This window comes from Salvelinus alpinus, chromosome 3, assembly GCF_045679555.1.
Source record: "Salvelinus alpinus chromosome 3, SLU_Salpinus.1, whole genome shotgun sequence".
NCBI lineage: Eukaryota > Metazoa > Chordata > Actinopteri > Salmoniformes > Salmonidae > Salvelinus > Salvelinus alpinus.
Window position 1 is genome coordinate 44,968,788 of NC_092088.1, and position 144,179 is coordinate 45,112,966.

General features: G+C 41.6%; 6 protein-coding genes across 11 annotated transcripts; 2 read left to right on the plus strand and 4 right to left on the minus strand.

Annotated features, from left to right (window-relative positions):
• The first annotated feature begins 21,358 nt into the window (after positions 1 to 21,358).
• On the plus strand, positions 21,359 to 25,223 carry LOC139570796 (N(4)-(Beta-N-acetylglucosaminyl)-L-asparaginase). Of its 3 annotated transcripts, none has more exons than XM_071392983.1 (11): positions 21,359 to 21,566; positions 22,400 to 22,538; positions 22,631 to 22,769; positions 22,887 to 23,043; positions 23,145 to 23,190; positions 23,646 to 23,684; positions 23,869 to 23,957; positions 24,384 to 24,399; positions 24,482 to 24,549; positions 24,761 to 24,865; positions 25,006 to 25,223. In XM_071392983.1, exons 2-11 carry the CDS (start codon positions 22,430 to 22,432, stop codon positions 25,147 to 25,149), a joined length of 912 nt encoding a protein of 303 aa, XP_071249084.1. In that variant the 5' UTR covers positions 21,359 to 21,566; positions 22,400 to 22,429; the 3' UTR covers positions 25,150 to 25,223. The 3 variants fall into 3 exon arrangements, with proteins under 3 accessions (XP_071249084.1, XP_071249087.1, XP_071249085.1); XM_071392986.1 differs by having other exon boundaries at positions 24,488 to 24,549; XM_071392984.1 differs by having other exon boundaries at positions 21,390 to 21,566; positions 22,189 to 22,538.
• A 588-nt stretch (positions 25,224 to 25,811) lies between these two features.
• On the plus strand, positions 25,812 to 39,765 carry LOC139570800 (ras-related protein ORAB-1-like). The gene is made up of 6 exons (XM_071392992.1): positions 25,812 to 26,260; positions 36,421 to 36,493; positions 36,904 to 36,999; positions 37,399 to 37,494; positions 38,160 to 38,291; positions 38,558 to 39,765. The coding sequence occupies exons 1-6, from the start codon at positions 26,247 to 26,249 to the stop codon at positions 38,753 to 38,755; spliced, it is 609 nt and encodes a 202-aa protein (XP_071249093.1). The 5' UTR covers positions 25,812 to 26,246; the 3' UTR covers positions 38,756 to 39,765.
• A 1,395-nt stretch (positions 39,766 to 41,160) lies between these two features.
• Positions 41,161 to 52,738, minus strand: LOC139570799 (centrosomal protein of 68 kDa-like). 2 transcript variants are annotated; one of them, XM_071392990.1, is made up of 9 exons: positions 52,640 to 52,738; positions 51,218 to 51,355; positions 50,702 to 50,764; positions 46,823 to 47,217; positions 45,226 to 46,549; positions 44,905 to 45,110; positions 43,405 to 43,527; positions 43,049 to 43,145; positions 41,161 to 42,224 (listed from the first exon to the last, which is right to left on the minus strand). In XM_071392990.1, exons 4-9 carry the CDS (start codon positions 47,168 to 47,170, stop codon positions 42,040 to 42,042), a joined length of 2,283 nt encoding a protein of 760 aa, XP_071249091.1. In that variant the 5' UTR covers positions 47,171 to 47,217; positions 50,702 to 50,764; positions 51,218 to 51,355; positions 52,640 to 52,738; the 3' UTR covers positions 41,161 to 42,039. The 2 variants fall into 2 exon arrangements, with proteins under 2 accessions (XP_071249091.1, XP_071249092.1); XM_071392991.1 differs by lacking the exon at positions 52,640 to 52,738 and having other exon boundaries at positions 51,218 to 52,625.
• A 5,254-nt stretch (positions 52,739 to 57,992) lies between these two features.
• On the minus strand, positions 57,993 to 69,047 carry LOC139570797 (succinate dehydrogenase assembly factor 4, mitochondrial-like). Of its 2 annotated transcripts, XR_011674169.1 has the most exons (4): positions 68,835 to 69,009; positions 62,645 to 62,758; positions 59,363 to 61,451; positions 57,993 to 58,133 (listed from the first exon to the last, which is right to left on the minus strand). XR_011674169.1 is itself a non-coding variant. In XM_071392987.1 (3 exons), the coding sequence occupies exons 1-3, from the start codon at positions 68,917 to 68,919 to the stop codon at positions 61,342 to 61,344; spliced, it is 309 nt and encodes a 102-aa protein (XP_071249088.1). In that variant the 5' UTR covers positions 68,920 to 69,047; the 3' UTR covers positions 57,993 to 61,341. The 2 variants fall into 2 exon arrangements, 1 of the variants encoding a protein (XP_071249088.1); XM_071392987.1 differs by having other exon boundaries at positions 57,993 to 61,451; positions 68,835 to 69,047.
• Positions 69,048 to 69,728: 681 nt separating this feature from the next.
• Positions 69,729 to 75,909, minus strand: LOC139570798 (T-cell leukemia homeobox protein 1-like). 2 transcript variants are annotated; one of them, XM_071392989.1, is made up of 3 exons: positions 75,250 to 75,909; positions 73,812 to 74,013; positions 69,729 to 72,586 (listed from the first exon to the last, which is right to left on the minus strand). In XM_071392989.1, exons 1-3 carry the CDS (start codon positions 75,677 to 75,679, stop codon positions 72,376 to 72,378), a joined length of 843 nt encoding a protein of 280 aa, XP_071249090.1. In that variant the 5' UTR covers positions 75,680 to 75,909; the 3' UTR covers positions 69,729 to 72,375. The 2 variants fall into 2 exon arrangements, with proteins under 2 accessions (XP_071249090.1, XP_071249089.1); XM_071392988.1 differs by having other exon boundaries at positions 73,812 to 74,049; positions 75,250 to 75,908.
• Positions 75,910 to 114,950: 39,041 nt separating this feature from the next.
• On the minus strand, positions 114,951 to 117,375 carry LOC139570801 (transcription factor LBX1-like). The gene is made up of 2 exons (XM_071392993.1): positions 116,733 to 117,375; positions 114,951 to 116,085 (listed from the first exon to the last, which is right to left on the minus strand). The coding sequence occupies exons 1-2, from the start codon at positions 117,046 to 117,048 to the stop codon at positions 115,601 to 115,603; spliced, it is 801 nt and encodes a 266-aa protein (XP_071249094.1). The 5' UTR covers positions 117,049 to 117,375; the 3' UTR covers positions 114,951 to 115,600.
• Between the last annotated feature and the right edge of the window lie 26,804 nt (positions 117,376 to 144,179).

A 144,179-nucleotide genomic window follows, 5' to 3' on the forward strand; every position in this document is an offset into this window, starting at 1 on the left:
CAATATGGGCACATCCAAAGTCCTTAATAGGGATCAAATCCCGTTAACGGGATCGATTTGACAACATCCGGTGAAATGGCAGAGCGCCAAATTCAAATTAAATTATTAGAAACATTTAACTTTCATAAAATCACAAGTGCAATAGACCAAATTAAAGCTTTACTTCTTGTTAATCCAGCCACCGTGTCAGATTTCAAAAAGGCTTTATGGCTAAGGTTAAAACCTCTCTAAGGTATGTGGGACGGTAGCGTCTCACCTCGTCAACAGCCAGTGAAACTGCAGGGCGCCAAATTCAAAACAACAGAAATCCCATAATTTAAATTCCTCAAACATACAAGTATTTTACACCATTTTAAAGATACACTTGTTGTAAATCCAGCCACAGTGTCCGATTTCAAAAAGGTTTTACGACGAAAGCACACCAAACGATTATGTTAGGTCAGAGCCAAGTCACAGAAAAACACAGCCATTTTTCCAGCCAAAGAGAGGAGTAACAAAAAGCAGAAATAGAGATAAAATTAATCACTAATCTTTGATGATCTTCATCAGATGACACTCATAGGACTTCATGTTACACAATACATGTATGTTTTGTTCGGTAAAGTTCATATTTATATCCAAAAATCTGAGTTTAGGTGGGACGCTACTGTCTCACTTGGCCAAAATGCAGAGCGACAAATTCAAATAAATTACCATAAAAATCTCACTTTCGGCCTCCCGGGTGGTGCAGTGGTCTAGGGCACTGCATCGCAGCGCTAGCTGTGCCACCAGAGACTCTGGGTTTGCGCCCAGGCTCTGTCACAGCCAGACGCGACTGGGAGGTCCGTGGGGCGACGCACAATTGGCCTAGCGTCGTCCGGGTTAGGGAGGGTTTGGCCGGTAGGCATATCCTTGTCTCATCGCGCACCAGCGACTCCTGTGGCGGGCCGGGCGCAGTGCGCGCTAACCAAGGCAACTAGGTGCACGGTGTTTCCTCCGACACATTGGTGCGGCTGGCTTCCGGGTTGGAGGCGCGCTGTGTTAAGAAGCAGTGCGGCTTGGTTGGGTTGTGTTTCGGAGGACGCATGGCTTTTGACCTTCGTCTCTCCCGAGCCCGTATGGGAGTTCTAGCGATGAGACCAAATAGTAATTACTAACAATTGGATACCACGAAAATTGGCGAGAAAAGGGGGTAAAATAAAAAATAAAAAAATAAAAAAAACGTTCATTAAATCACACATGAAAGATACCAAATTACTGGTTGTGAATCCAGCCAACATGTCAGAATTCAAATAGGCTTTTCGGTGAAAGCAAACGATGCTATTATCTGAGGATAGCACCATAGTAAACAAAGAGAGAGAAGCATATTTCAACCCTGCAGGCGCGACACAAAACGCAGAAATAAAAATATAATTCATGCCTTACCTTTGACGAGCTTCTGTTGTTGGCACTCCAATATGTCCCATAAACATCACAAATGGTCCTTTTGTTCGATTAATTCCGTCGATATATATCCAAAATGTCAATTTATTTGGCGCGTTTGATCCAGAAAAACACCGGTTCCAACTCGTTCAACATGACTACAAAATATCTCAAAGGTTACCTGTAAACTTTGCCAAAACATTTCACTTTTGTAATACAACTTTAGGTATTTTTTAACGTAAATAATCGATAAAATTGAAGAAGGGATGATCTGTGTTCAATACAGGATTAAAACAAACTGTATCTAGCTTTCTGGTCACGCGCCTCTAACAAACAGTACACTTCACTCGACCCTCGTTCTGAACAGGGCTACTTCTTCATTACACAAAGGAAAAAACCTCAACCAATTTCTAAAGACTGTTGACATCCAGTGGAAGCGGTAGGAACTGCAAGAAGGTCCCTTAGAAATCTGGATTCCCAATGAAAACCCATTGAAAAGAGAGTGACCTCAAAAAAAGAATCTGAATGGTTTGTCCTCGGGGTTTCGCCTGCTAAATAAGTTCTGTTATACTCACAGACATGATTCAAACCGTTTTAGAAACTTCAGAGTGTTTTCTATCCAAATCTACCAATAATATGCATATCTTATCTTCTGGGGATGAGTAGCTGGCAGTTTAATTTGGGCATGCTTTTCATCCAAAATTCCCGAATGCTGCCCCCTACCCTAGAGAAGTTTTAAAGGTAGACTCAGCGATATGACGTAGATGCAGAAAGTAAACAGCATAGTGGGTCAATTTCCGCAACAACAAAGAGCATTGAGGTGCAAGGCTCAACTTCTCCGCTATTTTGGTGCCCTGGCTACAACACTGTGAACAACAGGAAGCAAACCTGTGCAAATGCGCAGATACTGACTGTGTGAGACCAAAGTCTTGCATCTCGCTCATCTCAATATCTATGGTGCTACTCGTGGCAACGTTATTCCGCTGAGTCTACCTTTAACACCATCAGTGGATACACATTGAGTTCTGTCTGTCAAGTAACTATTACACCAGTTAGATGCAGCCTGAAATAGGCCAATTGAGGAGAACCTCTAAATTAGCAGTGAGTAATGAACAGTATCGAAGGCCTTTGACAGGTCAATGAAAGTGCAGCACAATGTTGCCTTTTATACATACAGTTAACCACATCATGTATAACTAGGGATGTAACAGAGATAGTGCTATGACCTGGTCTAAAACCCGACTGATGTACATTTAGAATACATTTCATAGATCAATGAAGCGGTTGTCATGGGGTTGTTGATGGATTGTGTATGTGTGCCATTCAGAGGGTGATTGGGCAAAACAAACGATTCAAGTGCCTTTGAACGGGGTATGGTAGTAGGTGCCAGGCGCACCAGTTTGTGTCAAGAACTGAAAAGCTGCTGTTTTTTTTTACACTCAACAGTTTCCTGTGTGTATCAAGAATGGTCCACCACCCAAAGGATATCCAGCCAATTTAACACAACAGTGGGAAGCATAGGAGACAACATAAGCCAGCATCCCCATGGAACGGGGGGGGGGATAAAAGTGTCTGCTAAGTATGCCATGTAGAAGACACTTTTATCCGAAGCGACTTATAGTTATGTGTGCATACATTTTACGTACGGATGGTCCCGGGAATCAAACACACTATCCGAGGTCGGGGGCCCTAAGCGCAACACGGGCGAGGCAGCCCTGCTCAATAATGTTCTGACATGTATTATGGTCAAGGATGTGGAAGTGAGTGTGTGTTGATGCTGTGCATGTCCATATAGCACAAAGCAGCAGAGGCCTTTATCAAATAGGAGAGAGTGGGGTAAATTGAGCCAAAGGGGTAAGTTGAGCAACCCTCGTTTCCAGTGGCGACCCGTCATTCAGGGAAGGTGGGGCTCTGCATAGCATCAACACACACTCACATTCACATCCTTTCTGCAATTCATTTGTTAAAAATAAATAAATATGTATATATGTACTGTATATATTTATTGATTTTTTGGGGGTGGGGCTTGCCTGTTCTGCATGTTATTTTGACATTAATACGTGTCACATATCAGTTTGCAAACAATGTAAAAAATAATATATATATCATTGAGTTAATAAAGCCACATACAAACAGGCAGCTCCAAAATGCGTGTTTCAGCCTAGCTCAGTGCTTCTGTGGTGGTGGGGCAGGCCAGCAGAAAATAGGAACATTGCACCGTGATTGGCTCAGCACTGCACCGTGATTGGCTCAGTGTTCTGTCATTCATGGGGACACTACGTCACCGCCTTTAGTAAGGGTAGACATCAAGAATGTGAGCCCTTTGGGTCCTGTCATAGACTTAGATTAGAAGTGCCCTTCCAAGAAGGCTCAAGGTCATTGGCCACAGATAAAATGATGTCAAATCCCGTTATATGTACAGTAGCTTTGATCGGACTGATCATGTCAACATCTTACTTTCAAAGTCTTAGCTAGCAGTCATCATCAGCTGTCGACAATCTACTAGCAAATCCTTTTTAATCCCTGTCAAATGAAGAGAAATTATAGCTAAAACGTATCGGTTCTCATCGGCCATTGGACATAAAGATTACAAAACAAGTTAGAAATCGCAAATTCAACAAGGAGTCGTTTGGAAGGAATCAGTGGCTAACTGCAAGCATTGCAAAGAAACCACTAACCGCCTGCTATTCAATGGAGTGGCTGTGTTTTCCCCCCCCGAATTCCCACCATAAATCCAGAGAATGCCATACTTTGATGACAAAGTTTGATGAAAAAATATGCCTACAAAAGACCGCTGTGCCACCTTCACAAGGTGAGTCCAAAAATGTCTTGTATGCTGCTGCATATATTATGTAATATGCAAGGGAGAAACGTATACTGTGGCTAAGAAAGTAATATTAAGTGTATATTGTGTAGTAAGCTGTTAGTAGCCCCTGTGCTTCATCCTAATAATTTTCACCAGCGCGGTATTGTAAATACATCTAGTGGTTAGAGCGTTGGGCCAGTAACCGAAAGGTTGCTGGATCGAATACCCGAGCTGACAACGTACAAATCTGTCATTCTGTCCCTGAGCAAGGCAGTTAACCCACTGTTCCCAGGGCGCCGAAGCCGTGGATGTCGATTAAGACAGCCCCCCGCACCTCTCTGATTCAGAGGGGTTGGGTTAAATGCAGAAGACACATTTCAGTTGAAGGCATTCAGTTGTACAACTGACTAGGTATCCCCCTTTCCCTTATCGTTCGTGGCCCGGTGTGTGCTTGTTTTGCTAGTGTTTTGTACAGGTTTGACAGTGCTCCCAATAGTAGTGGTAGTGCTTGGCTTGCAGGTGCAAATCTATAATAGAATTGTGTTATTTGACATGACAAATTAAAAGCTTATTTAACGCATCAAATACTGTTATATGACATGTATCTTTTTTGACACGCAAAGACCCAAACGGCGTTTAATAATTTGGTATATTTTCACCTCTTAATTTCGCCTACTCTTCTAACTTGGTGGTGCACATATAGCCTATAACCTGTTTTAGAGAAATGTAATCATCAAATATTGCAAGAGCTTTCATTGTCTGTTTATATGCCCCCTTTATTTATCCTACGGTTCTGACTTGTACAGGGAGTGCACTGTAAGAACGGCCCATGTTCTTAATTCTGTCACTGTACATTTAGAAAGTGCTGAACAAATAGTTCTATTGACTACGTCCGTCGTAGCTTGCTTGTCACGGCTGTTGAAAGGAGAGGACCAAGGTGCAGCGTTGTTAGCGTACATGTTCTTTATTTAGACAAGACGCCGAACAAAACAATAAACACTACCAAAAACAAACCGTGAAGCTCAAAGGCTATGTGCCCTAAAAAAAGTCAACTTCCCACAAAGACAGGTGGGAAAAAAGGCTACCTAAGTATGGTTCCCAATCAGAGACAACGATAGATAGCTGTCCCTGATTGAGAACCATACCCGGCCAAAACATAGAAATAGAAACTGCTTGTTTCTAGGAAAACGTACTCAAAATGTATAATTTGAACAAATATTTAGGAAGAGGTCATCATTTCATGGAGTCTGTGAAGGAAGAAACCACATGGAAAACGTGGTAAGCAAGCTGGGTAAAAAAAAACGGATTTCCACCAAGTCAAAGATTTCATGACGCTTTTATCTATGCATCAGTTAGGGTCTATATAAGCTTCAATATGAGGTCCTATACCTAGCATGAAAGTGCATTTTTGTATAGAGTCAAAATGTTTGCCTTGGGTTAAATTGAGTCAATGGCCATGGGGTAAGTTGAAGCAATGGCTGAGCCAATGGCCAGTTGAGCAAATTAAAGTGTTTTCTTCCCAGGCGTAATGCAAGGCATTATCGCTGAGATATGAAGTAACAACAGGGCCTATGTTAAAGGAGTTTTAAAAAGTACAGTGTTTGTTTGGTGTTTAGCCTGTGTAAAAATATGTTTCAAATTATTAAAAGACAAAAACATGATTGTGATTGTTGATTTGTGTTTGGGAAATAAAGATAGACATGGTTTTAAAAAGGTAGTGGTAATATTTCATTCAGTACAGAAATGTGTAGGGGGCTTAACTTACCCTGTCCCGTGGTTCGACTTACCCCCGCCGGGGTAGTTTGTGCCAAGAGAATTTTTGGGTGGGAATAGCTATATTTTCAAGACTGTAATGTTTACATGAATTCTGATTATTTCCAGGGATACACAACATCCTGAAATATATGTCTATACAATATCTTTGTTTGAAAAAATACTATAGTTCCCTTGACGTAGTGATGCTGAATGTAAAAAATGGCTCAACTTACCCCACTCTCCCCTACCTGGTCTAGTGTAAAGTAAAGCCTTTAAGTCCTATTGATGTGGATTGAATTATCTTTATCCCCCACAGTAGCTCCTATCTATTCAAAGCTGTTTTTATCAACAGTGCTGTGTTTGTGTTACCATGATAGCTTATTCTTTGGCTGTTGTGTTCAGCAGCTGTCTCCATTGCTCAGATCACTAACTGGAGCCTGGCAGAGAGCAGGCCTTATCTAATGTTGAATGCATATCACACCCTCTGCTGATTGGGGTTGGGATTACAGTCTCATGTGGTCAGTTGTCTCTCCCTGTTCCCTAATGTCCTCCTGTTCCATATGCTTTCTATTGGAAGAACTATGGCTGTTTTGTCTCCTGTTATTTTATTTGATATTTTTTACAGATTGGTTGCTATATGCATTTAGTCCATCATATGGAAGTGTCAGATAGAGTGGGAGCAGGAGAAAAGGGGACAGCACTTTTTTGTCATCAAGGGATCTGTAAGGGGTGTGAAGGGGTATGTGGGGTAGCAGAGGAAAGATGAGGTCATTTTGAACAAGATGAGATTGGGGCACTGTGGGTTTACATTTTATATTTGAGTCATTTAGCAGATGCTCCAGAGCGACATACATTTAGTGCATTCATCTTAAGTAGGCCTAGGTCTAAGCCCTTAGATCTCAATATCTACTAAGCTAAAATATGGAAGTGTTTAAGGATGGTCATACAATTGATTATTTAGCCATTTTATTTAGAATTCTAGGACCCCTGAAGTTATAGAAAATGATTTGATGAAAGGAAGAGACAAGTGCAAGCATTATTTATTTATTTAATTTTGGGGGGGATAATAAGACTGACATGTCTTATTTAAGATACTCTTTGAAGAGGTAGGGTTTCAGAAGTTTTCGGAAGATGGGCAGTGGCTCTGCTGTCCTTAGTTTCAGGGGGAAGCTCGTTCTACCATGGGGTGACAGGACAGAGAAGAGCTTTGACTGTGCTGGGCGGGAGCTGTAGGGATGGGAGGCCAAGAGACCAGGGCCCAGTTTCCCAATAGCGATGGAATTTAGGCTTACAAGTGTTTTAAAGATGCATCTTTACTACAACGACCGAAGATGTAACATGCGTTTTCCAAAACACCATGCAAAGAGAACAGTCACTAAGTGTGTCATTGGAGCATGTGTCGATACTGATAGTGTCGAAAGAAAGGGAGCGCTGCTCTCGGATTAGCTTTCTCCATTCAAATCTTAATTTAACATAATTATTTCACAATACTGACTACGGATCAGCTCCTATTACAACCTAGTGCAGCAAATATTGAGGCGGCTTTTTCTAATGTAATGCTTACCCAATAAAAATGCACTAAATCACCGATTTGGCACATCATTGCGCACGTTATGCTACAAATCATGAAAGAAAAGTGAAACCTGCACACTGTTCTTGCTAGTATCACTGTTCTTTATTAAGCTTATGTATTGGCCTCAAGGTGTTCATCAGAGCTTTTGTAAGTGTTTTTAATCTGCAACCTTATGTAGACATTGCTCCACCCACATCCGTTCAGTGCATCAAATGTTGTTGTAGTCAAGAGAAAAATAAACATGTGTTACCAAATATAACAATGTGCATTTCATAAATATTCTAAATATACATACAAAGTACATACTTCATTATCATGCACCTGCAACAAAGATACTATAGCTCAGATGTGCGAGTGCCTTTTAAATTTTGAGGCTACACATCATGAAATAAATTGAGACAAATTACAGAAAGTAGTCAAATATAACTCAACTGATTGAACATGAATATGATTGAAATAGGCATATCCGGTTTTCATTTTGTCATGCAGAGCGGAACAGATGAACCCAAGAGCAGACTGGGATGCGGTAACCAAGGTATTTATTGAAACACAGGTGGAGGATGGGGTGCAGGCCAGGGGAAGCTCGGGCGGGTTGCAGGAAGCCAAGTGCAGAGGCTGAGGCTGGAGCGAGGCGAGTTGGGACTGGGTAAGCAGGTCCGGAGAGGAATCCAAGGACGCAGTGGAGTGGGGGGTCCAAAACAGAGTAACAGGACTGACAAGACGTGGGACTGGAGACAGGGGCCAAAGTCATAGCGGGCAGAGCTGTAGCGGAGAGGAAAACAGCATCAGGCAAGGGAAAACAGGCATTAAAAAAACAGGCTCTAATCAGGAACAAACGGCCTCTGACTGAGGTTACGATCTGGCAGCGTGGTAGTGGCAGAGCTGAGTATTTGTAGAGGTCTTGATTATGGAACAGGTTGCAACTGGTGTACATTTGCTCTGCCTCCAGCACACCTGGCTCCGCCCACACAATCACACACACACACACACACACACACACACACACACACACACACACACACACACACACACACACACACACACACACACACACACACACACACACACACACACACACACACACACACACACACACACACACACACACACACACACACACACACACAGAGGAAGTGGGAGAGAGCACTGGGGGAGTGGCGGCAGGTTAGGAAAACACAGGATGAGAAGTAGAGGGCGTGGCAGGAGCAGATGTAACACGTTTGAAGCATCTTTTATTACGTTACTTGTTTGTATCAATTGCAAAGACAATGGCAACTTTGTATTTGTAGTCAACTTTGTTCTGAAGAAAATAAATTTGCATAATACATTTTAAAAAACATAAAACCAGCTAGAGATATCTGTTTTTTTGCGTGGGCTGCGTCTCAATCAACCACATCCGCCGATGTCGGCCACCCGCATCTGTGGTGAAAGGTGGAAGAGCTACAGCGGTGTTTGTCAGACCAGGAGACTTCCCGAAAATTGACCTTCTCACGAAAACGTCTGTAGTGTCTGAAAGGTGGTTGGCCTAGAAATTATTAGGACCCCTCTATGGAAAGAAAGACTCTCATGAACATGATCGTGTCTGAAGTCGGTACCACAGATATTTATTTTTATTTTTTATTTCACCTTTATTTAACCAGGTAGGCAAATTGAGAACACGTTCTCATTTACAATTGCGACCTGGCCAAGATAAAGCAAAGCAGTTCGACACATACAACAACACATAGTTACACATGGAGTAAAACAAACATACAGTCAATAATACAGTGAAAAATAAGTCTATATACAATGTGAGCAAGTGAGGTGAGATAAGGGAGGTGAAGGCAAATAAAATATATATAAAAAAAGGCCATGGTGGCGTAGTAAATACAATATAGCAAGTAAAAAAAAACACTGGAATGGTTGGTTTGCAGTGGAAGAAGGTGCAAAGTAGAGATAGAAATAAAGGGGTGCAAAGGAGCAAAATAAATAAATACAGTAGGTAAAGAGGTAGTTGTTTGGGCTAAATTATAGATGGGCTATGTACAGGTGCAGTAATCTATGAGCTGCTCTGACAGCTGGTGCTTAAAGCTAGTGAGGGAGATAAGTGTTTCCAGTTTCAGAGATTTTTGTAGTTCGTTCCAGTCATTGGCAGCAGAGAACTGGAAGGAGAGGCGGCCAAAGGAAGAATTGGTTTTGGGGGTGACCAGAGAGATATACCTGCTGGAGCGCGTGCTACAGGTAGGTGCTGCTATGGTGACCAGCGAGCTGAGATAAGGGGGGACTTTACCTAGCAGGGTTTTGTAGATGACCTGGAGCCAGTGGGTTTGGCGACGAGTATGAAGCGAGGGCCAGCCAACGAGAGTGTACAGGTCGCAGTGGTGGGTAGTATATGGGGCTTTGGTGACAAAACGGATGGCACTGTGATAGACTGCATCCAATTTATTGAGTAGGGTTTTGGAGGCTATTTTGTAAATGACATCACCGAAGTCGAGGATTGGTAGGATGGTCAGTTTTACAAGGGTATGTTTGGCAGCATGAGTGAAGGATGCTTTGTTGCGGAATAGGAAGCCAATTCTAGATTTAACTTTGGATTGGAGATGTTTGATGTGAGTCTGGAAGGAGAGTTTACAGTCTAACCAGACACCTAGGTATTTGTAGTTGTCCACATATTCTAAGTCAGAGCCGTCCAGAGTAGTGATGTTGGACAGGCGGGCAGGTGCAGGCAGCGATCGGTTGAAGAGCATGCATTTAGTTTTACTTGTATTTAAGAGCAATTGGAGGCCACGGAAGGAGAGTTGTATGGCATTGAAGCTCGCCTGGAGGGTTGTTAACACAGTGTCAAAAGAAGGGCCAGAAGTATACAGAATAGTGTCGTCTGCGTAGAGGTGGATCAGAGACTCACCAGCAGCAAGAGCGACATCATTGATGTATACAGAGAAGAGAGTCGGTCCAAGAATTGAACCCTGTGGCACCCCCATAGAGACTGCCAGAGGTCCGGACAACAGACCCTCCGATTTGACACACTGAACTCGATCAGAGAAGTAGTTGGTGAACCAGGCGAGGCAATCATTAGAGCATATATGTCAGAGTCAAGGCCCGCGGGCCACATCCGGCCCGCGAGAAGGTTTTTTACGGCCCCTGGGATGATCTTGATTTATTATTAGAACCGGCCCGCAGACCGCAGCAAGCCGGCAGCCCGCAGATCTTTTACACGCACCAATACTACATTTCCCACAATGCAACGGTGACGCACCGAGCAGTAGGCTGCTGTGTAAATGAGATGGAGCTGCCTTGGGAAAAACTCGTGGGTTTGACAACCGACGGAGCACCTGCGATGTGTGGACACAGGAGCGGACTGGTGGCGAAGATACGGGAAAAGATGCAAGAGGAAAACGCGACAGGTGAGCTGACAGCTTATCATTGTATCATACACCAGGAAGCGTTGTGCGGTAAAGCCTTGAAAATGGAGCATGTAATGAGCATCATCACGCGCACAGTTAACTTTATCAGAGCCAAAGGTTTGAATCACCGCCAGTTCAAGGCATTTCTGACGGAGTTAGAAACGGAGCATGGTGATTTGCCTTATCACACAGAGGTGCGATGGCTAAGCCAGGGAAAGGTGCTTCAAAGATGTTTCGAGCTTCGTGAGGAGATTTGTCTGTTCTTGGACAGCAAAGGGAAAGACACAACACAACTCCGAGACGAAATGTTTCTGTGTGAAATGGCTTTTCTGTGTGACATTACGAGTCATCTGAATGCAATGAACTTGCAGCTGCAGGGTCGGGATCATGTCATCTCTGATATGTACAGTACAGTGAAGGCATTTAAAACCAAACTGACTCTGTGGGAGACGCAGATGCGGAAAGAAAATTTGAGCCACTTTCCCAGCTGCCAGACCATGAAAGAGAAGCTCTCTACCAGTGCGTTCCCGAGCGCACAGTTGGCTGATAAAATAGGTATGCTTGCCGCTGACTTTCGACGCCGATTTGCTGACTTTGAAGCACAAAAAAGCAGGTTGGAACTGCTCGGTAACCCATTTGCTGTTGACGTGGAAAGCTCACCACCAAACCTCCAAATGGAGTTGATTGACCTCCAATGCAATGATGCACTGAGGGCAAAATATGCGGCAGTGGGTGCTGCGGAGTTCGCCCGTTTCCTCCCCGACACAATGCCCCAGCTGCGCATCCAGGCTGCTCAAACGTTGTCTATGTTTGGCAGCACATACCTGTGTGAACAACTGTTTTCTTTGATGAACCTGAACAAAACATCACACAGAAGTCGACTTACTGCTGAACACCTCCACTCAATTCTGAGGATTTCCTCAGCTCAGAGCCTTACCCCGAACATTGATGAACTTGTGGAAAAGATGGGACACCACCAAGTATCACCCTCAACCTCAAACAAGTGAACATTACTGTGCAATCACATATTTAGAGTTTTTACTCAGTTCAAGTTTAAAAGTTAAAGTTTAATATTTGTTTTCACTGCATGTTACTTCTCCTTAAACAAAGTGTTGTTTTTGATTAATAGATTTTTGCACTTTATTTTATTGTATTTCAATCCAATTATATTTTAAAAATATTTCAGTTGAGTGGATGATAGAAAATTGCTATTATTGTTTTTTTCTTTGAAGTAAATTTAGCCCACTTTTGCTAAAATAGAAAATATAGGCTACTGATGGTGCCTTGAATACCGGTTTCTTTCATTTAATGTTCATGTTATGGGGATTTTTATATAAAGGAAATTTGTCTTTTGTGTCTGTTGAAAATTAAAGATTACTGACAGAGCCATAAGAAAATATTGCTTTATTTATCTGATCATATTGGAATATATTTGTTAGGTTTTCAGTAGGTTCAATTAGGTTCACTAGACTATATGCGTCATTTAAATTTTTTTCAATGAACATTCGAACAGTCCGGCCCTCGGCTTGTAGCTAAATTTTTTATTTGGCCCTCCGTCCATTTGACTTTGACACCCCTGCATTAGAGAAACCAAGGCTGTCGAGTCTGCCGATGAGGATGTGGTGATTGACAGAGTCAAAAGCCTTGGCCAGGTCAATGAATATGGCTGCACAGTATTGTTTCCTATCGATGGCGGTTAAGATATCGTTTATTACCTTGAGCGTGGCTGAGGTGCACCCATGACCAGCTCTGAAACCAGATTGCATAGCGGAGAAGGTATGGTGTGATTCGAAATGGTCGGTAATCTGTTTGTTGACTTGGCTTTCGAAGACCTTAGAAAGGCAGGGTAGGATAGATATAGGTCTGTAGCTGTTTGGGTCAAGAGTGTCCCCCCCTTTGAAGAGGGGGATAACCGCAGCTGCTTTCCAATCTTTGGGAATCTCAGACGACACGAAAGAGAGGTTGAACAGGCTGGTAATAGGGGTGGCAACAATTTCAGCAGATAGTTTTAGAAAGAAAGGGTCCAGATTATCTAGCCCGGCTGATTTGTAAGGGTCCAGATTTTGCAGCTCTTTCAGAACATCAGCTGACTGTATTTGGGAGAAAGAGAAATGGGGAAGGCGTGGGCGAGTAGCAGAGGGGAGGGCAGTGCTGTTGACCGGGGTAGGGGTAGCCAGGTGGAAAGCATGGCCAGCCGTAGAAAAATGCTTATTGAAATTCTCAATTATAGTGGATTTGTCGGTGGTGACAGTGTTTCCTATCTTCAGTGCAGTTGGAAGCTGGGTGGAGGTGTTCTTATTCTCCATGGACTTTACAGTGTCCCAGAACTTTTTTGAGTTTGTGTTGCAGGAAGCAAATTTCTGCTTGAAAAAGCTAGCCTTGGCTTTTCTAACTGCCTGTGTATATTGGTTTCTAGCTTCCCTGAAAAGTTGCATATCACGGGGGCTGTTCGATGCTAATGCAGAACGCCATAGGATGTTTTTCTGTTGGTTAAGGGCAGTCAGGTCAGGAGAGAACCAAGGGCTATATCTGTTCCTGGTTCTAAATTTCTTGAATGGGGCATGCTTATTCAAGATGGTGAGGAAGGCATTTTTTTTAAATATCCAGGCATCCTCTACTGACGGGATGAGATCAATATCCTTCCAGGATACCTCGGCCAGGTCGATTAGAAAGGCCTGCTCGCTGAAGTGTTTCAGGGAGCGTTTGACAGTGATGAGTGGAGGTCGTTTGACCGCTGACCCATTACGGATGCAGGCAATGAGGCAGTGATCGCTGAGATCTTGGTTGAAAACAGCAGAGGTGTATTTGGAGGGCAAGTTGGTTAGGATGATATCTATGAGGGTACCCGTGTTTACGGAATTGGGGTGGTACCTGGTAGGTTCATGGATAATTTGTGTGAGATTGAGGGCATCAAGCTTAGATTGTAGGATGGCTGGGGTGTTAAGCATGTTCCAAATTTAGGTCGCCTAGCAGCACGAGCTCTGAAGATAGATGGGGGGCAATCAGTTCACATATGGTGTCCAGAGCACAGCTGGGGGCAGAGGGTGGTCTATAGCAGGCGGCAACGGTGAGAGACTTGTTTTTAGAGAGGTGGATTTTTAAAAGTAGAAGTTCAAATTGTTTGGGAACAGACCTGGATAGTAAAACAGAACTCTGCAGGCAATCTTTGCAGTAGATTGCAACACCGCCCCCTTTGGCCATTCTATCTTGTCTGAAAATCTTGTAGTTAGGGATGAAAATGTCAGAATTTTTGGTGGTCTTCCTAAGCCAGGATTCAGACACGGCTAAAACATCTGGGTTGGCAGAGTGTGCTAAAGCAGTGAACAAAACAAACTTAGGGAGGAGGCTTCTAATGTTAACATGCATGAAACCAAGGCTATTACGGTTACAGAAGTCATCAAAAGAGAGCGCCTGGGGAATAGGAGTGGAGCTAGGTACTGCAGGGCCTGGATTCACCTCTACATCACCAGAGGAACAGAGGAGGAGTAGGATAAGGGTACGGCTAAAAGCTATGAGAATTGGTCGTCTAGATCGTCTAGAACAGAGAGTAAAAGGAAGTTTCTGGGGGCGATAAAATAGCTTCAAGGAATAATGTACAGACAAAGGTATGGTAGGATGTGAATACAGTGGAGGTAAACCTAGGTATTGAGTGATGATGAGAGAGATATTGTCTCTAGAAACATCATTGAAACCAGGTGATGTCATCGCATATGTGGGTGGTGGAACTGAAAGATTGGATATGGTATAGTGAGCAGGGCTAGAGGCTCTACAGTGAAATAAGCCAATAAACACTAACCAGAACAGCAATGGACAAGGCATATTTACATTAAGGAGAGGCATGCTTAATCGAGTGATCATAAGGGTCCAGTGAGTAGAGGTTGGTTGGGGTCACGGCGATCCAGACAGCTGGCCGGGTAGCTGGCTATCGGTAGCAAGATAACATAGGATGGAGGTCTATTTTTAGTCACCTCGTGCGTTTCCGTCGGTAGATTAGTGGGATTCCGTGTGGTAGAGGGGATCGATCCAATTGCCAAAATAGGTATAGCGACCCAGGAAAAAAAAATTGTCCGATATACTTATTCAGATAGCAGCCGATAAGACAGCTAATGATTAGCAGATGGGTCTTCGGAAGATATGCCAACTTCTGTCTGAAGTGTCTGAACAGTTTGGGCTACACATTAATATGACCCCACTATTGAAAGGTGAGAACACATACAAGACTCTTCTGAAGGTAGCCCGGTACCAGTTAAAAAAATTGATGGAAGTATATTTAAAAGTAGTTTAGTGCCTAAAAAAAGGTGTTAAATATGTGTCAATTTAAAAATAATCTGATCTTTCTTATATCTTTCAGATATAGGACAAACACTTCAAAACAAACTTCCTCTAGATTTGTGTTTTTTTTTTTACTATCTGTTTTTCAATGTATGAATCTGTTATTTAATGCGTTTCTATGGGATAGTAGCGGTAAGGTGAAATTCAATGTTTCATCAAATAATTTAGAGAAAAAAAATTGATACCGAAAGGATTCCTAAAATTCAAATATGACCATCTTTAAACAATTCCATGTGTTAACTTAGACTCTATGGCAGGGGTGGGCAACTCCAGTTGTCGTGACGTGACTTGCATTAATGTGATGACTGTTATTTTTCAATTCAATTAACTATGTTTAATTGTTACTCAATTAAATTAATCATGTAACAATTAACTCATTAGGTATTTTGGGCACCACGGGAAAAGTTGTTTAACGAGTTACCATCTCCCGAAATAAACTCTTGGAAGATATATACGTATCTCAATAACAGTCACTGATTAATCATTACCTCGTCAGTCTCATTCTGAACGTCACATACTCCTTGATATCTGCAAGAACATTAACTGTATTGATGAATCAGCAATACACAAATTAGCTTTATTATTTATTTACTAACTAACTAAATAATAACACAGGATACATAAACACACACACACAGTATAGGTTATTGATTACTAACATAATACAATGAAAATAGGTCCCTAGTGGACTAACAAAAGCATAACCGTTTGGTTATAAAAGATGGAAGGATGGAAAGAGAGGGAAAGGGAGAGTCCACTATCGTTGTTACATTTGGAAGCTACGCTCACGGAAATATGAATAGTTAGCACTCTAACCACTGCTCATTCAGATTAGAAATGCAATATATATTTACGCAGAGCTGTCCTTGATCGTCGTCTATCTCTGTTGAACTCGATGGGTCCTATGGTGAAGTTGTCGAAGGGATATAAGACTCTGGTTTGTCCACGAGAGGTCACAATGTCCTTTGCAGAGCTTCTCTGGTAGTGGAGTGGTTGTTAGAACAGTTACTTCAGATTTACGAATGGTTGTCTGAGAGGGTTCTGTTCTTCACCCTCATGTCTTTGGTCAAATGTCCTAGACTACTTTACATGCCAGCCGCAGACTGGTAAATGCTACGGTCAAGTGAGTTTCTTCTTCTGTAGGGATTGAGAGTTTCAGAGTTTCACCATTTCAAACGTATGGACTACCGTCTCACGTTTTCTGGTCTGTAGAGTTTAAACCATTTGCCACGTTCAGCTCGCGCTGTATGTTGGCTGGTCTCATGGAAATTTAGTTACGAAGGCTTTTAACTTCATATGGGCAGGTGGGACGGTAGCGTCCCACCTGGCCAACATCCGGTGAAATTGCAGAGTGCGAAATTCAAACTACAGTATTATAAATATTTAACTTTCATAAAATCACAAGTGTAATACATCAAAATAAAGCTTAACTTCCTGTTAATCCATCCGCGGTGTCCAATTTCAAAAATGCATTACAGCGAAAGCAAACCGTGCGATTATCTGAGGACAGCGCTCTGCATACAAACACATGAAAAACATATTTCAACCAGGCAGGTGTGACACGAAAGTCAGAAATAGCGATATAAAAAATGCCTTAACTTTGATGATCTTCTTCTGTTGGCACTCCAAAAGGTCCCAGTTACATCACAGATGGTCCTTTTGTTTGATAATGTCCTTCTTTATATCCATAACAACTCAGTTTAGCTGGCGCGCTTCAGTCAATAATCCACCCAGTTTCCCTCCATCAAAATGCATACAAAATGAATCCCAAACGTTACTAATAAACATTTTCAAACAAGTCAAACAACGTTTATAATCAAACCTTAGGTACCCTAATACGTAAATAAAAAATCAAATTTAAGACGGAGAATCGTTATTGTCTTTATCGGAGAAAAATACCAAAGAACGCACTCTGTTCCACACACTTGGAAACACTACACCCAAAATGGGAGCCACCTAGAAAATTTTGGGCAAATTTTTCCAAAAACCAGCCTGAAACACTTTCTAAAGACTGTTGACATCTAGTGGAAGCCCTAGGAACTGCAATCTGGGAGGACTTGGCCTTATAAGTGATAGCGATAGCTATATAAGTGATAGCCATTGAAAATAGAGGTAGGCTGAAATTTTTCCGGGTAAAAAGGGGGCGTTCCATCAAGCCGACACAATGTCTGTGCTCACTTGGGCGTGGTTACTAATATGTTAGTAACTTTATAAGTTTATATGGAAAACAATTATCTAATTTAGAAGGCTAAAATCACATTGCTATCTTCCCAAAAGTATGATCATACTTAATCATATATTTTATACAACGTTTAGATGCAAACCTGACAACTAGAATGTTTACACCCTCAGGGATACAGTTATTCACTTATACCATCCTTAACTTCTCTGCGCTACGGATCCCTTTAGCGGGATCATTTTCCTAAACAACCGCTGAATTGCAGGGCGCAAAATATTACTAAAAATATTTATAATCATGCAATCACAAGTGAAATATACCAAAACACAGCTTAGCTTGTTGTTAATCCACCTATCGTGTCAGATTTTGAAAATATGCTTTACAGCGAAAGAAATCCAAGCTTTTGTGAGTGTATCAATCAATGCTAGAACAGTTAGCCCCAAATTAGCATGGTCACAAAAGTCAGAAAAGCAATCAAATTAATTGCTTACCTTTTGATAATCTTCGGATGTTTGCACTCACGAGACTCCCAGTTACACAATAAATGTTATTTTTGTTCGATAAATATTACTTTTATAACAAAAAAACTCCATTTGGGTTGCGCGTTATGTTCAGAAAACTACAGCCTCGTTCCGGTCCTGAAAGGCAGAAGAAAATTCTCAAACGTATCAGATTCAAAGATATTACTAAAAATATTTATAATCATGCAATCACAAGTGAAATATACCAAAACACAGCTTAGCTTGTTGTTAATCCACCTATCGTGTCAGATTTTGAAAATATGCTTTGCAGCGAAAGCAATCCAAGCTTTTGTGAGTGTATCAATCAATGCTAGAACAGTTATCCTTATATTAGCTTGGTTAGCTTGGTCACAAAAGTCAGAAAAGCAATAAAATGAATCGCTTACCTTTGATAATCTTCGGATGTTTGCACTCACGAGACTCCCAGTTACACAACAAATGTTCTTTTTGTTCCATAAATATTACTTTTATAACAAAAAAACGCCATTTGGGTTGCGCGTTATGTTCAGAAAACCAAAGCCTCGTTCCGTTCGACGAAAATTGCAAAAAGTATCCGTAATGTTCGTAGAAACATGTCAAATGTTTTTTATAATCAATTCTCAGGTTGTTTTTAACAAACATAATCGATAATATTTCAACCGGACCGTAACCTATTCAATAAAAGAGAGAAAGAAAATGGAGAGCTACCCCTCTCGCGTGCAGGAACTAATCAAAGGACACCTCACTAGTTTTGAAAAATCTCGCTCATTCTTCAAAATAAAAGCCTGAAACTATGTCTAAAGCCTGGTCACAGCCTGAGGAAGCCATTGGAAAATGAATCTGGTTGATACCCCTTTAAATGGAAGAAGGACGGGCAAGGAAACACAGATAAAAAAATAACAAAATCACTTCCGGGTTAGATTTCCTCAGGTTTTCGCCTGCAGAATCAGTTTTGTTATACTCACAGACAATATTTTGACAGTTTTGGAAACTTTGGAGTGTTTTCTATCCTAATCTGTAAAGGATATGCATATTCTACGATCTGGACCTGAGAAATAGTCCGTTTACCTTGGGAACGTTATTTAAAAAAAAAAAAAAAAATCTGGCCCCTAGCGTCAAGAGGTTAATGACATCACAAAATAATACACAATATGACATGATTATTCTTTACGTCCCCACCAACCATTCCAAACATTCGGATTTCAGAAATAATGTTCCAATGTCCAATCTTTTGATGTTAGAGTTTTTAGGAGGGCCACACTCTCTGTAACAAAGGAGTTTCAGTCTTCCAATACTGCAGGGAAAGGAAGAGAAAGTTCTCTCTAAATATACAACCCAGTGTTAAGGTGTCAAGACCGGCAGAGCCCCCCCTTCCCCTCTTCTGTGGGAGAGAGGGGGTCTGGCTATCTTCAAGCATTTGCCTAGCTGATGGGTCCTTTGATCCACTGTCAGGGGAGTCATGACAGTCCTCGGTGGCCTGATTGGTGTCACATTTTTCCCCCAGCCCCAGCTAAAACACCTGACTCCAATAATCAACTAATCATGAATGCAATTTGTTTAATCAGCTGTGTTTGCTAGGGATGGGGGGAAAGTGTGACACCACCAGTCAGTTTTAGGGTGGGGACAGGAGTGTACATCCCAGATTTCAATCTTAGAGTATGATTATGTGTCAGTGTATGCGACTGAGTTGGCGGCCATGATTCTAGGTTTGAGATGGGTGGAGGAGGTGAAACCACTCAGAGTGGTGATCTGCTCTGATTCGGCGGCAGTGTTGAGTAGTGTGAAGATGGGCAGGTCGGATATGACAGACTTGTTTGTGAAGATGATGGTGCTGTTGTTGGGATTGGAGAGGATGGGAGTGGTGGTAAGCTTTTTCTGGGTTCCCATCCATGTGGGTGAGGAGGGTAATGAGAAGGTGGTGGCTAAGAGTGCTGTGAGGAGAGAAAGAGTAGATATTCAGCTCTCGCTGAGCCAGAGAGAAGTCAAGTTCTTGATCTGGGCAAAAGGGCTTGATCTTTGGCAAAGGGAGTGGGATGCTAGTAGTAAGATGAGGCAATTTTATCATAATGCACCGGTCAGGAAAGGAAGAGGTGGGGACTATGGGATGTAGACAGGGTTGGGTAGGTTACTTTCTAAATGTAATCCGTTAGTTACCTGTCCAAAATTGTAATCAGTAATGTAATTTTGGGATTACCCAAACTCAGTCACGTAATCTGATTACATTCCGTTACATTTAGATTACTTTCTCCTTAAGAAGCATTAGAAGAAGACAAAAATGTATGTTACCAATTGAACGGCATCTATTGCAGGATAAATCATTGTTAAAGTTTACATAGCTGGCCAGATATGGATGTTACATTTTACTTTATGGGTTGGTTATGTAGGCTTCTTCTAACCCATCGCTTTCTACTACATTTAATAATACGATTAAATTATATCTTTACATTAAACCCCAAAGTTTATCAGAATTCCAGTCATTCCAATAAATGTTATACCCCTTGATCTTCAAGAATAGAATTTGGAAATATGGAAGTATAGATTAGCCAAATTGATTTACCTGAGCATGACCCCAAAACTAAGGGCTTACTAAACAGCTCTACTCTGTTGTTTAGGATTTTGTTGTCATGGAGGACTGATTGGGCTCATTGATTCGAGTTGAAAAATAAATGCTGCACACATGGAATGGCACAATTTGAGCACTACTGAAAAGGGCTATTTACATGTGAAAAATGAAAGCCATATGCTGCATTTGCTACAGGCCTATTGTTTACATTTATGTTAGTGACACTTTGATATATTGAGCTGTTTAAAGGGCAAATCCACAGAAGAAACAATAACAAAAAGGTTGCCCCACCTCTGTTTTGGAAAAAAAAAACACTCTCAGATTAATAGACAGAGCTATGGATGCAAGGACTGACCATCCATGATATAACATTATTGTTTAAACCATGTTAACCATGTTGTCATATGCTGAGGCAGTGAAGAAAGTAGAGGAAGATGGGTCAGGGGGGAGGGATCCCGAGAGCAGTGGTGTGAGTAGTAGAGCTGTACCAGTACAGAGAAATAAGCCAACAAGTGATATCTGTTTCAGTAAGATTGGATTTTTAGCATTTATAGCAATGATTATCAACTGTACTGCAGGGATGGAACGTAAGTTTTAGAAAATTGAGGTTATGGTGGTAGCTGCAGAGAGGTATTTGGGTGTGCGAGACTTGACGTCAGAAGAGTTACAGGGTGTGTTAGTGGTGGTGTCCCATCCTTTCAGGCTGTTGGCCTGAAGTAGGACTAAATAGATTTAAATAGTGGAGTAGGGTGGTTTTATTTATTAATATATATTTATTTATTTGTGAGTGTAGTGGTAGATGGTAGGGTTTACATTTTTTTTTTTTTTAACAATGTATAAGAGAGTTAAACTCCAGTCTAGTAGGTGGCGGTAATGCAACATTTATTGGATGCCAACCACAGTTAAACCTCATCGAAGAAGAAAATCACTTTCGTTGGCTAGTGGTAGACAACATTCTACAGTGGTTCTATTTTTCTTGTTCTGTTTGGTGATATTGGCAGCTTAGTTTAACAAAAATAAGCATAAATAACATATGTGAGTTGTACTGTACAGGCAAGCTGAAAGAGAACTAAGGTAGGCGATGTGTAGCCTTTGGACCCAGTCTCTCTAGCTGCTTTTAGCAACGCGCGTGTATTTACAATGCATACACTAGCTTTGAGTCCAATTGTATTGGGTTGCACAAAAACAGTGCGCAGGAAGCCAGTTAAATACAATTCCATTTCAACTTACTGTGCCGGTCGGTTGGTCACTATGACGGGGAATATAAATAAATAAAAGTTATGCACATGCGTCATGTGGTCAAAAAAGGAACAACTTGTGGGGGACTTTTATTTTGACACGGGGTAAGCAGAGAAGAAATAGGTATTTAACAGACCCACGTTTGGAAGGTCTCTAATTCCCTGTTTTTATGCAACCCAATACAATTGGGAGGAGCAACGCTAAGTATATGTAAATACACCCCCGTTGGTAAAAGCAGCTACCCTCTTCCAAGTTCTGATGTAAACAAACATGCAATAATCATTACAAGCATGGCAGTTGCATTACTTACACCAAGGATCCTCTCAGAATCGAATGATGATTTGTAGCCTAGTTGTTGTATCCAGAGTCATATAGAGATCTATACTGGTTGTGGTGAAATCAGTGGGTTTAATCCTTGGTCATGTCCATATTCTACAATCCCTTTTATTTTGCCCAGTAAATGCATAGGTAGGGATCTCTTGCTTTCACCAATCCAGCATTTCCAATGGTGATGACTCATGAAGGAAAGAAGATGATGAGAGGAAAGTGCTAGTAGTGCATCGTTAATCTATTTGTTTATTTACTCGTTTGTTTATTCCGGACCTTGGATGTGGGGACTTGAATTAGCATATGGATTGGGACTATATCCCTGTGTTTTGTTCTCCTAGACCCGGTAGAGTTCTTCAGACAGCGGAACCATGGCAGCTGTGGGGACATGGGGTTTCTCTCAGCCTTCCGTGGAGAGAATACGGTCCCTGATTACCGCTGGAGGACACGCCACAGATGCTGTAGAGGAGGCCATGGCAGGTTGGCATGAGTTGGCGTGGGTGACTCACCTACTACAGTTCTGCAGTGCAGGATGTCTTATGTCCATTGTGAAACTCTTGTATTTCTTCCAGAGGTTGAAGATGATCCAAAGACTGGGCTTCACATTGTGGGGAGGGGAGGATTCCCTAACAGTCGGGGAGTGTTGGAGTGTGATGCTGCCACCATGGAGGGCATCACTGGCAGGTTCGGGGCAGTCGCAGCACTACGGGGGTGAGAGAACCACCTGCTAAAACCACTGCCATGGCATGGGAAAGAGATGTCTGTGAAAATGAATAGTCATAGGGAAGCCCATTAATAAATGTAACGGTATGAAACTATGGTTTCCAGGGTTGGGGCTCCGATGCGGGTGGCTCGTAGGGTGATGGACAGAAGCCCCCACAGTCTGCTTGTTGGGGAGGGAGCAGTAGCTTTTGCCCGGGAGCAGGGCTTTACTATAGAGCCCAATGACAACATGCTGAGTGCACACTCAGCCAAGGCTTACCAGGTACCAATACTCCTTGGGGGAAAATGGCATGGCTAACCATTTTAAATATAAATGACAGATATTGGAAAACTACAAATTATAACTCGTATTCATTCTTGCAGGAATTTCTGGAACAGAAGCAAAGTGTCAGTGGACATGACACACTTGGTGAGAACTGAAACTTTATTTTGAAAAATGTTGATTTATCATGATCTTCCTGCTCATTGTAGAGCATTGAGTGACATTAGAACACCTAATGTAACAACTGAAAATGACTGATAAATGTGACTGATACTTGTGCATTAAATAGTTTGGTCCTCTAGGGGGAGTCCTAATCCATATAATCACATTAGTCTGGGTTGTATATTACATTATTTATGGGTCCTAACCTGACACCTACTGTTTAGAATCTGGAATCTCTTTACAATAGTCTCGATTCCCCCCCATCTCCAATATCAAAGTTTCTCATCTAGGTTAAATAACCTCACTTTCCCTTTTTTTAAATGTATATTACTGACCATTCCTGCAAGACAAGTTGGTACAAAACATCTGTGGAACCAGGTCTAAAAGTGCAGGTTACATATTTAGTATGAGATCTAACAACTTCTTCCCTTTCTCAACAGGACTTATAGCATTAGACAACATGGGGAACATAACTGTTGGTGAGGAAGGTGTCTTCTGTTTTTTCTCTTGCTCTTTCTTACTTATTATGTAAAAGACCTATTGCAAGCTCCAGTCTTTGAGTATTTCTTTTCAGAATCTAGAGATGCTTCCATAGTAGCTACAGTATGAGGTTAGGTTGTAGTATTATGATTCAGCTGATTTTGCTCATGTCCTGTTTTTCAGGAGTTTCTACTTCGGGGGCCCCCTTCAAATCACCAGGGAGGGTGGGAGACTCACCCCTACCTGGATGTGGCCTATACGCTGAACACATGGCAAGTTTACAGCTACCAAAATCAACTCAATCAAAGAACTGTACACACTGATTAACTTCTTTCCCTCTGTGTTTTAGTAGCCTTTTCTGGATAATTGTGTTGTGACATACTACACAATGAATCCATTTTACTGCATGTTTGTTAATCCTACAAAGATTGCAGGTTTATGTAAAGTTTTAATACACTATTGTTATGTTAATGTCTCGGTTTCAGTACGCTTAAAGGGAATCTCATTCATAGCCAATTCACCACAGTTTAACATCCTTATGATCAATTAAAAAAGCAAGGGAAACGCATGTTGAATTGAAAGTGGTTTAAAATATTCCAACTGAAGTAACAGTCAGATTGCAGGTTCACACTAAGTGTAACAGGCACATTTTTCTATGACTCATCTCTGTCATTGTATAACCCTGCTCACTTTTTCAGGTGGGAGCTGCGGCAGGTATGTGAACTATTTGGATGATCTTTTCTTTGACTGCTCAAATATATGTTTTATTATATTTTCTAAAGACTTCTCTTATCAGCCACAGGTGATGGTGATAAAATAATGTGTCATTGCCCAAGCTTCCACGCTGTTCAACTGATGAAACAGGTAGTGTTATGAGATGATCAAGTCATAAATCATTTTACTTTGTCAACCTTATACTGAGTCAGGTGTAGGTTTGATGTGCCCTGTGGTTGAGATGTTTGAGCAGCCACACTGTCCCATGAAATCTAACTAGCCAGCTATTATTCACACAGCATTAGCCTGCCTGGAACTTTTGGCCACATTTACCTCAACTGACTCTCTGTCTCTCCCTCAGGGGTCATCACCCAACAGGGCCTGTTACACTGTCGTGGATGACATCATCAGGAGGACTGCCCCGGACAAGTGCTTTGAGATTGGACTCATCGCCCTGAATGTGAAGGTATCTTTTCTACTCTTAGTACTATATTATAGAGATACAGAGTAGTCATTGTTATATAGATCAATTAAGTTGCACAAAAAACAGATTGGGTCTTTCTGTCTCCTCGACTCCCTAACACTATATTGAAACCTCTCCTCTAGGGTGAAGTAGGGGCTGCCTCTTCAGTGGAGTTTCCCTACACATTCTGGATCCAGGGGAAGGACTATGTGGAAACAAGTACTCAGCTTCCAAATTCCACAGAAATGGAGGGCACAGAAAAATGTGACACATGTACAGTAAAATAAAGGGTGTGTCATTGTTATCAGTGGTGTCTTGAATTGTATTGATAGTAATTGATAATAAAACTATTTTATGTTTACTATAAGGGTCTAATAGTGCTGTCTGAAATAATATTTTAAAGTAGGCCTACACACATGTATGAAAATAATGTTATAATGGTATGTAGCATACTTATTTTCCCCAATCTGTGGAAAGGAAGTTTCTAGCTTTAGCCTACTTGTGAAATTTTGAACGCCTTTAACATGCACAGTTTATGGGCTGACTGACTCATACCTGTGCAGGTGCAGACAGGTCTGACAGGTGACCACCCTAGGCTGACATGATGTCACTCACACTAACTATGACTCAACAATTCAGGATGGAAGATCCTTCTGAACGTAAACATTTAGAGAACCTTTGTCGGTGTATGATCTGATGTGGCTGGTCAATTTCATGAGGGAACTGGACTGTGCCTTCCGTTAGTTTTGCCATTGTATCCTCCATGTGGTCCTTGTCATTAATTTACTCATCCAACAGACCATCAGGGTCATACTGTACATTTTGAGAACCTATTGACAGAGGAACAATTTGTTTTTTGAGCACTCATTTTATGATTAATTGAATCACATATGATAGACTTGATTAATCTAGATGGGGGGGGGGGGCATGTAATTGATTTCCCCAGGCCAGAGTGATTCACGCCAAAATTTTGCCACGTTTCACTAGTAATGACGTAAGCTTTGACAGCAAGCCAAGGGGCAAACGAAACATCGACCAGCCTAGTTTCCTAGCTACATTGTCATTAGGGTAGTGTAGTCATATTCGGCACGGCAGAACATACTCAATACAAGACGAGCCTTTAGGAACAAACTACGATTTCTGAGAATTGCTGATCTTGCTCTAGGGCTTCTCTGTTCAGTGTTTGAGTTGCTATTTCCTGGTTGATACTAGCAGCCATTTTGGTTTCAAGACAACTAGCCTGGGTTTGGAGGAATACCTTGCCAGCTAGTTAGTTACTTTTTTTCTCCAAAGGAATTAGCTAGCTAACTATTTATTTACATTTTTCAGAGCGAAAGGGAGTGCCGTTTTATAAGAAAAGGGGATTTACTGTGACGAGTCCAAGATGAATCCCGAATAGTAAGTACAGTAGCTAGCTGAACATTAGCTAACCTAGCTGTTCTGCTAGCTACACAGCTAACATTATCTGACCTGTTTGTTCTGTCCATCTAAAAAGTGCAAACTAGTTAGTTAGCTAGCTACCATTAGTCACTGTGTTTGTTGAGGTCATATTAACGTTTCACACAAGTTAATCAATGTCAATAAATCTGTTTACAGTCAGCTAGTTAACTTAGTTACTAACTAACACCGGCATAGTTATTCAAAATGAATTAGCTAACGTTAACTGCTAGAGCAGAGTAGTTAGGTTTAGTTGGTAACGTAGTACTAACTAATGTAAGTTACTTAGACTAGTTACCTTTTTATTCTAGTAGCCTAGCTAAGCGCATGCCAACTAGCTACAGTACATGTCATTAGATATGTTGTGATTATCGCTAACGTTAACTTAACGTTATTTAACTAGTTAACATTAGCCAGTCAAGTCAATATCCCAATGTGTAACGTTACATTACTGCAGCCTTTTGTGCACTTGTGGTCAATAATTAATGCTAGCTAGCTAGTTAGTTATATCTATAACGATTTCATCTGTGGCTATACCACAGTGGTAACTTAACTCCTTGCTAGTTAGGCAATGTAGCAAGCTAGTACACTGGTTGATGCTAGTTAACTACATTGGCAATAAACCAAATTAGTGAATTAAGCATTGTGATTGATTCTATGACGTTACATCCATGTTATTCTGTGAATTTGGCCCTCAAGTGGAAAGCAACTAAGCAATATGACAGGATAGGAGTCAGTGGCACCCACCCACTATCTACATCCTGAGTCAGTCATGTGTAGGTCACATGCAATATGACATGTCTCTTTCAACACACTCATTGGGATGTTGGGCAAGCCACGGGTTTGTCTACCATCCCTCTAAACATGTTGGCAATTACTGGAATCCTGTGGTTTAGACATATAGGTTGCTGTTTTATGATACATATTTAGTATGTATTTTAGCTCAGTTAAAAATAAAAATCGAATCTATTCAACAGTCCCACTGCATGGCATGGCTGTGAACATCTGATTTGAAATGTTCTTCAGAATCTAGTCTGATTACACAAGATAGTGAATATGCCTTTGCATTGCAAGGCTAGCCATTTCCTTTTTGACAGGCACACTAGGCTATTACCCCCATTTAGAGACAGGATAACATTTATTTGAGACAGAGGTTTAATGGGTTCGCACTCAGATGTTGCATAAAGCTTCATTATTCAATGTTTATACATTTCCTACTGCATCAAGGATAGCGTACAGACGTTTCGGCTTTACAGCCTTCAGTGTGTAGGTACAATTCTCTTTCAATCAAAAAAGTATTTCTAAAGAACAACAAATGAGGAGCAGGTGCTTCTAATCAGGGTTGCCACTCATCTGCCAATCATTGGCCCCTCTTGTCTACCTGTATACAAATTTGTCACAAAAAGAAACAGAATTATAGGTTATGGGAGCGGGCACGAAGGGCAACTCGCAAATCAACTGCCCCAGGTGTCTGCTCACCTAAATACATCACATCAATTCATGAGCCAGCCCACCGCGAAGGACATCAGGCAAAGCCGTTCATAAATATGTGGGGCCAACTCATAAATGATATGCAAAATCTGATAAGAACATTGTTCTTGCACAGTCTAAATGTGGCTTATAGGAACAAGGTGAAATCTAATTCTTAGTTTAAACCGTGTGGAAATACATTATTCATAAGTTATTGAACTTTTAAAGTCCAAAATTGTATTTTCCTGTGTTATACATATCTACACTATGCAGTTGGAATAATACTGTGAAATTGATTACCTTTTAGTGTAAGAGTTGTTTGAAAAGAGTGCCTGAAATGTCAACCTGTTTGGTGGGATGGACTTTTGGCCTCCCATGGTGACATCACCATGCGGTAAATTAGTTAATAAACCAATGAGAGAGAGTTCCAAACCTCTTTGCCAATAACAGCACATTTTCCCCCTCCCCACTCAGACCTATCCTAAACAGTCCTAGCTAAATTCTTGCTTGAGAAATTGACCTTTGCTAAGAAGCTATTTTTGTTTGTTTTCAATAAAAATGGTCAAAAATAATCACGGTAAAGTACTTATTTGTTACCCATAAATGATTTGGTATTGAGATAGAATGCCCGTTTCGCGACCCCTGTTATCAGCAGGCGGCGCTCTTGACTGATGTGTAGCTACTTTCTCTGGTACTTTTCTCGGTGTAGCCTACTTTTATTCAATTAAAATTCAAGATTAACTTCAAGCAAAACATTTAGGAAATGTAGCTGGCAGCATTCTTTCTATGATAAACATTATAAATATGATGGCTATGCATCGTTTTTGCCGAAAAGACCTTGCTTTTTCATTGTACGCTCGTGTGGCTGTACTTGTGTGGCTGCTAGCCAAATAGTGTTGCACATCTGATGAAAATTAAGCTATTTTCTGCTGAATGTGTTGCACTTATGTATTTTCTGTGAAGGAAAACTAGTTGTATGCCCCTTACCACTCTTGAAGCAAAAAAATAAAAAAAATAAAATAATATTCTAGTAGATCATCAAAATAAATAAATCATATTACATTTTTGGACTCATTCAGCAGTTTTTACCTAATGTTTAATTAAGTAGAGTACTATTGGAAATGAATGTGAAAAGTTCATAATGCTGTCGCTGCTATATATCTCACACACACACACACACACACACACACACACATTTACAATTGAAGTCAATAGAGCAAGAGCAAACGTTTGGGGTGTATGCAGTGTTTAAACTAACACTATTCCACACAGAATCTGAGAATACTTTTTATATCACTGGTTAGAAGAGAATTTGCTGAAGACCTTCATCCAGAATGTCGGATGGAAGTTTTGCGAGGCTGCCGAAACGGGGAAGGAAACAAATCAGTTGCTTTGTTATTCAACTTAAACAAATCACCACCCGCTGTAGGATATCAACAGTGACTCGGGTTGGCTTCTATTTGAGTGATAGTTTGACTCGCAGATCCATGTATTGGTGTGAGATCAGCTACTTTTATACGGAGAGCGGCTTGAATTTTCCCTGCCATTTGAGTTTGAAACGTCCTAAGACGGCCAGCGCGTATGACAAAATAAACTGTACAAAACCAGTGATATTGATCTATTTTAAGTTGATTGTGTCATTGTTTTTACTATGAGCTTGTATACTAACATCACTAATCTGAGGTAGAAAGGATGTGTAATTACCCTCAATTCGATGTAGTCAATGTGAGAGAGCGTCTGCTAAATGACTTAAATGTAAATGTGAGGTTGTGTAATGTAGTAACACACACTGTCCACGCACAGGAAATTGCCGCATCTTAAATGACCAGGTTTTCATGACTTTGATGATATAATTTTGAAGCCCATTCAAAAACATTACGGGACTAGATTTATTAGGATACCCGTTAGTCGACTCCAATGGCAACAGCTAGTCTTACTGGGGTCTGACACGACGAAAAAGACAAGACTTTACAATTTACATTTTATTTCATTAACATGTGTTTGCATCTATCAGTTACACATACATGTCAGTACAAACACACAACAAGTAGGCCACATGGGGGAGAGGCGTTGTGTCGTGAGGTGTTGCTTTATTTGTTTTTTGAAACCAGGTTTGCTGTTCACTTGCGTTATATGAGATGGAAGGGAGTTCTATGCACTCATGGCTCTGTATAATGTACCAGGAAGTAGGCTGGACTTTCATAGGGTATTGTCCCCAGCCCTTAACACCTCCCTCAGCTTCTTTTGTTGCACTGAAGTCCTCGCAAGAGGTAGGCTACTTATCCATCCCCACACTGCTTCCATGGACTCAAATGCACCTGGTCAACCAGATAAACTGTCTTTGGGGTTCTCTGAGTTCCCAGTTAGTAGCCTGCAGAAAACAGGCTATATCTGATGCAGTATGTTTTAGTGATGGGGGGGAAAATCGATAGTTAAATATCGCAGTATTATTTGGGATGCAAACTCAATATTAGGAACGTGTTCATAATGGTTGTACACTTAGTGTATAGTGAGCAATATGTTTGGAATATCAAATCGCAATACATATAATCGTGAGAATCGCAATAGATACCGTATCGGCACTTAAGTATCGTGATAATATCGTCTCATCAGATTCCAGGCAATTTCTCAGCCCTAGTGTGTATTTTTGCAGAGCTCTTGCTTTCAGTATCTTTTGCCTTGCTCTAGCCCATCTTTTGTCTGCCGGAGCTGAGCAGCTGATGTGGAAATCGAATAATGGTGGGCGGTATCGTGTTTGGTGTGTCTGTCTTTGCAGCATACAAAGTGTCATCCAATCCCACTTAAAACGCTGACTGTGATACTGGGGCGGACAGATTTTTGCTGTAGGCTATTTCCCCCTCTCTTGCAAGACTAGTCAGCGGTACTACTAGCCTTTCACAGGGCCTGTCATTGTTGTCCTCAACCATCTGCTTAACGAAGACTGCATGACTGTAATTCATAACAATGGGCGAGGGGGGAAAAGGACAGGGAGGCAGGAAACAGGGCTGCCTCAGAGTTTCTTAGCCTTTGTGCTGGGTCAGACTAGAGCGTCGCCCAGGTTCATCCGAGCCTGCCTGCCTTCCTTTGACTACTGGAGAGAGTGGAGGAGGGTCCGATCTGAAGTTCTGCTGAATTCCCCTCTACTGTGGAATGCTTAATCAGCTTACTGGAGTTTCCGTACCTTTCTGTGTTTAGCCTAGTTGTATGGCACATTGCGTAGCACATGCCCCTGTTAAATAAATACAGAATACCGAGTGGAGGGGGTTGAGAGAACTCTGTGTGTGTGCGCCTCGGTTAGATCTGAACATGAGTGTACAATAGCTGTATAGTTTGCTAGAGGTTTGTCTTTTGCTGGTCTGACCTATTTTGATAGGCTATGCTGATAATGCTTCCCTAATTCACACGGTTGGGAGTGGGACAGGATGTATGGACTGGTAATGCTCAGCATTTTGTTGTTGTCATGGGTTCATCCTACTGGGGTTTCAGCTCATATACAGTTGAAGTCGGAAGTTTACATACACTTAGGTTGGAGTCATTAAAACTCGTTTTTCAACCACTCCACAAATGTCTTTTAGGACGTCTACTTTGTGCATGACAGAAGTAATCTTTCCAACAATTGTTTACAGACAGATTATTTCACTTATAATTCACTGTATCACAATTCCACTGGGGCAGAAGTTTACATACACTAAGTTGACTGCCTTTAAAAAGCTTTGAAATTTCCATAAAATTATGTCATGGCTCAAGAAGCTTCTGATAGGCTAATTGACATAATTTGAGTCAATTGGAGGTGTACCTGTGGATGTATTTCAAGGCCTACCTTCAAACTCGGTGCCTCTTTGCTTGACATGAGAAAATCAAAAGAAATCAGCCAAGACCTCAGAAAATAAATTGTAGACCTCCACAAGTCTGATTTAATCTTTGGGAGCAATTTCTAAATGCCTTAAGGTACCACGTTCATCTGTACAAACAATAGTACGCAAGTATAAACACCACGGGACCACGCAGCCGTCATACCGCTCAGGAAGGAGACGCGTTCTGTCTAATAGAGATGAACGTACTTTGGTACGAAAAGTGCAAATCAATCCCAGAATAACAGCAAAGGAACTTGTGAAGATGCTGGAGGAAACAGGTACAAAAGTATCTATATCCACAGTAAAACGAGTTCTATATTGACTTAACCTGAAAGGCCGCTCCGCAAGGGAGAGGCCACTGCTCCAAAACCGCCATAAAAAAGCCAGACTACGGTTTGCAACTGCACATGGGGACAAAGATCGTACTTTTTGGAGAAATGTCCTCTGGTCTGATGAAACAAATAGAACTGTTTGGCCATAGTGACCATTGTTATATTTGGAGGGAAAAGGGGGAGACCTGCAAGCCGAAGAACACCATCCCAACCGTGAAGCATAGGGATGCATCATGTTGTGGGGGTGTTTGCTGCAGGAGGGACTGGTGCACTTCACAAAATGGATGGCATCATGAGGAAAGGAAATGATGTGGGTATATTGAAGCAACATCTCAAGACATCAGTCAGGAAGTTAAAGCTTGGTTGAAAATGGGTCTTCCAAATGGCCAATGACCCCAAGCATAAAGCCCTGACCTCAATCCTATAGAACGTTTGTGGGCAGAACTGAAAAAGCAAGGAAGCCTACAAACCTGAATCGGTTACACCAGCTCTGTCAGGAGGAATGGGCCAGAATTCACCCAATTATTGTGGGAAGCTTGTAGAAGGCTACCCGAACGTTTGACCCAAGTTAAACAATGGTTAGGCAATGCTACCAAATACTAATTGAGTGTATGTAAACTTCTGACCCACTGGGAATGTGATGAAAGAAATAAAAGCTGAAATAAATCATTCTCTCTACTAATTATTCTGACATTTTACATTCATAACTAAGAACAGATATAGCCCTTTGTTCACTCCAGACCTGACTGCCCTCGACCAGCACAAAAACATCCTGTGGCACACTGCACTAGCATCGAATAGTCCCCGCGATATGCAACTTTTCAGGGAATTCATGAACCAATACACGCAGTCAGTCAGGATAGCAAAGGCTAGCTTTTTCAAACAAAAATTTGCATCCTGCAGCACTAACTCCAAATAGTTTTGGGACACTGTAAAGTCCATGGAGAATAAGAGCACCTCCTCCCAGCTGCCCACTGCACTGAGGCTAGGAAACACTGTCACCACTGATAAATCCACGATAATCGAGAATTTCAATAAGCATTTCTCTACGGCTGGCCATGCTTTCCTCCTGGCTACCCCAACCCCGGCCAACAGCTCCGCACCCTCCGCAGCTATTTGCCCAAGCCTCCCCAGCTTTTCCTTCACCCAAATCCAGATAGCAGATGTTCTGAAAGAGCTGCAAAACCTGAACCCGTACAAATCAGCTGGGCTAGACACTCTGGACCCTCTTTCTAAAATTATCTGCCGCCATTGTTGCATCCCCTATTACCAGTCTGTTCAACCTCTTTTTCGTATCGTCAGAGATCTCTCAAGATTGGAAAGCTGCCGCGGTCATCCCCCTCTTCAAAGGGGGTGACACTTTAGACCCAAACTGTTACAGACCTATATCCATCCTGCCCTGCCTTTTCTAAAGTCTTCGAAAGCCAAGTTAATAAACAGATCACTGACCATTTCGAATCCCACTGTGCAATCTGGTTTCCGAGCTGGTCACGGGTGCACCTTAGCCACGCTCAAGGTATTAAACGATATCATAACCGCCATCGAAAATATAAAAAAACAGTACTGTGCAGCCATCTTCATCGACCTGGCCAAGGCTTTCGACTTTGTCAATCACCGTATTCTTATCGGCAGACTCAACAGCCTTGTTTTCTCTAATGACTGCCTCGCCTGGTTCACCAAGAGTTCAGTGTGTCAAATTGGAGGGCCTGTTGTCTGGACCTCTGGCAGTCTCTATGGGGGAACCACAGGGTTCAATTCTTGGGCCGACTCTTTTCTCTGTATATATCAACGATGTCGCTCTTGCTGCGTGTGATTCCCTGATCCAGCTCTACGCAGACGACACCATTCTGTATACATCTGGCCCTTCTTTGGACACTGTGCTAACAAACCTCCAAATGAGCTTCAATGCCATACAACACTCCTTCCGTGGCCTCCAACTGCTCTTAAACTCTAGTAAAACTAAATGCGTGCTTTTCAACCGATCGCTACCCACCCGCCCGACTAGCATCACAACTCTGGACGGTTCTGACTTAGAATATGTGGACAACTACCAATACCTAGGTGTCTGGCTAGACTGTAAACTCTCCTTCCAGACTCATATTAAACATCTCCAATCCAAAATTAAATGTAGAATCGGCTTTCTATTTCGCAACAAAGCCTCCTTCACTCACACCGCCAAACATACCCTCGTAAAACTGACTATCCTACCGATCCTCGACTTCGATGTCCGTTACGAAATAGACTCCAACACTCTACTCAACAAACTGGATGCAGTCTATCACAGTGCTATCCATTTTGTCACCAAAGCCCCATATAGCACCCATTCGTCGCCAGACCCACTGGCTCTAGGTCATCTATAAGTCTTTGCTAGGTAAAGCTCCGCCTTATCTCAGCTCACTGGTCACGATAACAACACCCACCCGTAGCACACGCTCCAGCAGGTATATCTCACTGGTCACCCCCAAAGCTAACACCTCCTTTGGCCGCCTTTCCTTCCAGTTCTCTGCTGCCAATGACTGGAATGAATTGCAAAAATCGCTGAAGTTGGAGACATATCTCCCTCACTAACTTTAAACATCAGCTATCTGAGCAGCTAATCGATCGCAGCAGCTGTACACAGCCCATCTGTAAATAGCCCATCCAATCTACCTACCTTGTCCCCATATTGTTTTTATTTACTTTTTTGCTCTTTTGCACACCAGTATTTCTACTTGCACATCTATCACTCCAGTGTTAATTTGCTAAATTGTCATTACTTCGCTACTATGGCCTATTTATTACCTTACCTCCTCACGCCATTTGCACACACTGTATATAGACTTTTTTTCTATTGTGGTATTGACTGTACGTTTGTTTATTCCATGTATAACTTTGTGTTTGTCGCACTGCTTTGCTTTATCTTGGCCAGGTCGCAGTTGTAAATGAGAACTTGTTCTCAACTGGCCTACCTGGTTAAATAAAGGTGAAATAAAAAATAAAGTAGTGATCCTAACTGACCTAAGACAGGGAATTTTTACTTGGATTAAATGTCAGGAATTGTGAAACTGAGTTTAAATGTATTTGGCTAAGGTGTATGTAAACTTCTGACTTCAACTGTAAATGAGCATAGCCTGAATTGGTGTATTTTAGCAAGCATCAGTGGGCCAAGGAATGGTGTTTTAGTGTTTTACCGATCGTTTGTAGATCAGTGTTTGGCAAGCTCATACCCGGTTATTACACTGTGAAAGCCAGTTTGTTAAGATGTTCAATTTTGAATCTAAGAACACCATCATTAAGGCTACCACTGTCTGTCACACGTTGATATTGGTGACCATCACCAGAGCTCACAGCCCCATGTCAACCCAGTCTTAAGTTCACACCTCAGCCCTCACCTCTTCCTCCTCACTGTGAGTTGCTGCGCAGGTACCCCTGCCTGTTTCCACCCAGTGTGCACGTACCTACGTGTGTCTGACTGTGTCTCTGTTGTGTGCATTTTCATTTAGGCTATTTTTGTGCAAGTGGTTTGTCTGCGTGTTGTGTGGTGTCTCTCACACCGGATCAAGGTTAGCAGCACTCTGAAACCTGAGCTGATGAACTACAGAGAGCTTTAGCAAATTCGACAGCAGCTCTGTAAAAAAATCATTAAACACGCATCAGGCTGATATGACATGAGCTCAATTAAAGAAGGCTTCTTGGTGAAGTTGAGCAAAGGCCTACTGAGTGTCTACTGTATTCCAGTTAACATACTATGCTGTCGGCAGTCACAGTGCCGTCTTCATCCTTTTTAAAATGCCATTGTCTGAGTGTGTATCACATGAGCACTGAAACGTTGAGCTCCCCTACTGATATTTAGTTTTGCTGATCGTGGACAGATCTGTATGGTCATAGCAGTGTGAGGTTTCATTTGCCCGCCAAACCCGACGTTTCACTGTCTGCTGAAGTTGCAGACAATAGATGTCCGTTGAAATCTCTACTTTTCTGTACCAAAAAGGTATGCAGGATTGCATCTCTTTGTGTTTGGACTCAGGCTTGAATTAGCCTGGTTTCAACTTGGGTGTGATTGTCTATAAAGGGGTCGGCGTGAAAGACCTTTTTCTAGGCGTTAGGCAAGCATTATAACACATCAGACTCATCTTCTCTGTTGCTTGTATGGTGGTGTGACCAAAGTGGTTCTGCTGAGAGTTAACCCAACACAATATGTTGCCCAAGGCACTGAAAGCAATAGAACCGCAATGGCGTCTTTTGAATTGTCTGACGCAACACCACAATGAAATCTCTCCTTGAGAGACGGTGAAGCGAGAAGAAACTGTTCTGTCTGAGGAAGCCATCAGAGCTAATGCTGTCTACAGAGTTTAGAGGCAAGCGTCCAATGGTTTCTGACAAGGCTGGCGTTATTAAAAAAAAAAAAATTCTAGCTACTTTTATTGGAACTGTTTGGGGAAACCTGGAATCCTGTTGTTTTAAAACATCTCTCTACTCTCCACAGTGACTATTTATTCAAGCTGCTCCTGATCGGTGACTCTGGCGTCGGAAAGTCTTGTCTTCTGCTCCGATTTGCAGTAAGTGTTCTGTTAATCCGTCCATGTCTCATAGCCATTCATAAGGTGCTCGTCGTCACTCATTAGTTGTTCAAAGGCTGACCTAGTCATATTAACAATAATAATTATAGTCCTCTTAATAATAATAATAATAATGTAATATTGGACTAAAATCTGAAGGTAAGAACTGGATGCCCTGTAATGTGAAAAGGTCAAATCGATCACAGAAATAGTATTTGTATTATAGTATTAATACTCTGTGTTAAATCAACATTTTCTGGTTTACTCTCCTACTGTAGCGAATGATCCTACTTTTTGATTCCTTTTTTTTCTTCTCTAGACTGAGAATGTATGAAATGTTAAGGATTTGTACTTTGAACAGGACGTCTGCATGTTCCCACACCGACTCCTCCCCTGTCCTTTCTCCCCAGGATGACACATACACAGAAAGCTACATTAGCACAATCGGAGTGGACTTCAAAATACGAACTATAGAATTAGACGGAAAGACTATTAAACTTCAAATCGTAAGTGCTTCCCCCCCCGACCACGTCTCTATTGTCCTCTACTGTGTAAAGGGGAAGCTCCACGTTACACTAACAAGTATGTATTTCAGGATCTGGCCACATTTGGACCAAAAAAATGCCATTGTAGGCATTTTAGAACCTAACTCTAGACTGTTCACCAAATATCCAAAGGCAGAGGCCTCCTACATTATTTAGACTATCACGGTTGACTACAAAATAGTGAATTATCAGTTAGAAATACCCTTCTCTCATTTGTGTGTTTTGGTCTTATTTGTCACAGTTGAATGTGCTATGAAGCAGCATCTATTTGGCAGAGGTGTGTGTGGTGTGTGTGTGTGTTTGGCCTTCCCGTATTTGTGACGGTGACTGAGCGTCTCTGCTGTGTGTTGACACTGACAGTGGGACACGGCGGGGCAGGAGCGGTTTCGCACAATCACATCCAGCTACTATAGAGGAGCCCACGGCATCATCGTAGTCTATGACGTCACAGACCAGGTCAGTCTGCCTCTTTAGCACAGTCCACCTTTACCTTTTCACTGTGTTTGAGTTTTCTAGATTCTTTTCCACTATTGTTTATAATTGAAATTCCGGAGTGCAGGTTAACTAGTATTTTGAAAGACTAAGGCCTAGATTCAATCAGAGCAAGCATTAACCGGTGATCGCCGAAAACCGCATAGCTGAGGTTTTCGCGGTGTCAAAGGTGTAGCTGCGTTGGCGCTGTCAAATCGGTGAGCAGCTGCTCTTGATCATTGTCCCGAAGCCACATCTGTCCCACTCACGTTAGACGTTCAGAACGAGAAAGTGTAGGTTATAGAGAAATAATGATGCTCAAATAGAAAATCATTAAACAAAATAATGAGGATTTCTGTCAGCCAAATTGAGGTCTTGATTACATCACACGTTCCATTGTTTGCATTTGTAAACATGGCTGCATGGGGTTTCTCGTAATGCGACTCTATGCAGCCAATGGCAACGTCTGCTTTCGGTTTAATGCCAGGTGCCGCTTTTGGATTTGAAAGCTCTTAACGCGTTTCCACCTCCGACACCGCCAAAACAACCACTATGCGGATGTCGGCTAAAGCGGGTCTGATTGAATAGCGCCCTTTACAAATATCTTGCCCACCCTGACATGCTGGTTTTGATTCTCTTTCTTCTTCTAGGAGTCCTTCAATAATGTCAAGCAGTGGCTACAGGAAATCGACCGCTACGCCAGTGAAAACGTCAACAAGCTATTGGTAGGGAACAAGTGTGACCTGACAACAAAGAAAGTGGTGGATTACACAACAGCAAAGGTAAGGGCTTCCATCAAAGTCAATGGGTTATCAGATGGTGCAGGAGTAATGCATTTTTCTATTTAACTATTTGAAAAAGATTGTCTACATCTGTGGTTTCCAAACTGTCAAATTTGATATTTTGTTGAGGCCCCCAAACTAACCAAATGTGTCTGGACACAATCGGATCTTTGTCTGCAACCCAGTAGTAAAATAGTAATAGTGTACAGTACTGTCACGAATGCAGCAGCTCCTCTAACCCAGTCTCTCCATTCCATTCTTTGCAGGAGTTTGCAGACTCCCTGAGCATCCCGTTCTTGGAAACGAGTGCCAAGAACGCCACCAATGTGGAGCAGGCCTTCATGACCATGGCTGCTGAGATAAAGAAGAGGATGGGCCCTGGGGCTACGACCGGAGGCAACGAGAGGTCCAATGTCAAGATCGACAGTACGCCTGTCAAACCTGCCTCGGGGGGCTGCTGCTAAGAGGGAGAACCCCACCAACACCTCTACCCTCACCTCAGCAACCCCCCTCCACCTGGCCCCATTCTCCACCATGCCTCACCCACCCAGCTTAACAGTAACTGAGCGAGAGTGTGAGAGCGAAAACAAAATTAAGTTGCCTGAATTTGTACTGTAGCCATACTACCAACAAAAATGTATGGTTATCACCCTCCCTTTATGCCCTGGTAGTTGACGATTAGTAGTACTTTCCAGGCTATCTGTTAGCAGTCAGATGGTCAGCCACTCACTGGACCTCCCCTGGCCCCCTCCTGGAGTGGCTTTACCCCCCCACCCTTACCCGAACCTCATCAGAAACAATGGATTTCGTTTGAACCCCCACCCCCATCTGTGTGAAGGTTAATGAGAATAATGTGTGCGTGTCTATCTCACTGCATTCCTACTGCAGGGTTGGTCTATAGTCAAATTCAATGATGTTTTGTTATTCTGTTCCCCTCTTCTTCTAGGTTATTTTGCTGTTTGTATCAGCAAGTGTAGATCTCTGTCTCTTTTGAGGGCGTTTATTCGCCAATATGCGGTCAGCCAACTGCACAACAGTGTCTCACTGTCTCGCAAAAAAGTCTAGTGAAAAATATGTACATATACATTGTGTGTGTGCGTGTGTGTGTGTGTGTATATATGTAAGATCTGATTTGCTAGTTCTGTAGACTTCAATACATTATCGGAGTAGTCTTGACTTAATCTCTGCATTAAATTTGTCTCAACATGTCACATTTAAACTGAAAAATAAATAAATGTTGTACTTCCAGACTGTATGATACGGAAAGATCTGTCTGCGATTCTTGGTGGATATGTAGGAACATTTTGTTTTTAATAATTTTATTCTACATTTATATGGCAAATATATTGTACCAGTAACTTAGACTGTATGCAAATTGGCCATTACCTGTGGAATATCTCAGTACAGAATTGCATATATAAAACACTATGTTCTTTTTTCATAATAAAGGCAACTGAATACAGTTTTAAATGAACTCAACCATTTCTCTAGCACTGTTTACCTAGTTTGACGTGTGTTTGCTGTATGGATAGGTGTGTCTAGCTAGATTTGTGCTATAGCACAGTGCTCTGTTGTATGTCCAGATAGCATTCTGTGGTAAAGTCAAACTACAGAAGGTCAGAACAAAATTCCCATGTATCCCGAATCCCTAAGGTACACCAACTGCTAAATTCAGACACATTCTAATTATTACACTTGAGCTCTACACTGATTGTACATAAAATCAAGTGGCTATACAGTATGAGGTGTACTCAGTAGGAACAAGTAGTGTAGTTTTCACCAGGTTTTTTCTGTAAATGAGGATTACAATAGTGGGAAGAACAAAGTTTTCCATGGCGTTTAAAAGTTCTCATTCGAAGTGCACATTACCCTCATAACATTCACAATTGATTACTACAGTAACAAAGACGCTGATTAAAAACATGTTGCACATTAAAGGCTTTAGGTACAAGTACTGTATGTCTTAATGCACTTTTCATCCAGGTTTTCCATGTTCTGGCCCAAAGTGCTAACTGCTAGGCTACCTGCAGCCCTAAGGCCACTGAATGGTCCAACATCCTACATTACAAATCTACAATGATGTGTAGTGCAGACCACATTCTAATATGGAGTGATGAATAACGCTTCACCATCTGGCAGTCCGATGGATGAATCTGGCTTTGGTGGATGCCAGGAGAACACTACCTGCCCGAATGCATAGTGCCAACTGTAAAGTCTGGTGGAGGAGAAATAATGGTCTGGAGCTTTTTTTCATGGTTTAGTCTAGGTCCCTGAGTTCCAGTGAAGGGAAATCTTAACTCTACAGCATACAATGACATTCTAGACGATTCTGTGCTTCCAACTTTGTGGCAACAGTTTGGAGAAGGCCCTGTCCTGTTTCAGCATTACAATGCCCCAGTGCTCAAAGCGAGGTCCATATAGAAATGGTTTGTCGAGATCGGTGTGGAAGAATTTGACTGCCTGCACAAAGCCCTGACCTCAACCCCATCGAACACCTTTTAGATGAATCGGCACACCGATTGCGAACCAGGCCTAATCGCCCAACATCAGTATCCAACCTCACTAATGCTCTTATGGCTGAATGGAAGCAATTCCCCACAGCAATGTTCCAACATCTAGTGAAAAGCCTTCCCAGAAGAGTAGAGGCTGTTATAGCAGCAAAGGGGGGAGCAACTCCATATTAATGCCCATGATTTTGGAATGAGAGGTTCAACGAGCAGGTGTCCCCACATACTTTTGGTCGTGTTCTGTCCCTTGATTAGATAAGTATTCACCCCCCTGAGAAAATACATGTTAGAAACAGCTTTGGCAGCGATTACAGCTGTGAGTCTTTTTGTGTAAGTCTCTAAGAGATTTGCACACCTGGATGTACAAAATTTGCCCATCATTTTTTATTTTATTCTTCAAGCTCTGTCAAGTTGGTTGTTTATCATTGCTACCCTGAAACAAAATATAAATACAACATGCAAATTGATGCTCTCATGTTTCATGAGCTGAAATAAAAGATCCCAGAAATGTTCCATACGCACAAAAGCTTATTTCTCTCAAATTTTGAGCACACAGTTGTTTACATCCCTGCTAGTGTGCATTTCAATAAGCTGATGAAACAGCATGATCATTACACAGGTGCACCTTGTGCTGGGGACAAGGCCACTCTAAAATGTGCAGTTTTGTCACACAACACAATGCCACAGATGTCTCAAGTTGAGGGAGCATGTAATTGGCATGCTGACTGCAGGAATGTCCACCAGAGCTTTTGCCAGAGCATTGAATGTTAATTTCTCAAAATAATGAAATTAAAATAATGAATCAAAAGCATGACAACAGTCAAGTGGTCTCTTTCCAACACAGCAAGGTCCATTCCACTATTTTTTAACCAAGTGCAGACACTTTTTGGGCGATTTCACTTGGTTTTGAGAAACTTAGACCACCCGCAATAGACTTCCTCTTTGCATGCTCTGCATTATGGGGGCTACGAAAAAAATAAAAAATTAACATTTGGTGAAAAAAAATGTGAACCAATCCTTTAAGGCATGTCAAAGTGAAGAAGCCCCCCCCCCCCCCCATCAAGCCTGCTCCACCAATCCACACTCATTCTTCATTACTGAAAGAGAATAGGAGAAAACTGACTTCTTATGATGATAAATAATAAAACTGATAACATGTCACTAGAGGATGCTATAGAGTAATCATATCCCAATCTCTACATAACCGTAGAAACATACTATCCATGCATCGAATGGAGCCCTCACTGAGCTGTCCCCTGGACCGCCATCCTATCCGGGTCCCCTGCCTGGGTCTCCTCTCTCCCACTGGGCTCCCTGGGCTGGGTCAGTCTGTCCATGGCCGAAATAATAGAGGAGAAGAGGTGCTCTGAGTGGGTCTCCAGCGCCTTGGACTGCCTCTCAATAAGACAGAGGGTCTCTTTCAGAACTGGGGGACATAAGAAGAGGAAGAGAGAGAGGGGGGAGAGACAGGGGAAGAGATAAGAGAGAGTAGTATAGAGATGAGTATAGAAAACAGAAGAGAAATGGGAAACTGTAGTGGTACATTTCACATTCAACCCACTAAGATTCCTTCTTGTTTGCCTGTGACATGTAACAACTTGGAATAAGAGAAAGATAAGAAAACAGAGCCCCAAAACTCTTAGTCACGCATGGCCGCATTCTCCTCACACAGCATTTCCTGCTTCTGTCAGAGGAGAGGACTGTGGGTATAGAATTACGCCTGACCGCCAGAACAAATCTACAGTATGCCAGTGTTAGGTGTTGAACTGAACTATATGGGACCTGAAACAAATAGTCAATCTCACCACTGTTAGCAGACAAGAAATTCTACCCTTTGATCAAGGTAGCCTTCACACAAACAAGTAAACTAATTTGCAATTTGGAGCCCTTTAAAAACACAGGCAGCGCCCACTTCAATAGTCTCAGATGTTGTTGCTGTGTCATGCAAATCATTTTACGCTTCCGTTAGTAAAGGAGCACAAGTGTATTTCAGAATTCACAAAGGGAAATAGTGTAGGGTGGTGTGTTGGCCTCATCGCCTTCTTTCGGTTAAAACACACCCTTTACTAAGAAGAAGTCTGGACTGACAGGCTGATCCGCTTGAGTTGAGAGCAGGATCATTCCTGTGTGAAGGCAGCCTAATTTCTAAACCTGTCCTAATTATCAGGTGGTGGGTGACACCTTAGATACAGTAGCTATAAATTAAGTAGCTGCAGGCAAAGAGTAACTTGTCAGTGATGGAAGGGTCACCGGGAGAAGTGGAGGTCAAACAACCCAGGAGAAGCTCTCCAGTTTGCAGAACAGAGGTGGTCAGGGGCTGGTGGGCGTTTACTTCTCTCTGAAACCTCTGTGGAGGGAGAAAGGGAGGGGGAAGGAGAGAGTGAGATGGGGTGAAGAAGACAAAGGGAAAAACAGAGGGAGTGGGGAGAAAGAGGCATATAGAAATATTAAGAGAGAGAGAGATAGAGAGAAGGGGGCAGAGTGGGTTGATTAATTCATTTTCCCAAGATATAAAGCTGAGAAGACGCATAGTGTACACCCGAAGAATTAAACATAGAATTGATTTATATGACCATTTAAAGTATCTGTGTATGTGCACCACTGACTTTATAATCCGCCAGGGATGACTTGACACTCTTGATGTCCACAGTGGGCGGCTCCAGCACCGCCATCCTCTCCACCACCGTGTACAGCCATTGGATGAGCTCCTCCAGGTTAGAACAGAAGGTCTGATGGGTAAACAGGTCGTAAGTCACAGAATAAATATCAAATTGCCCCACAACAGCTTGTTTGTGGATTTGAATATAGTAGTATTTAAAGGTGCTACACATAGGATTTGTGTTGTTGTTGAATTTGTGCATTGTAATTTCTGAAAATGTCCATAATATATCTGTAGTAATAGTGGAATGATAGTGTTTCACAGTATTACTTACCCGCCAGTGTTGTGATTGGCTGTGATATTCGCCAATTGATTTCTCCCGCCGGAGCGGCAGCTGTTGTGACTTTGTGGCTGTGCTTCAGTTTGTTTTAGTTTATGTGAGAAAACAAGTACTGAATAGTGTAGGGAATCATTGTATCATCTAAATCGCCGATAAATATATTTCCAGCAACAAAAAATATTGTTTTTACGGTTGTTTGAAGCTGGTGAACAAAAACCGAAAGTAAGAATATTTTTTCGTATTGAAAAGATGTTTCACGGTGATTTAGATGGTACAATGACTCCCTACGCTATCCAGCGCTAGTTTTCTCATATAAACTGAAATTGTTCGAACAGTGTAGAATTTTTGCAAATATCACAGCCAATCACAGTAATACTGTGAAACGCCATCATTCCGCTATTAGCGCCAGATACACTGAGTGTACAAAACATTAGGAACACCTGCTCTTTCCATGACATAGACTGACCAGGTGAATCCAGGTGAAAGCTATAATTCTTTATTGATGTCACCTATTAAATCCACTTCAATCAGTATAGATGAAGAGGAGAAGACAGGTTAAAGAAGGATTTTTAAGCCTTGAGGCAATTGAGACATGGATTGTGTATGTGGCAAGACAAAAGATTTAAGTGCCTTTAAACGGGGTATGGTAGTAGGTGCCAGGCGCACCGGTTTGTGTCAAGAATTGTAACGCTGTTGGGTTTTTCATGCTCAACAGTTTCCCGTGTGTATCAAGAATGGTCCACCACCCAAAGGAAATCCAGCCAACTGTGGAATGCTTTCGACACCTTGTAGAGTCCATGCCCCGACAAATTGAGGCTGTTCTGAGAGCAAAAAGGAGATGCAACTCAATATTAAGAAGGTGTTCCTAATGTTTTATACACTCAATGTATTATGGAAATTTTCTGAAATGACAAAATTGTCAATGAAAAAGAAAAATATATATACCCTGTGTGTAGCACCTTTAAGAGAGATGTACCAATGTACTGTACATGTATTATGCAATATACCATTATCAACACCTTGCACTGATTGTGTAATGGGTATTGTATTTCATTGTGCCGTGTATCATATTGCATTACGCTGCATTGTATTGGTGGAAGTGGCATATGCTTGTTATTATATTCCACAAAATACAGTGATCATCTTACAGTAGCTCTCTGTCCTAACCTGGATGTGCTGCATGAGGGACTCCCTTTGCACCTGCTCCCCCTGGCTCCCCGTCTGGAACTCAGGCAGGGTTAGTCCACTCAGCTGGTCCACCATGCCCGCCGCCTCCCTCAGACTGGCCCTTCTCACTCCCCTGCCTACTACCCCAGCCTCCATCCTAAAACCAGAGCCTCTGGCTGCCTGGAAGGACTCCCCACAATGGATCGCTTCAGAGGCGGAAAGTATTTGAAGTCAAACACGTGCTAAATTAAAAACTATTACAAATACTATAAAATACCATAAAATAATAGAGCCTACTAAAATGCTGCCACCAACACATACCTTTATTGAAGTATTGAAGTGCTTCAGAAATGGACACTTCCTCTTCCTCTTTCTCCTTCTCATCCTCCCTTTCTTCCTCCTTATTCTGCTCCTGTTCTTCTCTCTCCTCCTCTGCCTCCTGTTTCTCTGCCATGGTCATGCAGGACTGGACGGAGGTGTTCCCCCTCTCCAGGGAGTCCCAATTGGCTGTGACAGACTGGCTGAGTTGGGCCGTCACCTCCCTGACCTGCTGGGACAAACCCTGGAGCTCCTCCAACTGCTCCGGGAGAGGCCAGAACTCCTCGTCCCAATCCCACTCTCCGAGGTATCCTGGCCGGGGAAGGATACTGGTTGTGCGGATGAACGTGGTGGAAGAGGAAGAGGAGCTGCCATGTTGGTGGTAGTGACCTCCCCCGCTACGATGTGAATGGTTCAGACCACCACCACTTCCACTATAGTCCAGACTCTCTACTGATAGACCAATAGGGTCCGCAGAGAAGAAGGGGCTAGTGGAGAGGCGACCATCAGAGGACTTGGAGTGTGAGAACCCACGCAGCTCAGATGACCTCTGACCTATACCCAGCATCCCCATCTCCCTGGCCCTACTAGTGCCCACCCCTGCCGTGACACTTAGGGAAAAGTCCAAAGCTGATAGGCTGATGGAGCTGCAGAGGCGGTTCAGTTCTATCCCCGAATCCAGGAGGCCTGGGTCTGTCTGGATGAGAGACCCACCCCCGAGCTCAGAGGTATCCCATCCACCCACCACCCTACCTGGCCTCAGGGGGTAGGTGTAGTCCAGGAGGGTCTGATACTCCTTATCAGGGTCCCAGCTCGAAGAGTGTCGGTCTGGGGAGTGGGGCAGGGAGCTGGAAATGGTACAGGGCCAGCAGTTGGCCTGGTGGGGGGACATGGTGTAGAGCGCAGGGTTGGAGCGACCCTTGGAGTCGCCCACTGAAGGGCCTACGTTTAGATACGTTTCCCCTCCCCCTTCACGTGATTGATAAACTTCACCTGCAACCATTCTCAGCTCTGTCCGTCTCTGTCTGGAGGGGTGCAAATGGGGGATGTAGGAAGGCGAGAGGGAGGATAGCAGAGTGGAGGTCCACTTGGGTCTGAGTGGAGTAGAGAAGCTATGGACCTCCATGGGTCGGCTGGAGAGGCTGTGTCGGCCGGGCCTGCTGCCCATGTATAATGACCTGAAGGTGGGTTCTTCGTGTGACAGCCTGGTCCTGAGGTCTGACACCCCCAGGGAGGTGTTGAGGTCCTCTTTGGAAGCTGAGCAGGGTGAGATGTCAGCCTGAGAGGGGTTGAGGTTGTCTGGGGACACCTGTTCAGCCCGTCTGACCTGGAAGTCAAACACTCTATTATGATGGTCTGCTTCATTACTGCTACCTTCCCACTGTCGCTCCTATGGTGAGGGATAGAGTAGGAGTAGGTACAGCTAACATACACTGTAGTATTCCTTGTTATTATTTCTATAGTAGAAGTAGAATTAGTTTCAAAGCAACAAAAAAAATCAGGTCATCTAAATTTAACATGTGTTCTTTATACTTCTCAGAAGTCATACAATTGTAGCAGTCAATGCATTTGTTACAAAGCATATACACTCCCCTCTCACGTTTTCTGGGTGCTCCTGTAGGTATGATTTCTTTAGGATGGAGGTCTGCTGCTCTGTGGTGGTGACCACCGGTGTCCTTATAGAGTACTGCCTCCTGTCACTCATATAACCGGAGGTGGGTGCCATGGTAGCATTCTTCCTGGAACCACCGCTGTCCCCTTTCCTCCTCTCCTCGTCTCCTCGTCTCCTCCTCTCCTCGTCTTTGTCTTTGGAATGTTGGGTTGTTGTTCTGCCTGTCCCACTCCTCTGGATAAACTCTGGAATCCGGGTCTTCTGTCGCCCACTGCAGCCCTTGGACCCCATCGGAGAGACGTATGCTGGGAAGGCCCTGTCAACTCCCAGCTCCATGGTTACAAGGAAAGGCCCAGAGATGCGTCATGTGTCCAAGGCAACCGCTGAAATTGACAGCAATTTTTTTTTACATTTCAGTCTGTAAACAGTTGTTGCGATGTAAAACAAAGACTGGTTGCATAGTCAGGGTTGGCAGCACAGATACGTATGAGGGCGCATATTGGGTCCATGTGAGTGGAATGATATCATATGTTTGCTCCTGGCTGCCTGACTCGCCTCACTGATCTCATTAAGTATGCATGCTCAGGCTTGCCTTGCCAGTGTTCGCTGGACCAGGAGAAAGAATACTGCCCTTTGTCCACTTCTGCAGTAACGTAGCTACAACCAGACAGACCAACCATATAAACACACAAACATTTAGCATCCATCCAGCTAGATCCGCCTGACAAGTCACGCTGATAAGGTAATGTAAACCACCATATTAGGGTAACGTGCAGTAACAAGTGGTTTATTTATAGTAAGGCTCCTCTAATGGTATATACACTAAAAGACCAAAAGTATGTGGACACCTGCTCGTCGAACATCTCATTCCAAAATAATGGGCATTAATATGGAGTTTGTCCCCCCCTTTGCTGCTATATCAGCCTCCACTTTTCTAGGAAGGCTTTCCACTAGATGTTGGAACATTGCTGCATGGACTTGCTTCCATTCAGCCACAAAATAATTAGTGAGGTTGGGCACTGATGTTGGGCGATTAGGCCTGGCTCGCAGTCGGCGTTCCAATTCATCCCACCAAACCATTTCTGAATGGACCTCGCTTTGTGCAAGGGGGCATTGTCATGCTGGAACAGGAAAGGGCCTTCCCCAAACTGTTGCCCATAAAGTTGGAAGCACAGAATTGTCTAGAATGTCATTGTATGCTAAACGTTTTAAGATTTCCCTTCACTGGAACTAAGGGGCCTAGCCTGAACCATGAAAAACAGACCCAGACCATTATTCCTTCTTCACCAAACTTTACAGTTGGCTCTATGCATTCGAGCAGGTAGTGTTCTCCTGGCACCCGCCAAACCCAGATTCGTCCATCGGACTGCCATTCTTTGATGAACTGACTTGTTGTAAAAGTGGCATCCTATGACAGTGCCTCGTTGAAAGTCACTGAGCTCTTCAGTAAGGCCATTCTACTGCCAATGTTTGTCTATGGAGATTGCATGGCCGTGTGCTCGATTTTATAAACCTGCCAGTAACGGGTGTGGCTGAAATAACTGAATCGACTCATTTGAATGGGTGTCCACATACTTTTGTATGTATGTACAGTGCATTCGGAAAATATTCAGACCCCTCTACTTTTTACACATTTTGTTACGTTACAGTCTTATTTTAAAATGGATTAAATAAATGTTTTTCCTCATCAATCTACACGCAATACCCATACTGACAAAGTGAAAACAAGTTTTTTGAAATCTTTGCAAATGTATTAAATATAAAAAACAAATATTCAGACCATTTGCTATGAGACTCGAAATTGAGCTCAGGTGCAACCTGTTTCCATTTATCATCCTTGATCATCCAATCAAGTTTTTACAACTTGATTGGAGTTCACCTGTGATAAATTCAATTGATTGGACATGATATGGAAAGGCACACACCTGTCTATATAAGGTCCCACAGTTTACAGTGCATGTCAGAGCAAAAACCAAGCCATGATTGTGTTGAGGCACAGATCTGGGGAAGGGTACCAAAAAAGGTCCCCAAGAACACAGAGGCCTCCATCCTTCTTAAGTGGAAGAAGTTTGGAACCACCAAGACTCTTCCTAGAGCTGGCCGCCGGCCAAAATGAGCAATCGGGGGAGAAGGGCCTTAGTCAGGGAGATGACCAAGAACCCGATGGTCACTCTGACAGAGCTCCAGAGTTCCTCTGTGGAGATGTGAGAACCTTCCAGAAAGACAATCATCTCTGCAGCACTCCACCAATCAGGCCTTTAAGGTAGAGTGGCCAGACGGAAGCCACTCCTTAATAAAATGCACATGACAGCCCGCTTGGATTTAGCCAAAAGGCACCTAAAGAACTCTCAGACCATGATAAACAAGATTCTCTGGTCTGATTAAACCAAGATTGAACCCTTTGGCCTGAATGCCAATCGTCACGTCTGGAGGAAACCTAGCACCATCCCTAAGGTGAAGCATGGTGGTGGCAGCATCATGCTGTGGGGATGTTTTTCAGCAGCAGGGACTAGGAGACTAGTCAGGATTGAGGGAAAGATGAACGTAGCAAAGTACAGAGAGATCCTTGATGAAAACCTGCTCCAGAGCGCTCAGGACCTCAGACTGGGGCGAAGGTTTACCTTCCAACAGGACAACAACCCTATGCACACAGCCAAGACAATGCAGGAGTAGATTCAGGACAAGTCTCTGAATGTCCTTGAATGACCCAGCCAGAGCCCGGACTTGAATCCGATTGAACATCTCTGGAGAGACCTGAAAATAGCTGTGCAGCGACGCACCCCATCCAACCTGACAGAGCTTGAGAGGATCTGCAGAGTAGAATGGGATTAACTCCCCAAATACAGGTGTGCCAAGCTTGTAGTGTCATACCCAAGAAGACTCAAGGCTTTAATCACTGTCAAAGGTTCTTCAACAAAGTACTGAGTAAAGGGTGTGAATACTTAAGTAAATGGGATATTTCCATTTTTTTAAATATACATTTGAAAACATTTCCAAAAAACAGTTTTTGCTTTGTCATTGTGGGGTATTGTGCGTAGATTGATGAGAGGGGAACAAACTATTAAATCCATTTTAGAACAAAGCAGTAACGTAACGAAATGTGGAAAAAGTCAAGGGGTCTGAATACTTTCCGAATGCACTGTATGTATATAAAGTTAATAGATCAAACTTCAAAATATTAGATAAATTTACCTCAAAATTGTTTTGTTAAAGTGGCTTAAAAAATGTAATTGACAGACAACATTTATAACTGAGCAAGAGTAGTGGCAGCAAGGAAAATTGGTGACCAGTAGCGTTGCGTGGATGGAATCACAAGGGAAGCCAAAACAAAAAGACATATTACAACCTATGTGTTGTGATAATTGCATTGTTTGCCCTATAACCTGTTAGTTCATACGCCTTGCCACCGTGATATATGGGCATAGGGCCGAGACAATACGAAAACACAATGGCAGAATAAATTCAACCATAACCTTTGTTTCATCACAAAACCGGAGAGCAACCTCTGTCCGGTGAAGTCCACAAAGCATATCGCATGTAACAAACAGTTACATGACCTACAACATGGTCAAGTAAGTTAAGTTTCCCAAATTTTCGGACGACTTAACTATTGATTTAGAACCACAGAGTTACCACAAGTCGCAAAGTAAACAGGAGCTACTTCCACTATTCTAGCACCATTTCAACTTCAATATTTCAACATCATTAAATCACCTACTGTATGCTTCGACAAATACAGCGACAACTAAAAAGATACCAAAAACAATTTAGTCCAATCAATGTAAGCTAAATATATTGTGGCTGTCCATGGTACGGATTTCTGTGTGTGTGTGTGTGCGTGCAAGTAGAAAGCACATGTTGACTCACCCTACTTAGAGAGAAATGCCAATACCATCATCCTCTCTTTCATGTTGACGAAACGTTCTATGACTGTAATAGAGTACACGTCATTGAAAATAAGAATTTGTTCTTAACTGACTTGTCTAGTTAAATAAATAGAAAGGGCCTTATGAATTTATTTAAATTGACTGATTTCCGAATATGAATTATAGAAATGTTGCGTTAATATTAATAGGAAAGTTACTTTCCTGCATAACCTTTCTGAACAACCCATCCCGGATCCGGGATAATTGTCATCAGCATAGCATAGCGCCACAGTCAAATAATATTACAAAAAATATTTATAATCATGCAATCACAAGTGAAATATACCAAAACACAGCTTAGCTTGTTGTTAATCCACCTATGGTGTCAGAGTTTGGAAATATATTTTACAGCGAAAGAAATCCAAGCTTTTGTGAGTGTAGTTCTCAATGCTACAGCAGCTAACCCCAAATTACCATAGTCACGAAATCGTGAAAAACAATAAAATTCATCGCTTACCTTAGATAATCTTCAGACGTTTCCACTCACGAGACTCCCAGTTACACAACAAATCTTCTTTTTGTTCGATAAATATTACTTTTATCACAAAAAAACGCCATTTGGGTTGTAGAAAAAAGCGACAGCCTCATTCAGGTCCTGAAAGGAAGACGGAAATTTCCAAACGTATCAGATTAAAAAATATTCCTAAAAATATTTATAATCATGCAATCACAAGTGAAATATACCAAAAACACAGTTTAGGTTGTTGTTAATCCACCTATCGTGTCATATTTTGAAAATATATTTTACAGCGAAAGAAATCCAAGCTTTTGTGAGTGTAGCTTTCTATGCTACATTAGCTTAGCCTTATAGTAGCTTGGTTAGCTTGGTCACGAAAGTAAGAAAAGCAATCAAATGAATCGCTTACCTTTGATAATCTTCGGGTGGTTCCACTCACGAGACTCCCAGTTACACAACAAATGTTCTTTTTGTTCGATAAATATTACTTTTATATCCAAATACCTCCGTTCGTTTGGTGCGTTATGCTCCGAAATCCACCGGAAAGAGCGGTCACGAAAACGCATACGAAAATGCCAAATAATATCCATAATGTCCACAGAAACATGTCAAACGTTTTTTATAACCAATCCTCAGGATGTTTTTCAAATATATATTCGATAATATATCAACCGGGAGTGTTGGTTTTTCATTAGGAAACAATGGCCCCCTTTCTCTGTTGCGCACAACTCACTCTGAGAGCCCCCACCTATCCACTTACGCAATGTAATCTTTCACGCTCATTTTTCAAAATAAAAGCCTGAAACTTTGTCTAATGACTGTTGACACCTTAGGGAAGCCATATAAAAAGGAATCTGGTTGATATCCCTTTAAATGCACGTTAGGCATGCATAAGAACAGAGAGGTTTCAAAAAAGAGGCACTTCCTGATTGGATTTTTCTCCGGTTTTTGCCTGCAATATCAGTTCTGTTAAACTCACAGACAATATTAAGACAGTTTTGGAAACTTTAGAGTGTTTTCTATCCTAATCTGACAATTATATGCATATTCTAGTTTCGGGGGCTGAGAAATAGGCAGTTTCAAATGGGTACGTTTTTTAGCCAAAAACGAAAATACTGCCCCCTAGCCTTAAGAAGGTTTTAAGTAGGAAAAAGCAGGAAATGCCAATTAGACTGGTTTTGGATTTCTCCTAGACCAAGATGATTATGGAACTGACGGTTTATGACATAGCCCCTCTACCCTCTAGTAATTTAATAGGATCTCTATGGCGTTGTCAATCAAAGCCTACTACAGCAGAGTAGGCTTTGTTAGAGATCCTAACAAAGACTATTACCTTTATGCCTACACGATTTGAAATATCCTACTGTATTATGTCTGAATACAAACAAATACACATCAATTTAATCAATGTTAATTTCATACCTCTCTGTTGAAGCTGATCAAATCATTTCGGTCCCCAGTGCTTCTTTGTTACTTTCGTTTGAGGGAGAACAGTTGTGGATACTGGCGCTTAGCAACAACTTGTTTGCCTTTAATCACACATGGCAGAGCAATGCACAGTGAATAACTGATATTGTTGTTAAAGAGCCAATGAGTCTTCTTGCCAGACATTTCTGGGAACAGGACTAGTTTTCTTGTATATATTTATCTTAAGAGAGCCTAACTTTCAGAGGTATGCAGGTAATTTGACACCTCAACATTACATTTACATTACATTTAAGTCATTTAGCAGACGCTCTTATCCAGAGCGACTTACAAATTGGAAAGTTCATACATGGTCCCCCCGTGGGGAATGAACCCACAACCCTGGCGTTGCAAGCGCCATGCTCTACCAACTGAGCCACACGGGACCACACTAACACTAACTAGGGTTGTGCACTGTGACACTGTATTATAGTATGGCCTTAATACGCACATTTAGTTAAGAGCATAGTTTTAAGACAATGATACAGAAGCTTTGCTCTGTGAGAAAACCCTCTAATGTTTTAGGATGCTGACTACGCTTCTGACAGGCAATGTTTTTTTAGGGGTCTGAAAAAGTACACAGATCTCACTGGGCACCAAAGGTAAGCCCAGTGATTCCAAACAAATGAACAAAACAAAGCAGCGATCCTGGGTGAATAAAGCTTGCTCACTGTCCAAAATGGTCCCCGTTATAGACATCTATTTCTTGGTTAGTTTGGCCTACATTTCCTAATCTTGTTTGTAAAGAAAGCTCTTAATTGTCAATCTAATGTGTCAAATAAATTTCCTAAGAGCCTTCCAGGTCTTTCAAAAATCCCATCTTTGTGTGAAAAACAAACAACTATGGTTGCCAGGCTGAAACAAAATAGCCTAGAGTTTACAATAATTTATGCTTCCTAATATTTTAACTGTGATTCGCTACGTAGGTCCTAGTAACTTTAAATGATTGCATGGGTCTACACAAAGTACAAGTCAAAGACCAGTCAATTGAGAAATAAAAAAATTACCAGTGCAGGGCTTGGGGGGTGGAGGGGGGTCCGTGTACATTTAGTTAAGATTTCTGACTCCAAACTGAGAATGGAAAAAAATGGAAAACGGTAAATGTTCTGTTTTTCGTTTCTGAATTTGAAAAAGAAAAATCGGAAATCGACTTGTTTTCTCATTTATTGCGTCAAAATTGGACATGGAATAACAGAAAACAAATAAAATGCATTCAATTTTTGATTGTAGTTTTTGTTCACACATGGAAGTACATGCCTCCTCGTAGAATATTCACGGGGCTTAGGGGGGGTGTTTACAGCCTAGGTTGGCAGCACAAAGAAAGGATTAGACTGTGTGAGTGTGACAGGAATATAAAAATACTCATGCTTGCTAAAATGCATGACTTATTATGAAATTAGCATGCCAATAGAAAAGCTCAACAAATGAACAAAGTTGGCTTGCACTAGCTGACTATTGACTAGCTAGCAGGCTAGTTAAGTTAGTCCCACAACCTGCTACAAGATTAAGGTGGCTTCTGTAGTTTATAATTTCCACTTTAAAATGTCAGACTTGATTTGTCCTAACTAAAAACACATCAACCTTCTCAAAAATGTCAATTAATTACAAACCACACAATAATTAACATTTTCTATTGCTGCAGGATTATTTTCCTGCTTTGAGAAAATTGTAAACATTATGACCCTACATCTGTACATACACCCTGTGGGGAGGGGGAGGGGGGGTTGATGATCAATGATACGGAACCAGTCTAATATTGCTTGGTTAATGATACCCCCCTCACACACAATCTTCCTCTTTCTCTCACTCACACACCGACAGGACCATTCATACAGTTCAGTCCTATGGACGATGCTCTCAATGTCCTGCACTACTCTTCCTACAACAACCCAATGAGAAGCAATAAACCTGGCCCCATGACTGTACATTAAGTGTGCGTAACTCTCTAACCCTGCTGTACCTACTGTGCTGAGATCCTACCAGGTGGCGTGGCGAGAATCTGTCTCCGCACCACGTGCTCTCACCACTGGTGTCCCCCAGGGCTCTGTTCTAGGCCCTCTCCTATTCTCGCTATACACCAAGTCACTTGGCTCTGTCATATCCTCACATGGTCTCTCCTATTATTGCTATGCAGACGACACACAATTAATCTTCTCCTTTCCCCCTTCTGATAACCAGGTGGCGAATCGCATCTCTGCATGTCTGGCAGACATATCAGTGTGGATGACGGATCACCACCTCAAGCTGAACCTCGGCAAGACGGAGCTGCTCTTCCTCCCGGGGAAGGACTGCCCGTTCCCCAATCTCGCCATCACGGTTGACAACTCCATTGTGTCCTCCTCCCAGAGTGCTAAGAACCTTGGCGTGATCCTGGACAACACGCTGTCGTTCTCAACTAACATCAAGGCGGTGACCCGTTCCTGTAGGTTCATGCTCTACAACATTCGCAGAGTACGACCCTGCCTCACACAGGAAGCGGCGCAGGTCCTAATCCAGGCACTTGTCATCTCCCGTCTGGACTACTGCAACTCGCTGTTGGCTGGGCTCCCTGCCTGTGCCATTAAACCCCTACAACTCATCCAGAACGCCGCAGCCCGTCTGGTGTTTAACCTTCCCAAGTTCTCTCACGTCACCCCGCTCCTCCGCTCTCTCCACTGGCTTCCAGTTGAAGCTCGCATCCGCTACAAGACCATGGTGCTTGCCTACGGAGCTGTGAGGGGAACGGCACCTCCGTACCTTCAGGCTCTGATCAGGCCCTACACCCAAACAAGGGCACTGCGTTCATCCACCTCTGGCCTGCTCGCCTCCCTACCTCTGAGGAAGTACAGCTCCCGCTCAGCCCAGTCAAAACTGTTCGCTGCTCTGGCACCCCAATGGTGGAACAAACTCCCCCACGACGCCAGGTCAGCGGAGTCAATCACCACCTTCCGGAAACACCTGAAACACCACCTCTTTAAGGAATACCTAGGATAGGATAAAGTAATCCTTCTAACCCCCCCCCCCCCCCCCTTAAAAGAGTTAGATGCACTATTGTAAAGTGGTTGTTCCACTGGATATCATAAGGTGAATGCACCAACTTGTAAGTCGCTCTGGATAAGAGCGTCTGCTAAATGACTTAAATGTAAATGTAAATGAGATAATATGACTCTAGAACAGTTTTACACTATTTTAAATGGAATGCTCAACAGTGATTATCTCTCTCTCTCAATTCAATTCAAAAGAGGCTTTATTGGCATGGGGATCATATGTTAACATTGTTTATTCCACCTGCTTTGGCAATCACAAATGAACAGTTAACTCTCTCCCTTCTGTCGCTTGACAATCTTTACAGTTCATTCACAGATGGTATGGTATGTAGGCTGGTTGACGCCACCTGCAGGCCTGTTTGAGGGACAACAGAACAGAACATATCAGAATTCTTGGACTTCAGCTGAGACCCTCCTCTCCTTCCCAGTCCTTCAAGGAAAGACCCTTCTTTACACTTCCTTTAAGGCACGATGCTCTCAGTGTGTCTCTCCATTTCTCTCATGTCGTGTAGTATTCTCTCGCTCTCTCTCCAGGATACATTAGGGACAGTTGTTTTGTTGTTGGCACCAACATCATTGCCAAGCAGTTGACTTGGCAAAGTTCAAGTGTCATACAAAGTGGGTAATGTTGAGCCCCCAAATCCTGTCTGTCACTGAATCAATGACATATCTTAAACATATACAGTTGAAGGTGTGGTCTGTACCTTGTGAATATTCCCTTTTGATTGCACAAATATTCCCATTTGTTCTCTCAGCTTTAAAATAAAGATGTTTTTCGAAATTACTGCCACAGGCATATGTTAAATAGTCAGGCACTCGCACATTGGAAAAGAGTGGAGGGGGTCAGAGAATTAAGAGGCAAAGGCCTGAGGCTATAGCCCACTAACAAATGACCGGCCTGGCCTGAGTATTTAACATACGGTATATGTCTATGGCAGTCATTCTGAAAAACATAGTTATATTTTATAGCAGAGAGAACAAATGGGAATATTTCTGCAATCAAAAGGGAATATTCACAAGGTACAAACCACACCAACTGAATATGTTTAAGATATTGAATGGAGTAAGTGACAGACAGAAGTAGGGGGCTCAACATTACCCACTCGGTATGACACTTGAACTTTGCATGTCACATGTGTTACGTGGCTGGATCACAAACAGACATATCTAGTATACATAAAAGCAACGTTCAGGGAATTTTATTAATTTTGACATTTGCTCAGTACTTGAAGGGTGAATAGAAAAACTTGCACAGACCTCTTTGAAGGTGCTAGCACATTACTGCCATCTAGTGGATGAAATTGTTTACAACACGGGGGTTAATTCTGTAAATACACTACAATTCAGCCATATGAGACTTGACACAGGATTATTAATGCTAACTTCAACCCATATCAGATATAATAATATTGGATACCTTATTGTACATACATTACCAACACATACATGAGCATAATAATACAGCCTGTCACATTTAACACTTCATCCAAAGTGCTTTACCGTAAAATTTTAAAACAGGCTTAAGAAAAAGAAATGCTTGCTGAAGTGGATTGCTGCATTTGGTTAGTAGTGAATAGATGTGTAAAGACCAGGGTTGGGTAGGTTACTTTCTAAGTGTAATCCGTTACAGTTACTAGTTGCCTGTCACAAAATTGTAATCAGTAATGAAAAAAAAGCCCCACTTGCATTCCATAGGCTTGGATTCACACTGTGCAGCTGTTGCAAGAGCACATTTTTCACTGTCTGTCCACTGGTTTCAAAAACAATGATTGATAGGCAGCTTAAACTTCTTGAATTCAACCATTATTGGGTTCAAATACACATTTCGATTTGTGAACAGCAATCCACAACAACCACAATCCGTAAGGCGCAAATAGCTAGATGAGAGAGCAGCAGTGTGATTCACATCAATGCACTATGTGGATATCAATAACAAGTGATATCCGTATCACCGTAGACTAAACCATTGCTGTCCTCCTTAATCCGTTACTCCCCAACCCTGGTAAAGACAAAGTAATATCATAAAATATAATTCTGTAAAATATTATTATTATTCATATTTTACCACAGACCTTAATATAAAATATTTGATTTTATATCACAGATAAAATGCAGCAATTACATTTCCTTTTATTACTTATAAAGAGAAGGATGGGAGGTAGGGGGATTGGGAGTTTCTTCAACCAAACCCATCTACACCCATCAATCCGCTTGTCCCACACCCATATCCCTCCATACAAGTGCCAACTGTCAACTTTCACTAAAAACCACACTTGAAGCAAATATAAACATGAAATTAAACCGATTTAATCAAAGAGCAGTTGAACAAGAGTGAGACAAGTTTAGCAAGAGGGGGATACAGTAGACTTGGCAGCCTGGCAGCATGAGATTGGTGCCAACATCAAAACAACTTCCCCTCATGTATCCTTGATAGAAAGAAAGAGAGAGCGAGATAAGTCACATTGTCTCAGCACAGTAGATTACAGCAGGGTTAGAGATATGCAGACGTACAGTTATGGTGCCAGGATTATTATTTCTTATTAGGGTGCTGTAGGAGGCAGTGAATCAGGACCTTTAGAGCCTCATTTCCACTGGCTAGGGCCGAGTGACTGAACTGTGTGAATGGTCCTGTCGTGTGTGTGTGTGTGTGTGTGTGTGAATAAGTAACCAAATAATATTAGACTGGTTCTGTATCATTGATCATCAACCCCCCCACAGCGGGTATGCACAGATGTAGGATCTTAATTTGATAATTTTCTCACAGCAGGAAAAGAATCCTCCAGCAACAGAAAATGTGAATTATGCAGATTATAATTCATTAACAGGCAGATCAAATTAAGATCCTACACCTGTATACATTCAGAGAAGCAGCCTAATTCCTGCAGCAATGAGCAATTATTACTCAGTCAATAAACACCATCAAGCGACAAAAGATCTAGCTAAGTTAGCTACAGAAAGTCATTAAGAAATCTGACCTTTCTGCAGCAGGTAGCTCTGGCCGGGAAGCTTCATCTTGTAACAGGTTGAGGGACTAACTTACTTCCACTAGCTAGCATGACTATAAACCAATAGCCAGCGCTAGCCAACTTTGTTCAGTTGTTGTTGAGTTTGTTATATTGATATGCTAAGTTCTGCATCTTAGCTAATAGTATTTTCTTTCTTCCTGTCACACTCACACAATCTAATCCTTTCTTTGTGCTGCCAACCTTGGCTGTAAACACCCCCTAAACCCCCTGAATAATCTGAGCGTGTGTGTACTTCCCGAGTATGAACAAAACAAAAAAAGAAAATTGAATAAATGTTTGTTTTACGTTATTCCATATCCAATTTTGACAATAAATTAGGATACAAGTAAATTTTCCGATTTTACAATTCAGAAATAAAAAAACGAAAATAATGTGATTTCCGTTTTCCATTCTGTGGTTTGACTCGGAAATCAAAATAACGAAACGTAAACAGACCGTGACAGCACATTCACAAGAATTATCAATGTAGACTACAGACTTGCTCTATGTACAGTACCAGAGGCTACTTTATTTCAAGTATCCAATTTCTATATTGAACCAGTTCTAAAATGACATTATGAAACACCTGCTCTCAGCCCTAGCCATTTAACAAAGGTCTTCACTCCAGGAGAGGCTCAAACAGAACATACCTTTTTCTTTAGCGCGTGGCTGTTGGATGAATGTATGCCAACTAAAAAAAATGCAATGGACGCATCCTTACAGCAACATTTGTTTCACTACATTCCTTATTGTAACAAAGATACAACCAGATATGCTGTATATAATGACGAGATGGTCTTATTTCCACCAGAACAATGGGAGTCGTCCCAAAGGCGTAAGGCAGGCGATCTGCTTACTCTCAACCAATGAGATGAGCTCCCAGACTGTAGCTAACACTAACCTCTAACATATCTAGGAATGTTTGAAAAACAGGTGGTGCTGAATCCAGACGTAACCCTTTTCTCTCCAATATTCTGAGATATTTGGATAAAATTTTCATGATCTATACAGGCACCCAGGAAGAACTTTTGGAATGCCATGCTTATCTTAACTCTGAATGAACACCTTCATTTCACCATTAACTTTGACCTATCACAAATCAATGTTCTTGATGTGATGGTTATTAAGGACAAAACTTCCCTCTCTACAGATCTCTATAGGAAACCTACGGACAGAAATACCCTCCTTAAAGGTGTCAGCTTTCATCCACGTCCACTTATTAAAAGTCTCCCTATAAGTCAATTCAGTCACATCAGAAGAATATGCAGCTTTGATGCTTCTTATCAGAAACAGACCATGAACCTCACACAAAGGTTTAAGGAAAGGGGATACAAAGACAATTGGGAAAAGCATGCCAATGATCATTTTGAAGGACTAACAGTTGGAAAGCCTTCACCCAAAACTCACCATTGGGGAAGGCATTTAAGGACGCCATCAGGAAGCACTGGTACATTATTGATACTGACCCACAATTGAAACCCATTTTTAAATATCGCCCAGGGTTTAACAAAATGGCCTACAAAAGTTAGAGATATTCTCGGTCAGAGAACCGTTACTACTTACAATGGGCCAGCCTGGTATAGGTGGTGTCATGCTCTTGTGAATTTTGGGTAGAGCTTATGACAGGTGTCACACGTGTGGTTGGGCAGTCAACATTCATATACTGTCTTTGTAAAATCCCCTTCATCCCCAAATTTTGACAATTCATTATGGATCCCAGAACATTTCCATACTCACAAAAAGCTTACTTCTCTCAAATGTTGTGCAGTCAAGTGAAATCCATAGATCACAGCCCAATTCATTTATTTAAATTGACCGATTTCCTTCAATTAACTCTAACTCAGTCAAATCTTTTAAATTGTTGCGTTTGTATTTTTGTTCAGTACATGTTACAGGGTAAGGGCGTGCCAGTCAGACAAGACGTAGAAGAGCCGCTCAGGTCAGGATGTCAGGTGGTTGCCTGTTGAGTGTCGCTGAGCAGGAGCGCTTCCCTTCATTGTACAGAACGCATAGAATCAATAAACAACTGAGAGACAGGAAAGAGAAAGAGAGTAGAGTGAAAAGAGACATGGCCTAATGTAGGAATACTGACAATCAGAGGCATTGTAGATGACTCTCAATATCATGAGCATACATCAAAAAGTGAAAACATGCCAGAGTAACCTCCAGAATTTTTTACATTGCATTTATTCATAACATTGCCATCTCTGTACAGGAAGCAATAACCTTGCATGACAATCGTTCACTATCAGTGGAGGCTGCTGAGGGGAGGACGGCTCATAAAATTGTTCAGAATGGAATCAAACAGCTTTTTGCCATCCTCCCTCAGCAGCCTTTACTGTTCACTAGGTCATCATGTCTCATCATCATCATCATACATTTCAACAAAGACAATATCAGTGTGCAAAGTGAGTATTGCACCATGAAAAGTAAGCGAGACTGTTCTACAGACTACATGTGTATAAATGTGAAATACAAATCAGATTGTATGGTTCATGGGGAAACAGTCCAGCCTGATTCAGTATGGTGCACTATTCCTGGTCTCTTGCACAACAATCCTCAGACATAGATGCATAAGTTATAGCTAAGGTATGTCCACATTGCATGTGTAATACACCAGGAATGGAAACTAGAAGTCGACACAGCGGCCCTTCCTCTCCCAGTCCCCGTAGCGCGTGGGTTCTGGGCCTCGGGGCCCCCCCTGCTCCTTAGTGGCTGGGTTCACATCATCAGGAAACTCTGGTAAATCAATGGGGAATGATTAGTGAGAGAGGTAATGGAGCATCCTAGAAGGTATCTGCAACCTTTTGCCTTATCTGTGACATAGTGAATATACCGTGCAGTCGGAAAGTATTCAGACCCCTGGACTTTTTCCACATTTTGTAAAAACTGAAAAATCACATTTACATACACTACCGTTCAAAAGTTTGTGGTCACTTAGAAATGTCCTTGTTTTTGAAAGAAAAGCACATTTCTTGTCCATTAAAATAACATCAAATTGATCAGAAATACAGTGTAGATAGACATTGTTAATGTTGTAAATGACTATTGTAGCTGGAAATGTCTGATTTTTTTATGGAAAATCGACAGGCATACAGAGGCTCATTATCATTTTAAAAGGCTAATTGATCATTAGAAAACCCTTTTGCAATTATGTTAGCACAGATGAAAACTGTTATTCTGATTAAAGAAGCAATAAAACAGGCCTTCTTTAGACTAGTTGAGTATCTGGAGCATCAGTATCTGGAGCATCAGCATAGAAAGAGGAGTGGGAGGCCCCGGTGCACAACTGAGCAAGAGGACAAGTACATTAGAGTGTCTAGTTTGAGAAACAGACACCTCACAAGTTCTCAACTGGCAGCTTCATTAAATAGTACCCACAAAACACCAGTCTCAACATCAACAGTGAAGAGGCAACTCCGGGATGCTGGCCTTCTAGGCAGAGTTCCTCTGTCCAGTGTCTGTTCTTTTGCCCATCTTAATCTTTCATTTTTATTGGCCAGTCTGAGATATGGCTTTTTCTTTGCAACTCTGCCTCGAAGGCCAGCATCGTGGAGTCGCCTCTTCACTGTTGACGTTGAGACTGGTGTTTTGCGGGTACTATTTAATGAAGCTGCCAGTGAACAGACTCCTTCATTTTAGAGAATTTGGCAGTACATCCAACCAGCCTCATAACCGCAGACCACGTAGTGGTGGTCACACCAGATGGTCACCAGATTATGACTGTTTTCTGATCCACACTCCTACCTTTTTTTCTTATTTATTATTAAGGTATCTGTGACTATCAGATGCATACCTGTATTCCTAGTTATGTGAAATCCATAGTTTAGGGCCTAATTAATTCATTTCAATTGACTGCTTTCCTTATATGGACTGTAACTCATTAAAATGGTTGTGTTTATATACACAAAAAAACAGTGTATTTGTCCTACTTTCAAGGGGATCCTTTGTCTTCTCATCATTCATGTCAAAGCGGCCCTGGGGGGTTTTGGCCTTGCGCAGTGGCTCCTTGTCCTTCGCTGCTCCACTTGCTGTCCGCAAGCATCCTTTACACAAGAGAACCACATTACAGCTGAGGCATTAAACTTCATAGCTAACCTAAAAGATACATTTGTGTTGATATTCTGAGATTATTTTTACATATCAACATGAGATGATCGTTTAACAGGTGGCTTGAGAAGGGTATCAATCTCTTGGTGTAGATTTTCTAAACAAATTATGTATGCGAGTGTAGGAACCATTTCCTGACTTAAAATTAAAATAGTTCACCCAATTTCAGTTTGTGACAAAACAAGCTAGCATAGAGAATCATTGTACCAGGGCTGACAACTTTTGAAGAAAGCTTGGAGTGAGATTTTCCATGTAAATTTCATTGCCCACTGGCACAATCCCTTGATGGAAAATGTTACTGTTTTAAAGCTTATTTCCTGCAATTCTACGTATTGTGACATCGCTTAGGCGCAGAACCAGGGTGGAATAAAAAACAAACCAAAAAAAAATGGTCAGGTGTATTCAGGAGGCTTTGAACATTAAATTAACACACAATTCAATGACTGCTACTTTGAGATTTTGGGGGGATGAAATTTAAAGTAACATTTTAATATCAATGGTCAATGGCAGTGGGTAACCAAATCAGGTTGCAGTCTCCTTGTCCATAGACTGCTTTCAAGGTATGGACACAATTGTTTAAATTTGGGTGAACTCTCTTTAAAAATAGGTCTGGAAGAAAATCCTGCTTGCTCTCCAGAAGGGTTGGCCTCCTTGTTACAACAATTCATTTCTCAAAAATCACCCAACCTTCAAGAAAAATCAAATGAATACCAATATGCAGGAGGTTTATGCCTACTAGTTGAAGATCCTTGCAAAGGGTCGGAAACCTTCCGGTAAATTTCCGGGAATTCTTCAGGAAATTTTCCTTGGGATGTTAAGCCTGGGAATTTGGGTAATTTCGCTTAAATTCATCAAAAAAAGTTAGCTTTTAACAGTGAACCTTTTTTATGGGATACACAAGGCAATTCTAGGTCTTGTGGCATATTTTGGTTAAACTATCCCCAATTCAATGGAATTGCAACCCTCTGCATGCACAGTGCATTCTTCCATCACATGTACAGCTGATTCTCAAGATCTTGCACATTAATGAGATGCTATTGAGCCTACACTACTACACTGTCTGAGCCAAGGACTACCTGCTTTCTGGTAAGTTTTGATTACTACCTGGGTGGGGTGAATATATTTTATATGACATACATGATTTTCTGTTAACTAGTAAATAGTAGCCTACAGCAAAGTGTGTTTAAATTCTAACTTGTTAACAATTTCTGCTAGTTAGTTTTTGCTACCATGTGGGTTTTAGCTTGCTTGAGCCTGCTAACTGAGGAGTGTTAATTCACCTGTTTCCATACGTGTTTAATTTTAAAATATTTCTTACAAAGGAGTTGTTTAATCTAACTGCTTAACTATTTACCTGTACATGGAATTGTATTAGGGTTTTTTTCACTCATTTTTGCCACGGGCACAATATGGAGACATTTCACTGCAGCTAATGTAGAAGGAAAACCTGAGTACATTTGCAAATACTGTGCCAAATCATATGTGAAGAATGCAACAAAGATGCAGAAACATCTGGCCAAGTGCATAAAGTTCCCTCAGCACTCACAACTAGCAACCTCTGACAAAAGTCCCTCTACTTCTATTCGAGGTGAAAAGCACTCACAACTAGCAACCTCTGACAAAAGTCCCTCTACTTCTATTCGAGGTGAAAAGGATGAATCAGACGGGGTTTTTTACTCAATGGAGGAATGCAGTCAGAGAAATTCTGATGAATGTCTTGCTCGCGCTGTGTATGCAACTGGTTCACCTCTGATGCTCACAGGCAATGTGTATTAGAAGAGATTTCTGAATGTTCTTCACCCAGCATACACCCCTCCAACCAGACATGCTTTATCTACTAATTTGCTGGATGCAGAGTTCAGAGTTCAAGTGAAGGTCAAGTAAATCATAGAGAAAGGAGACTGTATTGCAATCATCTCTGATGGGTGGTCGAATGTTCGTGTGCAAGGAATAATTAACAACATCATCTCCACCCCTCAACCAGTATTCTCAACCACACTGTATATAGACTTTTTTTCGATTGTGTTTTTGACTGTATGTTTTGTTTATTCCATGTGCATCTCTGTTGTTGTTTGTGTCGCACTGCTTTGCTTTATCTTGGCCAGGTCGCAGTTGTAAATGAGAACTTGTTCTCAACTAGCCTACCTGGTTAAATAAAGGTGAAATTTAAAAATTATTCAAGAGCACAGACACAAGGGACAACAGACACACTGGTCTCTACATTGCAGATGAGCTGAAGCCAGTCATCAGTGACCTTGGACCACAGAAGGTATTTGCACTGGTGACAGACAATGCTGCGAACATGAATGCTGCATGGTCTAAAGTGGAGGAATCCTACCCTCACATTACACCCATTGGCTGTGCTGCTCATGCTTTGAATCTGCTCCTCAAGGACATCATGGCACTGAAAACAAGAGTGCCAAGGAAATGGTTAGGTATGTGAAGGGTCATCAAGTTATAGCAGCAATCTACCTCACTAAGCAAAGTAAGAAGAATAAGAGCACCACATTGAAGCTGCCCAGCAACACCAGTTTGGCGTGGTGTTGTCAGTCTCCTGGAGGGGAAGGAGTCTCTCCAAGAAATGGCCATATCACAGTCTGCCGACATGGACAGCCCCATCAAGAGGATCCTCCTGGATGATGTATTTTGGGAGAGAGTGATAAGCACCCTGAAACTCCTGAAACCTATAGCAGTAGCCATTGCACGGATTGAGGGAGACAATTCCATCCTGTCTGATGTCCAGACTCTGCTTGCAGATGTAAGAGAATAAAACCATACTGTCCTGCCCACTTCACTGTTGCTCCAAGCAGAGGAAACTGCAGTTCTGAAATGCATCCAAAAGCGTGATGACTTCTGCCTGAAGCCCATACACACCACAGTGTACATATTGGACCCAAAGTATGCTGGCAAGAGCATCATGTCTGGTGCAGAGATCAACAATGGTGTCATCAGTACTGTGTCTCACCACCTTGGCCTGGATGAGGGCAAGGTTATTGGCAGTCTGGAGAAGTACACTTCCAAGCAAGGGCTTTGGGATTGAGATACAAAATGGCAGTCGTGCCAACATATCTCATCAGCCTGGTGGAAGGGACTTTGTGGCTCTGAGGCTCTTTCCCCTGTTGCCTCCATCATCCTCCAAATCTCACCAACATCAGCCACCTCAGAGCGCAACTGGTCCTTGTTTGGGAACACACACACCAAAGTATGCAACAGGCTGAGCAATACAAGGCTTGAAAAATTGGTGTACATACATTTTGAGCCTGACAACGAGCCATCCTCAACAAAGGTTGGAAAGTGACAGTGTAGATGAGGCCTCAGAGTCTGATGTTCAAGAGGTGGACATTGTGGAGGTCCAGGGAGAAGAGATGGAAGCCTGAGAGCAAGACAACCAAAGCTTTATTTTCTAGACTATTATTTTACAGATGTATGCTGAAAACATTTTTGGGAGATCCGATGGATCATTGGGGATCATTCAATTTTCCCATTTGTTGTTCTGTGAAATCATCCCATGTGAAGAGTCACCTCGTTTAATTAAAGTTCAATTCGTAACTAAATTGTTTTTTAAATTTATATTGGAAGGATTTAATAATTTGCAATTATGTCTACTTATGATAAGGTAAAAGGTTTATGTTTCAGTCTCAATATGATATGGTAAATATATTCATTGCAAAAAACATCTACATTTAAATGGTATTAAAAATAATTTGCATATATTTCCATTAACTCCCATATATTCCCGTTAACTCCCACAGAAAGTTTCCACCTCTGAATATTCCCCAAAATGTGCAACCCTACTCTACATAGACAAAATATAATGTATTTATGAGTTGTGAGTACCCCTACCATCTCTGCCTAGCATGTGCACAATACTGAAATGGCAAATTATATTTAATTCCTATATTTGAGCATTTAATATCTAATGCTTATTTGTATGATATTCAAAACTGTCTATGAATGGCTGCAAAAATATATAGCCTCAATTCATTTTCAAAGACCCCAAGTAGGCATATAAGATTTCAAATATGTTACTTTTTTCAGGAAACTAGACGTATGTCGTTCTTCACTACTTCACAGGAGACATTTGAACGTAAACACTTTTTTCTTATTCAAAATGCTTTTTTGGCAGAAATGCCTTCTGGAACATTTGAGCTTTCATGTGCCTTAATAACAAACTTGTATGCCATCTGTAAATACAAATAAAATTGTTAAATTACGAGCCTAGTTGGTTTAGCCACAGAAGAAGACAGCAAACTTCCCGCTAGCTATGATTGGCTGAGATAATGAGTGGGCTGGACATGCCCGAGAGACGAGTTCGGATTGGTCTGCCATGTAGCCCGCTTCTGGCTATAACATGAGCTGGTCAGTATGTGTAGGTAATCCTTTCTAACACTTTATTTTTAATTTTTTTAAAGATATCACCTAGTAAAACTGCATAAGTGTTGCTCTCCACTTTCTGGAGGACCGATTTTTGAAATCAGTGGAATTAGAATATGATAGCTAAGGAGTTGGAGAAAATTCTCACATTTGATTGCAAATATGCACTGAGTCAAAAACAGAAAACACCCATCTCCAGATTACATCTTCAAACTAAGGGCAACCATGTCATCCATAAGAGAGTCTAGCTAGCTACATTTTTAGATATTACACATTTAATTTTGTCAGAAAATAATTTCCATTTCAAGTTAGTGTACTGTTAGCTAGCTAGCTAACATTAGCCGACTGGCTAGCTAGCTAACGTTACATGTATGATCTGTGTAGTAATATTATTCATATCTCACAGCCATTTGCATTTCTAGTTACAGTCTAATGTTAGCTAGCTAACATTGAACATGGTTGGTTAGCTACCTGCAGATTCATGCAGGGTAGTAACGTTATGAGTTGGGATTATGGTTCATTGTTTAGCTAGCTAGCTACATGTCTAAACAAAAGACTCCGCTGTGCAAGTAACTATTTCAATAGAATGTTATGTCACTGTGACAACTGTCGATAGATGTAGCTGGTAAATTTGCTCTGGCTATCTACTCCAATTTCAGAGCACTCTCGTCTGAGTGTGCCAGAGCACAGAATAACTGACAAATTTACGAACGCTTCACCCGGTATCAGTAAACGTTGTCAAAAAAGCATAATTCAATTGTTGCCAGCCGCACAGCTGCAGTCACCAACGCTCTGGGTAACATAAAAAAAGCCTAACCAGCTCTGCTAGGGCAAGTAAAATGGTCCGAGTGAGCTGTACTCTCATTTGTGTCTGGAAGTAACTAGCAAGCTAGCCAACATTAGCTTGGGTGCTTGTCTGCTGTTAGGTCAAAACGCTCAGATCAACCCTACTTTTCAGCCAGAGTGTCCAAAACGTTCCGAGGGGGAAACACTCTGAATTTACAAATGGTCAAGCCGACCACGTTCTGTGTTTATGAACACTCCAGATTAAATGTACAAACCCACCCATAGTATAAATCAGATTTTAGTTTTAAGAGATGGGTGGGGCTAAAACTTAAGGGTGTGAACGATGCTGAATGGTGTAGAGACAAAGACCTCTCCAGTAGGTACCAAAACATTAAAGGGCCATTTCAACAAAGTGAGTTAATCAACTTTCATTTTCTCCAAAGTTTATCAACTTTCAAAGCAGAATTACTTTCCAATTGTATCTCAACTGTGGTGTATAATATACAAGTTTCTAGCTCTGAGTCTCTACTTTTAGACAATGTAAAAATAATGTTGCTACATAAGACCGGTCGGTCGCATGTGATTACACTGGCAAAATTGGGAAGGTCTGTAGTGACGCCTCTAGCACCGAGATGCAGGTGCCTTAGGCCGCTGCACACACACACTGTCCTACATTGCCGAGGAAGAGCTTGCAAACAAGCGTTTCACTGTACTAATTACACCTGCTGTATATTTTGCACTTGACAAATAAACGTCAATGTTGATGTTGTTTACCTTTCTAGCCAGCAAGCACGCGCACATTGTGGCTAGCCACTTTGAGAAAGACACTCTTCGAGTTAATAAGACACGCACCTGTAAAAGCAGACTCCATGAATAACCCTTGGGTCGCACGAAAAATCGATGTTGAAGCACATACGCGTAGTAGAGACATGTTCATTGCCGTTAGCTAGACACACTGGCTTGATAACAAAGGTCAAACAGTCAATTACACAACTTTATGGTGTTTTGGCAAGCATTAATGACGTCTGGAACGTCATCATATTGCGACAAAATGAACTCTGCAGTAACTACGTATGGACACCAGGGCGAGCCAAAGTGAAATGTGTGAGTCAATCAGGATGCAGTGCAAATCAGAATCCTTGGGACGTCCATACCCTAAACCCTAACCTTAACCTCTACTCTTACCCTACCCCTTACCTAACTCTAACCTTAACCATTTCAAATGTTAACTGCGATTGGGTCAGAGTTGGGACGTCCTAAGGATCCCGGATAGCACCAACCATCAATCAGGCATTGGGATAAGACTCAGCCTTGTACACAACACAACCTAGCACCACCGGTATGTCCCTGTGTAAGTGCTTTCATCATCATGTCTTCTGGACGCAGAACGTGATGTAACATCATTATGAATGTCTGTGGGAGAAGTCATGGGTCTATGTTCTTCTCCTTATAAATTGTATGCATGTGTGCATATGTGGAAAAAGTATATTTTTGTTGGCATGACTATTTGTGACACACACAGATTGATGTTTCCCATGGGTTCTCATGCTTTCCTTGGATGCTTTATCACTAAAAACAGTGAAGTGTGGAAGAAGTATGGTGTAACCTATCAATCCACCGATCAGTGGTCCAGAGGAGATGAGAAAATAAAGCCAATATTTAGTCTCTTGTTATATTTTAAACAAGAGAACTAATGGGTTAGAAGAGCCAAACATTTTTCAAATACAAAACCATGAAGACAAATACTACAAATGATACAAAATCATTTAATACAAATTTGTAACGTACAAATTGCCCTATTCTGTTCATGACTATGATTAAACAATGATTGCAGGATAACGTCTGCAATAAACTATTTATTTTACATGCAGCTCGAAATTAAAAACAACCTTGCTCCATTCATACATTTTAAATTCAGAGACATAGGCTACACAATGATTTATGGCTTTGCATGATACAGTGATTCATCTGGGTCTAGACACAAGAGATTATACTGTAGCTAATTTGACTCATACAGTCCTATTCATAAATCAATAGGATTTATTGCAAATGAATTGTAGCAATGTTCATGAAGGACATGACACAGATCGGTTTATTGCAATTTATGTTTTAACTTCTTAATTGATGATGTTCATGATATGCTGCTTTGTTTCCCTGGTGGTGAATGAAAAATGCATGGGCTTCAGTGACTCACTGTGGCTGAGTTATACATTACTGTAGTATAAACAGGAGACTAAGCTGTAACTCAGGGTTAACGCTCATTGGGAGTGTGTAGTGATGAATGCATTGCAACATTACAGATTATAGAGAAGCAAAGCCCAATAAAATCAAATAGAGGACATGTTTAGAAACATCCATACTTCATACAGTATGTTACAAAAAGGTGCAGAATAATAGCAAAATAAGAACTGAGGAATATTTGTGGCTGTGTCACTAATATTGTTTGATTGTAGTTACAAGGTGGAATTGTGGCAGAGAAAACAAGCAGTAAATGCTCACTTGGTCGAAATGCAATAACATGTTAAGACAGTTCTGAAATGCACAAAGGACATGTATTTGATTGCATAAACCAAGCCTAAATAATTTTCATTTAATGAAAAAAACAAATAAGAATACTGATTTAAAAAATGAGAAGACTGAGGACACGAAAGAAATGCAAGGTGTTGCCTAAGCACTCACTCTAATCTGCCGCTCACTGTGCTTGTCCACTTCTTTTAAACTTATCTGCCATTTTGACCACCTTTTTCCCTTGAGGGCTTTGAAACAACTGAAAGCCAGCATGCTTGCTTGGTTTAGGAATTTCAGGAGTTTTGGAAAAGCCACTTAAGTGATGCTGCAGTGCTGATATTTCTGAGTAGATGGGGAAATTCTACCCTTACATTCCTTTTTGACCATGGGGAGAGAGGCCCTGGACTAACTCACACACACACACGCACGCACGCACGCACACAGACACACACACACACACACACACACCACACACACACACACACACACACACACACACACACACACACACAGCTGCATAAGATCAGCATCACACACACACTTCACAGTTGCAATGAGTGTTACACTAACACACAAGTGCAGAGCCGCATACTCCATAATGTAAATTCACATTCATCATTATCATGCAACCAGTATTAATCACTTGCTGGAAACACCCATTATAAAGGTCTGGTATTGACTAATAAGGGCAGATATGCGAGGGATGGTTCCTATAGTCAAAAATAGTCTGGCCATCAGTTTTCCCAGACACAGCAATGTAGTTCCTTCCATGCACTCCAAAATGCATGATGACCATTGGTTTAAAACAAAATATGACAAAAGCACAAAGCACAATACTGCTGTATTAATTATTTTAAAAGATTTTATATGGCCTTATAATTCTTGCCTGTCATCATATGTATAAATGGATCACCAGAACTGAAATGATTAGAGGACTATAGCCTAAAGTACAAGAAAATTGAACAAATAACACCTTATTTTACAGGCATAATTCAGCTGTTTACCTGGTTTTTATTAAGAAATTATAGGCTAATAGTAACAATGGATAGGCTACCTACCAAAAAAAAATACTTCAACAAACTCAAGGCAATATTAATATTTCTACCATCGTGCTTGTTTGAAAGATAAAAACAAGAATTAATATTGGATAATTAATTAGTAAAATATTTAGATAACTCATTTCTAAGCAAATACCAGGTAAATACCAGACTGCAATAAAGTTTCATCCAAATGAATAAGTGCTTGAGTGATGTGGTAAAAGGTAAAAGATAATTACTCATTTATAAGAGAGAAACTTGATGAGATGGTAAATTGTCAAATATTGTCACTGCTTCTTCCCTGCACAGAGAGAAAGGTGTTGCGTCTAGTCAACTGCTAAAACCTAATTTATAACTATTGTTATCAATATGAACATTGTTATGAGACGCAGATAGGCTACTGAATGTATGCCACCGAATCGATACATTTTTCTTGAATTAGGCCTGTTCCTAAAATGATCAGGTATGAATATCTATACGTTTTCCTGTTAGAGAAAGTGCTAAAATAAGTGCTCACTTATTATTGACTTATATCAAGGTATATCTATATGCTTAGTCCATAATTAGGACTGGATTATGTTTTACTGAAAATGTTAAATAAAAACTTCTGAAATTAAATCACGTAAAAACAGGCAGATAAACTGAAACTCAAAAGCCCGTTGCTATTGAGCGCGTGTCGTGGCCTAAGTTCACTGACACTATCAACCTAAACTTTTTTCGGGGCAGTGTCAGATCAATCCGGTCGTCGTGAGTCCTATTTTTTCAAGTCCTCTTCATGATCTTAAAAAGTTGTTCACTATATTACTACAATCACTTTAAAGAGGGAAAATAAAAGCGGTCAGAGTTTGTTATTCGCAGGCGGACACGCTGCTGATTTTGGCAGTGTTTTCAGTCCACGGCTGGAGGTTCTGAAGCGCAAACAGGGAGCTGTTATGCAGGCAGAGCGGGTCCGGGTTTGCCGGTTGATTTATCGTTTTCTGAAAAGCCTCCTGTTGGAGTTGCATGAGGATCCGGTTGGCTTGCTGTCGCTCTGCTTCTCTCTCCTCCGCTGTCTGGCGCCTGGAACACCGGAGACACAAGAGAGACACTGTGAGGCGTCAGAGGGAAATTATATCCAAAACAGGCTGCGTCGTATACGTACAGGCCTTGAGATCTACATCACATTTTGACACAAAGTGAATGTCTTCTGGATTTATTTGAACACGTTTAGTCAATCATGATTAGCCTAGATTATAGCACATTGTTTAACAAAATTAGCATGTAGGCAAAATTGCTTGCTTACGCATTATTAACATGTTGGCTAAAAGCTGATATCCAAATACAAATTGCCCACAATGTTCGAAATATTTCTCAGCCAACAATAGCCTATGTGGAAATAAATACAGTTTGGCAATTAATTTGTCTTCGTCTGATGACATAAATCTTTCTTTAGATTTTGATGTTATGTTCTCCCATTGACTGAATAATTATTATTAGGCCTAGACTATATAACATAATATTAATCGTTGATTGATATGTTATTTAAAAAATTCTAAAATTCAATCTCCAGAGACGTATTAAACTGCTTCAGTTACGGAAAACAACTTCAATCTTAATGCGTAAAAGATGTGGCTAAATTGGCCTTCCACTTTTACCCACGATATGTTTAATCTGAAAATAGCTTAATAAATACCTTAGAAATAATGATTTTTGTCTGAAATGACATTATTTCGAAAGATGAAAAAAACGTTCACTTTTACAAGAGTAGTCATATGCTAAGATAATCATTATCCTACTTTTGTGGGATATGATATAGTTAGTTGCCACAGAATGTAACTCATTATAAGACTGACTTTGTCTTTTCCTTGACTGTTGCAAGACAACATTAATTATCTGAATGCAACGGTTTAGAACCGAAAACTTCAATAGTAAAATACAATTTACGACCTGGGGTAGACAAAGAAGTGGGGCGATTGGATTTTTGTATATATTTGTTATCAAATGCACACAATTAATTAATGTCATATAATAGATAAAGACATAATTTTCTATGCGTTATTATATTAGAGTTCATATTTGTAAAACATCACCCAAATGTGTAGACCTATTGCTATTTTTGTTGGGTTTGTAGCCTTCTTGGAGTGTAAATAAATTGCCCATTCTATACATAAAAGCACCAACAGACCTAAAACACACACATACACGCGCGCGCACACACAAACAAACTATGACATTCCGCGCTGGAGCGTACACTTTATAGGCTACGTTAAATGTGGCCTATACAGATACTCATCAGTAATCTCACCTCCATTTTGTTCTTCTGTTCTGGAACCATGTTTTGACTTGCGCATCAGTCATCTTGAGGGCCTTAGCCAAAGCCGCTCGCTCTGCGGAAGCCAGGTACTTCTGTCGGTGAAAGCGTTTCTCCAGCTCGCAGATCTGCAGGCGGGTAAAAGACGTCCGGGGCTTTTTCTTTTTTGGGGGCGTTCGGTTCTGGTACGGGTGACCTACACGGCGTGTTACAGTGAGTGGTGAAAGCGCCACTGGATTGGGAGACGGATAGATAGGGACAAAAGCAAGCAGCAAAATCAGAAAGAGAGCAGCAACAGAGCAGCGAAGCAAGTTCAAGAAACGTCAGACATAGAGGGGAGATCTATAGCTCGCAGGGAAAATTAAAGGGTTAAAATGCCGGAACGTGACACAAAGAAGCGCAAATTCATTATGAAATGTCAAATTCCTAGACCAAACATCCTATTGTTAACAGTCTACTCGGATACATGCAGCCCTGAATTATATAAGTGTGAGGAAAAAACTTTAGTCAAAAAACAAACATTTAAAACCCCATCCCACCCTCTTAGAAAAAAAGGTTCTGTATAGAACCAAAAAGGGTTATATTGCTTGCTTCATATATGGCACCCCTAAAGGTTCTACATAGAACCCTTTTGAACCCCAGCGGTTCTTCTTCACAACCAAAATGTGTGTATTGTTTTTGCATTATTATTGCTAGGTGTTACTGCACTGTTGGAGCTAGAAACACAAGCATTTCGCTGCACCTTCGATAATATACGCAAATCTCTGTACGTGACCAATAAACTTTGATTTGATTTGAAAATTGGTTCCTTATAGAACCCTTGGGTTTCATATAGGGTTCTAAATTGAACCACTTTCGGTTCTATATAGAACCTTAAGTGGTTCCATACATGAACCAAGCATAGAACCCCTTTTGGTTCTATCCAGAAACTTTGTTTCTAAGAGTGTAGGCTTGAAGTTAACTTTTAAAATGTCAGTTTGAAGGATAATTTTCATGTTAAATCATGGAGCACTAAGAAGCACAAATGCGTGTGTTAGCCTATACTTTGTTGGAGCAATTTGGGAAATGTAATTTAGGCTATTTCGATAGCATGCATATATGTCTTAGGCTAGGCTATCTAAGTCACTGTTAATTGTAGGTGCTTCTTATGAGCTATAAAGGCCTAGTAAAATAAGTGAAAGCCATTGGTGTTCATCAACTAAAATCGTCTCATGAAATTACACAGCGTGTTCAGCAGTAGCCTAGCTTATGCTTTATTATCGATTATTTCAGAGTTCAGAGTTCATCAGGAAAAATTACTAGGTTATGGACCATCATCAGAAACAAATAGAATGACAGGGATTGTACCATAATAAACATGGCAACGCCATGCATATTGCTATTTAATTTCCAGATAACCAACCACATTTTATGTGCATTAGAGGTGGTCTACCTGTGAACCTGTCTTTGGTGTATCTTCTGTTGCTCTCCATCCAGGGGAAGGTAAATCCCGTCAGGTTGTTAATCGAGCCTGGTATCGTGGACATACCACCGGGGATGGACGAGTGTCCACTGTTCAGAGGCCGGTGCGCGGGCACACGGATGACTCCAGCCGCGTTAACGTTATTCCCACTGACGTTCATCCCCATGTTCATGTTATAGGTGCCGCTCAGATTGGCTACCCCATATGCGTTGCTGTTATATCCAGAGTTGTTGCCGGTGAAGTTACCCGTCATGGTGTTGTAGGCAGTGCTGACAACGCAGCCGAGTCCATAGTCCGACTCGGGCATCCAGCTCTGATCCACATTGTTGAGGATGTGGTCGATCCCAAAGCTGATGGGCTCGGCGTGAGTGTGCTGGAGATGCGCTCCAATATGATCCATGGCCTCCTCGAGCCCCCCGCGAGGTACAGAGGTGCTCCACGCCGTGCGCCTTATCTTGGAGCTTAAAAACGTATTCTGCTCTCGCTCCAGTCGTTATCTAATAAGTGTGGGTGCATGTGTGTGAGTGTGTATGTGTTTGTATGTGTGCGTGAGAGAGTGTATATGTGTGTGACGCTAAACTAAAAGCGATTGTCTATTTTTTTCTTCTTCCTTTTTGGCTCAGGCAGCCTTGCCGGCTGGAGTAAGAGAGCATCAATCAAAGTGCCAAATAGGCAGAGCGAGATTAAGACCCAATTTTAGGCCTCGAGACTCAATTGGCTAAAGACACTACGGAGAGGCCACAAGCTCATTCCGTGAAAGCTGCGCGCCTTCTCTATGGACTCGTGGCACACTTCATAAACACCAGACGGAGTCTTGTGAAAGTAGGCAATGTTTATATTCCGTAGCCTATTCATTTCACCTCATGGCACGGTACATCTTCCCAACATCGATTACAAAACTGTTTTACAAACCTCAAAGTAACCTAAGGTAAATAGGTGCGTGGTCAGCTCCGTGCAAGCAGTGAAAGTGTTTAACGTGTTTCGAGAGCTCCGTCCATCCATCCGTCATAAATAAATAAATGGGTATAGGCCTCTGTGTTCAACTTATTTCAGGATGGCCTAATCAAAGGTCTCCATTTGACAGTGGTTCTTGGGAACACAATTGAACTGGAGACAAATCTACGTCCATGATCAAGCAAATACGCAACCCAACAACATTACGCAAAATAAAACTCCATTCGGTTATAATTGGGGAAAAACATCAACAAATAGCGAACTTTGTTTTGATACAAGGACAAGATGAGGAAGTAAATCGATTAATAACATCCTAAACCTTTAGTTAACTGCATATCATAATGAATTTCAAACAGACCTGCAATGTGCTCATCTTTTATATAAAACGCATTAATGGCATAGGCCCATGCGTAATTCTCAAGTTATTCAATTCACTTGTGAATAGTGGGCTCATCTCTTGATTCTATATGTAATTAAAATCCAATACTGCCAAATAGATCCGTGCCATATACAGCCGGAAGGAGTTGATTAGGCTTTCAGGGGAAAAGGGAAATCAAATAGGTCAATTCATGATAAGCATATCGCGTGCTCAACTCCTATAATCATCTCCTATAATTACCCCATTATTTATTTATGTTTCCTATAGTGGCATTATTACAAAAGTAATGTTTTTTAATTAGCCATTGACCGAGTGTACATGTGTCAATACATTCCCCCCAGAAGAACCAGAAATATTCAGGCTACGCACACACGCCTCGCATGCCTATTACATTGTTTGTGAAATAAAATAAAAATAGTATAAACCATTTGACTACAAACTCGGTATTTTTAATGCAACATATCCACTGTCTTACTCAATCTGTATACGTCATTAATGATCAATGGCTTTGTATTATGTATTCAATAACATTCAAGTTAAAATGAATAAATATTGGCTACCTGTAGCATATCTAAATAAAAGCCCAATAAATTATCAAAGCGAGTTTTTGGAATGCGTTATTAATCTACACCTAATAAATGTTTCGAAATTAGAAATTCAACAAACAAAAACATACACTTTAAAACAATTAAATGAAAATGAAACCATACGGGTCATTGATTTTCTCTCCTCTCGAAAGCTTCAGGGACGTGATTATTTAACCGAGAGCATTAAAGTATTTATATTTGATCTCCAGATTCTCACTGGCCAATTGACCAACATTAAAGTTTAATGGCTCGCGGTGCTCCCAAACTTGTGTGGTATACCAACTCGTTAAAATCTGGACTAGGCTAATAACGAACGTTGAGGACTTTCAGGAAGGGGTAAATAATTCAAATGAAATGCAATAGTCTACTAATGCAGTCACGGAGGACAGCACGCTTTTCTTTTTTTCTTCTGAGAGAGTAAGAGCATGAGCCTATACACACACGCAAGTATCTCTTCTGAAAATGTTGCCTATCTGTCATTTAATAGGCACTATGATAAGGCTTATTATAATTAATCGAAATGGTGGTGTAAATGATTTGCTGTTCTCATGCACAGTGGACCATGGGTCTTGTGTGTGTTTGCCTGTGTGTGTGTGTGTGTGTGTGTGTGCGTGTGTGTGTGTGTGTGTGCGTGTGTGTGTGTGTGTGTGTGTGTGTGTGTGTGTGTGTGTGTGTGTGTGTGTGTGTGTGTGTGTGTGTGTGCACGCGCGCGCGTCATACACCTCCAATCCAACTAGGAGTAAAACTGGCAGCGGCATTTTATCAAACTCGATTATTGAGCAGCGACCACCAATTGCAGCTCCGGTGTCGATGTTGGGTTTGGCAAAACTTGTCTTTAGAGACATTTAGCCTATTGATTTCTTACCACTTTAAGTAGCCTATGCTTAACAGTGCACTAATCCCAGTGTTTTAGGCTACATTAGCCTATCCTAATCAATTAAGCCATATAGCCTATAATAGGCTATTAAGGCCTATTTTCAGATGTGTTTTTAGTTCTGCTGCTTCATCGTGTGAGGACAGTCTCGTGGTGGTATGTGGTCCTCTATCCGGATGTTGTGTTTCTTTTCCCCTGTGGTTGTATCAGTATATCGTCTTTCTGGCTCTACCTGCGCAGACCTTGATCCCTAACCCCGACCTCTCTGGCGCCAACTCCATCACCTCATCCCCTCACACATGCACTTAACGAGAAGGCTCATCCGAGTCAAGCGCACGTGGCCAAGAATGGCGACAGTTTGGGTGAGCGCTCTGTTCCCGCATACACGAAAATTAAACCATCCCTCTCTCCCCAATCGCTTCTGTCCCGCACCGCCAACTGTGGTGTAGACGTGGACATTTTAATTGATTTGTATCAGAATGAATAACAGAGCGCAGCAGCCACATTCTCAAAGAAGCCAGATAAAACATTGCATGGACATGTTGTATCGACACACAGAACAGCCGTCAAATACAACCAATGCCTCGAGCCAAATTTATGTCAGTGCCTACGTGCTTGTGCACCCGGATATCCACTGGCGCAAAAATGAACAATTATTTTATACACAGATCATGTAAACAAACTGAACAAATACCATGTAAACACATTCATTTCACATATTCACATATCCATTGTAGAATAAGGCTGTAACATAACAAAATGTGAAAAAAGTCAAGGGGTGTGAATACTTCCCGAATACACTGTGTGTCATACTTTCACCAACCAGCTCTCACAGTCTCTCCTCAGAATTAGATGTTCATCCACGTTTCTCAATCATAAAACATTTCGAAGTTGTTCCAAACGTCAAATGTCGAAGTGAGAATGGATGTCAAATACTGACTTGTATCGGCGGTTGACCTGGCTGACTTTGACTACATTTGATTGGTTTGTAGAGTAAAAATGTGTAATGCAATTCCACAATTGACTTAACACCTTCACTTGGGTGAATTAGGCCTAATGGATTCCTTGGCATAGGTCTACATGAGCTTTTATAAACTGATATGAGCTGAGTGTCCCTGTGATCGAAGCTGGTCAAGTGTGCACTATTTCATACAGTCTGTGAATGAGGTTGATGTACTCCGCTCTTACCCATGATCTGAAGGGCTGAAATAAGTTCTGAAATAACAGTTCTCAACGGGATAAGTGAACTATCATCCTGTTTGTTTAGTAACACAGGGAAATGGCCGCCACCACGGGGATCTCACACGCCAGACACTGCTAGCCCCACAACCTCTCCACTTCCTCCTGAGCACGCAGGCACACACACGTGCACACACACACATGTGCACACACATGTGCACACACATGTGCACACACATGTGCACACACACACACACACACACACACACACACACACACACACACACACACACACACACACACACACACACACACACACACACACACACACACACACACACACACACGGTCTCTGAACAAAAACATATGAGACATGGGATTCACGCACAGGAAAAACATGAGGATTCACACCGCTGCAGGCAGACTGATCCGTCAGAGTTAGATGCACTTTACTGACACATCTGTAGGTAATGTGAGGCAGTAAAGACAAACTATTTTGTCTTGACCACTGTCCAATGGTCTAATTGACAAGGGGAACTCTCCCAGGGTGTATTCATTCTCAGAGTGCACATAAGGACATTTCGTTTTTTCCGTTAAAAGTCATGTTTAAAAGCATAAACTCAGACTAACTGTTTACTACTTGTGAGGAGGAAAACAAAAGAGTAAAGCGCCCGGAGCTGAGAGCATGTAGCCAGTGGATAAGCGGTGTTATGTCTGTGTGTGGTGCTTGGGGTGGGGGTGTATGTGGTGTGAGTAGAGGAGAGTTGCTACAGTCCAGGCCATAGGTGTAGCCACATGAAAGTGATGACCTCATACAGTCTGTCAACACACATACACACACACAGACTATAATCTCAGAGCGATGGAACAAACCGTTTCCGTTACTTCACCTATTTTCTTCAAACAGGACCAGAATTTCATGATTGTAAAACACAGAGTAACTCACATTTCCAAGTCTTGCAGGACATAAGGTTGAGTCTTTCCTCTGCCTTGTGTGAGTGACCGGTCCCTTATCTGAACGTCAGCAACTTCCAGAAAAGCCCATTTTCAAGTGATGGATGGGACCCAGTCAGAGAGAGAGACGGAGAGAAAGAAAGAAAGAAAGTAGGGGAAAAAATAAAGCAACCATGGACACTGGAGTGAGTTGCCTTCCAGCTAGTTGGACACAGATGCACCTTATTTTAATGACAGCCATCCATGATAACTTAAAGGAGAAGGTTTTTTATGTAAATGGCATGTTATGGAAGGGTCCAGACACTGCGATTTCACATGTTTTTGAGAAACTTACCCCAACCTGCAATTCACTTCCTCATCCTCGTTGTGCAATATTGGGGCACTGAAAACCCATGAAAAAATTGCTAAATAAAATTCCCAAATATGTCCCTTTAGAAACGAAAACGTTCTCAGTGTAGTGATGCAGTTCTTTAGATGTTGTACACATGAAATTGTGTCATTCTGAACTTCATCCGCAATGTTATATTCCATTTTGTGGGACTCCTGCTGTTTCTCATATCCAGCAGTTCCACTGTCTGTGTAGCCTGCTGCTAGAATGTATGGAGAGCTATCGCTCGAGTGGCAACAAAATGGAATATAACTTTGCGAATAAAGTTCGGAATGACACAATTTCATGTGTACAACATCTAAAGAACGGCATCACTACACTGAAAGCTTTTCCATTTCTAAAAGGACTTATTTGGGTGTTTTTGGAGCCTTTGTTTATGTTTTTTTCTGAGATCCTGTAGTGCACAACTAGGATGAGGAAGTGAATAGCTGGGGTAAGTTTCTCAAAACATGTGAAATCCCAATAAAAGTGTCTGGACCTTTCTAATCTGAACAAAAATATGAATGCAACATGTAAAGTGCTGGTCCCATGTTTCATGAGCTGAAATAATATATCCCAGAAATTTTCCATACACACAAAAAGCTTATTTCTCAAATAATCCCGGCCGAGTAATACCAAAGACTGTAAAATGAGACCGATGCGTCTCTGCTTGGCATTCAGCATTAAGAAGATAGATTGGGGGTAAGGCCCTGCGATAGACTAGCTTCCTGTCAAGGGCCTGTACTTGTACATCAAGCTGCCTCACGCTACAGAAACAGGAGGTAGGCTCCTGCTCCTATGAGCCAAGGCTACGTACTGATAATATGGACCAGTATGTTGTTAGGTTCATTTCTGGAAGGACAAATTATATTTTCGATAGTGTCATCATCAATTCATTTTCGTTCACTTTGGAGTAGAAAAGTCACCAGAACTGACTTTCTCACAGTCGTTCAAAAAATAATAATAGTACAAGGGGCATGCCAAGTGTGGTGAAGAGTACACAAATAGAATAATGGGTTATGACATTTAAATGAAGTTAAAGCAGGGGTTTGGTGGTAGTTAGTTCTGGTTGGGATATATTTATCAAGTTATCAGGAAAAGATCCCCCAAATTTTCCATATGCACAAAAAGCTTATTTCTCTCAACTTTTTTTTACACATTTGTTTACATCCTTGTTAGTGAGCATTTCTCCTTTGCCAAGATAATCCATCTACCTGACAGGTGTTATCAAGGCTCAGGCTAAGACCCAGATGCAGACACAGGAGGTGGATAGTACGAGTCTCAGAGTTTATAATAGTACAAGGGGCAGGCAAAAGGTAAATCAAGGCAGGCAAAGAGTCGTAATCCAAATCAGAATCAGGCAGGATCAGGACAGGCAGAAAAGTCAAAACTGGGGAAAACCACAGGAACCACACTTGTAAGACTTGACAAGACAAACCGGCAACAGACAAACAGAAAACACAGGTATAAATACACAGGGGATAATGAGGGGAGATGGGAGACACCTGGTGGGGGGTGGAGACAAGCACAAAGACAGGTGAAACAGATCAGTGTGTGACAGGTGTGGCATATCAAGAAGCTGATTAAACAGCATGAGCATTACAGCATGCTGAGGACAATAAAAGTCCATTTCAAAATGCGCAGTTTTGTCACCCAACACAATGTCACAGATGTCTCAAGTTTTGAGGGATTGTGCGAGTGCCATGCTGACTGCAGTAATGTCCACCAGTGCTGTATTGCGTTGTGTAGGTGAGCGGTTGTGAACAGAGTGCCTCATGGATGCGGTGGGGTTATGGTATGGGCAGGCATTAGCTACGGACAGCAAAAACAATAGCATCTTATTGATGGAAACTTGAATGCACAGAGATACCGTGATGAGATCCTGAGGCCCATTGTCGTGCCATTCATCCGCCACCATCACCTCATGTTTCAACATGATAATGCACGGCCCCATGTCGTAAGGATCTGTACACAATTTCTGGAAACTAAAAATGTCCCAGTTCTTCCATGGCCTGCATACTCAACAGACATGTCACCCATTGAGCATGTTTGGGATGCTCTGGATTGCCGTTTACGACATCGTGTTCCAGTTCCCGCCAATATCCAGCGACTTCGCACAGCCATTGAAGAGGAGTGGGACAACATTCCACAGGCCACAATCAACAGCCTGATCAACTCTATGCGAAGGTGATGTGTTGCGCTGCATGAGGCAACTGGTGGTCAAACCAGATACTGACTGGTTTTCTGATCCACACCCCTACCTTTTTTTAAGGGTATCTGTGACCAACAGATGCATATCTGTATTCCCAGTCATGTGAAATCCATAGATTAGGGCCTAATTTACTTATTTAAATTGACTGATTTCCTTATATGAACTGTAACTCAGTAGATTCTTTGAAATTGTCGCATGTTGTGCTTATATTTTTGTTCTGTGTATAATGTGCTATTCACATCAAAAATACAGATTTGGCTGTTCAAAAAAGCAAAATTCTCCTTTAAGGTTGGATCCACTGCCCCCATGCCTTTCCCATACAAGGCCTCTTGTCACTCAGGTTCAGTGAGTTTAACCCCTCAGGGAGGATTGATGGTCAGGGTGAGAGGAGTGACTCAGGAATAGAAGGCAAAGATCAGGGAAAAGGACAGGGAATGTTTGGCCTGAATGCTTGGAACGGAAGCAGGGACTCCACGTTTGGTTTTATGGACACACCATCAAATCTAAAAAAGGTCTTATTCTGAACTTTGACGTTGTACGGTGGATGCTAGCTATGCACTGCACTGTGTGAATGTATACTGAGAAAAATACAAAGGCATGGATCCATCAATCAATCTCATGACCAATCTGTCAAACAATGTGCAATCAAGAGGAGTCATTCATGCATTTTAAAATGAAACCTGAACTTAATCAATACATGTTTTGAAGTCATATTTTCCAAATTCAAATTCATGTGTATGGCTGCCCCGATGGCTAAGCCGGTTGACACATGGTACTGGAAACACAAAGGCTGTGGGTTCAGTTGAACCCTATGTCACGTTGGATAAAATGTGTGTAACTTCTGCTTTGATGGCTAAAGCATAGTGCAGGAGCTACTTGAGATACTCATCCCAGCAAACCAAAATTGGTTCAGTGAAAGTTCTCACAACATTTGTTAGGTCGCGGAAAATGTTCTCATAACACAAAAACTGTCCAGTTGTGCTGATGATTATAGAATGTTTGCCTGACGTTGCAAAAATGTTCCTCAAACACAATCGGTTCTTTACAGGTTCCCAGAATGTTTCATTGGGTTGTAGGAACAGGTTCCCAAAACACAAATATGCTCAGTTGTGATGCCATTCATACAATGATTAGCTTAAGTTGCACAGGACATTCCTATAGTGTTGTAAGAATGTTGATAGGTCACCTTACATTTAAGTTTTACCTAATATTATCACAACATTCTCAGCATGCAAATTTGTAGCTCTTTAGGCAGTTTTTCTCCAGATTAAATGACAATTCACATTTGAGAACTGTATTCTAGGTGATACAATGACAGATGGCATTTTAAAATCATTTATAGGACATTTGAACAGCATTTCATCATACAAACACAACCATATGTTTTGCATTTCATATGTTGACAATATGCACAAGTGGGGTTTGAAGCTGCAATGTAAGGTTCCTTTGACAGGTCTTTTACCCTCTGCGCCACCAGGGAAGCTCTCTTATGACTACTTTTTTCAATATATAGCCATGGCAGTATGGTCAATCAGGAATTCCATGCTTCCTTTCTAGCTTTCTAACGCACAGTTCAGATGCCAAATTTGTGGCGAGTCGAACTGAATAGAAATTAAAAGCATGGTTAAGCACTTTTGGTTTCATACAACCACTGTCAACACGGTATCAGACTTCCTTGTTGGTTTTGAGTCGAATTCAGGCAAAAGAGCGACCTCTCACAGAAGTGCTCCACCTGCGAGTCCATGATCGTACTTCTGTTGTGGGTGTGGTAGAGAAGCAACCTTTATTTACGTGCAATTAACATATATTAACATGCATGGTCATTTCTCTCAACAGTGGGAGAACTGCTCTGGTGCGCTGCATTAAACAGAGGCGTACTTCACGTGCACCGCGATGAAAGAGCGGCAGAGCGTGTGGCAGAGGATGAGCTGACCAGCTGTCAAGTATCTTCACTGACAATTTCAACCTATACCTGACCGGGCTGTAATACCAACTTGTTTCAAGCAGACCACCATAGTCCCCGTGCCCAATAATGCCAAGGTAACCTGCCTAAATGACTATCGCACTGTAGCACTCACATGTATAGCCATGAAATGCTTTGAAAGGCTGGTCATGGTCCCTATCAGCACCATCATCCCAGACACCCTGGACCCACTCCAATTAGCATACCGCCCCAACAGATCCACAGATGACGCAATGTCTATTGCACTCCACACTGCGCTCACCCGCCTTGACAAAAGGAATACTTATGTAAGAACGCTGTTCATTGACAGCTTAGCATTCAACACCATAGTCTCCTACAAGCTCATCACCAAGCTCAGGACCCTGGAACTGAACAGCTCCCTCTGCAACTGGACCCTGGACTTCAGGCAGTGAGGGTAGGCAATCATCCGCCACCCTCAGGGGTGTGTGCTTAGTCCCCTCCTGTACTTCCTGTTCACCCACAATTGCGCATGACTCCACGATGTGTTAGGACTGATCACCGAAGCCGATGAGGCAGCCTATAGGGAGGAGCTCAGAGACTTGGCAGTGTGGTGCCAGGACAACAACCTCTCCATCAACTTCAGCAAGACAAAGGAGCTGATTGTGGACTACAGAGGGCCCCAAAAATGGTCAAATACTCCATCCACCCAAGCCATAGACTGTTCTCTCTGCTACCGCATGGCAAGCGGTACCAGCGGTACCAGTGGACAAGTCTGGAACCAACAGGACCGTGAACAGCTTCTACCCCCAAGCTGCTAAACAAGACTTCTAAATAACTAATCAAATAGCTACCCTGGACTACCTGCATTGACCCTTTTTTGAATGACCTCTCTTGCACTGACTCTGGGCACACACACTGGACTCTACCCTCACACTCACACATACTTACACTGACACCCCAACATTCACACACACACACACACACACACACACTACATATGCTCACACACACATAACATGCGCACACATGCATACTGACGCCACACACACACTCACACACACTTTCACACTCACAACATACGCTGCTGCTACTGCTCCACATAAGCTGCTGCTACAGCAGCTCAGTCTTATCTATCCAGGTGCCAAGTCACCAAGAATGTGACAGTTTTATTTTATCGTCAAAAGTCCGACGAGGGGCAATCTACTGTTACACACGGCACTCTATCCCCGCTCTTCCAAAGAGAAAGCAACATATTTTTTTAGTTTAGGGAGGTGACAGAGCGCTGTTTAATCTAGGACTTAGACATAACTAAGCCAGGGAAATACTGGTAACTGAGTTATTCACCATCACTTCATCCCAGTGGAGGCTGCTTGGGGAGGACAGCTCATAATAACATCTAGAATGGAGTGTAATCACTGGAATTGGGTGGCAGGTAGCCTAGCGGCTAAGAGCGTTGAGCCAGTAATTGATAGGTCGCTGGTTTGAATCCCAGAGTCAACTACACTACCGTTCAGAAGTTTACTTAGAAATGTCCTTGTTTTTGAAAAAAACAACCCTTTTTTGTCCATTAAAATAACATAAAATGTATCCAAAATACAGTGTCGACATTGTTAATGTTGTAAATGACTATTGTAGCTGTAAAACAGCAGATTTGTTATGGAATATCTACATAGGCGTACAGAGGCCCATTATCAGCAACCATCACTCCTGTGTTCCAATGGCACGTTGTGTTAGCTAATCCAAGTTTATAATTTCAAAAGGCTAACTGATCATTAGAAAACCCTTTTGCAATTATGTTAGCACAGCTGAAAACTGTTGAACCAATAAAGAAGCAATAAAATGGGCCTTTAGACTAGTTGAGCATCTGGAGCATCAGCATTTGTGGGTTCGATTAATGGCTCAAAATGGCCAGAAGCACTTTCTTCTGAAACTCGTCAGTCTATTCTTGTTCTGAGAAATGAAGACTTTTCCATGCAAGAAATTGCCAAGCAACTGAAGATTTCGTACAGCGCTGTGTACTACTCCCTTCACAGAACAGCGCAAACTGGCTCTAACCAGAATAGAAACAGGGATGGGAGTTGTGGTGCACAACTGAGCAAGAGGACAAGTACATTAGAGTGTCTAGTTTGAGAAACAGACGCATCACAAGTCCTCAACTGGCAGCTTCATTAAATAGTACTCTCGAAACACCAGTCTCAACGGCAGCAGTGAACAGGCGACTCCGGGATGCTGGCCTTCTAGGCAGAGTTGCCAGAGTTGCCATAAAGCCATATCTCAGACTGGCCAATTAAAATAAAATATTAAGATGGGCAAAAGAACACAGACACTGGACAGAGGAACTCTGCCTAGAAGGCAATTTCTCGCATGGAATAGACTTCAATAGCCTTCACTTTATTTTGTTTTTTTGGGGGGTCATTTTAATTGAAACCAATCACAGTAAGGTACTTGATTGTCACCCAGTAATGATTTGAAATTGAGATAAAAACAGCTGCATTAGACCTTTAAATCAATAAAATATTATTGCGTTGAACCTGAATTTGTTTTGGTATATGAATTATGAATCATCATTTTTCAGAATGGGTTTTGCATTGTATGTTCTGAGCCTGTATTTAGGAAGCATATGAAGACACAAGAATACAAGTTATTTAAAGGAAGATCAATCCAACTAAAATCACATTTCATAAGTTTTTCAACATGTGATGAAGAAAGAAAATGTACAATGGACTCATTTCAGGAAACTAGGCGTATGTCATACGTCACTACTTCACAGGAGCGGCATTTGAACGTAAACAATTTTTTAAATCAAAATGCATAAATCCATAAATACGAATACAATTGTTAAATTACGAGCCTACTTGGTTTAGCCACAAAAAAATACAGGAACCTTTCCGCTAACCATGATTGGCTGAGATAATGGTTGGGCTGGACATGCCGGGAGATGAGTTCGGATTGGTCTGCCATGTAACATGCTTCTGTCTATAACGTGAGCTGTTCAGTATGTGTTGACAGTCCTTTCTACCGCAACGTTTTTGAAAGATATAACATTACCATCGAGAACAACAACATTGATGCCCTGAATTTAGCAGGCACTATCGACAGATCAGTTGGAAAAGTGATTGGCTACTTTCTGCACACGTAACGGTCAGTGTGAACCGGAGTGACTTGACACAACTCTGGCCAAACAAGATGTAGCTACACACATAATGGAGTTAAATGGTTCCAGTCTGCCGTGAAGCGTACATCCATGTAAGAGTCTAGCTACATTTTCAGATATAATTTTATCATTTAGTCAGATAGTAATATTTTTCGAATAAGAAATCCATTTGCATTGCTATTTATAGCCTAATGTTAGCTAGCTAGATTCATACTACAGCTATGACATTGTTTGTATTGGTAGTAGTATGAGTTGGGATTATGCCGGTTCATTGTTTAGCCAGGTAGCTACATGTCTAAACAAAAGACTCCACTTCGGCCAGATTATTACATGACCCATCAAATTAGCCAGTTGTGTCTGGGGGTGATTACGGCCATCTATTGTATTTCATGAACATGTGTACAGGTCTAGACAATTGCGACCCATACTTAGCTAGATGTGGCTGGGGGGTGGTTAAAGCATTTCCTTCACATGACCCATCAATTTAGACATGTGTGTCGGGTAAGAGTCATCTAATAATGATAAAATATGTTTTACTTTCTGCTTTTGCTATTGCTACAATGCAAGTAACCACTTCACTGTACCATTTACCCCTTCTGTATCCTGTGCATGTGACAAATAAACCTGGATTTTATTCGATATAGTGTGTGCTTACCACATGGCCTCCTGTGAATCCTTAAAGAGATGGGTGGAGCTAAGGCTTAAGAGGGTGTGAACGGTGCTGAATGGGTGTAGACAAAGAAGAACTCTCTAGTAGGTGTATTTGTATTTATTATGGATCACCATAATACTCTTCCTGGGGTCTGGCCCGCACTCCACTACCACATATCACAAAATACATGTGTATGTGTATAGTGCATATGTTATTATGTGTATATATGTCTGTGCCTATGTTTGTGTTGCTTCAAAGTCCCCGCTGTTCCATAAAGGTGTATTTTTATCCATTTCTTAAATCTGATTCTACTGCTTGCACCAGTTACATGATGTGGAATACAGTTCCGTGTAGTCATGGCACTATGTAGTACTGTGCGCCTCCCATAGTCTGTTCTGGACTTGGGGACTGTGAAGGGACCTCTGGTGGCATGTCTTGTGGGGTATGCATGGGTGTCTGAGCTATGTGCTAGTCATTTAAACAGACAGTTCGGTGCTTTCAACAGGTTTTACCTCTCACAAATACAGTCCCCTCCTGTACTCCCTGTTCACTCATGACTGCACGACCAGGCACGACTCCAAAACCATCATTAAGTTTGCTGATGACACAACAGTGGTAGGCCTGATCACCGACAACGATGAGACAGCCTATAGGGAGGAGGTCAGACACCTGAAAATGTGGTGCAAGGACAACAACCTCTCCCTCAACGTGATCAAGACGAAGGAGATGATTGTGGACTACAGGAAATGGAGGACTGAGCACGCCCCCATTTTCATCGTCGGGGCTGTAGTGGAGCAGGTTGAGAGCTTCAAGTTCCTTGGCGTCGACATCACCAACAAACTAACATGGTCCAAGCACACCAAGACAGTTGTGAAGAGGACACGACAAAGCCTATTCCCCCTCAGGAGACTGAAAAGATTTGTCATGGGTCCTCAGATCCTCAAAAAGTTTTACAGCTGCACCATCGAGAGCATCCTGACGGTTTGCGTCACTGCCTGGTATGGCAACTACTCGGCCATACCAGGGTAGTGCGTATGGCCCAGTACATCACTGGGGCCAAGTTTCCTGCATCCAGGATCTCTATACCAGGCGGTGTCAGAGGAAGGCCCCAAAAATTGTCAAAGACTCCAGCCACCCTAGTCATAGACTGTTCTCTCTGCTACTGCACGGCAAGCGGTACCAGAGTGCCAGGTCTAGGTTCAAGAGGCTTCTAAACAGCTTCTATCCCCAAGCCATAAGACTCCTGAACAGCTAATCAAATGGCTACCCAGACTATTTGCACCACCCCCCCACGCTGCTGCTACTCTCTGTTATTATCTATGCATAGCCACTTTAATAACTCTACCTAAATGTACATAATTACCTCAATTACCTCAACACCGGTGTCTCCGCACATTGATACATTGACTCTTTACCGGTACCCCCTGTATATAGCCCCACTAATGTTATTTACTGCTGCTCTTTAATTATTTGTTATTCTTATCTCTTACTTTTTGGGGGGTATTTTCTTAACTGCATTGTTGGTTAAGGGCTTGTAAGAAATAATTTCACTGTAAGGTCTTCTTCACCTGTTGTTTTTGGAGCATGTGACAAATACAATTTGATTTGACTTGATGAAATCAATCTTTCCTCCACTTTGAGCCAGGAGAGATTGAGATGCATATGATTAATGTTTGCGCTCTGTGTACATCCAAGGGCCAGCCGTGTTGCCCTGTTCTGAGCCAGTAGCAATTTACCTAAGTCCCTCTTTGTGGCACCTGACCACACGGCTGAACAGTAGTCCAGGTGCGCAAAACTAGAGCCTGAAGGTAGAGCAGCGCTTTATTATGGACAGACTTGTCCCCTTCTTAGCTACTGTTGTGTCAATATGTTTTGACCATGATAGTTTACAATCCAGGGTTACTCCAAGCAGTTTAGTCACCGGAACTTGCTCAATTTCCATTTTATTCATTACAATATTTGGTTGAGGTTTAAGGTTCAGTAAATGATTTGTCCCATATTTAGGACTAACTTATTCCTTGCCACCCATTCTGAAACTAACTGCAGCTCTTTGTTAAGTGTTGCAGTCATTTCCGTCGCAGTAGTAGCTGACGTGTATAGTGTTGAGTCATCTCCATACATAGACACACTGGCTTTACTTAAAGTGGCATGTCGTTAGTAAAGATTGAAAAAAGTAAGGGGACTAGACAGCTTCTCTGGGGAATTCCTGATTCTACCTGGATTATATTGGAGAGGATCCCATTAAAGAACACCATATGTGTTCTGTTAGACAGGTAACTCTTTATCCACAATATAGCAGAGTGTGTAAAGCCATAACACATACAGTACCAGTCAAAAGTTTGGACACACCTACTCATTCTACATTGTAGAATAATAGTGAAGACATCAACACTATGAAGTAACACATATGGAATCATGTATCTCAGCAAAAAAATGAACGTCCTCTCACTGTCAACTACATTGATTTTGAGCAAACTTAACATGTGTAAATATTTGTTTGAACATAACAAGATTCAACAACTGAGACATAAACTGAACAAGTTCCACAGACATGTGACTAACAGAAATGGAATAATGTGTCCCTGAACAAAGGGCGGGTCAAAATCAAAAGTAACAGTCAGTATCTGGTGTGGCCATCAGCTGCATTAAGTATTGCAGTGCATCTCCTCCTCATGGACTGCACCAGATTTGCAAGTTCTTGCTGTGAGATGTTACCCCACTCTTCCACCAAGGCACCTGCAAGTTCCCGGACATTTCTGGGGGGAATGGCCCTAGCCCTCGCCCTTCGATCCAACAGGTCCCAGAAATGCTCAATGGGATTGAGATCTGGGCTCTTCGCTGGCAATGGCAGAACACTGACATTCCTGTCTTGCAGGATATCACGCACAGAACAAGCAGTATGGCTGGTGGCATATGTAATGCTGGAGTGTCATGTCAGGATGAGCCTGCAGGAAGGGTACCACATGAGGGAAGAGGATGTCTTCCCCGTAACACACAACGTTGAGATTGCCTATAATGACAACCAGCTCAGTCCGATGATGCTGCGACACACCGCCCCAGACCCTGACAGACCTTCCACCTCCAAATCGATCCCACTCCAGAGCACAGGCCTCGGTGTAACACTCATTCCTAAGGAGATAAATGCGAATCCGACCATCACCCCTGGTGAGACAAAACCCCGACTCGTCAGTGAAGAGCACTTTTTGCCAGTCCTGTCTGGTCCAGCAACAGTGGGTTTGTGCCCATAGGCAACATTGTTGCCGATGATGTCTGGTGAGGACCTGCCTTAACACAGGCCTACAAGCCCCCAGTCCAGCCTACATGCCCTCAGTCCAGACAGTCTGAGCACTGATGGAGGGATTGTGCGTTCCTGGTGTAACTCGGGCAGTTGTTGTTACCATCCTACACCTGTCCCGCAGGTGTGATGTTCGGATGTACCGATCCTTAGCAGGTGTTGTTACACTGGTCTGCCACTGCGTGGATGATCAGCTGTCCGTCCTGTCTCCCTGTAGCGCTGTCTTAGGCATCTCACAGTATGGACATTGCAATTTATTCTACAGTCCTCATGCCTCCTTGCAGCATGCCTAAGGCACGTTCACACAGATGAGCAGCGACCCTGGGCATCTATCTTATGGTGTTTTTCAGAGTTAGTAGAAAGGCCTCTTTAGTGTCCTAAGTTTTCATAACTGTGACTTTAATTGCCTACCGTCTGTAAGCTGTTTGTGTCTTAACGACCGTTCCACAGGTGCATGTTCATTAATTGTTTATGGTTCATTGAACAAGCATGGGAAACAGTGTGTAAACCCTTTACAATAAAGATCTGTGAAGATATTTGGATTTTTTAGAATTATCTTTGAAAGACAGGGTCCTGAAAAAGGGACATTTCTTTTTTTGCTGAGTTTCGTAACCAAAAAAGTGTTAAACAAATCAAAATATATTTTATATTCGTGATTCTTCAAAGTAGCCAGCCTTTTCCTTAACGAACAGCTTTGCACACCCTTGGCATTCTCTGAATCAGCTTCATGAGGTAGTCACCTGGAATGCATTTCAATTAACAGGTGTGCCTTCTTAAAAGTTAATTTGTGGAATTTATTTCCTTCTAAATGTGTTTGAGACAATCAGTTGTGTTGGGACAAGGTAGGGGTGGTATACAGAAGATAGCCCAGTTTGGTAAAAGACCAAGTCCATATTATGGCAAGAACAGCTCAAATTGGCAAAGAGAAACGACAGTCCATCATTACTTTAAGACATGAAGGTCAGTCAATCTGGAAAATATCAAGAACTTTGAAAGTTTCTTCAAGTGCAGTTGCAAAAACCATCAAGAGCTATGATGACACTGGCTCTCATGAGGATCGCCACAGGAAAGGAAGACCCAGAGTTACCTCTGCTACAGAGGATAAGTTCATTAAAGGTAACTGCACCTTAGATTGCAGACCAAATAAATGCTTCACAAGGAACAGACACATCTTAACATCAACTTTTCAGAGGAGACTGCATGAATCAGGCCTTCATGGTCGAATTGCTGCAAAGAAACTACTACTAAAGGACACCAGTAAGAGGAAGAGACTTGCTTGGGCCAAGAAACATGAGCAATGAACATTAGACCGGTGGAAATCTGTCCTTTGGCCTGATGAGTCCAAATTTGAGATTTTTGGTTCCAACCGCCGTGTCTTTGTGAGACGCAGAGTAGGTCAACGGATGATCTCCGCATGTGTGGTTCACACCGTGAAGCATGGAGGAGGAGGTGTGATAGTTTGTGTGTGGTTTGCTGGTGACACTGTCTTTGATTTATTAAGAATTCAAGGCACACTTAACCAGCATGGCTACCACAGCATTCTGCACCGATACACCATCTGTCTGGTTTGCGCTTAGTGGGACTATAATTTCTTTGTCAACAGGACAATGACCCAACACACCTCCAGGCTGTGTATGGGCTATTTGACCAAGAAGGAGAGTGATGGAGTGCTGCATCAGATGACCTAGACTCTATAATCACCCAACCTCAACCCAATTGAGATGGTTTGGGATGAGTTGGACCGCAGAGTGAAGGAAAATCAGCCAACAAGTGCTCAGCATATGTGGGAACTCCTTCAAGACTGTTGGAAAAGCATTCCTTATGAAACTGACTGAGAGAATGCCAAGAGTTTGCAAAGCTGTCAAGGCAAAGGGTGGCTACTTTGAAGAATCAAACATATGAAATATATTTTGATTTATTTAACACTTTTTTGGTTACTACATGATTCCATATGTTTTATTTCATAGTCTTCACTATTATGCTACAATGTAGAAAATAGTAAAAAAAAAAAAAAGAAAAACCCTTGAATAGGTGTGTCCAAACTTTTGACTGGTACTGTACGTTTATCCAGCAGCAGACAATGATCGATAATGTCAAAAGCCGCACTGAAGTTTAAGAAAACAGCCCCAACAATCTTTTTATCATCAATTTTTCTCAGCCAATCGTCAGTCATTTGTTCATGGGCTGTGCTTGTTGAATGTCCTTCCCTATAAGCATGTTGAAGGTCTGTTGTCAATTTGTTTACTGTAAAATAGCATTGTGTCTGGTCAAACACATATTTTTACAAAACTTTACTAAGGGTTGGTAATTGGTCGGCTATTTGAGCCAGTAAAGGGGGCTTTACTATTCTTAGGTAGCGCAATAACTTTTGTTCCCCTCCAGGCCCGAGGGCACACACTTTTCTAGTAGGCTTAAAACGAAGATAGGGCAAATAGGAGGGGCAATATCGTCCCCCTATTATCCTCAGTAATTTTCCATCCAACATATCAGACCCCGGTGGCTTGTTATTGTTGATAGACAACAATATTTTTTTCACCTCTTCCACACTCGCTTTATGGAATTCAAAATGACAATTTTTGTGATTCATCATTTGGTCAGATATACTTGGATGTGTAGTGTCAGCATTTGTTGCTGGCATGTCATGCCTAGGTTTGCTAGTCTTGCCATTATCAGTCAGCTTTGTAATGAATGAGCCATCTGATTCAATGAATGATGGAGCTGAGATTTACTTTTTTCCAAAAATTTAATTGAAGGTGCTCCAAAGCTTTTTACTGTCATTCTTTGTCATTTATCTTTGTTTCATATGGCTACTATATTGTGATCACTACATCCGATGGATCTGGATACTGCTTTCAAGCACATTTCTGCAGCATTAGTAAAGATGTGATCAATACATGTTGATGATTTAATTCCTGTGCTGTTTGTAACTTATCTGGTAGGTTGACTGATAACCTGAACCAGGTTGCAGGCACTGGTTACAGTTGATGCTTTTTCTTGAGTGGGCAGCTTGATGAAGGCCAGTCAATATTTAAATCACCTAGAAAATATACCTCTCTGTTGATATCACATACACTATCAAGCATTTCACACATGTTATCCAGATACTGACTGTTGGCACTTGGTGGTCTATAGCAGCTTCCCACAAGAATGGGCTTTAGGTGAGGCAGATTAATCTGTTGCCATATTACTTCAACAGTATTTAACATGAGATCCTGAAGAGAAAGAATCCTGCTAAAGTGTTCAATGCCACGATTCAGAAAGGGCACAGGGCCAGATATGATGGCTCTTTTATTAGTGTCTAGCAGAGAGTCAATCAGCTCTTTGAAATCCAGTTTCAACTGTTCAGAGCTAATGTCATAACGTCATTAAAACCCACATCAAAGAACAAAACTGTTTGAAATAGGAACACCAGATTTTGATCTGTGTTTTTCACATGATCTTTTTATTAATGATGAAATTATGAAAAATATTAATAACATTCCACCCATGAGGCCAAAGGGGGCACTTTTGGTCATTGACTGCAGGAAAGGGCTACGGGAATATCCTGTGCAAACTAACTTAAACATTGTATAAATGTCATACAGTATTTTGTGTTTTGGGAACCTATTTCTTGTCATATCCCCACAATGTTCCCTCAACCTAAAGAAATGTTTTATGAACTTTTAATGAACATAAAACATTTGTTCAGGGAAAGTTATTGTAACATCAGGTGAATTTTGCACCCTAAAATAAACCGCACAATAATCATCCGCACAATTGGACAGTTTTTGTGTTTTGTGAACAAATCTTGTGGGATGTCCCCACAATGTTCCCACCAGACTGTTCCCACAACCTAATAAAAAATTCTGGGAACCTTTAAAGAACAGACTAAATGTGTTCTGGGAAAGTTCTTGTAACATCAGGTGAATGTTTGTTCAACCCGAAAAGAAACGGTGTATAGTCATCCGCACAACTGGACAGTTTTTGGGTAATGAGAACATTTACCCCAACCTAATGTATGTTTTGGGAACTTTCGCTGAACCAATTTTGGTTTTCTGGGAAAACATCACTGGTACATTGTGTTATTACATTACCTGTAAACCTAATGAGAACTATTGAGGAATGTTCTACGTTGGTTGTTACAGATGTTGTGCACAACATTTTAGTGAATGTTAGGAGAACATTCCAAGGATAGATTTTTTTTTCTTTTAAATGTATGAAAAAAAATGTTTTTGGGACGTTATTCTAATGTTAGATAAAAACCTAACTAGAACTTAAAGTGTAATATGTAGAAATCGCTCTGACATTTCCTGGTTGCTAAAATTGTAATAGTTCCCTTAATTTCAGTTTATGTGGCAAAATGAGCAAGTATCATGTAGAGAATCATTGTACCATCTAAACCGCGATTAAATACATTTTCCATAACCAATTTTTTTTGTAAAAAGTAAAACACGCAAAAACTAAATGTAAGAACGGGAAGCATAGAAAGAGAGCACATAGAACAGATCTACCACTTCTCTGACTTGCTTGCAATGCGAATGACAGACCTATAACTCACATTTCTATGTGAATTTGGTCAGGTCACCCAAAAAGTGACAGATTGCAGCTTTAGTTGGAATCTTAGCTAATGTTCTGGGAATGTTCCCGGTTTGCTGGGATGGTTCTAAACAGGCCTCTCATGTATATGTGAGAGTGGGCTTCACCACAGGTTAGTGGCTTAGAGAGCAGGGAACTATGAGACCATGCTACACTGTGTTGTGTCTTCCTGGCTAATTGCTCAATTCAACTCCTATGAAGGATCTGTCCAAATTGAACAAAATGATGAATTGGTCATCCTTTCTTCATTCTGCTGACATTCCAGAGAACATTCAGACACCAATGGCACTGATAAGACACAGCACTGATAAAGTCACACTTGTCTGAGTGGTAATGAATGAGGGCAACATGTGCCATGAGAGGGTCAGAGATGGACACAACAACAGAGCCACATCATATAATCTGGGACACAATCTGTCACGGAACCTCATGTAAAGTCTACCATTTAACAGCAAGCGCAATCTAGCGTTGTGCTCATTGTGGATATCATCTATAATACACAATACACAGCCCGTTAGTAGACTATCTGTGAATGTTATCTGCTGCCTAAGTTTAACGCTGAGGTGTGGTTTGGCAGAGGCAGAGCATACTGTTCGAGGATGTACACGGTCTCTGTGCTTGCTTACGGCACATGACGTTTGGAGGTAGTTTGGAGGTGTGTGTGCGCCTGTAGTAGCTGCTGGGATCACTCAAGAGGAATAGGCTGTAGATTTATAGCCCCCTCCCCTCACGCACACACATCCTGTTCCTGGCCAGCAGCTGGACTCTGTCCGGCCAAACGGTAGCCCCTGTCAGCACTGACAGTCCAGCCCCTCCCCACCCCCCATTGCATCGTGGGTGCCTCCCCTCCCGTTCTGTTGAACGGTGGGTCGAGTGTGCACTTCCTGTTGTCTGTGTTTGATTTGGGAAGATGAGTGGGGCTTCCCTTTCCCATCCCACATGGCCAGCTGGGAGACGCTGAATCCTCACAGACAGATGGAATCATCTCACTGGTTACTGGTCAGAATGTTTAAGGATAGTTTCATACATATATTTATGACCCTGTTGTTATAAGAAGAGGTGATAACCCTTCATTTAGCCCTGATTATGTACCCAGTGTAAAGCACAGCAGGGAGCAGAAAGGGCTACATACGAAACTAGCCAGACCCTTTATTGGAAACCTATGACTATTCAATCAAAAATCTAAACATTAAGAAAATGACTGTAAAAACTGTTAAATCCCCTTGGATTGATGAGGAATTTAATAATTTTATGGTTGAGAGGGATGAGGCAAGAGGTATGGCAAATGAGTCTGGCAGAACAACCGATTGGCAAACGTAATGGAAATTGAGAAATCATGTGACTAAACTGGATAAAAAGAAGAAACTGTACTATGAAACAAAGACGAATGATAGTAAAATGTTTGGAACACCTTCAATTACATTTTTTGGCAAAAAGGCAAACTCAGCTCCATCATTCATTGAATCAGATGGCTCATTCATCACAAAACCCACTGATATTGCCAGCTACTTTAATGATTTTTTCATTGGCAAGATTAGCAAACTTAGGCATTACATGGCAGCAACAAATGCTGACACTACACATCCAAGTATATCTGACCAAATTATGAAAGACAAGCATCGTCATTTTGAATTCCCGTAAAGTGAGTGTGGAAGAGGTGAAAAAAGTATTGTTGTCTATCAACAATGACAAGCCACTGGGGTCTGACAATTTGGATGGAAAATTACTGAGAATAATATCCGTTGATATTGCCACTCCTTTTTGCCATATCTTAAATGTATATCTTAAATCATTCACAAACCCTAAACCTCAACTAAATCTTGTAATGAATAATGTGGAAATTGAGCAAGTTGATGTGACTAAACTGCTTGGAGTAACCCTGAATTGTAAACTGTTATGGTCAAAACATCTTGATACAACAGTAGCTAAGATGGGGAGAAGCGCTGCTCTGCCTTTTTAACAAAACTATCAACAAGGCAGGTCCTACAGGCTCTAGTTTTGTCATACCTGGACTACTGTTCAGTAGTGTTGTCAGGTGCCACAAAGAGGGACTTCTGAAAATTACAATTGGCTCAGAACAGGGCAGCACGGCTGGCCCTTAAATGTACACGGGGATCTAACATTAATGATATGCATGTCAATCTCTTATGACTCAAAGTGGAGGAGAGGTTGACTTCATCACTACTTATTTATGTAAGAAGTGTTGAAATGCTGAATGCACCGTGCTGTCTGTTTAAACTACTAGCACACAGCTCGGACACCCATGCATACGGGGCGGCAGGTAGCCTAGTGGTTAGAGTGCTGGACTAGTAACCGGAAGGTTGCAAGATCGAATCCCCCAAGCTGACAAGGTAAAAATCTGTCATTCTGCTGTTCCTAGGCTGTCACTGAAAATAAGAATTTGTTCTTAACTCACTTGCCTAGTTAAATAAAGGTAAAAAAATATACCCCACAAGACATGTCACCAGAGGTCTCTTCACAACCCCCAAGTCAAGAACAGACTATGGGAGGCACACAGTACTACATAGAGCCAGGACTACATGGAACTCTATTCCACATCAGGTAGCTGATGTGAACAGTAGAACCAGATTTAAAAAACAGATAAAAATGCACCTTATGGAACAGCAGGGAATGTGAAGAGACACACATGCTAACTCACATGTTCATTGTAGTATGGTGCTATTATACATTTTATATTGTAGTGGTGTAATAATGTTATATGATGTAATGTTTTATCTTTTGTTTTATGTGTCATGTAAGTGCCTTAATGTGTTTGGACCCCATGAATAGTAGCTGCTGCCTTGGCTAAGGGAGATCCCTAATAGATACATACACAAATATAAAACTGCAACGGAAAAATACTAATAAATCTTCCCAGTCAGATTTTCATTTTTTTCACACTGTAAACATTGTGTTGTGGCATACATTAATACTGCAGGAGCTTTGGAGTGAACACACACACAACCAGACTGCAGATCTTTCAGCCAGCCCACACACACACGAAGATACCCACACACACACACCCACCCACACACACACACCCACACACACACACACACACACCCACGCACACACACACACCCACGCACAGAAACACTAACTTGTCGTCACAGTGATTTGGACAGGTAGGATGTTTCACTGTTTACCGGTTTGGCCTCATTGCACGGCCCTCCCAATTACACAGCAACATATACCAAAACAAACAAGCATCCAGCCCAAACACACACACACAGACTGCCTGGTGCCTGTGTTGCCCCAGGGGCCCGTGGCTAGCTTAAAGGCCGCTCTGATAGGGCTGCAGTGTCTCTCTAGTCACACTTAGTGGGAGGATGAGCTGCAACAACTGATCCATGCCTCAGCCCTCAGCCTCCCTTATCCAAAACACTATTACAGACCTGTCTGAGTCTGGCTCAGATCCTATCCCTCACTTCATTAAAACACTGCTGTCTGCATTCCTCTGTCTGTGTTTCTGTCTGTGTGTCTGTTTCTGTCTGTCTGTTTCTGTATATGTTTAGCTGCCTGCTTTCTGCCTTTCTGTCTGTCTGTCTATCTCTCTGTCAATATGCACGTGTTTGAAAGAGAGAAAGAGAGAGAGGGAAAGAGGAGCAGGACGAAAAAAGAGAGAGAAAGACAGAGAGAAAGTAGAAAGTGCATACAGACAGCGAGAAATAGAGAGACAGTAGAAAGTGAATGCAGACAGAGAGAAAAAGAGACAGTAGAAAGTGTGTGCAGACAGAGAGAAAGAGACAGAGAGACGGTCAGAGAGCCGGGTCTGTGCTGTGCTGCGGTGCCTCTGTCTTTACAGGAGCATGGTGTGACAGACAGCTCTCTCTGTGGGGTCAGAGGTCAGCTCTAATTGGGTTAATGGACACAGAGAACCAAAACAAACAGATCTCAGGTCAGCCCAGATCAGAGGCCTAGCAGCGTCACCTAGAACCAGAGAGGAACAACAAACGAGCAAACAGAAGCCCCTAGACACAACACCGCCACACAACAACAGGATAGGGTTACACGGCAACACTTAATACAGTCTATGTAGTTGTCCTTATGACTTGTAGTTACTTTGATACTATTTTGGTCACTAGAATATCTATACCCCGTATTGGTGCGATTCTAAAAGTAGTCTAAAATGAGTTACTGGTATTTATACCAAAAAAAAGGAAATCCTCTCAAACTACACACCACAAGGGCAACATAAACTCTGACTAGTTACATTACAGCAGTACACTGAGCATGAATGATTGACATTTCACAGTTAGGCACTTGATCATGACATCTAAGATTCCTGAAAATGTCAACCCAATCCTGGGATTCCCATTGACTTAGTGTTGCATGTGAACACTAACTTACTGTAAATGACTAATCATACTACAAACTTGAGCCTGTAATACCACAATGCCCATGGCTTAGCAAATAAATATCCCTGATGGAGGGGGTAAAAGACGCGGAGACAGCACCTTCCGATCCGCAACAGGAAGCAGGAGGGAAAACACTTACTGAGGAGTCATAAAGAGCCCTAACCCTAACCCTAACCCTAACCTGACACTAACACCCAAAACATGAGAACAACAGGCTACGTAGGATTTCTACTGTATCTGATATCATATCTGGTGGCATGTGATTGTAAGTGATATCAAATGTTGCTCTCCTCATAGAACAGTCTGAGGAACTCTAAAAAGTAATCACTCATAACACTCCACAGAGCCGAAGCCAGTGTCGATCTAATGGTCCCTGTAAAACGTCTGTCCAGCTGTTAAGCACCTGCATTCATCTCTCTCATACAGATTCTGTTTAGACGATTTGGCACTGAATGTGTCAGAGTGTGTGTCTCTGTGTGAGTTCACGGAAGCCTGAAGTGTGCGTGTTTTGTCGGACTACGGAAGGGCTGTGTGTGAGTGCGTTGTGAAAGAGTTAGGATCTGTTTGGGTCAATAGTGTCTGCGTCACTCAGCAAGATAAACAGTGTCAGAGTTTAAAACAACCCAGACCCCTCTGTCCACACACACACACTCACACGCACACTCCCTGTTGCTTAGGGGAACCCCAAACGTTTCACCATTGTGTGGCAGCCCTGAACTAGACCACCTGATTGATCTAGTCAAAGGCTTGTTGATTAGTTGACAAGCTGAATCAGGTGTGCTAGCGCTGGAATAGATCAAATAAATGGAATGGCTGGGGGTCCGGTAAGGTATCTTTTCTATATTTCTACAAACACGTCCACGCCACATAGCTTTACATATCTTTACACACGCCTCTCTCTCCTCTCTACATCCTCGCTCCTCTCTTTCCCCAGTAACTTCAGGCAGGCAAAGCCACCAGCCAACTGTCTAACTTGTCCTGATGTTGTCATCATGCCACCCAGTGACAGCGTAAACACCTCCAACAGCCCCGGTGGGAGTGGGGGGGGGGGGGGGGGGGCTGGGTGCCGCATGGGGCCCGAGACTTTAACTGCCTTTAATTGTCCAAACTTTTGTTTGACATCACAGGAAAACATCCCAGCATCAATCTAGAGCCAATTACAGCAAGTTCACGCCAGGCAGGTGGAGTCAACGCCTATCGGGCCTCTGTCGCCGTGACACCAGGATGATTGATCACCGCGCCGCGGCAACGGCTCTCTAACCTGATCAGCCAAATTACCGTGGCGACCGCGGGGGCCATCTGAGCCTCGCACCGCAAATTAAATCCACAGCACTCGTCACATCGCGCACACACACACACAAACGCACGCACACACGCACACACACATCACACTTACATCACACACCCAAGGCAGACTACATCCTCTTGTCCTCTCAATCAGAGAGAGAGAGAGACCGCTACCATTGTCCCAGGGGACCACAGCACCAGGTGATGGGAACGGCAGGAGGACATGAAGACATATTAATGTACTAAAGACTTAATGAAGCTCAGTCCAGTACTCAGAGAGAAGAGAGAGGCTACCGGAGTGGAGGGTATCGTGTTTACTTTATTAGTTTACAGCAGATTAATGGGGCTAATCATTTAAGTGATGGAGATGGATTACCCTCTCAAAGCTGGCCCTGGCCCCAATACCAACCCCTCCTTACCATCGCCCACCTCTCTCTCTCCCTGCTCGGCCAATCTTAAAGCAACATGGAGGGAGGGCGCATCGCAGAGGGCGCATCTTTTGAGCCTAAAAGGAAGACAATCCGTGCAAAACTGTAAGAGTAGACCCCGCCGCAAATAGATGATCTAACAGGGATTCAACAGCACAGATTCAAACAAGAGGACGTGACTGACTACATGTGTGTGTGGGGGCGGGTGGCTGCTTGTATGATTTCCATTCTGAATCTTAAACGGGGGAAAACAGAATCACTGTCAAACCTTTGACGTGGAAATGGATTATCTCTCTAATATATCAAAGGTACAACTTAATTGTAACCGTATGTGATGAAATAGACTGGATGCAGTAGTGCATGAGCCTACTGTGAAACCTTCGTAAATCAAGATGAGGTCATAATGTATACTGAGGCAGGGCCTGTTCGTTGTCTCATTGTGTTTGGGACTGTGCTTGTGGTTGATGCCACAGCAGACGGCTTCACTTTATGGCAAATTAGGACACCATTGTCACTGTGGCCCAGCCCCTTAGACAGGATATTGCATCGCTTTGCTGGTAATAAAAGTGTCACACACACACACTCCTCTTTCCATCTCCCTCCTCCAACTCCTCCTACCATCTCCATCACTCCGCCCGCTGCTGGCAGTATTTGAGTAACACAGCGTCCACCAAGAAGTTTAATTACTGTCTCCTCTTTCTCTATTTCTCTTTCAATCCCCCACTTCCCACTCTCCTACCCACTGCAAGATAGATCTCATTGTCAGAGGCCCTGACACATGAAGACAGAGCGCAGGTACCACTACATATGCATGCACAAGTGTACACACACACACACACACACACAAACACACACACACACACACATACACACTTTCTGTCCCTCAATTCCCGCTCTCTCTGATTCCGTCGCTACAGGGGAACACAGTCGGAGTATTGTTCCAAGACAGAGTGAATGGTGTGGACTGAGATATAAATCAGAGTCAGTGTTAAGTAAAGCTTAGATCAGAATGTGCACGCAGGAGAAAAGCTCATTCTAAACAGCACTTAACCCGTAAGAGGCTACAGTAACATACATATAATCATAGGTCCATTTAAAGTGTTATATACGGTGGTGCATCAATGTATAACAAACGCAAAACCTCACAAAGTTACATTGACTGATACTGTACTCATATATGCACACCAACTAGCCTAACCTTTAAATCCCTCAACTGCAAACAAACCCCAAAATCGCATAACCACATATTCAAACATACACACTCATATCCTCACAAATAATTACACGTGCTAAACCAATAAACAATACCACACAGTAATTAATTACAGTTTCTCAATCATGTAGGCCTTTATTAAGCTTTTTTTTTATTAAGCAACAAATGCCTTCTCAAAATCTTAAATACATTCATCAAAAGGACACGACTGCCTATGTATACAAAAAAAATGGCAACCGTACTTATCTCTTGAGTCAAAGCAGGCAAAACAGAAAGTTAGTCTGTGTTTTAGAAATCCCAGTAGATCAATACATTTTCTTTGCAGTCACTAAATCATGACGATCAAAATTGATAAGGTGCAGAATGATGGGAAATTACTGTCCTTTTATGCTTATTTCACACAAAAATTCATACACATCAAATTAAATATTACTCCGGATTAAACAAATCTATATATAAATAGGCTAAGCACATTGTGTGCAGGATTCATTCATTGGTATCATCACAATCCAATTCCATGTAATCAATACAAATGTTGGTTTGCTCATTGTTTTGTAGACGTTCCATTGTTGCACAGACACACAATCCACTATAGAAATAAGGACAGGTCAATACAATGGAGGAACACAACTGAAATGAATGTATAGGCCTCAATCCACACCAAAGCCAAGCTCTATAATGTAAGGAAGGTCACAATGTTGGAAATGATGAAGAGTAAGCTAAAGTTACGTGGAAGCAACCTATCTTCACCTCTGCATGTCCGCAATATTGTAAAAAAAACAACAATTAGACAGTCCCCATTGACTAGATATTTCCATGTATTGTACATGGTATGATCTGATGGGGTGATTTAGAGTTTTGTGTTGTGGTATTTACTGATTACCTGAAACAGTGAACACAATTGCACACATTTGTGACACTTTATTTGGATAGTCTTGATAGTCCATCCGTAGATGCTCTACAGATGTTCATACTATCAACCATCGGTTACAGTTAGGGTTAGGTTTAAAATAAGGGTTAGGGTAAGGGTTAAGGTTAGGGTTAGGACTAGGGTTAGGATTAGTAGATAGTTAGTTGAAATGTTACTGGTTGCAAAAGGCGCTCTAAGGTATGCAAGGCAGGTACTAAGGCAAGACAATGATCAGAAGTTCTGTAAATGTATTTGAGCATTTGATCATTGCTGTTCTGCTATAGATACATCTCGAAACAGATCCAAAAATTGCTCGTACGCGATTGAGAAAAGCGGTATTATCTACTGTTTGGAGTGGAATTCTGTAGATAATACTGTGATTATTTTCTAGTGCTTTCTACTATTTTGTTTTGACAACTTTGAGAGATACGCTGCTCAACTGTCTCTTATTACATGAAAAGAAAAACATTAAAAGAAAAATGTAACCTTTATTTCTCATATTGACAATGAAATATTAGCCTTTTTTTGTTGTTGTAAAATATCCATATCAATTATTTACCATGCAGCAAAATGCAATATGATAGAGAGTAATATGTTTTCATAAGGCATGCATAATTCCGTTGCCTTTTATTCATGTGAATATAAATTAGACATTATAATAAAGCTCCTTGCATGGGCATGGTAAGAGCTTTACATGATATGAATAAGAAGGGTTTTTTTCTGTGTCACTGGTAAGAATATTCCCTCTACTTCCCTCTGGTGGAGAAAAAGTGTAGAGAACAGACAACGAGTCGATGAGAAAATCTTGAGCAGGATACCCAGACAGATGAACATATATACAGTCCTAGTCAAAAGTTTGGACACACCAACTCATTCAAAGGGTTTTGTTTATTTTTTACGATTGTCTACATTGTAGAATAATAGTGAAGACATAAAAAAACTATGAAATGACACATATGGAATCATGTAATAACCAAAAAAAAGTGTACATTTAATATTTTTGATTCTTCAAAGTAGCCACCCTTTGCCTTGATGACAGTGTTGCATACTCTTGGCATTCTCTCAACCAGCTTCATGAGGAATGCTTTTCCAACAGTCATGAAGGAGTTCCCACATGTGCTGGGCACTTGTTGGCTGCTTTTCCTTCACTCTGCGGTCCAACTCATCCCAAACCATCTCAATTGGGTTGAGGTCGGGTGATTGTGGAGGCCAGATCATCTGATGCAGCACTCCATCACTCTCCTTCTTGGTCAAATAGCCCTTACACAGCCTGGAGGTGTGTTTTAGGTCATTGTACTGTTGAAAAACAAAACAGTCCCACTAAGCGTGAACCAGATGGGATGGCGTATCGCTGCAGAATGCTGTGGTAGCCATTCTGGTTAAATGTGCCTTGAATTCTAAATAAATCACAGACAGTGGCACCAGCAAAGCACCCCCACACCATCACACCTCCTCCTCCATGCTTCACGGTGGAAACCACACATAAGGAGATCATCCGTTCACTTACTCTGCGTCTCTCAAAGACACGGCGGGTGGAACCAAACATCTCAAATTTGGACTCTTCAGACCAAAGGACAGATTTCCAGCGGTCTATTGTACATTGCATGTGTTTCTTGGCCCAAACAAGTCTCTTATTATTATTGGGGTCCTTTAGTAGTGTTTTTTTTGCAGCAATTCGACCATGAAGGCCTGATTCACACAGTCTCCTCTGAACAGTTGATGTTGAGATGTGTCTGTTACTTGAACTCTGTGAAGCATTTATTTGAGCTGCAATTTCTGAGGCTGGTGATTCTAATTAACTTATCCTCCGCAGCAAAGGTAACTCTGGGTCTTCCTTTCCTCATGAGAGCCAGTTTCATCATAGAGCTTGACAGTTTTTGCGACTGCACTTGAAGAAACTTTAAAAGTTCTTGAAATGTTCAATATTGACTGACCTTCATATCTTAAGGTAATGATGGATTGTCGTTTCTCTTTGCTTATTTGAGCTGTTCTTACCATAATATGAACTTGGTCTGTTACCAAACGCTATCTTCTGTATACACAACACAACTGATTGGCTCAAACCCATTAAGAAAGAAAGAAATTCCACAAATTCACTTTTAACAAGGCACATCTGATAATTGAAATGCATTCCAGGTGATTACCTCATGAAGCTGATTACGAGAATGCCAAGAGTGTGCAAAGCTGTCATCGAGGCAAAGGGTGGCTAATTTGAAGAATCTCAAATCTCAAATATATTTAGATTTGTTTAATACTTCTTTAGTTACTACATTATTCCATTTGTGTTATTTCACAGTTTTAATGTCTTCACTATTATTCTACAATGTAGAAAATAATTAAAATAAAGAAAAACCTTGAATGAGTTGGTGTGTCCAAACTTTTGACTGGTAGTGTAGTTGACATTTCATTATTTAGTATTATGTAGTATTTGTTTGTATTATGTAGTATTATGTAACCTGTAGTTTAGATGAAAAGTCAAGTACAATTTCTGTGTGCTTTCTGGGGGGGGGGGGGGGGGGTCTGACAAGCCATTACTGCAGACAGGTCCATAACTATGTGAGATAAGTAAGAGCTGCTGCTGAAATGGCTTGTGTGTGTGTGTGTGTGTGTGTGTGTGTGTGTGTGTGTGTGTGTGTGTGTGTGTGTGTGTGTGTGTGTGTGTGTGTGTGTGTGTGTGTGTGTGTGTGTGTGTGTGTGTGTGTGTGTGTGTGTGTGTGTGTGTGTGTGTGTGTGTGTGTGTGTCTGTGTGTCTGTGTGTCTGTCTGCTTGGTCATTGCCCTGCAGCGAAGCAATGGCCTGACAGGTAGTTTGTGTGTCTCACCTCTCAGACTCTCTATGTACAGTGCCTTTGGAAAGTGTTCAGACCCCTTGACTTTTTCCACATTTTGTTACATTACAGCCTTATTCTAAAATGGATTAAATATTACTTTTTTTCTCAGTAATCTACACACAATACCCCATAATGACAAAGTGAAAACTGGTTTTTATTTTTTTAAATGAACAGAAATACCTTATTTACATAAGTATTCAGACCCTTTGCTATGAGACTCGAAATTGAGCTCAGATGCATCCTGTTTCCATTGATCATCCTTGAGATGTTTTTACAACTTGATTGGATTCCACCTGTGGTAAAGTCAATTGATTGGACATAATTTGGAAAGGCACACACCTGTCTATATAAGGTCCCACAGTTGACAGTGCATGTCAGAGCAAAAACCAAGCAATGAGGTCGAATGAGTTGTCCATAGAGCTCGGAGACAGTATTGTGTCGAGGCACAGATCTGGGGAAGGGTACCAATAAATATCTGTGGCAGAACCTGAGACTGGGGTGAATGTTCACCTTTCAACAGGACAACGACCCTACGCACACAGCCAAGACAACGCAAGAGTGGCTTCGGGACAAGTCTCTGAATGTCCTTGAGTGGCCTAGCCAGAGCCAGGACTTGATCAAACATCTCTGGAGAGACCTGAAAATAGCTGTGTAGCAATGCACCCCATCCATCCTGACAGAGCTTGAGAGGATCTGCAGAGAGGAATGGGAGAAACTCCCCAAATACAGGTGTGCCAAACTTGTAGCGTCATACCCAAGAAGACTGGAAGCTGTAATCACTGCCAAATACTTACTATGTTAATGTGACATTTCAGCTTTTCATTTTTAATAAATTAGCAAAAAAAATGAAAACCTGTTTTTGCTTTGTTATTATGGGGTGTTGTGTGCAGGTTGATGAGAAGAAAAAAAAAAACGATTTCATCAATTTTAGAATAAGTCTGTAATGTATAAAAATGTGGAAAAAGTCAAGGGGTCTGAATACTTTTCGAATGCACTGTATCTCTGAGTGTCTGTATGCCCCAAGTGAGTCTCTATGTCTCTGTGTCTGAGGGTGTGCATATTTGTGTGTATCTCCATGTTTCCTAGAGAGACTGCCATTGTGTGTGGATATTTAAAGTGTGTGTGTCTTTATTCATTTGTGTCTAGGAACATGCCTGGATCTCTCAGAGTCTCTCACTGTGTGTGTACTATCTCCAGAGCATCAATCGTCCACACAGTGGTTATCTCTGCGCTGTTTTCCAGACACTCCAATGCTCAGCAGGCCTGGACACACCCCAGCCCTCCCCTGTGGGATACACAACACACCAGCCCTCCCCCGCGGGGTACACAACACACCAGCCCTCCCCCACAGGGTGCACAACACACCAGCCCTCCCCCGCAGGGTACACAACACACCAGCCCTCCCCCGCAGGGTACACAACACACCAGCCCTCCCCCGCAGGGTACACAACACACCAGCCCTCCCCGCGGGGTACACAACACACCAGCCCTCCCCCGCAGGGTGCACAACACACCAGCCCTCCCCCACAGGGTACACAACACACCAGCCCTCCCCCACGGGGTACACAACACACCAGCCCTCCCCCGCAGGGTACACAACACACCAGCCCTCCCCTGTGGGGTACACAACACCCCAGCCCTCCCCCGCGGGGTACACAACACACCAGCCCTCCCCCGCAGGGTACACAACACACCAGGCCTCCCCCGCAGGGTACACAACACACCAGCCCACATACTCATGGGTAAAATGTGTTTTTCCTATTTAACTTTCTCTTACTGTATCTTGCTTGTGGTAATGACTGTATCAAATGCATTAAACACATGGGTTCCATGTGTTTGATGCCATTCCATTACCTCCTTTCCAGCCTTTATTATGAGCCGTCCTCCCCTCAGCAGCCTCCACTGGATTTCACCCACTGTCATACTTTCTTTTCCAACTGCAGAGGACGCGGTAATATCAAATATGAAATTCTGTTGACTTTGTTTCGTTCAAGATATAGTTATGTGCGTTTGGTGTGAGAGGAAGGAAACCATTCCCCTGAATGCAGAACCATTTGGGCTCCCGAGTGGCGCAGCGGTTTAAGGCACCGCATCTCAGACCCTGGTTTGATTGCAGGCTGTATCACAACCGGCCGTGATTGGGAGTCCCATAGGGCGGCGCAGAGTTGGCCCAGCGTCGTCTGAATTTGTTCTTAACTGACTTGACTAGTGAAATAAAGTTTTTTTTTTTTAAATGCACCATTCCTTTATGAAGGAGAGTGTAATGTACATTCTCCATCACAAGGTGGCAGTAAAGGCACATACATTGATAGCGGTATCTGAGCACACATATCAGGTGAACATTATCATCTCTAGTCACATGGGGGCACTAGTAACTCTAGATTAACCACAAAGGTCAAAAATGTTGGTGCGAAGGCAGAGGATGTCACTGAAGACCAATTAGCAAGAATTATGTCACCATAAACACTCAACTGATGACAGCTATGTCATGAGATAACTGTGGTGACAAGTCAGTAATGCTTAACAAAAGTACACTGATGACCCCTCTGAGGCTCTGACGTACGAACACACACACACACACACACACACACACACACACACACTGCCCAAATGCACTTATAGACACAAAATTGGTGCACATTGGGTTATCAAGTAGGCCATAGCTTTCATATTTCCAAGTCAAACCAAAGAACTCAACATTGGAATGGAATTATGTGTGTTCATAAACAATAATTTATCCTGATTCAATAACTTACATTCTTGTTTAGGAAGATGAACAGGGGAGTGTATTTACAGTAATCGACATCACGGTTGGATCTATAATCAATGCACATTTGGCCTCCTGATATAGCTAATGACCGTGTCTTGATGATCGGTGGTTATCTCTGCTGTTTCCACGGAAGTCAATAATCAAGCATTGTCACAGCTCTGATAAAAACACAAGAGAGAGTTTCGAGGATAAGATCTCTAAGCACCAAAAGGCATGTCGTTTTAAAGTCAGCGTTGGATTGCCTGTCGGTGAACTGTGTGCCGACGCTAAACTGATCACGACAGATTTGTCTCATGTCTTCTGAATCCAAAATCCTAGAGTAAGCCGCAGACAGCAGCTGTGCTGGAGGAGCCATTGCAACGCATGTGGGGCTGGGGGCAGACACATAGTCAGTCAATTTTGGTTTGTCTATAAGCTTCTACTAAAATGAACAGACGAAGTCGATTTTGCCCTTTAGATACGAGTGCTTTCACCTGAATATTTTCAATGTGGACAATGCAAGCACGCTGGGAGTAGGGATACTGTTGATTTGTCTATAGTTGAGGCTGTTTGATAACTGATATAGCCTTATGTGGCCTGGCGTTTTCCCTTTCAACTCAGTTCGCTGCACTGGATATAGGTTATTTTGACAGCCTATATATGGATATAGGTTATTTCTGTAGCCTATATATCTATCTTTTGTTGGTGCCTTTGTCATCTTTATTTCCCCCCCCCATACTTGCACACTAGATATAGATAATAAACATAGAATATTATTTCGTTCTGCACATTCCAAGGTTCAAAATGGAAGTTTGACCAATAGCTAGTTATTTATATTCATTTCTATAGCTATAGAGGATACAGAAGTTAGTAGTAACAAATGGTCTCCATAATCACACACACAGAGACACACACTACACACACACACACACACACACACACACACACACACACACACACACACACACACACACGGTAGGTCTCTTTCCCTTTAAATCTTGAGATCTGCCTGCCCAGCATGAACACATCATAAAAGTAGACAGGCAATTTCTGTTTTCACCAAATAGCCACGCGAGCTCGTTCTGCATCTCAGATTTTAATACACTTGACAAGCGGCTTAGCAGCACGCAAGGGAGAGTGAGCCGAGCCCGAGGGAGAGAAAGAGATCCGGGAGAGAGATTTTTGCGAGTTATGCCTATCCAATACCTCTAAATCCATTTGCCGTTTGAATTATCAACTAGAATTTGATTAATATGCAAATTCAAGGGGAAAAGGCTCGTATAATTATCTCAGTGGATAGTAATTAATCTCTGGTTAAAGTAAATTAATACATCTATCAATTTTGTCAGCGACATGCTTTGTTCAATAGCCTGTAAAATTGAAGTTCGAAGTGTTAAGGGGCTGTACAGGAACTTAATAACTAAAACTTTAAAATGTACCCTATTTAGTGATTAATCAAGCTTCCACCCATCTTAATCTATATTATTTCTCACTTCAAATTATACTAGGGGGACGTGGTCGAGCCAAGAATCGTTCAAATTCTTCTTCTGTCTTTGTTTATGATGTTGACCACTTGATCCTACCCTGATGAAAAGCTATTTCAACCGAAAGGATTTTTGTCCAGGAATTATTGAAAGATAGAATGCTTGATTATTTCTATTATCCATTCCAATTCTTCAAACTATTGTGTTAGGGCTAATGTTAGCAAAATATGTTCTTAATAACAAACCTGAATAAATAAAGGAAAAATATAAATAAAATGAAAAGACTATTGCTATCAGCGAAAGTGACATATGCCGGCATGATAGGGCCTACATGAATTTAAAAAATAGGACAAGCAAAAAATAATACAATGCTTTGTTAGCCCTAAATAACTGTGGATAACTTTCAAAGATAATTTCAAATCAAATGACCAAATATCAAAACAAGTGATTAGGACCCGAGAGAGAGAGAGAGATTGTAAGTCTAATGTTTACTGTAAATGTGTTATTGTATATTTCACTTTTGTTTATTATCTATTTCACTTGCTTTGGCAAAGTAAACATATGTTTCCCATGCCAATAAAGCCCTTAAATTGAAATTGTATTGAGAGAGAGAGAGAGAGAGAGAGAGAGAGAGAGAGAGAGCGAGAGCGAGCGAGAGAGAGAGAGAGAGAGAGAGAGGGGAGGGGTAGTGGAGGGGGAGAAGGGTGCAGACCCTATTGTTTCAGCAGGGATTCATGCATCAAACTTCAATTTTCCAACCGAATGAACTAGTGATTTTCTTCTCCCTCCTGAGCTGAAATACACTTAAAACTTGTGGATTAATTACCATAGCGAGGTATTGGGGATTGTACTTGTCTTTGCCGTTGGAGAACACATAAAATAAGGAACTGAGACCAGCACGTGCCTCACTGGAATAGCACACTTTGTACTGGACACTGTTTGACCCTGCATTAAAGACATCCACGTCAGAAACCATGCGGAAGCAATATATCTAAAGTACACGTTTAAAAAAACACATGAAGCTTCACTGTTCTAGGATATGTTCTAGGATATGTTCTAGGATATGTTCTGCGACGTCACGTCAAGTAACGTTGAAAGAAAGTGCAAAAACAAATCCTCGACCTAAATTTTAGGGGCCCTTTATCTACTTCCCCAGAGTCAGATGAACTCATGGATACCATTTGTATGTCTCTGTGTCCAGTTTAAAATAAGTTAGGTAGTTTCGCAAGCCAATGCTAACTAGCGTTAGCGCAATGCCTGGAAGTCTATGAGTATCTGCTAGCATGCTAGTAGATGCCCATACCCATTGACTTCTAGTCATTGTGCTCTGCCGCTCGTTAGAAACTTCCTTCAAACTGCAGGCAAAAACATAAACATGGTATCCACGAGTTCATCTGACTCTGGGGAAGTAGACAAATGGCATTGCCAAAATCCCGAAGTATCCCTTTAATTCGATTTAGTTTTTTCATAATTAGATTTTGTATTATTTAATAAAAATAATCAGGTATTTACGTGACATAAACGTAGGGCTTTCGCAGTTTAATTCAGCCTCAGGGATGGGACAAAGTCGGCTTACCCTCTGTGAGCGAGTCATAGGCCTATAACCCAGCCTCGAGCCTATTCTGCCAGACATCTTGTGCAGCGAACATTTTTTTGCAGGGAAGGCAGCCTGCTTTAAGTTACAAACTTTCCAAACAATACTAATAACACTAAATGTAACAAATTAGAGAGAGTATTTATAACACAGCCCTAATAATGACAACAAGAATAATTTAATAATAACAACAATAACATAGCCTAATTATAATGACATTATCAAAATAGTGTTGTTAACAGGCCTAATAATAAACTAGGTTACTAACAACAACATACACGGTAGAAATAAACTAATGATGATAATAATAAACAGATTGTAGGCTAATATTAACAAAGAAAATACTAATTGCAATACTAATACTTCCTCCTATAATATGATTTCTACTACTACCGCTACTACTAGGCCTCCTCCTACTACTACTACAATTACTACTACTACTAATAATAATAATAATGAATAAAAAGAATAATAATGATGATAAGTATTATTATTATGACGACAGCCTAATAATAATTATGTGGATTGAATGCAATTAGGTTTTCATTAAACTAGGCCTAACTGAAAACAATACGTTTCTAGTAGGCAGCCTAGATAATAGTTTGTAATAAAATTGGTATCCTCGATCCTCAACTTCAAGGGCGAGTTTTCTATTAGGCCTAGTGCGTTTTGTATATATATATATATTAAATCTAACTCCATAATAAATTATTAACATCTTGGGTTCACATTATTAGGCTCTCAGCTTCATAAAAAAAGGTCATAGACAAAGAAAAAACGTAGGTAGCTAACAGAAGAACACAAAACGAAAACAAAGCTCTCTACCAATCGCACAAATGTCACCGTTTAAACATGGGACTTCCCTAGTTAGCATGAAAAACACCCAGGCCACAAGATGAACTGCTGGAACATCTATCGCCCAAAAAGCCAAACATATTATTTCTAGCCCCTCACACAAACACACAGCACAGACCAGACCCCTCTCCAGAATGAGACTTCAATTGTGATGCATAGACTTGTTAAAGACGCGCGAGTAAAAAAGGGTCGACAGTGATAGCTATGATGAGCCCAGATGCCCTCAGAGGAACTATGTATGCATTACAGCCTTTGTAGCAAAAAAAAGGAGGGTTTAATCAATCCATCAAACTGACTGGAATTGTGAGGAAACGTCAGAAACCATATGGCTTCCAAACGTTTGTGTCCTTTTATGTGGAATGGGACACGCTTGTCTCCGTATTGCGCGCGGCTGGAGTTCGCCCTTGCCCCATTGCCGCTGTCACACCGGGGAGCAGTACTCATTTGTCCGCCGGTTTCACGCTTCTACGCAGAGAGTGAGTGAAAAACTCACAAACAGCCTGGAGAAGCTGGCCCAGAACTCGACGTTTTTGTGCCTCCTTTATGGCCTCTCTGTGCTCCAGATTGTCGTTTCTCACATCAATCCTATTGAGGAAATGAAAACACACTTTGCCGGGTCGGAAAGCAGGTTTTCAGTGTGTTCAATGTATTTTCAATGTGAAAGAAAAATGATACTTTGCCTCGAGGTGCATGTTCATTTAATATTAGACTGAAATGTGAGCCAATATTTGGAAACAACTAAAATATGTAATTATAATATAGAATGCGGATTGCAATAAGAGCTGGAATTAAACTAACAATGGTCACAAAAGCATTTCATGCTATTTAGGCCTGTTCTTCAATAAAATGAATAGGAATAGTGAGAAACGAAATGTTTTATTTTGGAATACATTACACTTCATATGCCTATATTAGGTTTTAAATGGTGTTCTGGCATTAAAAGGCACTTACAGGTATACAAACCATTATAAATATATTAAAATGTGACTGATATTACAAGCAACCAGATGGAATATGATTTATCTTTGATTATTATTTTAGAAAATGTATTCCCATCGTTATCAAACGTTTGACATATGTAGGCCTAACGTATAGTTATAACACACACACACAGCCTAACATACAGTGTGTTTTGTGTATTTCAATATGAATGTCCCTATAATATTCAAACCATTACAGTCGTTTAAAATAAAACATGCATTAAAATAATTCATAGGTTGAGTTACTAGCTAGTGTCATTAGCCCGTAATGGTAAGACTGTGTGTGTGCGTGCGTGTGTGTGTGGACAGATCATTTGTGGATAGGTTATTAAGTGTACATATTGCTTTTCTTTCAACTATTCCACGTTGGTTAAATGAATGGATGAATACAACAGCTGCCTGCATCTGTCGTTGCAGACGACACAGTCCATGCTATGCTGAGTGTTCTTCATAAAAGCCTCACGAGTACACGTGGTGCATTAATGGAACTTTCGTCGTGGTCAAAGGGAGATACAAAGGTCAAATCCTCAGTCATCCACGTCGATCTCCTCATCGTCGGAGCAGCCCTTGCTGCTAGCATGGTCTGTATATGGCGATGAAGGCGAGGACAATAATAGTTTGTTAGATGTGTCATGCTCATGGTTCGATAGCGAGGGTGACTCGGATCTGTTAGGGCCCAGCGCGCCGTTAGCTGCGCATTTCTCCAGCTCGGCTAGTTTGGCCATTTTCTCGAAAGACACTGTGCCCACGGCTTTGGCCGACTCCACGTCCGCCTTCATCTCCTCCAGGTCGCGTTTGAGCTTGGCGCGCCGGTTTTGGAACCAGGTGATGACCTGTGCATTGGTGAGGCCGAGCTGCTGTGCTATCTGGTCACGGTCAGCTGGACTCAGGTACTTCTGGTACAGGAAGCGCTTCTCCAACTCGTAGATCTGGTGGTTGGTGAAGGCCGTGCGAGACTTCCGGCGCTTTTTGGGGTTATTCCGCGAACCGAATAGTGTCGTTCCGTCTCGGCCTGTGAAATGATATTTAGAGAATAAGAATATTAACCTATAGGCATTTAGTGAATCACCAGGCATAATGTCGCTCCAAGAAACCTTACAGAAATAACCGCTAGACTAATAACAGGCCTGTGTATGTATGTCTCATCTAAAACCACCACCAACAATAACAACAACAATATCGCCAATAGGCTAGGCTACGTATCGGCTAATTAATAACAGACGATAATAAGGTGATACAATAGGTCTAATGATAATAATCTTAAACTAAATATTGCATTAGTTATGAATATTATGTGGATTAGTATTTTGCATACGCTTAATATTCGTGTTTACATGGTGGAACTATTCAGCTTTAATATATTTTTGTTCACATAAAAATAACCAATTTGATACACACATGTATTTTCAAATTCCTTCACAGTTGTAAGCGTTTTGGCATGGCTCGTTATGCAAAAACATGCATCGTGCTTCAATTAAATACTCAACTTCTGAAAGAAATGTGTGTGCACAGACCCACTGCAAGCACACACACATAGAGACCTAACCTGATCTATTTCGTTAGGTGCATTTGTAGACCTTAAGCTGAATCACCCTAGGCTACACAGTCTGTACCTAATAACTGCATAGGATAAACAAAGATGCGACTGTTCAGACGTACCCTCTGCCGCTTGAAGAACACTGACTTCGAGGCCTTTGAAGGTTTTGCTGGCGAGCTCCTCCAGAGCGCAGAGTGGGGAGATTTGGGTGAAAAGGGCACGGCTGCACAGACTGTGACCTGAAGAGGACAGCTTCTCGCTGCAGGAGAGCATGTGCGCCGTACCGCAGCTGGAGTAACTTCTCTTCACGGAGGGCTTGTTCAGGATGTCCTCTATACTGAACGGCGTCAGGGGCTTGCTGGAGTTGGCCGGCGGCGGGAGCTGGTTCAGCGCACTGCGTCTCCGGTCCTCCATAACCGTGGGCTCTTTGGAGGTCATAATAGCTTATCAGGTGACACTTCGGAGAGTTGTTTATGCTCTGGTTATACTTCAAAATAATTATGACTAAATTAAAAGTTGTGGGAAATCCGATCACAGGTGCTTCTGCAACCGCATGTTGGTCGCTTTGCCGCAGGGTAGGGAGACTTTGAGCCCAGTTAAAGTCCCACTTCTCCTTTCCACGGTTCCAGGGTGACGCACGAGCCACAACATGAAACCATCCAGTGGACAGTGATGCCCAAAAAAACAGCCACAATTGGCCACGACTAACAATTTATCTCTTTCTCCCCCACTCGTTCTCCCGCTCACTTTCTCTCCCTCTGTCACTCTTTGGGTATATATGGTCCCGTGCAGGATTTAGCACGAGCTGAGCAGCGGTAATTAGAGGGCATGGCCGGGGGGAGGAGTCGAATTGGAATACTTAATGCTCCCAGACTTTCGTTTAAATCAGCAATTAAAATACATATTTTTTTTTTGTAGAATATTTATCGGTAGGATAGCTTATTTGGCTACCACATAATGGACGCATGAAAAAAATATTGGCCTACGTTCAATATGGTTCATATTGAATTCACTTTTGTAAAATGCAGGATAATTTGCTTGCAGTTATGATATGTAAGTTAACCTATCGAGAGAAAAAAATGAAGTTTTTACTTGTTACCTAATTTTCGATATAGGAAGTCGACATGTGCAATGGCTATGGCTGTGCGTAAACGTGTGCAGTAGCCTGCCTTTGCGTTCGTGCGTGCAAGTGAGTGTAGATATGCCCTGTGTTGTATAAAGGCTATTGTGCAAGCAGTAGATCAGGCTGATAATACTTCCGGGCAGAGAGACATCATCATCCCCTTTAGCCGTGCAATATCCTCTGCGCTATAACTCAGGCGCAAAGGGCTAGCCTCCATAGCGCGCAGGGGGAAATATTTCACCTCCTCACTGCCTTGCTGTCATGATGTACAAATATGGATCTGTCTCATAGGTAAAGTATTTGCAGTAGGCTTATACTATTTGGAAAAATAGTGTCAGGTTCACCATAGAGTATGATTTCACATTTCTACTAGGCTTAATGAAATAATTGTAAGGCTAGCCTAACCTCCACTAAACACTTCTATGTTGACTACATGCCTATTAAGCAAGATTATTTAAGCTTGTATTTCTCTGTATTCCAGAGAGTTGTTAATAGTAACCTATCTGTTATACAGGGCTCTGCAGACCAGTGCAGGCCAGTGAAGAGTGTGCCCGAGGCGTTTGTTAAAGGCCTGTAATTATAGGCTGCTAGGTTATTGTAGGCCGTCATTGTAAATAACTGACTTGCCTAGTTAAATAAAGGTAAAACATTTTTTTTTTTTTGGGGGGGGGTCTATGTGAATAGGTTATAAGTTATAGGTCTACTGATACTACAACTACTACTACCACTGTCTATTCTACTACTACTACTATTATTAGCATTATTAATAATGATAATAATAATAGTAGTAATAATAATAATATAGGCCTAGATTATTTGTTATATTATTATACAATTTGTCCTATTTGTGAATTCTGAAATATGGCCGTGCTAATAATAGGAATTCAATAGTCCTATTTGGCTCATTTGGTAGGGCATGGTGCTTGCAACGCCAGGGTTGTGGTGAGTTCGATTCCTGGGGCAACCCATACATAGCCTGCACGCATGATAAGTCGCTTTGGATAAAAGCGCCAGCTTTATGGTATGCATTAATTAGCATAATAATAACGCATTAAAACAATCAGTATAGCGTTAAAATCATGGTTAACACGGCAACATGTTCAAAAAAGGCAATAAAAACTTCACATTATTGTTGAAAGCATATTTGGAAAGAAACGTTGAGCGCAGGGCCTATGTGGTGGATGGCATTGATGCATTGGCTGCATTCCAATATTACACTGCCTTCCATCGGAAATGCATGAATTAAAATATACATATTTGCCTACTGTAAGTATAGGCTAGACGTCATGTACCTCCACCTATCACAATTAACGCAGCGGGTCTTGTTTTTTTTTTACTGTGATTAAATGCAGCAGCCAAGACAGTAGACTATAGCCTATTAACCATGCATGATAAAACCAAGCAGTGAAATTTGTATTCGTGCGATGTACTGTATATTTCACTTTGTATGAGTGAATTGTCCAATAGTACAATAGTATGGTCAGAAAGGATTAAATATTTTCAGCCACCAACAGTCAGTTGTTTCATGTCCAATCCTTGACGCCCTCGGGCAATTTACTGGACTCAAGCGCGTGACATTTCAGAGGCTGATTGCTTTCTCGCACAGATTTCTGTCCATCAAATATTTTTTCTGCACGTGACAATAGTGCTGAAGCTTGTAGGCCCTATCACACTTTAAGATTTAGAATGTAGGCCATGGTAAAGATTGATTGACAAGGGTGTCTGCAATCAAAGTTTACAATGAATAGTTGAGAATAATGACTTTATTACCCAAGTCACTTTATTTGCTGGGTTTGGAAGTGTTTTGTGTCTGTTTTATTTTGTAGTTTACCCACGCGTGAGATTTGATTACACGGGCCATGTTGGATCTTTTCAGGGTTCCCCTCACACCAGCGCGCGTGCCCTTTCCATACTCCATCATTGCGCCCACATCCGCGCGGATGAATGTGATGTCTTCATTAGATACCCTCTCGGAAATTTAGAAACACTCACATTTTCACGTAGGTCTTGATTTCGTAATCAGGAGACATTTCTACTCAGGCCTTTAGTCTTTGATTGGCTTTTTTCTAAAACTCACTCAGAGAAGAGAATTTAGGGAGAAGAGAATTTAGGGATCTACAGGCCTACCATGTCCAAACATAGGCCTGAATAATCCAATTAAATAAATACATCATTGACTATTAAGAAAATACTCGTTGTTCATACGAAATTATGAGCATTGTCATTTGATCAAATCAAATCCAGTTATATTTGTCACATGCGCCAAATACAACGTGTGTAGATTTGTATGTAAAATGCTTGCTTATGAGCCTTTCCAAACGATGCAAAGTTAAACAAATACAACATTTAAATATTAACACAAGAGGAATAAAATACACAAGAATGGAGCTATATACAGGGAGTACCAGTACCAGTTCAAGGTGCAGGGGTACGAGGTATTTGAGGTAGATATTTAGTCTACATTAAGGCAGAGTAAAGTGACTGGCATCAGGATAGATAATAATAAGAGTAAGAATAAAGAACAGAGTAGCAGAAGCATATGAGTGTGAAAGTGTGTATGTGTACTGTATGTGTATGTGTATGTGTACTGTATGTGTATGTGTGGGGGTTTTGTGTGAGAGTGTCGGCGTAGTGTGTGTGAGTGAGTGTGTGTGTATATAGAGTCAGTTAGTGCAAGATACGGTCAATGCAGATAATTATGGCTATTTAGCGGTCTTACGGGCTGGGGTAGAAGCGGATGCTCTGGTACGGTTTGCCGGACAGTAGCAGAGTGAACAGCCCGTTTTTACAGTCGGACATTAGGTGCATTTCAGTAGTGAAACTTGATTTTTAAAAACAACAACGTTATTTAACCTAATTGTAACATTCTGTCATAAAAAGCTAATGTTCAACGTAATAAAAACACGTTTTTTATTAAAAACATTACTCTGCATCATTGGGAAAGGTTACATTTATAAAAGGGCTATTGTAAGTGCCTATTAAAATAAAAATGTTTAGTATTTTTTTCATCAGTTCACTGTTGATACAGTTTGCATATCGGAGCAGTCAAGTTTTCAAGATATTGGACTTTCAAGAAGCAAATTGTCACTGACGATGTGGCAAGTGACACTTTTCTATAAAATACAGAGTACATGCAGGACCACAGCTACGTATGAGCTACAAATACATTTGAAAAAAATATTAGAATTTGAAAAAAATATATACAGTACAAGTCAAAAGTTTGAACACACCTACTCATTCAAGGGTTTTTCTTTTCGTTTACTATTTTCTACATTGTAGAATAATAGTGAAGACATCAGAACTATGAAAAGCACATATGGAATCATGTAGAAACCAAAAAAGTGTTAAACAAATCAAAATATATTTTATATTTGAGAGTACCCACCCTTTGTCTTGATGACAGCTTTGCACACTCTTGGCATTCTCTCAACCAGCTTCATTAGGTAGTCACCTGGAATGTATTTCAATTAACAGGTGTGCCTTGTTAAAAGTTAATTTGTGGAATTTATTTCCTCCTTAATGTGTTTGAGCCAACCAGTTGTGTTTCGACAAGATACAGTGAGGGAAAAAAGTATTTGATCCCCTGCTGATTTTGTACGTTTGCCCACTGACAAAGAAATGATCAGTCTATAATTTTAATGGTAGGTTTATTTGAACAGTGAGAGACAGAATATCAACAAAAAAATCCAGAAAAACGCATGTCAAAAATGTTATGAATTGATTTGCATTTTAATGAGGGAAATAAGTATTTGACCCCTCTGCAAAACATGACTTAGTACTTGGTGGCAAAACCCTTGTTGGCAATCACAGAGGTCAGACGTTTCTTGTAGTTGGCCACCAGGTTTGCACACATCTCAGGAGGGATTTTGTCCCACTCCTCTTTGCAGATCTTCTTCAAGTCATTAAGGTTTTGAGGCTGACGTTTGGCAACTCGAACCTTCAGCTCCCTCCACAGATTTTCTATGGGATTAAGGTCTGGATACTGGCTAGGCCACTCCAGGACCTTAATGTGCTTCTTCTTGAGCCACTCCTTTGTTGCCTTGGCCGTGTGTTTTGGGTCATTGTCATGCTGGAATACCCATCCACGACCCATTTTCAATACCCTGGCTGAGGGAAGGAGGTTTTCACCCAAGATTTGACGGTACATGGCCCCGTCCATCGTCCCTTTGATGCGGTGAAGTTGTCCTGTCCCTTTAGCAGAAAAACACCCCCAAAGCATAATGTTTCCACCTCCATGTTTGACGGTGGGGATGGTTTCTTGGGGTCATAGGCAGCATTCCTCCTCCTCCAAACACGGCAAGTTGGGTTGATGCCAAAGAACTCCATTTTGGTCTCATCTGACCACAACACGTTCACCCAGTTGTCCTCTGAATCATTCAGATGTTCATTGGCAAACTTCAGACGGGCATGTATATGTGCTTTCTTGAGCAGGGGGACTTTGCGGGCGCTGCAGGATTTCAGTCCTTCACGGCATAGTGTGTTACCAATTGTTTTCTTGATGACTATGGTCCCAGCTGCCTTGAGATCATTGACAAGATCTTCCTGTGTAGTTCTGGGCTGATTCCTCACCGTTCTCATGATCATTGCAACTTCACGAGGTGAGATCTTGCATGGAGCCCCAGGCTGAGGGAGATTGACAGGTCTTTTGTGTTTCTTCCATTTGCGAATAATCACAGAAACTGTTGTCACCTTCTCACCAAGCTGCTTGGCGATGGTCTTGTAGCCCATTCCAGCCTTGTGTAGGTCTACAATCTTGTCCCTGACATCCTTGGAGAGCTCTTTGGTCTTGGCCATGGTGGAGAGTTTGGAATCTGATTGATTGATTGCTTCTGTGGACAGGTATCTTTTATACAGGTAAGAAACTGAGATTAGGAGCACTCCCTTTAAGAGTGTGCTCCTAATCTCCGTTCGTTACCTGTATGAAAGACACCTGGGAGCCAGAAATCTTTTTGATTGAGAAGGGGTCAAATACTTATTTCCCTCATTAAAATGCAAATCAATTTATAACATTTTTGACATGCATTTTTCTGGATATTTTTGTTGTTATTCTGTCTCTCACTGTTCAAATAAACCTACCATTAAAATTATAGACTGATCATATCTTTGTCAGTGGGCAAACGTACAAAATCAGCAGGGGATCAAATACTTTTTTCCCTCACTGTAGGGGTGGTATACAGAAGATAGCCCAATTTGGTAAAAGACCAAGTCCATATCACGGCAAGAACAGCGCAAATAAGCAAAGAGAAACGATAGTCCATCATTACTTTAAGACATGAAAGTCAGTCAATCTGGAAAATTTCAAGAACTTTGAAAGTTTCTTCAAGTGCAGTTGCAAAAACCATCAAGCGCTATGATGAAACAGGCTCTCATGAGGACCACCACACTCTGGAAGACCCAGAGTTACCTCTGCTGCAGAGGATAAGTTCATTAGAGTTAACTGCACCTCAGATTGTCGGCCAAATAAATGCTTCACGAAGTTCAAGTAACAGACACATCTCAACATCAACTGTTCAGAGGAGACTACGTGAATCAGGCCTTCATGGTCAAATTGCTGCAAAGAAACCACTACTAAAGTTCACCAATAATAAAAAGAGACTTGCTTGGGCCACGAAACACGAGCAATGGACATTAGACCGGTGGAAATCTGTCCTTTGGTCTGATGAGTCCAAATTTGAGATTTTAGCTTCCAACTGCCGTATCTTTGTGAGACGCAGAGTAAGTGAACGGATGATCTCTGCATGTGTGGTTCCCACCGTCAAGCATGGAGGAGGTGTGATGGTGTGGGGGTGCTTTGCTGTTGAGACTGTCAGTGATTTATTTAGAATTCAAGGCACACTTAACCAGCATGGCTACCACAGCATTCGCAAGCGATACGCCATCCCATCCCTGATTTGCGCTAAGTGGCACTATCATTTGTTTTTCAACAGTACAATGAACCAAAAGACAACTCTTGGCTGTGTAAGGATATTTGACCAAGGAGAGTGATGATGTGCTGCATCAGATGACATGGCCTCCACAATCACCCAACCTCAACTCAATTCAAATGGTTTGGGATGAGTTGGACCGCAGAGTGAAGGAAAAGCAGCTAACAAGTGCTCAACATATGTGGGAAGTCTTTCAAGACTGTTGGAAAAGCATTCCTCATGAAGCTGGTTGAGAAAATGCGAAGAGTGTGCAAAGCTGTCATCAAGGCAAATGGTGGCTACTTCAAAGAATCTAAAATATATTGTGATTGGTTTAACACTTTTTAGTTACTACATGATTCCATATGTGTTGTTTCATAGTTTTGATGTCTTCACTATTATTCTACAATGTAGAAAAAAGTACAAATAAGAAAAACCCTTGAATTAATAGGTGTGTCCAAACTTTTGACTGGCACTGTATATAAGCCTATATAATACTGTATAATATATTGTCTGTATGAAAACATGTAGGACATGTAGGACATTTTTAAGGACATTTCTATATATACACTACTGTTCAAAAGTTTGGAATCACTTAGAAATGTCCTTATTTTCCATGAAAAAATAGATGAAATGAGTTGCAAAATGAATAGGAAATATCATCAAGACGTTGACAAGGTTATAAATTATGATTTTTAATTGAAATAATAATTGTGTCCTTCAAACTTTGCTTTCGTCAAAGAATCCTCCATTTTCAGTAATTACAGCCTTGCAGACCTTTGGCATTCTAGTTGTCAATTTGTTGAGGTAATCTGAAGAGATTTCACCCCATGCTTCCTGAAGCACCTCCCACAAGTTGGATTGGCTTGATGGGCACTTCTTACGTACCATACGGCCAAGCTGCTCCCACAACAGCTCAATAGGGTTGAGATCCGGTGACTGTGCTGGCCACTCCATTATAGACAGAATACCAGCTGACTGCTTCTTCCCTAAATAGTTCTTGCATAGTTTGGAGCTGCGCTTTGGGTCATTGTCCTGTTGTAGGAGGAAATCGGCTCCAATTAAACGCTGTCCACAGGGTATGGCATGGCGTTGCAAAATGGAGTGATAGACTTCCTTCTTCAAGATCCATTTTACCCTGTACAAATCTCCCACTTTACGACCACCAAAGCACCCTCAGACCATCACATTGCCTCCACCATGCTTGACAGATTGTGTCAAGCACTCCTCCAGCATCTTTTCATTTTTTCTGCGTCTCACAAATGTTCTTCTTTGTGATCCGAACACATTTTAAACGTAGATTCGTCTGTCAATAACACTTTTTTCCAATCTTCCTCTGTCCAGTGTCTGTGTTCTTTTGCCCATCTTAATCTTTTATTTTTATTGGCCAGTCTGAGATATGGCTTTTTCTTTGCAACTCTGCCTAGAAGGCCAGCATCCTGGAGTCACCTCTTCACTGTTGACGTTGAGAGTGGTGTTTTGAGGGTATTATTTAATGAAGCTGCCAGTTGAGAACTTGTGAGGCGTCTGTTTCTCAAACTAGACAATCTAATGTACTTTTCCTCTTGCTCAGTTGTGCACCGGGGTCTCCCACTCCTCTTTCTATTCTGGTTAGGGCCAGTTTGCACTGTTCTTTGAAGGGAGTAGAACACAGTGTTGTACAAGATCTTCATTTCAATATACTGACAAGTATCAGAAGAAAGTTCTTTGTTTTGGGCCATTTTGCGCCAGTAACCAAACCCACAAATGCTGATGCTCCAGATACTCAACTAGTCTAAAGAAGGGGAGTTTTATTGCTTCTTTAATCAGAACAACAGTTTTAGCTGTGCTAACATAATTGAAAAAGGGTTTTCTAATGATCAATTAGCCTTTTAAAATGATAAACTTGGATTAGCTAACACAACATGCCATTGGAACACAGGAGTGATGGTTGCTGATAATGGGCCTCTGTACGCATATTTAGATATTCCATAAAAAAATTGCAGTTTCCAGCTACAATAATCATTTACAACATTAACAATGTGTACACTGTATTTCTGATCAATTTGATGTTATTTTAATGGATTTTTTGTGTGCTTTTCTTTCTAAAACAAGGACATTTCTAAGTGACCCCAAACTTTTGAACGGTAGTGTATATTTTTGCAACTCAGTTGGGGTCTCAAGTTCCAGTTGAGAGTTAGACTAGTAGAATACACAGGGTGCAATTTCAAAAATTGGTGTTGCATCAGCAGTTTTCATTTTGTTACTGTATGTGTTACTCACTGACAGTCACTCAATTATCCCATGTCATTAAAACATTTTTAGATTGCTAAATTATTCAAGCCAACTATCTAAATGTGTACTAATCATGGCCGAAATACAGGCCCATGGGCCCTGACCTGAAGGGAGCCTGTCATGCCAAATAGTGTCCCACAGCCAAAAAGTGTATTTTTGACAGTGACAACCTGCTGACTACCTGCTTCTTCAGAGGACTGAAAAGACTGGAAAGAGAACACTATTTGTTTACCATATATTTGTCTTTATATAAGAACATATTGTTAAATAGGAATAAATAATTTAAGCTGTTTTTAGATTGACGTTGATCGCTACTGTACTTATCAGCCTGCCTTGTCAGCTGGCCAGCTACAGTAGCTGGCTGCCAGACAGTTTTATTTAGCTAACGTTAGCTAGCTACTGTAACTGTTATTGTAGCTTTCTTTTTGTATATAGCTTGCACCTCAATGGCATCGCTCGAGGAGATTTTATTTGATCTGTCCAACCAGGCGAAGTACTATGAAGTCACCACTGATCTCGACAAGAGGCGCAACATTGAGAAGAATTTACGATTCAGGGTAACGTTAAGCAGTTAACTTCTATTAGATAGCTGGACGGATTTAGCTATGTACGACCATTTTTCAACAACCATTTTCCATCTAGCTAACGTTAGTTGGTCATCTACATGTTGCTAGCTATACATATAGTTTAGTGGAGGCTGCTGAAGGGAGGATGGCTCATAATAATGTCTGGAATGGAGTAAATGGAATGCTATCGAACACGTGGTTTCCATGTGCTTGATACCGTTCCAATGACTCCATTCCAGCCATTATTATGAGCGTCCTCCCCTCAGCAGCCTCCACTGATATAGTTATATGTCTGTCATATAGAGGTATCTAGCTATACATTAATCCTGATCAATCAAATGGATAGGTGTAAGCAATTATGGTAATTCCAAATGCCCTTAACTAGGTGTCTTCGCTAGACAGACTAAGAGAGGGAGGGGGGGAGAGAGGAAGAAGGTGAGAAAGAAAGAATGAAAGTGAGAGAGGGAGAGAGAGGTGGGAAGAGAGTGGAAGACAGACAGGGAGAGAGAGAAACAGAGAGAGAAATACAGCAGTGCAAATGTACTTAGACTTCAGTATTTCAGCAACTCTTCTCTTCCAACTTGTTAGGCAATCATATGTACATACAGTCGAAGGATGGCCAGCCACACAGGAGGTTGATTTTTACTAAGGAGGAGAAGGAGGCCGTGCTGACTGAGATGCATGCTGGCCATTTCGGAGTGAAGCACATGATTGCCAAAATCAACCTATGCTTCTTCTGATGGGGAATTGTCAAGGAGGTGGACAGCTGGGCAAGTGAAATAACCTTTTGGTTGTCAATCACATTCTATTATATCTGAAATTATTATGATTTCAATGAATTTCATATCAGAGAGCACACAATGTTTCAATTTGTCACTTTGTGCTTAAAGGTCAGTACCGGTCTAGCCTGACAGAAGTTTGAGAGGGTGAAGACTGTGGCGCTGGAGTTGAAGCCCGTCAAAGTTGTTTCACCCTGGCGTATGATCGGTAAGCGTCCCAATTCAAATTTTGCCTTGATAAGTTGTTTTGTAATAGTTTCGTTATTTGACCACAGCAGAGTTCAGTATTATAGAATGTGTGTATGTGCCTCAGTATCCTTACAAATATGAAAATCTGCATAATGTATGACACAGATACGGGTAAGAATAAAGTAGTCTTCTCTCTAACACTTTAAATGTTTGGGGTGGACCTCATCGGACCCTTCACGAAATCCAGGAAATGGCAACAGCTGGTGTCTGATGGCGACCAATCACTTTACCAAGAAGGTGGAGGCAATACCCATTAAGGTCAGTAAATGAGGAGTACATGCTTAACTCTAAATCCCCTTCTGTAACCCATTAAAAAGGGTGCTTGGAACCAAAAATGGATTGTAGTTTTCTGTGATACCCATCAAGGACAAGACTGGCGAGGCTACCTCCAAGGGGATGATGGACATCTTCAACCCAAGGTTCACCCATGATTGACTTAGTGTTGTTGTTTATCTATTGCTATTTTTTGTATAACGCACCTTCAGATCACTGAAATGATGTGGTGGAAGTTGTCGAACCAGATCAGAACGCCTTCGAGAACCACCTCCAGGCACGGACTGAGGGTGTGGAGGTTTTTGACCAGGTAAATATTATTGTCCACTGTTAATTTAATTTCTGGCCCTCCAAGAGATATGTAAGAAATATATTTGTAATATAATTGCATTTATTCCTGTTATCAATGTGTATGGTGAGACTGAACATGGCCCATCGACTGTCCGAGCTCCCCATGAGGTATTCCATCCACCAGAGCCAGTTGAGTTTGTATCAGTCTGATTCTCTATGCTCTGAGTCAGAGGGGGACCAGCTTGAGGTAGGCTATACCTTCCAAAAGTGTTGAAAAGTACATATCTCCCATTTATAACACTGCACTAGTCCATCAAAATTTCTCACAGTAAAGTGTAACCTGTGTGTTTACGTCTCTGTCTCCTACCCTGTTCCCTTTAACTCTGCTCCTGTTCTCCAGGACCTAGGGGGTTCTGCCTAACACCCAGACATGGATCCACCTGATGTCCTACATTACCAACCACCCTCCAACTTTTCATTTCATCATCTACAGCTACTGTAGATGTCATGTTGTCATTATCTGCTAAGAACGTTTTCATTCTCTATCACACTGGGCACATAATATGTGAGATACACAGATTAACTAGCACTGCAAATACTCAGAACAAAGAGAGTAACAGTGCCTGGACTTTGCCTCATCAAGTCCCCCTTCCGATACTGGCTGCCTGTTGAGAACAAGTGACAGGCAGAACCTCCCACCCACACAGCAACCACCTCCTCAAAATTACACACCAGAATTCAGTATTTTAGTGTACAAAAAAAATTGGTGAAAATAAGTTAATGATACAAGTGTACCAAAAAATATCATAAAAAATTGACAGGTTGGTTTTCACAGCTGTTTGACAGGGTGTTCATTATTGTAAGTTTTAAGGTGTCCTTTGATGGTATTTATTTGTTCCACATTATTCATTGTTGTATCCTAGGACCTACAATATATACATATATATTCAACCACAAGGGTGTACTAATGAGCTATGCAAGATAGAAAAAAATGAATCATAATAGAGGACTACTGAAATTATATTATTTCAGTGTAGATAAAGGAAGAGCCCCCATTGATTTTCTTAGTCACTCTCACTCAAATATCATATTAAAATGGTATAAAAAGTAATGGCAAAATCTGTAGAATTGCAGGATATTAGCTTTAAAACTACAAATATTTCTTCCCACCCCATGGCAAAATGTGTGGAATTGCAGAACATTTGCTGTAAAACTGCAGAAAACAATTGTTCTGCAAAGCAAACTTATTTGTTTATCTTTTGTTAATAAAATACTTTTTCTGCAAACAGATCCCTCTGTATGTATACAATTATAGTTTTTTATCCTGGTGCTGAGTTCACGTTAGCTCATGTGTAGAGGCTAATTGTAGGCTGGGTGTCTGTACAGCACTTCGAGATATTAGCTGATGTACGAAGGGCTATATAAAATAAAATTGATTGATTGATTGATAATTGTATACAGCAACCAATGTGACCGTGGCTGGGGTTGTTTTTGCTTGTTTTTGCTCTTCTCCAAATAGCATTTTAGAATTGTTTTATTATATAGAAATGCAGAAAATGAGCTCCAACTTTCTTTAAAAAAAAGTACATGCAGGGCCATAGCTATGTATAAGGACACCAATGTTGGAACCTCTGAAATGTCTTCATATTTGAACCACCCCCCCACACACACAGACAGCTGGTGAAGGAGACTACCCTCGGACTCTGACAGCAGCCCTGAGAGAGAGAGAGAGACATAGGGATTACAGGGTTGAGGGTGGGTCAGTGCTTAGATGTGAGGGACCTGCAAGGGAAGGATAAGAGCCCAGATAGATGTGTTCACCTGTGAGTTGCTAAAAGTAGAAAGCAGGACAGGTGCACCTTGAGGAACACAAGGGAAAAGTGCTTCTTATGATGGATGGCAGCAGTCAAGATGTCTGTGTGTGTGTAGGTGTGTGTCATCTCTGTAAGCTTTTCTGTCACACACAGGTGTGAGCTGAAGAAGAGGGGGTTGGTTATGGGGCGGCTGAGTCTAGAGTACGGGTTCTCATGTTGAGAGTTCAAACCTGACTGCCTCGCTGAAAACACACTCAGATCTTCTCCAGTCATTATGTTCCCTCTCTCTCTCGAGCCAATAAGAGCCTAGAAGGAAGATAAAGTCATATGTTAGGCCACGCTCCAACAGAAAGACCCTCCCACCACAGTGTGGAAGCTGTGACTAATGTGATATATTCATTACAGATGAGTGATGACAACAATGTGATGTACTCATTAATAGTGAGTGATGTCACTAATGTGATATACTCAGTGAGTGATTTCCCCTTTCTCGTCCCCAGCTGTTTGGTTCAGTGTCTTACGCTCCACTGAACAGTGCGATCTCTAACTATGGGCGGAACCACAAAGGGTTAATGATAATGAAATCAAGTCAACGTCTGATTGTACCATGGTGTGAGTCAGTTGATTCAACTCTGAGGACACAGCAAAGCTCTGACTGACACTTGGCAACAACCGGGGTTAAGATGTGTGATGCCAGGTTTCAATTAGAGAGAGGAGAGAGTGTCAATGGAGGGAGAGACAACGATGAGAGAGAGAGAGAGAGAGAGAGAGAGAGAGTGAGAGAGAGAGAGAGTGAGTGAGAGAGAGGTGGGAGTGAGACCATCAATGTGCAGAGAGAGAGAAAGAGAAAAGGAGCGAGGGAATAAATTGACAACATCTGTGTGGAGAGAAAGACATGAGACAGAGTAAAGTGTCAGATGAGAAAGAGAAAGAAAGAGTAAAAGACTGTGAATAAGAGACAGAGGGGAAGATGTGTGGCTCGCTGGTAAGACACACACACAGCAGATGTTGCTGCCACTCATCTTTAAATATAAGCCACTTTACTGAATAGTAAAATTACCATAACATTCTCTCACAACTATCTGCATAGTTCTACTGTGTCTATTCTCTTACAATATACTTGCTTTATTGGTCTATTTGCACAGATATTATAATTTTTTTTGCTGTCACAGTACCCATGACACACAACACACAAACATTACAGGCTGGGAGCAGTTAGGGGTAAACAGATATTAAAGCCAGTAACCCTCAGGTTGTCAGCTCACTCCCAACAAATTTCCACCCAGTCGGATTTGGGGATTGAAACCGGCAACCCTCTGGTTACCAGCCCACCTCTCTAACCTTGAGGCTACCGCCAACCCTCTTCACTCTTATCCTATTCTCTCCTCTTCTTTCCTCTCTGTCCTTACTTATTTTCTTTCTTCTCCTCTGTTCATGTCTTTCTCTTCTCCGTCTTTCATCTATCTGCTTACCTCATCTTTTCTGTTAATTCCTTCTCTTCGCCACTTTTCTCCTCTCCGTTGTGGGAGGTTCATTCACACCTGTGTCACACCTGTGAGGGAAAATATTGGGTTAGAATTCCTCTCTCCATATTTCAGCTAACTTAATCATGAATGTCATTGTTGTTTAGCCTGTTGTGATCAATATGGTGTCAAGTCCAAGGCTGCATAGTTAACTACCCGTTCTTAGGCAAAGACATAACAAAAAAAAACATTAAAATATATATATTTTTTAATTAAGTCTGAGAACATTTTTCCAAAATATGGTGGTTGTTGAGTAATATTTTTTTAATTAATGTTGGAGCACTTTTGTAATGTACCATTTATCAACGAGAGGAGCTCTAGAAGAAAATCAATGTTCAATTTAAGGGAAGGGGTTTAGCAGCATACAGACCAAAAAATACCTCTTTAATCCAAACAGACTCAAATGATCACTGCTGTCTGACAGGAATATCAGCCGATAAGGCTCTGATTAGCTCATTCAATAATCTAATAATATCATGAACAAAAATATGAAAGCAACATGTAAAATGTTGGTCCCATGTTTCATGAGCTGAAATAAAAAATAATTTTTGTATTTTTTATTTCTCTCTATTTTGTGCACATATTTGTTTACATCCCTGTTAGTGACCATTTTTCCTTTGCCAAGATAAGATTTTTATTTTGCCGTCCAACTGACAGATGTGTCATATCAAGAAGCTGATTAAACAGCATGATCATTACACAGGTGCACCTTGTGCCGGGGACTCTGTGCAGTTATAAAATGTGCAGTTATGTCTCAGAACACAATGTCACACATTTCACAAGTTTTGATGGAGTGTGCAATTGGCATGCTGACTGGAGGAATGTCCACCAGAGCTGTTGCCAGAGAATTGAATGTTCATTTCTCTACCAACGTCGTTTTAGAGAATTTGGTAGTGCGTCCAACCGGTCTCACAACCACAGAGCATGTGTAATCAAGCCAGCCCAGGACCTCCACATCTGGCTTCTTTATCCACGGCATCTTCTGAGACCAGCCCCCTGGACAGCTGATGAAACTGTAGGTTCGTCATCACCAGGGTCTTGACATGACTGCAGTTCGGCATTGAAACTGACTTCAGTGGGAAAATTCTCACCTTCAATGGCCATTGGCATGCTGGAGAAGTGTGCTCTTCATGGATGAATTCCAGTTTCAACTGTACCGGGCAGATGGCAGACAACGTGTATGGCGTTGTGTGGGTGAGGGGTTTACTGATGTCAAATTTGTGAACAGAGTGCCTCATGGTGGAGGTGTGGTTGTGGTATGAGCCGGCATAAGCTACAGACAATGAAGACAATTGCATTATATTGATGGAAATTAGAATGAACAGAGATATCGTGATGAGATCCTGAGGCCCATTGTCATGCCATTCATCCGATGCCATCACCTCATGTTTCAGCATGATAATGCACAGCCCCATGTCGCAAGGATTTGTACCCAATTCCTGGTAGCTGGTTCTGGCCTAGTTCTTCCATGGCCTGCATACTCACCAGACATGTCATCCATTGAGCATGTTTGGGATGCTCTGGATAGACGTGTACAACAGCATGTTCAAGTTCCCGCCAATATCCAGCAACTTCGCACAGCCATTGAAGAGGAGTGGGACAACATCCCATAGGCCACAATCAACAGCCTGATCAACTCTATGTGAAGGAGATGTGTCGCGCTGTATGAGGCAAATGGTGGTCACGCTGGTTTCTGGTACACGCCCCTACTTTTTTTTAAAGGTATCTGTGACCAACAGATGCATATCTGTGTTCCGTCACGTGAAATCCATAGATTAGGGCCTAATTTATTTATTTAAATTGACTGACTTCCTTACACAAACTGTAACTCCGTAAAATCGTTGCATTGATATTTTTATTCAGTGTTATTTTATCCAAAGTGCCTTCCAGTCATGCGTGCATACATTTCACATACGGGTGGTCGAGGGGAAACAAACCCACTACCCTGGCATTACAAGGGCCATGCTCTACCGACTCTACCAAAGGACCACTATCCTATCACACCAGCCCGGTGGAATAGACAAACATAATATTTGTGTCACATGTGTCACGTGTGTGTGTGTATGTGACAACAGCATCAACCAAACGTATCTTATTTTGGAGATGGAGTAGCACTCAGATGAAGGAGTCTATGGAACCCTAAGTTAGCCATTTTGCACTGGGTGTGTTCTCTTGCATTAGGTCTATGCAACTAGGTTCGTTCTGGCTGAATGAGTGTGAATGTGTGGGGTGAGGGCTGGGCGGGGACAATGTGACCCCACATGTCTGTCACACTGACAGCTTCATTAAGGGAAAAGCCCATGAATACAAAATCCCACCAATCAGAATGTGACTTATTTATTGATCTATTTACCCTTATCTGACGACGAAAGCATTTCAGTCGAAATGCAGGTCTTATAGAATGGCCATTTCACACTCACAGAACTTTAAATTCAATTTACATTACAAAGGTTTGAGCCCAATCCACATACAATGATGCTGCAGTGAAACTATAGGACCTTTTTCATCTTAATGGGACCGACTATTTCACTCTCTAGCCAAGGTGTAGTGTATCACCCAGGGTTTAAATGTCACATCTCTCTCCCATTGATCCAGTGTTCGACTCCTCTCGTCAGATCAATGAAAAAAAAAGAAGATAAAATCTGAAGCTAAAAGAGACTTGGAGTGTCGTAACCTTCTAGCACAGTCTGATTGGACTAAAAAGGTCAACGTTCAATGTCACTTTAATCATTCCAGTGGCCTATCAAAGATGAAGCGGTTGTTCGTTGTTGAGACACGCACGCACACACCCACACGCACACGCACACACACACACACATAACACTACCTACCTAATACATCACTTTCAGACAACACAGTATAAAATCAATGGGTATAGTGATTTGGAAGGCTTTTGTTCCTACTACAAACAGCACAAAACGTAATTGACTGTAGAGTACAGAAAAAGTGATTTAAATCAATTGTATTCCTGAATATGGTATGTTTCACACACACTGCACTGGGTTGTGTGTGGGCTAGTGTGTGTGAGGTGTTAATGGTCCTTTTGAGGCTGACATTTCTCTTTAAATCAGCCCGACTCCCACTCATGCTCCTCCACACTTGAACTCCTGGTAATGAATCACTTGGCCAACACAATATCCACTCCCCAGGAAGCAGAAAGGCCTTGAGCTTTACAGCAGCATCCATCTGGCCATAAGTCTCCCTGCTGCAAACACACACACACACACACACACCCACACAGTGTCTCCCTGAGCCACTTACCGTACAGTGGAGAACAAATGGGTTTCGCAAACCTGACATAAGGGGGACGGTAGCTCTTTATCCCTCCTGTCTCTCTCTCTCTCTCTCTCTCTCTCTCTCTCTCTCTCTCTCTCTCTCTCTCTCTCTCTCTCTCTCTCTCTCTCTCTCTCTCTCTCTCTCTCTCTCTCTCTCTCTCTCTCTCTCTCTCTCTCTCTCTCTCTCTCTCTCTCTCTCTCAGAATGATATATAGAACGTGTGGGAGGTTATGGGGGACAGAGAGTGTATAAAGGATTAGATCGGAGAGGAGGGAGATAGAGAGTGAGGGATGGTAAGATAGGGAGCAAGAGAGAGCAAGAGAGTGAGGGATGGGGAGTAGGAGAACGAGGGAGCAGCTCCCCTCCATTCTGAGCTAATGTAATCAGTAGTGTGGGAAATAGCTCTGAATAAAATGGCACAGCTGACGTTTATATAAGAGGATATTGATGACATAAGCCCCAGACAGCAGCCGCCCCCCTGATAAAGCAGCTCATTTAGCCAGTACATCATTCTCCCCCTGCAGTCACACACACTCAGGCGCAAACACACACGTACACACACGTGTGCACACAAAGAGAGATGCATGCACGCACGTGCACACACACACACACCTACGCAAGCGAACAGAAAGGGTCCATCAGCCAGACAGACAGGGGATAAACAGTCTCTATAAGCTCAGCCTCCATCAGACACACAGACAGACTCACAGGCAGGCAGACTCACAGGCAGGCAGACAGACAGACAGACAGACAGACAGACAGACAGACAGACAGACAGACAGACAGACAGACAGACAGACAGACAGACAGACAGACAGACAGACAGACAGACAGACAGTTTAAATCAACATTGTTTCAACGTAACTGGTCAACGTATTGGGGAGTGGAATCAATGTGGGAAATACATTGGATTTGAAAAAGGTCACCAATCAGTACTGTTTTCTTCTCATTTCAACCAGCATTGTAAACATTGAAATTAGGGTAAAACTTCAACATAAATACATTGACTTAACCTTACTAACAAGTTGTTACATCAATCTAATTTCAACATAATCATCAGAACTATGATTAACTATAAATACGTTGAAACTGTATTAAAAATCCACATAGAAATGTTGAAAATCTTTCTCAACTTAATGTACAGTGCCTTCGGAAAGCATTAATCTACATCATCGAGGGATTCTACAGTGTGGTAGAATCCCTCGATCATGTATTTTTATTAGGATCCCCATTAGCTAACGCCGTAACGCTAGCTAATCTTCCTGTGGTCCAACACCAATTAACAAGGCATTACAAATTACAAACCACAAATCAAGACTTCACAAACATTCAACAAGTATACAATACAGACAATTAAAATACCTGACAGGAAACACATTTAACATTCAGTTGATGTTTCTATAAAATATTCATTAAAGTAATTTGGATGTTCTGTGGTTTTGTAATAAATATACCCTGTGATTCAACAAAAGAGGCGTACATGTTTGAATTCCTACCCATAATAGTGTTCAACGTTCTCCCCAGTTTTTCCCCATCACCCTTTACTTCATAAATGTTCTGCTGATAGGCGCCCTTCTTCTTTCCTTTGTTTAGCTTGGTCACAAGATTTCTTAATTTACATTATCTTTGCTTATCAAACAGAGTGCCAGATTTATCTTCTACTTTTTTGGCATCATAAAGCTGAATCGTTCAATTTCTCAGCTCATTATCAATCCATGGGGCACCGTTTGACCTCACAGTGAATTTTCTTAAAGGGCCATGCTTATCAGCTATACTCATAAACAAACTTAGTGACATTTCAGGATCATCCTTACTACACACTTCTAACCATTGCACATTCTTAATCTCATCCACAAATGAGTCCTGATTGAACCCTCTGTAGGACCGGCGGTAGATTACTTTAGGGCCAGCCTTTGGTATTTTAGTTTTCCTAGTGAGAGCAACCAAGTTATGATCACTGCAACCTAGTGCCACTGATACAGCTTTAGAACAATGTTCAAGCATGTTAGTAAAAATGTGATTGATACAAGTTGACGTGATACCGGACCTATTAGGGAACGTTCTGGTAGATGATGTCAGGTTACATAGATTGGCAACAGAAATACGTTTCTTTGTCATTAGACAGTTGGTGTTCAAAAAGTCTATATTCATATCTCCCCAAAAATACATTTCCCTATTTTCATTATATACCTTATCCAACATTTCACAAATTACATCAAGATGTTTCACATCAGCACTAGGTGGCCTAGCAGCAATCAACTAGTTCAAATGTGGTCAATGCACCTGTACCCATAGCGCCTCTAATTCATTCAACATGAAGTCCTTATGTTGTTTTGCTGGAATATAACTCTGGATGTAAACTGAAACTCCCGTATCGATTTCTGTCCCACCTGAACAAGTTGTATCCATGTATAAAGATCTCAGCATCCTCAAAAGAAGAGTCCAAGTGAGTCTCTGATATTGCCAATACATTAATATTGTTTGACTGCACTAGACAGCATACTTCATGAAATTTTGATCCTTAAACTGACTATATTCAAGTGAGCAGTTAACAGACCTTTCTTTGCTAGATTTACAGTATTTATATGTCCAAACATGAATCAGCAGTTGGAATCTGAGAGAGAGATGAGTTGAGTTGAGCGAACGTAGGCTAATGCGATTAGCATGAGGTTGTAAGTAACAAGAACATTTCCCAGGACATAGACATATCTGATATTGGCAGAAAGCTTAAATTCTTGTTAATCTAACTGCACTGTCCAATTTACAGTAGCTATTACAGTGACATAATACCATGCTATTGTTTGAGGAGAGTGCACATTTTTGAACTTGAAAAGTTATTTATAAACCAACTAGGCACATTTGGGCAGTCTTGAAACAAAACTTTGAACAGAAATGCAATGGTTCCTTGGATCAGTCTAAATATTTGCACATACACTGCTGGCATCTAGTGGCCAAAATCTAAATTGCAACTGGGCTGGAATAATACATTATGTCCTTTCTCTTGCATTTCAAAAAAATACAAAAAAACTGTTGTTTTTTTCATTATATTATCTTTTACCAGATCTAATGTGTTATATTCTACTACATTCCTGTCACATTTCCACAAACTTCAAAGTGTTTGCTTTCAAATGGTAATGACTTCTCCAAAAGCTAATTGGAGTCAGGAGTCAGCTAACCTTGAATCCAATCAATGAGACGAGATTACCCTGCCCTATAAAAACACTCACACAACTTGAGTTTGCTATTCACAAGAAGCATTGCCTGATGTGAACCATGCCTTGAAGAAAAGAGATCTCAAAATACCTAAGATTAAGAATTGTTGACTTGCATAAAGCAGGAAATGGTTACAAAGTATCTCTAATAGCCTTGATGTTCATCAGTCAAATTGACAAATTGTGGACTGTTGCTACTCTCCCTAGGAGTGGCCTTCCTGCAAAGATAACTGCAAGAGCACAGAGCAGAATGCTCAATGAAGTTAAAAAGAATCCTAGAATGTCAGCTAAAGACGTCCTCAAGGGAGGACACTACGGAAGAAGCCATGGCTGTCCAAAAAAAAACATTGCTGCACGTCTGAGGTTCGCAAAAGTGCACCTGGATGTTCCACAGTGCTGCTGGCAAAATATTTGGTGGACAGATGAAACTAAAGTTGAGTTGTCTGGAAGGAACACACAACACTATGTGTGGAGAAAAAAAGTCACAGAACAACAACATTAAAACCTCATCCCCAGTGTAAAGTATCGTGGGGGGAGCATAATGGTTTGGGGCTGCCTCAGGGCCTGGACAGCTTGCTATCATCGACGGGAAAATAAAGTCCCAAGTTTATTAAGTAAGGCTATCTGTGCGCCATTTGAAGCTCAACAGAAGTTGGGTGATGCAACAGGACAACGACAAAAAACACAGAAGTAAATCAACAACAGAATGGCTTCAACAGAAGAAAATACGCCTTCTGGAGTGTCCCAGTCAGAGTCCTGACCTCAACCCGATTGAGATGCTGTGGCATGACCTCAAAAGAGCGGTTCACACCAGACATCACAAGAATATTGCTGAACGGATAGTTTTGCAAAGAGGAATGGTCCAAAATTCCTCCTGACCGTTGTGCAGGTCTGATCCGCAACTACAGAAAATGTTGGGTTGAGGTTTTTGCTGCAAAAAGGAGGGTCAACCAGTTATTAAATCCAAGGGTTCACATACTTTCCCCACCCTGCACTGTGAATGATTACACAGTCTGTTCAATAAAGACTTGAAAATGTATAATTGTTTGTGTGTTATTAGTTTAAGCAGACTGTGTTTGTCTATTGCTGTGACTTAGATGAAGATCAGATCACATTTTATGACAAATCTATGCAGAAACCCAGGTAATTCCATATTCTTCACATACTTTTTCTTGCCACTGTATTACCACCTATGGCTACAAATAGGCTTATTATGCTTACTTAATAATAATGCACTAAAGCACAGATTGGGTACATCATTGCGCACATATTGTCACACATCACAAAACACATTGAGGCAAAAATTACAGACAGTAGCCTAGTCACAATATTGATTTCAATATGATTGAAATAGCTTATACTGTATAGGCCCATGTAGCCTATGTTCCATTCAATGTAGTCATCTTGGTTTTCATTTGAAGCATCCTAGTGGTTAGAGCGTTGGGCCAGTAACCAAAAGGTTGCTGGATCGAATCCCCAAGCTGACAAGGCAAAAATCTGTTGTTCTGCCCCTGAACAAGGCAGTTAACCCACTGTTCCCCGGTAGGCCATTGTAAATAAGAATTTGTTCTTAACTGACTTGCATAGTTAAATAAAGGTTACATTTGAAAAAATCCTTCAGTTGGTTGTAACAATTGCAATTGTACCTTTGTATTGTAGTCAACTTCTTTCTGAAGTTATCCGCAGTCAGTCAAACATCTTGATTTTATGTTTAGCTGAGATCTTCTGTGAAAAAAGTGACACGGAAGGGGAAAAGTATCTAAGGATGCACTTAGATATCCAATGTATTTTCCACGTTGATTCCACGTCACAATACTATGACAAATTGTGTTGAAACAACGTTTATTCAACCAGTGTGGGCCCAGTGTGTAGTCTCTTACACTGAGAAACCCAAAGAAACCCCTGAAAAAACGGAAGTGGGGACTCCGCTGAGGCATCTTTCTACGCCTGCTATGTTAAGTTAGGCATACCCTAACCACACATTAACTGTACATAAAACAAACCCCTCACATCAGCCACAAGCTAAATCTCTAAGGCTTTCAAATGGGAAGCTGAATCTGTTCCAAAACACTTTTGGAAGCACAGCGTGGAGTCTAAGTCCAGAAAAGGGGAATCATCAAAGAGAGCAACTTAATATGGTCAAGTTGTAAATTAGGCTCTCCTTGGCTGTAAACAAATCAGCGTCAATTTAAAAGAGTAATATGTGACACTGTCTCCGGTGTCTTCTCCATAGCCTCGTCTAGTGAGTGATGAGGGAACACCGCGTTGTACACCAAAAGGGGCTTGAAGTCATGTTCCGAAGCAGAGGGTGGAAAAATCCCCCAAAGGCCGTCCTCTGCATGGGGTCTGACCTGTACCTCACGATGCCGTGACAATCAAACACCACACAACCATGAAAAGCTGGACTATGACCATGTACTGTAACTACCTTCACTTTCACATAGGCCTGGAGATATGTCTTACTCTGTCTCTCTATCGCTCTCCCCTGCTTTCTTCTCTCTCCCAGTCCAAATCTAAGAAACGGATTCATGAATCATTGTTTTTTTTAAGTGAAACTGGAGCCTATGATTTGCAGTTTTTCTCAATCGCATACAAGCATTTTTTTGGAATAATGTTGTGTATTTTCAAAACAGAGTTCACAAGATAGAGCTTTGTGGACTTTTGCAACACAGTGAATGCATTTTTTCAAAATGTAGTTCGTTTTCCTCCTCAAAACATGAATGCATTCATCAAGATTATATTATACCGTTAAAATTGCAAGTGGAAACATCAAAAGAACACGACTGCTTTCAAAAAGTTTAACGCAACCATACTTATTTCTTGAGTTCAAACAGACAAAACAGAAAGTTAGTCTGTCTTTGAAAAATCCAAGTAGATCAATACATTTTTCTTTGCAGTCACTGATGATCAAAATTGGAAGTACAACGATCCAAAGGTGCAGAAATACTCTCACTTTATGTATATTACACCAAAACAATTTCATACACATCAAATACATCAAATAAATAACCACAAATCCTGCAGGATTCATTCATTGGTATCATCACAATCCAATTCCATGTAATCAATACAAATGTTGATTTGCTCATTGTTTTGTAGAAATTCCATTGTTGAACAGAAACACAATCCACTATAGAAATAAGGAAAGGTGAATACAATGGAGGAACACAACTGATATGAATGTATTAGGACTCAATCCACACCAAGGCAACACTCCATAATGGAAGGTCACAATGTCGGAGATGATGACTTAGGAGGAACCCAAAGCTACTTAGAGGTAACCCAACTTCATTCTCTGCATCTCTGCATGTCCGCAATATTGTATAAAAAAAATCATAACAATTAGACAGTCCTTATTGCCTAGATCTTTCCATATATTATACAAGGTATGGCACTGATGGCGTGATTTCGAATTTTGTGTAGTATTTACTGATTGACGGAAACAGTGAACACAATTGCACACATTTCCCTTCTGTTGAAAACAATGTGTTATATTCTGTGAACAGAACGCTTAACAGTGAATTTTGTATACACTGATGACATTTGTATTTAAAGTTTTGCTAAAGGTGGTCTAAGATAAGCAAATCAGGTACTAAGGCAAGACAATGATCAGAAGTTCTGTAAATGTATTTGAGCATTTGATCATTGCTGTTCTGCTATAGATACATTTCAACACAGATCCCCAAATTGCTATTGTAATACAGTAGGTCTACTCTGTGTCGCACAGCAACAGTGAGCAATAGCAATCTGACCCATGGCTATGGAAGCCTTAGATCCAATGTCTGTATGGGCTGTTTCTACAGGTACTTACTGGTTTTATGGGGGATCAAGTGTTTTGACATGTTACACACACAAACTCAGTTTTATGTTGGCTCTGCAGGAAGTTGGTCGCAGAGTACCTTGAAAGACACAATGACATTTCAGAGAGCGAGAGGGACAAAGGCACACGTACACACTCACTCACACCCGCACACACACACACACACACACACACACACACACACACACACACACACACACACACACACACACACACACACACACACACACACACACACACACACACACACACACACACACACACACACACACACACACACACACACACACACACACACACACACACACACACACACACACAAACACACATACACACATACACACACACACACACACACACACACTACACAGGAGGGAGAATGGGGCACAAAAAGTGACCACTAGGTCTGACCCTTCGCTCTGTTGTAACTTAATAAGCACTGCTGACACACACACACACAAACACACACACACACCTCTAAGAGGCGTGACTGTGCGGTGCACAGCCATAGCACACACTGAAGGCTGTAACAGGCGTGAAGGCTGTGCTGTGGTCTCTCACACTCCTCTTGTCTCTCAGATAACACACTGAGTAATGACTCTGTTTATCTAAATAATCTCCTCTAGAGGATAACTGACACGATGCATTAACACAGACATAACTCTGAGTCAGACACAAATACACACACTTACACCCCCCCAAACTATAGCCATCCACAGTCTGTCTGCACCATACATTCACAGACACACACACACACACACACACACGCACGCACGCACGCACGCACACATGCACGGCTCAGTCTTGTTTGGGAAAAAAAAGAATACGTTTTGTTACTTAATGTATTAATGTACTTAGGCCTATACCATTTAAGAATCAGGAAGTCTTGTAGGAAGAGTATTGCAGTGTATTTGTCTACACTGAATATTGAGGAAGAATACAGAGGTCAGTGTTTCCCCACAAACTGTTTCTAAACGTGCAGTTGATGGTTTTAAAACACCCTCACGATGCAGGTGTTCAGAAGACTTGGGTAATGTATCATTCAGCTCCTAATCAATAATAGAGGAGCTGGATTTTGAATCACTATTTATCACTACTGATGATAATTTTCCGTCAGGTTTTCACGCACACGCACACGCACACGCACACGCACACGCACACGCACACACACACACACACACACACACACACACACACACACACACACACACACACACACACACACACACACACACACACACACACACACACACACACACACACACACACACACACACACACCAAGGCCATATTCCTGCAGTTGTAGTAATCCATTTGTCTTACACCTTCTGTCCAATACATATTTTCTCCCTCCTACATTCTTAAAAATAAAGGGGCAAGGTTATTGAAAGTGATGCCATAGGGGAACCATTTTATGGTCTCTGAAGAACCATACATGGGATGGTTCCTTGACAAACTATAAAATCCCAAACCAGAAATGTTTCATCCATCCAGGACCGGAATTGAATAGCCCTGTTGTAGGGTGTTGAGCCTTATTTGCATATTTCCCTTTTGCCTTTTGAGTGAATTTGAGAATTACAAGTACCACCCATGACTGTGTTTGCTAGTGACAGAGAGATGGTTGTTGCATTCATTAATTTAAAGGCATGTGGCCTTCACCATGTGAGATCCTAAGTGAATATGTTGTTATTCAAATTGAGTTATTTTAGGAAATATGTTACATATGTCATAATTCCTTCTTTTGAGCGTCTCATTTGACCATAATACAGTGGGCTGAAACATAAAGTTTACAGACCACATCAGACCTGTAAATCACATTATGCTGGCTTGCAAAGAGATGTGTAAATCCTATTGAAATCCTGACAGAGTAGGGTTATCCAACTTTTTTGTTTTATTCACCTGCAACCTGCATTCAGAATGACTGCCAGGGTTGGGAAGATCAAGATATGAGACTACCCTAAACTGGGACAACCATTTCAGTAACTGGTGCAATAAGTCCAAGTAGCAGTTAGGAATAGTTTAGAAATAGTTATATTTGAGAAGCACAAGATTCATTAATCAATCAATTAGCAAAAACATAGATAATGAAACAAACAAAAATCAACCTGCAAAAGAACATGCTGGGAAATATGATAATGATGGGCTTGGTTTTGGTTCAACTATGGTTATTAACACCAACACAGGTTATTGTACACTACTGACTGTCAATTTAACTATTTACAGTGTTAATTTAACTCTTGAATCACCACAAAAAATGATACGCTGAAAAATCAACATTAGTTAATGCTGGGCAATTTACTGTGTGCTATGAAAGGGACAGATCTCTGCAGGATTCCATGTATTTCAAGAACATTTTAGAATTCTTGCCAAGAACCACACACTTAACTCTAAGGCATGTTATCGGGCAAGAGTTCTCCAAGGAACCTTAAGAGCTGAGGAAGAACCATTTAACCATTTGTTTCAGTGT

Coding starts and splice junctions, on each gene's coding strand:
- LOC139570797 (XM_071392987.1), bottom strand. CDS start 68,919: ATGAACATGTCTCTACTACGCGTATGTGCTTCAACATCGATTTTTCGT. Junction 62,759..68,834: donor CATGGAGTCTGCTTTTACAG/GTGCGTGTCTTA, acceptor TCTTGTGTAAAG/GATGCTTGCGGACAGCAAGT. Junction 61,452..62,644: donor GACAAAGGATCCCCTTGAAA/GTAGGACAAATA, acceptor TTGATTTACCAG/AGTTTCCTGATGATGTGAAC.
- LOC139570799 (XM_071392990.1), bottom strand. CDS start 47,170: ATGGAGCTGGGAGTTGACAGGGCCTTCCCAGCATACGTCTCTCCGATG. Junction 45,111..45,225: donor ACTTCAATACTTCAATAAAG/GTATGTGTTGGT, acceptor CCGCCTCTGAAG/CGATCCATTGTGGGGAGTCC. Junction 43,528..44,904: donor CCCTCATGCAGCACATCCAG/GTTAGGACAGAG, acceptor TTTACCCATCAG/ACCTTCTGTTCTAACCTGGA.
- LOC139570798 (XM_071392988.1), bottom strand. CDS start 75,679: ATGGATCATATTGGAGCGCATCTCCAGCACACTCACGCCGAGCCCATC. Junction 74,050..75,249: donor CACCAAAGACAGGTTCACAG/GTAGACCACCTC, acceptor CTCCCAATCCAG/TGGCGCTTTCACCACTCACT. Junction 72,587..73,811: donor AACAGAAGAACAAAATGGAG/GTGAGATTACTG, acceptor CCGGTGTTCCAG/GCGCCAGACAGCGGAGGAGA.
- LOC139570796 (XM_071392983.1), top strand. CDS start 22,430: ATGGCAGCTGTGGGGACATGGGGTTTCTCTCAGCCTTCCGTGGAGAGA. Junction 23,044..23,144: donor ACTCAGCCAAGGCTTACCAG/GTACCAATACTC, acceptor TCATTCTTGCAG/GAATTTCTGGAACAGAAGCA. Junction 23,191..23,645: donor CAGTGGACATGACACACTTG/GTGAGAACTGAA, acceptor CTTTCTCAACAG/GACTTATAGCATTAGACAAC.
- LOC139570800 (XM_071392992.1), top strand. Junction 37,000..37,398: donor AGACTATTAAACTTCAAATC/GTAAGTGCTTCC, acceptor TGACACTGACAG/TGGGACACGGCGGGGCAGGA. Junction 37,495..38,159: donor TCTATGACGTCACAGACCAG/GTCAGTCTGCCT, acceptor TTCTTCTTCTAG/GAGTCCTTCAATAATGTCAA.
- LOC139570801 (XM_071392993.1), bottom strand. CDS start 117,048: ATGACCTCCAAAGAGCCCACGGTTATGGAGGACCGGAGACGCAGTGCG. Junction 116,086..116,732: donor TGTTCTTCAAGCGGCAGAGG/GTACGTCTGAAC, acceptor ATCATTTCACAG/GCCGAGACGGAACGACACTA.